The 144,179-nt window shown below is 42.4% G+C and overlaps 4 protein-coding genes across 5 annotated transcripts; all 4 read right to left on the bottom strand.

Annotated features, from left to right (window-relative positions):
* Positions 1-3,094: 3,094 nt before the first annotated feature.
* Positions 3,095-24,938, bottom strand: prlhr2a (prolactin releasing hormone receptor 2a). Of its 2 annotated transcripts, none has more exons than XM_072681091.1 (3): positions 24,765-24,938; positions 6,814-7,322; positions 3,095-5,685 (listed from the first exon to the last, which is right to left on the bottom strand). In XM_072681091.1, exons 1-3 carry the CDS (start codon positions 24,786-24,788, stop codon positions 5,043-5,045), a joined length of 1,176 nt encoding a protein of 391 aa, XP_072537192.1. In that variant the 5' UTR covers positions 24,789-24,938; the 3' UTR covers positions 3,095-5,042. The 2 variants fall into 2 exon arrangements, with proteins under 2 accessions (XP_072537192.1, XP_072537194.1); XM_072681093.1 differs by lacking the exon at positions 24,765-24,938 and adding an exon at positions 15,759-15,846.
* Positions 24,939-50,306: 25,368 nt separating this feature from the next.
* Positions 50,307-61,676, bottom strand: got1l1 (glutamic-oxaloacetic transaminase 1 like 1). Its single transcript, XM_072681094.1, has 8 exons — positions 61,476-61,676; positions 57,976-58,157; positions 55,865-55,988; positions 55,072-55,289; positions 54,172-54,322; positions 53,110-53,275; positions 52,687-52,829; positions 50,307-50,881 (listed from the first exon to the last, which is right to left on the bottom strand). The coding sequence occupies exons 1-8, from the start codon at positions 61,591-61,593 to the stop codon at positions 50,742-50,744; spliced, it is 1,242 nt and encodes a 413-aa protein (XP_072537195.1). The 5' UTR covers positions 61,594-61,676; the 3' UTR covers positions 50,307-50,741.
* A 1,576-nt stretch (positions 61,677-63,252) lies between these two features.
* npm2a (nucleophosmin/nucleoplasmin, 2a) lies at positions 63,253-68,161 on the bottom strand. The gene is made up of 5 exons (XM_072681095.1): positions 68,056-68,161; positions 67,880-67,962; positions 65,593-65,703; positions 63,655-63,748; positions 63,253-63,568 (listed from the first exon to the last, which is right to left on the bottom strand). The coding sequence occupies exons 1-5, from the start codon at positions 68,153-68,155 to the stop codon at positions 63,501-63,503; spliced, it is 456 nt and encodes a 151-aa protein (XP_072537196.1). The 5' UTR covers positions 68,156-68,161; the 3' UTR covers positions 63,253-63,500.
* A 10,870-nt stretch (positions 68,162-79,031) lies between these two features.
* Positions 79,032-112,099, bottom strand: adrb3a (adrenoceptor beta 3a). The gene is made up of 2 exons (XM_072681096.1): positions 110,211-112,099; positions 79,032-80,532 (listed from the first exon to the last, which is right to left on the bottom strand). The coding sequence occupies exons 1-2, from the start codon at positions 111,524-111,526 to the stop codon at positions 80,505-80,507; spliced, it is 1,344 nt and encodes a 447-aa protein (XP_072537197.1). The 5' UTR covers positions 111,527-112,099; the 3' UTR covers positions 79,032-80,504.
* Positions 112,100-144,179: the final 32,080 nt, after the last annotated feature.

A 144,179-nucleotide genomic window follows, 5' to 3' on the forward strand; every position in this document is an offset into this window, starting at 1 on the left:
TGCCTCGAATGATCAGATCTGTTATGGCAGGACAAGAGGGACCAGTTTTCATCTGTCGGAGGTAGGCCTCGTCTTTCTTATATCTGATTTTCCATTTTCACGAGACTGTTGCTTGCATGGAAAAAATAATAAAAATTGAATCAACATCCATTTATTGAGCTTTGGTCCTCTGGTAGCCAAATCGCACCTCTGAAGGACATTAAACTCATTTACTTATGATTGGAAAGTTCTTGGTCTTGATGGAGAGGACAGTTTCAGCAATTTGCGATGCAGCTCAATCAGAAGGAAACACGGGTCCAGAGGAAGAAAGCACGACCTGTTTTAGCACAGCTTCTGTACATCTGTCAATTTCCAATCAGGTCCCGTAGTAATTGAGTGCCCATACGAGCGTCATCACATAATTGCCCTCCTCCAGGAACGCCTGTGCAATTAACCTACTGCCATAATTTCTGTAGCTCTGACGAGTGAGGCTTATATATATACAGTCATGCCCGAAAGTATTCATACCCCTGTCAAAGTTTGACTTAAATTTACTTTTATTTAACCAGAAATTATATTTTTGCCTGGAAATGACACAGGCATCTCCCAGGAGATAACACGATGATGTACAAGAGGCATCATTGTGGGAAAAAATATTTCTCAGCTTTTATACACATTTGAACAAATGTCCAAAATTATTCATACCCTTCTCAATAATTAATAGAAAAGCCTTTATTGGCTATTACAGCAATCAAACGCTTCCTGTAATTGCTGACCAGCTTTTTGCATGTCTCCACTGGTATTTTTGCCCATTCATCTTTAGTGATGAGCTCCAACTCTTTGAGGTTCGAGGGTCTCCTTGCCATCACCCTGATCTTTAGCTCCCTCCACAGATTCTCAATTGGATTCAAGTCAGGACTCTGGCTGGGCCACTGCAAAACATTAATGTTTTTGTCTGCTAACCATTTCTTCACCACTTTGGCTGTGTGTTTTGGGTCGTTGTCGTGCTGAAATGTCCACCGGTTCCCAAGGCCAAGTTTCTCTGCAGACTGCCTGATGTTGTTGTTGAGAATCTTTGTATTGCTCTTTTTTCATGGTGCCATTTACTGCGATCAAGTTCCCTGGTCCATTGGCTGAAAAACACCCCCAAAACATTAGGTTCCCACCACCATGTTTGACAGTGGGGATGGTGTTCTTAGGGTTGAAGGCTTCTCCTTTTTTACGCCAAATGGTGCACACATCATTGTGGCCAAACAATTCAATTTTTGTTTCATCTGACCATAAAACAGAACACCAGAAGTCTTCTTCTTTGTCCAGATGAGCATTTGCAAAGGTCAAGCGGGCTTTTGTGTGCCTTTTCTGGAGAAGTGGTGTCCTCCTTGGCCTGCGTCCGTGGAACCCAGCAGTGTGCAGTGTCCGTTGAACTGTCTGCCTTGAGATGTCGCCACCAGCAGAGTCCAGATTCACCAGGATGGCCTTGGTGGTGATCCTTGGATTTTTCTTCACCTCTCTCACTATTCTCCTGGCCAGCACAGGTGTCACTTTTGGCTTCCGACCACATCTTCTGAGATTTTCCACAGTGCGGAACTTCTTGTATTTTTTAATAATACTTTGCACTGTAGCCACTGGAACTTGAAAACATTTTGATATGGCTTTATAGCCCTTTCCTGACTTGTGAGCGGCCACAATGCACAGCCGCAGGTCCTTAGTGAGCTCCTTTGTCTTAGCCATGACTGTCCACAAACCAACTGCAGAGAGCTGCTGTTTTTCTCCTGTTGAGTTGATTAAAACAGCTGTTCCCAATGAATCAGGGTAATTAGGATGCTTTAAAACAGCTTGGACTATTTGGAATGGTATAGAACTTTGGATTTTCCCATATACTGTGACAGTTTTCAAAGGGTATGAATAATTTTGGACATGCCACTTTTTGTTCAAATGTGTATAAAAGCTGAGAAATATTTTTTCCCACAATGATGCCTCTTGTACATCATCGTGTTATCTCCTGGGAGATGCCTGTGTCATTTCCAGGCAAAAATATAATTTGTGGTTAAATAAAAGTAAATTTAAGTCAAACTTTGCCAGGGGTATGAATACTTTCGGGCATGACTGTATATATATATATATATATATATATATATATACATATATATATATATATATATATATATATATATATATATACAGCTCTGCGAAAAATGAAGAGACCACCCTACATCATCAGTTTCTCTGGTGTGACTATTAACATCTGCACTGTATTTCATAAACCATGGACAACAAATCTCATAAATTCCAAATAAAAAATATTTGCTATTTAGAGCATTTATTTGCAGAAATGACAACTGCTCAGATAATGCAAATATATAATAATTATTATAATGCAAAGATGTTATTAATCAAATTTACAGTACTAATATAATATAACTAATAACTAATATAACTAATATTTGAACTTTGAGAGCATTTAAAAATCACTATGGTGAGATAACTCTCATGCTCTCATGTTTTGGCACTAGTCCACTAGTCTTTCACATTGCTGTTGGGTGTTGCCATACATGTAGAGATGCAAATTTAAGAAAAGAAATGAAGTGGTCTCTTCATTTTTTCCAGAGCTGTATATAGCTGTATATATATTGACAGAGAGAGAGAGAGAGAGAGAGAGAGAGAGAGAATACATTCAGCACACTGTTTATTTTCATGTTGGGCATCACATCGATTTGTACAGCATGTTAACGTTGGAATTTAGTACAAAGAGGATGAGGCTTATCAGAATGAGAGCCTCTTATCAAAGCCTGTCATCCCAGTGTTCATTATCACAGCTTGAAGTCCACAGTAAAAAGGTAAGTGAAGAGCTTTGCCTTTGTTGATATTCGGTTCTTAGCTCAGTTGGAAGTTCCAGCTCTGTAAAAACAGCATTTTCCAGATGTTCAGTCCATAAATTAGGACAACAAAAGGCAGTCGTCATCTACACAGATCCAGGGTTCTGCATTTTCCAGGTACAATCTTTAATATAAAGGTGCTTTCGAAGATGGCGTAGAAGATCCACGCTTGATTTCATGAAGGGCCTTTCAGTAAGTAGACTTAAGTAGATTTACCCCCCCCCCCCCCCCCCCCCCCACACACACGTTTATACCCATGACATCTTTCACCCTCTGTGAACTGGCAGTATTCCAGCTGAAGGATATGAGCTGTAAAGGGCTTAGGTAACTTAGCGTTAGCATTTGTTTGTTTACCAAAATACTGTCTGCCTTTCTCTGTGTGAATTACAAGTCGTCTGTGATCTGCTTTACAAATGATGGGTTCGAATTTTGGAGTGCTGCGCGTCTGGCGAGTCTCCCTCGTGTCGGGTGTGTAAAGATAGGAAGACTGTAGCTGCGTTCCAAGGCCTAGGCTGCAGCCTGGTTAGAGTGGACGGTCCTATGAAAGCTTCTTCTCAGTAGCCTATTGGTCACACAGATAGAACGGTCTAACCAGGCTGCTTTGTGGCGTCACCGGAAAGGTCCTGCCTCTTGCAGTTGCGGCAGGAAACTTCATTTTTTCACAGATTTTAATTATAATAATAAAATAATAAGCAAAATCTGCTCTGGGGGCTCTGCTCTTAGTTTCCCCACATTTTTACAGGGTTTTTTGTCACAGCAGAGAACTGTGGGTAACCAGCGGCCAGGAAGGGATGCATCATTTGCGTTCTCCAAGTGACTCTGAAAGTAGGCTGCATTTCTGGCCTCTACATGAAGGGTCCTTCAACTTGGAATTGCAGCCTACGCTTTGGAACACAGCTAACGTTGGGCGTCATCACATCTCCACTCCCTAAATCTGTGGTTTCAAATTAAAAGCCAGGAGTTTTAGAATTGCGATTTATGACATTTACTAAAATTCAGAAGCAGCAGAGGCAGTACCCCAATGCCATGTTTTGGATGAAGAAGAAAAGTAACTCTATGATCCTCCAGCCATGCTGTCCAACCTTATTTAAAAAGGTTCTCTCTGAATGTGCAGTTGCTTCCCGAGTTCTTACAGATGCTACAGCACATATTAAGGTTGTGAGGAGCATCATTACTGACTGGTTAACTAAAAAATGAATGAGGCCAAAGCCCCTCCGCCCTGCTTCTTCAAAGGTTTTGGGTGGGTGGGCTCACAGAGAGTGGGTCACAGTGCTAGTTTTGCCAACTTAGTAATTCAGTAGGCCATTTAACATAGCATTTGGTGATAGTCCTGTCCATGAGTTTCCCTGAATGCTGACCGTCCTCACTCCTTAACTCCCTCCACGTGGACTGAAGAGGGGTTGTGGGGTCTTGAACTGTCCTTCAAAACATAAGGGACAGATCCCTTCCAATACTCCCAAAAAGCTTCAAAACGGAACATTTTCAACCAAGGGTTTTAAACGCAAGCATCTGAAGTCTGGGACAGTGTAGCGACAGGGGAAAAAAGCAAATTCACAGTCGATTCTTTGAACAGACACGTTTCTATAGCGAAATCCGTAGATCTCCTTTTGAATATTTTATCTGTCGAGTTAGCAAGCGCTCCTCTACAACATGTTTCACAAACTTCTTCGGATATGAAGACCTGCCAACGTTCATTTCATGTTCCTAAGCTCGGAGATATCCGTCACCACAGGCATTACAGAATATTAAATCTGCAAGTGTTTTATGTGGAAATAGTCTTCAAAGTTAAGATTTCAAGGATAAAGACACTTCAGAAGAATTTTCCTAGTGTTTGTAGTGTCATTCTCGCTCGAAGAGTTCGCTTCTAAAGAAAATTGGAGAATAAACATTAGGGATCTTGTTGTCCTTACATGTCACCATCTCTTCAACAAGTATACAGGCCTTTGGGCAGGTCCTAGAGTTCCTTGAGTAACACAAGTGGGGTCCCAATACAAATCAAGCGAGTATCTACACTGAGTGACCAACCAGATCCATCCAAGGTTCATCCATGCATCCATCCAGACCACCTCTTAAGTTTGCATCAGCGTTCCTCCATTTCTGATGCCTCAATCAATGTCTTTAAGCCAAGCCTTTCCCTTGGTCATATCTCGCTGTTTCCTCCATCATCCCCACTCTGGGCCACTTCTGTCAGAGCACGACGCTGGCAGTGGCGCAGTTATTGGCAGGTATCCCGATGCCGATCCGTCGGTGGCACGTGAACATCTTCCGCAGTTCCGCTCGGAAGCGGTCATGCAGCCATGCGTACAGGAAAGGGTTGCAGCAGGACGAACTCATGGCACACAGATGGCACAGCAGCTGGATGAGCAGGAAATATCGCTTATCGATCAGGTTGATATCGATGTCGCGGAGGACATTGAAGACGCTGATGGGCAGCCAGCAGACAGCAAAAGCCGCCACCACCAGCGACACCAGCCGAAACGTTTTCCGCTTCCGGGCCCGCTGAGCTTCCGCCTGGCTCTGAGTACGGTGGCCCGGCACCACGCAGTTGCGAAGCTTGACGGAGATACACAAGTATGAGATGCAGAGAGCGGAGAGGGGGAGCACGTAGGTGATGAAGAGCGTGCTGTAGGCGTAGGCTAGCCGCTCATGTTCCTGCCCCATCCAGAACTCCTCGCAGATCGTGAAGCCTTCATCTTTGAACTCCACGTGGTAGGTGTGGGCCACTGCCGGAGCCACCAGGCCGCAGGAGAGGATCCAGATGCCCGACAGGAGGTAAGCACAGGCCAGCACGGAGATACGCTTCTTCAGAGGGTGGACCGTAGCGTAGTACCTAAGGGGCAGAAGGATAGGTGATTTTAAATAGGCCTACTATCACTGAAGGTGCTTGGTTAGTGCAAAGCTAATGTCTTTACCATGACCTGGAGCAGATGAACATGAACCTAATGGCACCGTGCCTAACACCAGGCATGGACTAGAGGGGTATAAGGCCCCCCAGCATTGAGCTGTGGAGCAGTGGAAGAACTGTGTCCTCTGAAATGATGGTTGGAGTTCCATCCAGTACTTTTGGGATGAGTTGGGAAGTTGGGGAGGATGAGGTGGGGTGGTGAACATCCAACACCCTAACCTTACTAAAGCTCTTGTCACTGAATGCAATCAAATCCTTACAGCAATGCTCCTCCAAAAGCCTCCAAGCTCATTAAGCCAGTGTCCCAATAGTTTTGTCTATAGGGACACTAGTTAGAAAATGCTCAGCTTCAAGGCATGGGAAGCCTTGGCAGGTCTTCCAGTGTCCGAGGAGACAGCATTGCATCACCAGCTTATTCACTGCTTGATTGAAATCAAGGGTATTAAAAAGAGTTGAAGAAGGCTTCCTACTAGATTTCAGAGCATTGCTGTGAGGATTTGATTGTATTCAGTGACAAGAGCGTTGGATGATCACCACCCCACCTCATCATCCCCAACTCTCCACCTCATCCCAAACGTATTGGAGAATTCCAGAGAACACAGTTCCACTGCTCCACAGCTCAATGCTGGGGGGCTTTGTACCCCTCAAGCCCAATGGGTTCATGTTTATCTGCTCCAGTAAAACCTATTATATTGTTTTTTCTTCAGGAACTAGACAAGCTGTGTGTTTGTGTACATTTGCAAATATGTACCAGCAATGTGTGTCCATAAATATTTGGACACACACTGTAGATGTTGCCGCTTTAACTTTCCTGACAGTCCTCTGCCCTGACTGACTACAATTACATTCATGAAAATGGATGAGAAGACTTTCAGAGCCGCATACTTATTACAGAGTGAACGCTGGAGGCTGTCCAGGTTTGCAAGTTCGGAAAGCCTTCCTGAATTGGTAGGTTATTTGCCTTGCCTGCAATTTTCTGAATTTGAATTGATACCATCACAAATCCACTACGCCAGACATAACGGGCATGTGCTGTCACGTTGACTGACTCACCTGTCCACCCCAATGGCGGTTAGCGTGAACACAGACACGTACACAGTCACTGGCTGAATAAGGAACACCAGATAGCACATGAATCTTCCAAACACCCATCCTCGAGGATTGAAGGCATAGGCCAAGGTAAAGGGCACGCAAGTGGCACACATCAGCATGTCTGAGAAGGCCAAGTTCCCGATGAAGAAATTAGTCACATTGTGCATCTTCCTGGTGTGGCAGATGACGTACATAAGCAAATAGTTCCCGAAAACTCCCACCAGCACAACCAGGGCATAACACGGGATGATGAGGGGTTTAAACGACTGGAGGAGCTCCACCCCAACGAACTGCGGACTTCGTTTCGTAGTGACGTTTGACGACTGTACCGCCACCTCGTATATCCGACCCACGCTGGAGTTCTCCGTGGTGATGTTACCCAGGCAACAAGGAGGTATGGGCTCGCCTGCCCATCCACTACCACTTCCCTCCATCACTGAAAGTTGGAGATCAGCCTCAATGCCCAAGAGCTGCAGAGAAGAGGAAGGAAAGAGACAAGTGTTTAGTTTGTAAATGAACACCCTCAGGACGCCCTGTGTCCTGTGTGCTGACAGATGGCCGTGGAAGGCCCAGACGAGAAACTGGAAAGCCAGATGACTCTGTCGTGGGTGGGTGATGTCTTCAAGTGCTAATGTCTGCATTTCACACTTAGAAGATCTATGAATTTTGGCAGCTTGTTGAAGTTCCGTTTAATTAAATGTATCCATCCTTGGCTCATGACTCTAAGGAAGCCTCATTGGTTAACAGAGTACATATGTTAGAACTGGTATAGTGAACCAAACTACACCAAACTACACCAATAAAAGCTCTTGGGAAAGACTCCTGACTCTGCATTCTCCTACCTTTGTAACACGTCAAATGTAAGTCAATCTGGATGACTGTGTCAGCCAAATGATGTGAATGTAAATGTAAACTTAGTCCATAGCTACAGTTATCTATCTATCTATCTATCTATCTATCTATCTATCTATCTATCTATCTATCTATCTGTTTGTCTGTCTCTCTGTCTATCTATCCTTCTACATGTCTATCTACCTATCTATCTATCTACATGGCTATCTGTCAAACTATCTACATATCTATCTATATATATCTATATATCTATCTGCCTCTGTACATGTCTGTCTATCTATCTATCTATCTATCTATCTATCTGTCTCTGCACATGTTTATCTACTTGTCTATCTATCTATCTATCTATCTATCTCTCTATGTATATATTATATACACTATTCAGTAACCAGTAAGCATTTGTAATGACAAAACTCAACAGTACTTCTTCAAGTTCTTCAGGCTGAACCTTGAGCAAAGCTGTCCAATATCAAGTCTCCCAAATCTCAAATCTCCCATAACGCTGCACAAGAATCCCATGCCACATTTTTCTCTGAATTAGGTTGTATAGCGCTCTCTGCTACACTCTGCGTGACCCATAATGAACGTCAGCACGAATTTTCAAGTTGAGTCATCGCTGTGCGCACTACAGTATTTGTTTTTTGCAATTTTCTTTATAATGCAAATGAACTTTTCATTTTCGGCGGTGCTATTATGGCGTGAGTAAATGACTCAAGAGGTGAAGTAAAAAATGCTCTCCAGGCCCTCGGGAAACAACCACGTGCAAATGCACATAGTTCTTTTTTCTTTTTCGGTTAGTAATTCCTGTTATGTTTGTTATGGGTAGTAAAGCATTAACAAGACTGCAGCGAGAGTCTGTTTGCTCATATAGCTAGTGTGTTTTATCCTGTTGTAACTGCCTGATCAAATCATGTCTTTTGTAAACGCAGAGCCGATTCTCAGTTTGGCCTAATAAGCAATCATAGAAACTCATTTCTGGTTCTGAGTGAAAGACTGTTATTCGCTCTCGCTATCGAGGGTGCTGTCAAGTTCTTCTGATGGACATGGTACTGTTTCAAGTTGGGACTCAGTATTGCACTGAAGCTGAACCCAATCTGCTTCATAGGACCTGAGATAGGGCCCAATGTACTGATCCAATGCGCCAGGTGCAAATTGGGCGTATTCTGGCTGTGTGTTATGTACAAAACTGCCACATGAGGCCAAGGCATGCAGTTTATGATCCGTGTGTATATTAGTGACATATCATCGCTGTCACTCAAAAACCTTGAATTTCCAAAATTCCAAGTGCATCATCAGCTTTTGATACATGTACAGAACACAGCTCCACTGCTCCACAGCCCAATGCTGGGGGGCTTTAAACACCTGACATTAGGCAGCATGGTGCCAGTAGGTTCATAATAAGTCCTATTCTATTGGCAGGACTTCAGGACTACAGGGCCCAGAAAAACTGTGCATGTACACATCTGTGTCAGAAACAGGTGCAACTTAAAGCAGGGGTGTCCACAAACATTTGGACACATAGTGTACGTGCACTTCTGATGTTTTCCAAAACGTATCTGAAGCCTGACCATAGACCATGACTAGGAAAAACCACAGCATGTTGTTTTCGCTCATTGTTCGCAATGCTGCTTCTCCTCCACTATATCTGCTTGATGCTCTGTGGGTTATGACATGATAATGGAGCTATTTGAGGTTCTCTTAAAACACACCTGTCAATCAGAGCAGAAGTACAAGGAGAAAAAAAACAACAGCAATACAGCATTTTCATTAATGACCAGATTTACTATGGTACAAAATACATAACTTAAATGTTCTGTGGTTCTGTAACAACTGATTCTCAGGAACTGGAGAAGGATCCATGTGCAAGTTAAAAGTCCAAAGGGCAAAGTTGTGGGCAGAAAAAGGGTCCACAAACCAAAATGCAGGCCAAACACCAAAGGGCAAAGAATGAGTGCAACTAAGAGGCTTGAGCAGATTAGACTGATTAGACTGGGGATGAGGATCAGGTGGCAGTAATTGTGCTTGTCAGGGTTTCACTTTACTTGGATGGTCCATTATATATGCCTTATAGCTCATTCAACTATCACTCAAAAACTGAATTCTAAGTTGAATGTTGAACTATATAAAGAATTGTTGAACCTTAACCCTAACCTTAACCTAAACCTTGAATCTAACCCCCTTACCCTAACTACATAAAAGGGTAATAATAGGGTCAGGGTTAGGGTTAAAAGCGGATTACAATCAATAGACAGTCATTTACATTTAACTTGTTAGATGAGCATCTACAAATGACCATCAAGTGATACCATTCATTTCCATTAATATCATACATTTAGCTACAGTGATTGCAATTGGGGTGTGCCAAAGGCCGCAGTTAGAAGGAAGCTGAAGCTGAATTTGCAGGTGTATTTAAGCATACGGTCATACGGGTCTACTAGCAGTGGCAGAAATCCCAGTGTACCGGAGGTTCTCGTCTGAATTGTGGCCGAAAGTTTAAGCGGTGTCATAGTTTGTGAATGAAAATTGCTGTGCTTCCAAGCAAAACTTGCTTGTGGAAGTCAACGCAGGTCCTTCACCACCAATTTCTGAAAGAATACTCTGCGGAGAACAGCATACCTTGAACATATGGAGACGTGAAGCACGCAAGAGGCCTTCTACAGGAAACTGGGATTTTTCTGCTTGTAGCTCCATATGACCGTACGCTTCCATACACCTGCAAATTCAGCTACCTCCTTCCCACTTTGGCCAAATGCAATCACTCTATTTTGCCAATCTGTACCATCTGCTTTGTGACCCATTTACCACACATCCAATAAGACTCAATCTATGAATCCTAATAAATACTCCACAGGTATTTATAGCCCGATCGTCCTTGTGCTACGACATCCACAGGAGCCTGAAGTTACTACCACCTTAAACACGCAAAGTGACTAATCCTTTGCCCAGGGAGCTCATGATGGCACTCATTCTGCCCCCTGAAAAAGAACAGTTCAAAGTCCAGAGCGGCCATGACGTTCATGTCCATCCGTGTCCAATCTTCCGCCTACACCTTTAACAGACCTCTCTTCAATAGCTATTCTATGTGTTCTATGTATTCTAGTCTCTTTCCAACTATAAAGCAGTGCTGAAACTGTGTCACTCTCGGGATTGGCCGAAGGCTTGCTCTTCTATTACACACCATGCCTCTCCATCACCTGTCCACATAATGTGTGCTCTGAAAGCCCAGCTCAAATACCCAGTGCTTGAGCATATTCAGTATCTGACAGGCTGGCCTTGAGCTTGTCCTATTCAAGACTCGAAATAGGTGCCTGTCGGCTTTGGCCACAAAGCCTCTTTTCTTCTTCTTCGTTTTTTTTCACTTCCTCCCGTTCTGGAAATCTGAACATGTTCCTGCCTCAAGGGTAGGGAGCGTGGATGGCTGTGGACAACATCAAAAGACACCCAATCTTAGAGATACACTTAACATGCCACCTTTAGAGGACTATATTTTGGTGTAGGGGGGCGGGGGTGTGGGGCTGGGGGGGACCTAACCTTTAGTTGTTATTTGCAGTGAGACACTTCAAAGGCCTTGTCATGCTCAGCTTGCAGGCCCACATTTCCTCCGAGTTTTTTGTGCGACTGTGAGGTTTCAAAAGAGGCAATTCCCCTTGGCCATTCAGTAAGTAAGTCATTGTCTAGTCTGGACTTCAAGGCAACTGCGCTGTCGGACACTTAATCCGCTCTTTTCTATGGCGGACGAGATTCCTCAAAAGTCTTATTTATTTTCAAATCCAACGGCTGATTTCATGTCTCAAACTACCACTTATGCTTTGAGATGAACCGTAAACTCTGGAGTCTAGTTTGGCTTTTCTGTGGTCTATGTATGAAGCCAGACCCCCTGGAGGTTCTGGAGGTGCGTGTGGCGTTTGTTCAACACAGAACTGGACTGATAAGCGGGGTTATATAAGGGGCTTGAGGGCCAGGAGGAGGAGTTTGGGGCGTGGTCCATCTGCCAAAATTCAGTTATGCCGAATTAATATTAATATTAATCTGATAATGATAATCCCTTATCCAGACTTAAAATAACTGCTATATATGGATCTATAATAGGCAGTATTTCCTCTAGGACTCCTCATAAGCTCAGTGTGAATGGGTGGCTGCTGTAATCTATGCCCTGCCCACTTACACTGAACTTATGAGGAGTGTTTCACACCCAATGGCTCCACTAAAGGGAAAATACTACAAGCTATTAAAAATAAAACAGGCTCCATGCAAGGCTACCTGTTAGAGAGGGCCTACTTTTGCATGGGAACACTTTCCTATTAGTATGTTGTGGTGGATGAAGTGCATTCATGACCTGTTGCTGGTGTGTTGTGGTTGGTTAAGCGTAGTAACAGAGAAAAAGCCTTTTTGACTGTCATTTGTATTAGTCAGGGCTGGTGTTGATGGTGTAAACCGGCCCCCACTGACAATAAGATGCTGGTGTCAGTCGGTTTCCCAGAAGGAACCAGAGGTAATACACTATGTGAATACATCCGGAACGGGAATGCCTTTGTCTGTGTGAAAAGAAGACAGGGCAGAAGTTACAGCATACGCTTCCATGCTTTCTTAAACTTACATACTGCTGAGCAGCCAAATTGAAAGCCTAGAAGACCCTATATAAATGCTAATACCTGCATTAAAATGCACACAGAGCACCCGCCATGAAATTAACATGACATGCTCTAATGAACATGTGTGTTTTCTTTCCCATTCTTTTATGCACTGTCGGCTTAATGCACTGCAGTATCAACACAGACCCGTTTTCCAGCGGATGTCTTCCCGCTCTATCAGTCAGCACTGGCTCTGCATACCGTCTATTTTTTTTTTTTTTCAAGGCCTGTTAGGACATACCTTGACTATAATTCCAGACGTTTGCCCTCCTCCATTAACTCCAGTGGAATTACTTGCTGAATACAGAGCAGAATCCGGGCGACCCTGAGGGAAACTTGGAGGGAGAGGAGATAAGCCAGCAGGGCTTTCGTTGTGGGGAGCAGCAGGTTATTTCGGAAGGAGGCAGGGTGGGCAGCTGTGACAAGCCTGAAAGCTTTCCTGACCTGAAAGCATACATCCACGTACAGTAGCATGCAAGTTTGCAAAGCTTTGGGCACGTCTGGTTAAAAAATCTGTGGGTGTAAAAAGCTAAACAAGTAGCTTGATCACCAAATGACCCTAAAATAACCAAAAAAAAAAGGGAAAAAGCCTGAAGCAAAAGTTTGGGCGTCCTGCAGGGCAAGTACAGTAACACCCTTTTTGGCAAGTCTGTAAGCTTGAAAACCCTTTCAGCCTTCAGTTTTGGGGAATTTTTGATCCTTTTTAGTTTTTGAATTTTTTCTAGTCTAGCTTTAGTCTTGAGGTCTATCCACAGATTTTTGAAGATGTTTAGGTCAAGCGACTGTGTGGGGATCGTGGCAGACCCTTTGGCTTCTTTCTGTGAAATCCTGCACCACTTGTTCTTCATACATAGCTTTGATCATTGCAGCAAACAGGTCTTTGAAAGGGGTTTTCTATGATTTGTGCAGGTGTCGCTGCACAGTAGAATAGTGCACCACAACTCCAGAGTCTGCCAGATCGTCCTAAAGGTCAGTCAAATGGGGTCTTAATTTGTCGTCCCAGAAATTCTACAAGCAGTTCTCTTGGAATGTTACTTCGGTTTTCCAAAGCTCAGCTTGACCTCCTTCATTCCTGTTTACTTCCATTTCGTAATTACAGACATTACAAACTGAGAAAACAGCTAGCTGAAACGCTCTGCTATCTTCTTATGGTCTTCTCCTGCTTTGTGAGCATTAGGCAGCTGCTTAAAGAAGCCCATGGCTGCTGATTGTTGGGACAGGGTTTGAGGAGTCAGAGTATTTTATAAAGCTTTGTATTTTGGGTCACCTTGCCTTTCCTAACAAGCTTACTAAGATCTGAGAGTTCACATCTTTTTGCAATATGGGATACCACAGCAACCACCTAGCAACACCACAGCAACCATTTTGAAACGTAGCTACTCCATAGCAAGCACCTGGGATACCATAGCAGCTATATAGCAACCACCTAGCCACCACCAAACAACCCCATAGCAACTACCTGAAAAGGAGATGGAAAAAGGTGGGATGGCTGTTTATAAATGGGGGGATGTCATTGCTTCTGTCTTTTATGTCCCTGAAGGCATAGCATCCTCTTACACCCTCCCTCAAATCAAACCCTCTAAACACACAGACACACACACACACACACACACACAGTTGCGGAGACTGTTCCCGGTAGCTGAGAGCAATAACAAGCTGTCCATTGTAGCTGTGGTGGCGTTTGTAAGTCATTGTAGCCTTTGAACAGAGGATGTAATGAGGGGTGAAACGGCTGGAGCTTTCATTTTACCAAGTGAGAGAAAAAACACTGCTTCTCCATCCAGCACAACCGAGGGGTAAAATCCTCGTCATATTAGTAATACATGCAGTAAAATGTATGTTAAACCGAATTCCTGAGGTAAAAAAAGTGAGGCATTGTGAGTTTTTTCATTTGAACTCATGCATTGCTCATGCCTAAAATGCAGCCAATTACTACAGTACTATACACAGTATTGTACACCAGTGTTATAGCTGGATTACTACCAGTTACCACAATATACAACAGTGTTATAGCTGGATTATTGCTTCTTACTTCAGAAGACACAAATGTTATGGCTGGATTACTAAGGTTAATTACAGTATACACCAGTGTTTCAGATGGATTACTACTGTTATTGCTAGATTTCCACAGTACTGCAGCCTACACAAGTGTAATAGCTGTATTACTACAGTTATAGCACAATTACCACAGTTCTACAGTATACACATGTGTTCTAGCTGGATTACTACAGTATACCACAGTATACACCAGTGTTTCAGATGGATTACTACTATTATAGCTAGATTACCACAGTACTACAGTACACGCAAGTGTTATAGTGGGATTACTACCGGTTACCACAGTTTACCACAGTATACACCAGTGTTTTACCTGGATTACTACAGTTTACCACAATATACACAAGTGTTTCAGATGGATTACTACAGTTATAGCTGGATTACTACAGTTTACCACAGTATACACCAGTGTTTTAGCTGGATTACTACAGTTTACCCCAGTATACACCAGTGTTATAGCTGGATTACTACAGTTTACCACAATATACACCAGTGTTATAGCTGGATTACTACAGTTTACCACAATATACACCAGTGTTATAGCTGGATTACTACAGTTTACTACAGTATACACCAGTGTTTCAGATGGATTACTACAGTTATAGCTGGATTACTACAGTTTACCACAGTATACACCAGTGTTTTAGCTGGATTACTACAGTTTACCCCAGTATACACCAGTGTTTTAGCTGGATTACTACAGTTTACCCCAGTATACACCAGTGTTATAGCTGGATTACTACAGTTTACCACAGTATACACCAGTGTTTTAGCTGGATTACTACAGTTTACCCCAGTATACACCAGTGTTTTAGCTGGATTACTACAGTTTACCCCAGTATACACCAGTGTTATAGCTGGATTACTACAGTTTACCACAGTATACACAAGTGTTTCAGATGGATTACTACAGTTATAGCTAGATTACCACAGTACTACAGCATTTACCAGTGTTATAGCGGGATTACTACAGTTTACCACAGTATACACCAGTGTTTTAGCTGGATTACTACAGTTTACCACAGTATACACCAGTGTTTTAGCTGGATTACTACAGTTTACCCCAGTATACACCAGTGTTTTAGCTGGATTACTACAGTTTACCACAGTATACACCAGTGTTCTAGCTGGATTACTACAGTTTACTACCGTATACACCAGTGTTTCAGATGGATTACTACAGTTATAGCTAGATTACCACAGTACTACAGTATACACCAGTGTTCTAGCTGGGTTAGTGCTGTACTACAGGTATATTTTATGAATAATAAAATGTTATAGATTATCATAAATGTGACAGTAATTTAATAGCTCCCTACAGTGTGTCCGCAGCTCTCTTTCAGAGGTTTTCAGCAGAGTGCTCACCTTTTCTGAAGATCCAGTCCTGTTAACTGAGGGAAAACGAAGCTCAGCTCAGTCTGTGGGAGCTGCTGCTACATCGCGTGCAGGTCGCGAGCAGGAGACTGTCAGTGAAACTTCTGCTGGAGCGTGAGGCGGGGAAATGCAGGAAGGAGGAGCCAAAGCAAAGCAAAGCAAAGCAAAGCTCAGAGAAGCAGAGGACAGGTGGTTCCGAACAAAGCACAGTCAAGATAATGACAGCATTAAAGGCACAGAGTGCCTGGGGTGGTCCCCACTGCTGAGCTGCTCTGAGGTCTTCATCCACTGCCCAGCTTGGAGGAGACTCTCACTAATGCAGTAACCACTGTGCTGAATGTGTTCTGGGCAGCACCTTTGACTCCACTAAACTTTCCTGCAGGTTCTTGGCGGTCATGTGAGGGTTTTGCTTTGCCTGTCTTATCAGCGTAAGAGCAGTTATCCCAGAGAGTTGTCTCTGTCTTCTACCTACCAAGCTTCAGATGCCATATGGATGTCTATAATCCAACAATGTGTGTTTCAATGAAGTTTAGCACATTGTAGCACAATGTGGGCTACCTGAGTAGTAGCACTGAGGTCCAGTAGAGTTTCTAGTGTAAGTTGGACCGTTTCAATGAAGCAGGCAAGTGGTGAGTGTTGTTTGTGGTGGGAAACGCTGAAGCTCAGTTTCAACTAGCACCTAAAGCTAAATATACACCAGTGTTCTAGCTGGATTACTACCGTTATAGCTGGATTACCACAGTACTGCAGCACACACCAGTGTTCTAGCTGGATTACTACCGTTTACCACAGTATACACCAGTGTTTCAGATGGATTACTGCCATTATAGCTAGATTACCACAGTACTGCAGCACACACCAGTGATCTAGCTGGATTACTACCGTTTACCACAGTATCCACCAGTGTTCTAGCTGGATTACTACCGTTTACCACAGTATACACCAGTGTTCTAGCTGGATTACTACCGTTTACCACAGTATACACCAGTGTTTCAGATGGATTACTACCGTTTACCACAGTATACACCAATGTTATAGCTGGATTACTACCATTATAGCTAGATTACCACAGTACTGCAGCACACACCAGTGTTCTAGCTGGATTACTACCGTTTACCACAGTATGCACCAGTGTTTTAGCTGGATTACTACCGTTTACCACAGTATGCACCAGTGTTATAGCTGGATTTCTACCGTTTACCACAGCATACACCAGTGTTTCAGATGGATTACTACAGTTAAGAGGGTATAGCTCACCTTGGCCTCCACAGTTCCCCTGAACTGACAGTGCCTTGTGTACAACGATTGCTTTCATTTGCAGATCCTAAGTTGCTTGGAGGAGTCCCATGGTTGCTGAATATTAGTACAAGGTTTGAAGAGTGATTTTGGATTCAGCTCACAGTTTCTTACAGTTGGTGATATGTCTTAGGTCTGCTTTGCTAATTAAGGTTTGAGCTGTTGCAGCACTAAGGGGGTCTAAAGCTTTGCATAGGCCACATTTCTTATTTTATAAAGGACATGGATAATGTCAGTTCCAAACTGCTTGCAATTGATACTGTCTATGTGTTCATGCATGCAGAAATCCTTTAGACTTCCCAAGCAGAAAGGAGTTTGAGAAAACCCAAGTTAAATCACAAGTAGATAAATCCAGTCACAGTCCTGAAAAGCTTCATAGCCCAGAGGCTAATTACAATTGACCGGAGAAAGTCAAGGCAACCATGGGGGACTAATTATCAGCACTAATCGTTAAACCTCTTTCTTAACCTATTAGTCAGTCACACCTTTCTGCGGCTATTTGCTGGTGAACGTCATGGGCGTTGCTTTGTGGCAGGTTTTCTGTCAGAAATGACACAGTGTACAGCCAGAAATAACACTGTACATCTTAAATTAACTTAAATTAACCTCAAATCTGTGTTCACTCTGCTTTCAGTGGCCGGAAATCTGCTATGATGCTGAGACTCTTTAAGGTCAACAAAATGAATCAGTGTCCACTTCAGAAATGACGGTGTGCCAGGAAAAGCATGCTTGCTGGTTCATTAGTGCATGTTTATTGTCTTACGAGAGCTCTGGTGAGGTGAAGACTCGTGTTTGAGCTGTCAGGCAGGTTAGGTGGTTAGGCTGTATAATGCACTGTTGAATAATTCATGTTCAGCTAAATCATGTTTGAATGAAGGAAATTCACTGAGCAGACAGCTTCCAGGATATGGCCAGGTGCCCCCATCTGAGACGCTAGTCCTGGAGAGCCACAGCACGGTTTAGCATTCCGCTACGTTTAGCGGTTGATTTTGGTGCATCAAGCTGTAACAAATATTAAGTAGCTTTTACAAATATTTTTAGACGTGTAAAAACATAATTGGAATAATCTATAACCCCCAGTGTGACCACCTGCTGTCAGAAGCCCACAAGCTGTGCTGACTTGGCTTGGGCTTGCATGTTCAGCCAATGGAGACCAACTTGGTGTTAGAGAACTAAAAACACACTCATGAAGAAGAGCTAAATTATTAAGAGTTAATAATCTAAGGGTCTGTAATGTGGAGCCACACTTCAGCTTCACACTCTCATAAAGCTAACTGACATATTAGCTTCATAGTACTTACTGAATTAACTTATTCATAGTTCGTACCTGAATATATAACTTCAGTTTTTAATTTCTAGTACTTACTGAATTAGTTACGGTTTATCATATTTTAATTTGTTACAGTGAATAATTTCGTAGTAGTAATACACTGAGAGAATTCTAGTAAAGATTTTTGCTATCTGGAATAGTATTCGCTGATTGCTGTAGTGTTTCATGTTGTTGCTATTCAGATTCAGGATTTGGTCCGTTATTGTACGTTAAGTGGACCAGACTTTTTTCTGCATCCAGACCGAATACTTTTTGCTATCTGGGTACTGAAAGTCAGTAAATAATTTGTAGTAGTTACTCAATAATTTATAGTAGTTACTGAATATTTTATCATAGTTACTGATTATATTTGTAGTAGATTCTGAATAATTTTTTATAGTTACTGAACAATTTGTCATAGTAACTGTGTAATTTGTAGTCGATACTGAATAATCTGTTGTAGTTACTGAATAGTAGTCACTCAATAATTAATAGTAGTTACAGAATAATTTGTCATAGTTACTGAATAATTTGTAGCAGTTACTAGCTTTTTATAGTTACTAAATATTTTTGTAGTAGATACTTCATAATTTTTTAGTTACTTAATAATTTGTGGTAGTTATTGAATAATTTGTCGTAGTTACATAATAATTTTAAATAGTCACTCATAATTTATAGTAGTTACTGAATAATTTGTCATAAATAGTGAATAATTTATCCTAGTTACTGAATAATATGTAGTACATACTGAGTAATTTGTCATAGTTAATAATTTGTAATACTTACTGAACATTATGTAGAAGTTACTGTGTAATTTGAAGTAGTTACTGGATAATTTTAGTAGTACTAGTTACTGAAAGATTTATGGTACTTACTGAATAATTTAAGTTGTTAATGATTCATAGTATTTGTAGTAGTTACTAAATTCTTTGAAGTAGTTACTCAACAATTCCTAGTAGTTATTGAATACATTGTTACTGAAAAACTGATACGGAATGACAATAAATAAATCATTGTGGACACTGAATACTGAAAAACATTAATGTTAGATATGAATACTGCAGTTGTTAAACTACAAAGTTAGGTACTGATTTGACATTATCATCAAACTTTTTAAAAACATTTTATAATTATAGCTGTCTGTAGCAACACAGAAAAGAAATGGACATTTTAGACAGCTCTACTTAAAAGGCTATTAAAATTTGATGGTAGAAACTCTAGAAAAACAGGGTCCTATAATACATTTGCATTTGTATGCACAAAACTCTCCTGGGCAAGTGGGGTTTTTGCATTCCCAGCACATTGTAACATATAAGGGTAATTATCTGTGTTCATTTTCTCAATGTCCTTCACCACCACAGACTTTACTCTCGGTTATTGGGGGCAAGATGAGTAGCTGAGCGAGCAATTAACATTGGGTATCCTTCCTCAACTGTGGCCTGGTTTCCAAGGTAACGTGACAAATACTGTTGGTATTGCATTCACAAGAGACTGGATTTGTAAAACCAAACAAAGCTTTATTAACATATGTATGCAGAGGTTTACACACCGACAAAACACACGTGGGTTAAATGGTCATGGTTTAATATTTAGAATATAAGAGTGGCTTGTGGCTGGACTACTAGGACTAGGACTAGTCCTCTGCGGTTGCTTCTGTACACTTTGGCAAAAATGAAAAAATAGAACCAACACATCACTACATCTATAAACTATACCCATTTACCTCCTGCCATGGTGCCACAGGCTAGCGCAGAGGGACACCAGGTAGCTGAACATCACCACATAAGCTGATTATCACATCTGTATTTATAACCCTCTGCATCAGTGGCAATTACAGCCATCAGGTTGAGGTGGTTGAGCACAGCAGGGATTTCCAGCAGTTGCATGTCTGATACTGAAAAATGTGTAGACTTTACTGGATAAGTCCTAGTAGTTCCTGGTAGTTTATAGGAGTTACTGTTTGTGGTGTTGATGGGTTTTGAAGTCATGATGTCCTGTCTTTAGACAAGCAGGCAGTTGGCTAGTAAGCACCACGCCCTGGAGGCTGAAATGGGCTAAGAGAAATATGGTTGCCTTGTCTTGTCAGAACTGTTTTTTAATGAGGTAATTGTAACAAGTGTAATTTCACAGCTCTAGAGTGGCCCTACGGTCTAACTGCCCGTTTACATACAAGTGTAATGAGATCATGGGTCACGTCAACCGTGCACCGGGCGTGTCAATGCGTCTTTGCTATGGTAACGGCGGGAAAAGTACGCCTTGTATGACTCAAAACCTGTGATAGACATGTACCAGGTCTCTTAATTAATCATGGGTGTGTTTTGGGCATAATGTGCAGTAATAAACCAATCAGCGTGTCACTTGCCATTCCCTTTAAGAGCCAGGGGTGGTCTGACTTTCAGCTATTTCAATGGTGCAAAGCAGGGGTATTCGTCCGTGTTGGGAACACGTCTGTGTTGATGATTCACTGCCAAGACAGCAATGAACAACAGTCTGACTGTTGACTTCTGCCCAGGTTGTTGTCAGTCAGTGGAGCTCCTGTGTTTTCCGCTGCCAAGATACACAGCAACACGCCAGAAATTTACATGAACACACCTCATTTCGAGACCACCACGCCCATCAGCGTAGACATGTTCGTAAACACCATTGCTATTTCAATGACGCAGGCGGAAGGCGTGAACACAGACTGTTGGCGGGGTGTAAGATAGGGTCCCATAAGTTCCAGTCTGAGGACATCATGCGATCTAACCTACAGATGGAAATAAAGAATAAACTAATACACAGTAAAAATGTGTGTGAGGAGAACTTTTGACTAAACTAAGTTCTAAGCTTCAGAGTTAACTCAAAAACACAAGTTGAGCTGAGGTCTAGAGACACCATCTGGCTAAGATACTGCGCTAAGCATTTAGGAGCAGTGGAGGAACCGCAGAGGTTTGTAGAGGTACGTCTTTAACCATCTGGCCTTAGGAGAAACTGCAAAATCTCAGCGAGGATTTATGCCAAGGTGACTGCGGTGGGGTTTTCTTCATAAAGCTTCTCTGCTGGTTTAAAAAAGGAATCAATTTCGAGTCATATACTCTGGGATTAGCCATTGATTTTACACCCCGCCTCCCACAGTGATTTAAAGCCAGAAGGGATGGGTGTCCGGAGGTGGCAGCCTTTGGGAGAGTTGCATGCACAGTGTGTAGGGGACTGATCAAGTAACTTGAAGTCTAGGGATCAATAACCACTCATGAGACATTTCAATGGTTTCAGGCCGGGGCACTCACATTCAGAACATATGCATGCGTGTAGTATATTCTCAATGACAATATGCATTATTCACATAATGCATGTAAACATACAGCAGGTGTATGTATATATATATATATATATTATTCATACAGTACGTGCACACAAACATTTGCACTCTGTGGAGACTGAAGGGTGGACTGTTCCTCTCTGGTCACAGGAGATTATGTGCCGCAGTAAACCAACAGGGACCCTCATTCAGATGAGATGACGGGCTTTCACAGCAACACTGACTAATAAGGCTGGAAAGGGTCTCAATGAAGGGGGGCTTAGATTTTGCCGCATAAAGGAACAGTTTGATGAAAAATCAAATTAGCATGATTCATCACTGACCTCAGAAGTGATACAGCAGTCAAGACATGTGCAAACCCACTGATATCTAATGTGTGCTTCTTTAGGTTGGAACAGGAAATGCTAGGCTAACGTTGCTAACAAACGCTGGACTGTCACAAATCTCATCTCGAGCAGTGGATATTAATGAACATGTTTCAGGTGGTTGCCATCACAGTTGCTATGGCATTTCAGGTGTTGATAAGTGGGTTCTATAGTGTTGCTAAGGTGGCTTAGTGTGGCTTAGTGGTTGCTTCGGTGGGTACAATGGTACTTCAGGTGGTTTCAAAGGCGTCTCAGGTGGTAGCTACATTACTTCAGGTGGATGCTAAGGTATTATAATGTAGATGCTGTGGTGTTGCTGAGGTATTTTTTTTTTATTTCAGGTGGCTGCTAAAGTGTTACTAGGTAGGTGCTATGCTGTTGCTAGGGAGATTCTTTTTGGCTCCCAGAGATGTTGCTATGGCATTTCAGGTGGTTGATCAGATGTTGCTAAGTAGGTGCTATGGTGATTCTAAGTTATTTCTTAGTGGTTTCCAAGATTTGTAGCTATGGTATTTCAGGCGGTTGATCAGGTGTTGCTAAGTAGGTGCTATAGTGTTTTTTTGTTTTTGGTTGCTATAGTGTCTTAGGTGTTCCAAGTGGTTTCTGTGGTACTGCACGTGGATATGATGATATTCCAGGTGGTTGCTATGGTATTTCTAGTTACTAGTCTATGTTTATTATTGTAGCATTAGAGGGATGCACAAACCTGAACCCATTCATTCCAAAGGGGAAAAAAGTCTATGTAGGATTTGTTGCTATATGGAAACCAAGCTTAGAAATCAGAAAGCTGTACAAGCTCCAATCACATAATCAGACCGAACAATCTGGAGTTGGAATGATGGTGTCGACATCAAGAAAACTGCTGGACGAAAACTACAGATCATATACATTTATGCACAAGGACACGTCACACAAAGAACTCTCTCGCTCCTTTTCACACATCCACCCACACACCCACCGGGTCAAAACCAACAGAGACAGCTGTGAATAAATATTCATTTCTTATCCAGCAAAATCTGATAAACAAAGAAGAAACCCACAGGAACGTTACTGTGAGCTTGTTTGTTTGGTTGTTTATGTTGGAATGGGCTTCACTGCTTCAGAGTGCCAAAAACCTACTGCAAGAAATCTCGGCCTTTTCTCCCAGCTGGAAGTTCACTTGTTTTTGTCTTTATGTCGGGAGCCGCCAAGATCTTGCGTTTCTTTTAAGCTCTTAGGTTTCTGTTGAGTACATTTTGAATAAGGTGAATAGTTGAATAATGAGAGTTCAGCACACAGGAGTGAATTGTTTTTTTTACTGAAAAGCAAAACTCACGTAAAAACAGAGAACAGAGAAAGCCTTTTAAGGCTTAAATGCAACAGCTGCTTCAGGAGAATACAGAAGCAAGGCTAAAAAGCTAAAAGCTAATGCTAGAGGACTGGGTGAAGCACTGATCGGAAAAGGGCTGAATGGAGGATGCTACGGGAAGTCATGTAAAAGCTGGGGGAGCACCAAATGGAGAAGCTGTTGGAACGAGCAGGTGCTAGGCAGGAGCTAGGCTAAAAGCTGAACCTAGAAGTGTGACACGGGCTTGGCGAACTAGGCCCTCGTGGAAGTAAAACGAAGGATCTTTAATGATCAGAGGTCGACCCACAACAACAGGTAGAGATACGGTCCAGGTTAAAACCAGCAGGGCAATCAGATACATGGAATAGACAAAAGAAGAGTCAAAATTTCAAGCAAGGGTCAAAACCATAGGTGAGATAGATCATACAAACAAAGCAAAAGGGCTAGACAACAACGAGAAATCCAGAGATGGAAAATAGGTCAGGTACACGGCAGACAAAACAGAAGAAAAGCGCTCTGTATGCATACGATAAGCGATAGCAATACTTCGCTAAGTAAACGGAGAGTCTTTAAATACTAACAGAGAGACACAAACAGGGAAACGTAGTCCGGAGTGTGACAAGCAGACCATACTACAGTACAATCTCACACACCATGCTGACTGGACGCTAACAGAATAGTAAGCCTAGCCTGTAAGACTGGATGGGAATTACATTAATAATATTGTTCTTGCTACAGCGCTACAGCAAAGCTAGGCTAGCCAATGTGGCTCCTGTGAGCTGTGACCGGTGCCATATAACCAGCCAATCAGAGCAGAGCAGATTCCTGCATAAAAGGAAATTCAGCGTGTTTCATTATGAGGTAAAGTAACAGGGTTGGAACTAGGCTTGTAAAACCAGGTCTGAGATTGGGACACGAGCTCTAGTGAGGTCGGGATGATCACCACCCCACCTTATCCTCAACTTTCTTACTCGTTTCATACATATTGGATGGGGCACCAATGAAAAACAATGCGTCACAGCTCTGGGAATAGTTTAGGCCTTAGGTGGACAATGGGTCTTCCGGGCCCTATGTCTTTCCCCTCAAGGTGTGTATACGTACCGTGAATCACACAAGTTGCTTAATCTGTCTTATGTTTTCTGGGTGCAACAGCATTATAGGCCCATTTCCTAAGAAACCCGTCTTTTTCAGGGTCTGATTCATTGCCTACATATTCGGTTCCCCTCTTTACATGTATTATCCTCATCATATTTGTAAAAGCACAAAGGCTCGACGAGGCAAATGTAAAACGAATGCAGACTAGCCCATTGAAGCTCGCGCCTGGCACTAATGCAGCATCTCCGCTCGCAAATACCATCCGTCTGACCTTTCAATTATAAACAATGCTAAATGAATATCTAACCTTTGCAGCCGGTGACTGAGGCATGTTTGAGGTCCGGCTTGGGGAAGGGAGAGATGAATGGCTCCTGTCTCCTCGGGGGAGCTTTCTCTCCTAGATTAATCAGGTCAAGAGATCTGAGCAGTGCTTACTTCCCTATGAGTCAAGCACACACGTAGCTACTGTACACCCTGGAAGCCTCTGAGAGCATCCAGCATTGATCTGATTTGCTGCTCAGGGAGGTGTTATCAGCCTTGGCTTTGCACTCTTGATTCTGAGAATGACTTTGGAACAAACCCAACAGATTCCTTCCTTATTTGTTCCCCCTATTGTAAGTTGAGCTAACTCCCTTGGAGAAGTGTGTGCATGTGTGTTGTACGGCCTGTTTCACACCACTTGTCACCCCGGATAGCGTTTCCGTCAGGCCTCCAAAATGAAAAACAAATGCGTCACAGCTCTGGGAATAGTTGAACCGGCTACTCAGTGGCCTTAGGTGGACAATGGATCCTCTGGCTTTGCTTTGGTGCATCATTTTCAATTTGCAATCACATAAATGCTCTTTCTGCTGTTATTTTTGGGCAGTGAAATTTGTGTGTTGAACTGTGATGTAGTTCAATGATGTGTGTCTGTTTTTCTCCTAATTTTACCCTATTTACTACCCAATTTGACAGGAATTACCTAATCCCCATTTGTGTGAATTCCCCCTATCACTAGCAATGCTCCTAACACTAGTCCTATCTTACACCCTGTGCAAGGAACACAGCGATGCTCGTTGCTATCCTCCACCTCGCCAACTCCTTCCGCCTGCGTCGTTTAAACAGCAGCGCTGCTTGTGATTGGTCTATTGCACTTTATGCCCAAAACACACCCATGATTAATTAAGAGATTTAGGCGAATTTTTCCTGCCGTTATCATAGCAAAGACACACTGACACACCCTAAATCAAGCTGAGCAGTGGCAGTTTGAAAAGACGTGGTGACTGGCTTTGCTTTTGCATTGCTAGTGCTAGGGGGAGTTATGAATAAGTGGGTTAACTGGCAGTATCAATTTGGGAGAGAAAAAAGAATGTAATTATTTTAAATGTTTGTGGATCAAAATGTCCCAAAATTAAATGGAGTTTAAGCAGAGCAACATTCATGTTCCTCATTGCTGGCCCAATCACTTTAATACGTTGTCTTTTTCTCTCCAATTTGTATGCCAATGTCTTTACAGCTTATAAATGTCATAGAGACAGAATTTCATTATTGTAAAATCTCAGAATCTCTTTTGATTATAGTGAGGAGCTTTTTCAGAGCATCTACCAATTGCGAATGGAACAGCATGATTCATGTCTGCCAGCTTCTTTTCTTTTGATATAGCCTTGACTACGAGACAGAGGGGAAAACATTAATGATTCAATATGGTGAAAGGAGTCTTTTATAATCATTAATGACGATGGTGAGAGTAGACAGCATTGATAGAAATGCTTTGGTTGAGGATTTGGCCACTGTGCTCACTGTGCTCGGCCAACTTAAATGAATGAATGTTGGGTTTCAGAAAGTCCCGAAGCTCTGTTGCATAACAAAATGTGACAAATGTCGGAAACACTTAAAAAGAATTATTATGTCCAATTTGAACCAAAACACTGCAGAGGGAAGATTATCTTAACCATTTGTGAGGGCTTTCAAAGCTTGATCTTCTCTACCATCGGCTGTGTATTGGTGAAATGCCATGGTAGAATCCAGGTGAAGAAACACTGGTCTGCCATACAGTAGTGTTCTCCTGACTGTAGCTGTAGATAACAGGTGAAAATAGGGGTTCAGGGTTCATGTCATTTACAGATGTAGTTCTTAAACAGTACCTTTCTGGAGTGCAAGCATCCATCTTTGCCGTGGAAGTCCTGGTAAACAGGACGAGATGTCTGCAGCATAAAGGCCAACAGCCTTCCTGACTGATGTAATTCGGCTGCTGGCTGCAATCTAGATGTGTTACAACTCTTGGTCGTGATATTCCCTTCGTGTGCCTGCTTCTGCTGTGCTATATGTATTCTACGATGTGTTTCTGTAGGTGCAGATCTATGATTAATGAGCACACGGCTTTATAAAAGAACAAGGCAAGACTGCACCAAGAGAGAGACAGGGCTTTATTCAGGGCTCCTACCCTTTGACGACCTGGAAGAACATGCTGTTCAGACCAACCCGGCACTCCACACCTTTGCTCTGTTAGCTTATCAATGTTTAAATCTTTGGGGAGAAAGGGGTGAACACCCAAGGTTTCTTTGCTCTTGGGTTCAGTTAGTTGTATTTTTAATAGGTGTTTTATTTGTTATTTTAGCTTATGTTCTCCCATTAAGCAATATTTCCTCCGCTGAGGAACAGGTAATCCATACTGGTGTACACAATTATGAAGTGTGAGGTGTTTGGTCTGGCAGACGATTTGAGGAGAAAGCTCATTTTCTGTGACAGCCTGACCTCACACCAGGTTTGCCGGACTGCCTAGCAGACCAGCCTAGAAGAGGCTAGAAGATTTTGGTGACTGGCTAACCTTGTTGAAGTGCACATGCCCAATGCCAGCCTTACCCAGCATTGATACCACTGTGTTTGCGCTTTGGCCACTGACCTCACTCAGCCTTGCTCCCATGGCTTTAGCTTTTCTACTGCAGAGTTAGCATTGTTATTACGCTGGCTGCCAGTTGCAAAGCTACTGTGGCATGAACACAAGCCATGTTCATGAGGCCCTTCACATCTGTAAATATGTGTTTCTAAAAACTCAGTGCTTCACCAGGCAGGTTCACATAAAATGGTACATAATCATGGTGATTTTATGCCACAGAACCTTTTTCATAATAAAGAGCAGATCTCTTGGTTCCAAACCAAATGCCATTGGCAATTTTATGGTAGTCTGGCATTTCTTGTTTTACTTTTTTGACGTTCTGAACCCAGCAATTTTGTGTCAAGATTTCCTGATGAATGGACCAATAGAAATGCTCCAAAATGACTTGAGATAGTTTCAAGCAATTTTCATGACTTTTTAAGACTCTTGCCAAGTGTGCGAGCTGTATGTTGCCGTTTTGCTCATGTCACTCATGTGATCCTTGCTCAGGGCAAAATCATGACACTCCACTCCCCATTCCACGCCACTCTGCACCGCTCTGCACCGCTCACTTACTCTGGTATGAAGCAACTGGGTAAATGTGTTCTGCTTATCAGTCTAGGCTTATCAGACAGACAGACAGATAGATAGATAGATAGATAGATAGATAGATAGATAGATAGACAGATAGATAGATAGACTTCCATTGTCTAAGCACTTGTGATATCAACTCCTTCACTGAAACAGCTTTGGCCACATAGTTCTTGGGGAAGTCATGAACAATGAAGTTCACTTACTTCTTCTAGCCTGCACTTTGGATGTTCACTCAAAGGGTTCAGTAAAAGACATGTACAGTACAGCTGTTTGTGTGTTATCAGTTTATTTGGACTGTATTTAGTGTTTAGTGGTCAAAGAAACAATCCAGATAACTCCAAAGGGTCCATGTACTTTTTTCTTTCTTGTATTTATAATAATTATAATAATAATTAAATATATAAATAATTAAAATAATAGTTTAGCCAAACATCTCAACAACAAAGAATTATAATTATTACCCCTCAAAATAAAACTAAAATCTAAACATCAGGGGAGATAGTCACTCCTAATATTGCACCAGTGATTGATTTATTTATTAGGTGAAGAAGGTCAGTCTTCTGCAAAATAGACCCTGGTAACATTTTTATGGTAGCTGTGGCCCTGGTGGAGTTGCTAAAGTACTTTTCAAAAGGATGTTTGAGCTTAGTTTTAGCTTAGACTCTCAATGAGTGATAGGTCTACCCTTGAGTGGCTGATTAATTTTTCAACACATCATTTGATACTGAGCATGAAAACCGCACTGGAGGGACTATTTGGGAAGGCTCAGGGGGAGATCTGCATCTGGATCTAGTGCAAGTCGTCAGAGCTTCTGGGTTTAGTGTGATCAAGGCTATGCTTTGTGAAGTGTGCCTATGGAAGATTTCACAGACAGTGTTTTAGCATCCATACATTTCATAACTCTTTACAAGTGAATTATAATTCACATCTCAGTTCAGTAGTTAAACAACTGCAACTAAAGAGCTGGCGTCATCTCACGTGATTCAGATGAATATGCTGGACTTAGGTCTGTTGCTATGCTTGTTGATTTATTCATGCCAGCTGAAATACACAGCTTCAGCGTACTGCTTTAGCTTTTTCTTCTTGTGCTGTTATTTTAGAAAGACGAACGATCAAGCCGATGATACATTATTAATGATTAAATTCCTCCATTATTGATGCTGTCTCTTGTAAATCATAGAATGTGTCTTTCTCAGCCAGGTCTATTGTGTGTGTTTGTGGATGTGGGTGTGTTTGTGTGGGTGCTTTTATAAGAGTCTCATATTCAGTACTCATTTTCAGAAAAAGGGAGATGTTCCAACTTAAGACAGGGGAACATAAGAGCCTTGATCTCGGAGATGCATTATGATCCCATCGCTGGAACCACCTTTGCAGGTGGTCGCAATTTCTTTTTGCCCAATCCCTTAATACCCAACTTCTTAATTAGCAACTTCTTATTTACCAACAGCTTTTTCACCAAATTCTTTCCTTCACCAAATTCATATCCACCAGATTCCTATTAACCAACTTCTTTACCATCACTGGAACCACCCTTGCAGGTGGGCACAAACTCACAGTGTAAACGCTAAAGAGTCTGATTACATCCTGAGCAACAACAAAGGACAGCCTTGATCAAATACATCATAAAAGAAAGTTAGGTTTGAAATGTTAAAACATGAAGTGGAAGCTTCTTATTTGCCTTTCTAATAGCCAGCTTCTTAATAGCCAGATTCTTAATAGTCAGCTTTCTAATAGCCAGCTTCTTAATAGCCAGATTCTTAATAGTCAGCTTTCTAATAGCCAGCTTCCTAATAGCCAGCTTCCTAATAGCCAGCTTCCTAATAGCCAGCTTCTTAATAGCCAGCTTCCTAATAACCAGCTTTCTAATAGCCAGCTTCCTAATAACCAGCTTTCTAATAGCCAGCTTCTTAATAGCCAGCTTCTTAATAGTCAGCTTCCTAATAGCCAGCTTCTTAATAGCCAGCTTCCTAATAGCCAGCTTCCTAAAGCCAGCTTCTTAATAGCCAGCTTCCTAATAGCCAGCTTCTTAATAGCCAGCTTCTTAATAGCCAGCTTCTTAATAGCCAGCCTCCTAATAGCCAGCTTCTTAATAGCCTTCTTCTTAATAGCCAGCTTCATAATAACCAGCTTCTTAATAGCCAGCTTATTAATAGGCTGCTTCCTAATAGCCAGCTTCTTAATAGCCAGCTTCTTAATAGCCAGCTTCCTCATAGCCAGCTTCTTAATAGCCAGCTTCCTAATAGCCAGCTTCCTAATAGCCAGCTTCCTAAAGCCAGCTTCTTAATAGCCAGCTTCTTAATAGCCAGCCTCCTAATAGCCAGCTTCTTAATAGCCAGCTTCTTAATAGCCAGCCTCCTAATAGCCAGCTTCCTAATAGCCAGCTTCTTAATAGCCAGCTTCCTAATAACCAGCTTCTTAATAGCCAGCTTCTTAATAGCCTGCTTCCTAATAGCCAGCTTCTTAATAGCCAGCTTCTTTATAGCCATCTTCCTAATAGCCAGCTTCTTCACAGCCTGCTTCCTAATAACCAGCTTCTTAATAACCAGCTTCTTAATAGCCAGCTTCCTAATAGCCAGCCTCCTAATAGCCTGCTTCCTAATAGCCAGCTTCCTAATAGCCAGCTTCTTAATAGCCAGCTTCCTAATAGCCAGCTTCTTTGTTGCCAGCTTCTTAATAGCCAGCTTCCTAATAGCCAGCTTCTTAATAGCCAGCTTCCTAATAGCCAGTTTCTTAATAGCCAGCTTCTAAATAGCCAGCTTCCTAATAACCAGCTTCTTAATAGCCAGCTTCCTAATAGCCAGCCTCCTAATAGCCTGCTTCCTAATAGCCAGCTTCCTAATAGCCATCTTCTTAATAGCCAGCTTCTTTGTTGCCAGCTTCCTAATAGCCAGCTTCCTAATAGCCAGCTTCTTATTAGCCAGCTTCTTATTAGCCAGCTTCTTAATAGCCAGCTTCCTAATAGCCAGCTTCCTAATAGCCAGTTTCTTAATAGCCAGCTTCTTAATAGGCAACTTCTTTGCCTTACCAAATTATTTTCTTCAATTCTTATTTTACCTTATTATTTAACTTCTTATTCACCAACTTCTATCCCATCACTCATCCCACTCGTGCAGGTGGGCACAAACATTTACACTGTGAATGCTAAGATGTCTGATTACATCCTTAACAGGATTAAATCCTCTTTGATCAAATCAACATCATCACAACAGAAAGTTAGCTTCTGTTTTGCCAACTTATTATTATTTGCCAACTTTCTATTTGCAAATTTCTTAGAAATTAACTTCTTATTCGACAACTTCTTTTTTTGGCAACCTCTGGATAACCAATAGCCTTCTTCTTAATAGCCAGGATCCTAATAGCCAGTTTCTTAATTGCCAGTTCGTAATAGCCAGCTTCCTAATAGCCAGCTGCCAAATATCTAGCTTCTTAATAGCCAGCTTCTTAATAGCCAGCTTCTTAATAGCCAGCTTCCTAATAGCCAGCTTCCTAATAACCAGCTTCTTAATAGCCAGCTTCCTAGTAGCCAGCTTCTTAATAGCCAGCTTCCTAATAACCAGCTTTTTAATAGCCAGCTTCCTAATAGCCAGCTTCCTAATAACCAGCTTCCTAATGGCCAGCTTCCAAATATATAGCTTCTTAATAGCCAGCTTCTTAATAGCCAGCTTCCTAATAGCCAGCTTCTTAATAGCTAGCTTCCTAATAGCCAGCTTCCTAATAACCAGCTTCTTAATAGCCAGCTTCCTAGTAGCCAGCTTCTTAATAGCCAGCTTCCTAATAACCAGCTTTTTAATAGCCAGCTTCCTAATAACCAGCTTTTTAATAGCCAGCTTCCTAATAGCCAGCTTCCTAATAACCAGCTTCCTAATAGCCAGCTTCCTAATAACCAGCTTCTTAATAGCCAGCTTCCTAATAGCCAGCTTCCTAATAACCAGCTTCTTAATAGCCAGCTTCTTAATAGCCTGCTTCCTAATAGCCAGCTTCTTAATAGTCAGCTTATAATAGCCAGCTTCTTAATAGTCAGCTTCTTAATAGCCTGCTTCCTAATAGCCAGCTTCTTAATAGCCAGCTTCTTAATAGCCAGCTTCTTAATAGTCAGCTTCTTAATAGCCTGCTTCTTAATAGCCAGCTTCCTAATAGCCAGCTTCCTAATAGCCAGTTTCTTAATATCCAGCTTCTTAATAGTCAGCTTCCTAATAGCCAGCTTCCTAATAGCCAGCTTCTTAATAGCCAGCTTCTTAATAGTCAGCTTCCTAATAGCCAGCTTCCTCATAGCCAGCTTCATAATAGCCAGCTTCTTAATAGCCTGCTTCCTAATAGCCAGCTTCTTAACAGCCAGCTTCCTCATAGCCAGCTTCTTAATAGCCAGCTTCCTAATAGCCAGCTTCTTAATAGCCAGCTTCCTAATAACCAGCCTCTTAATAGCCAGCTTTCTAATAGCCAGCTTCTTAATAGCCAGCTTTCTAATAGCCAGCTTCTTAATAGCCAGCTTCTTAATAACCAACTAATTATTTTCTTCACCAAATTCTTATTTACCAAACTTTCTTATTTGCCAACTTCTATCCCATGACTCGTCCCACTCGTGCAGGTGGGCACAAACGTTTACAGTGTGAATGCTAAGATGTCTGATTACATCCTTGGCCTGAACTCTCTCACAAATGTGCATTGTGTCATTCACTATGAAGGCTGGTACCTCTTAATTACTTTATCCCAGAATGTTACCATCGCTAATAGAGAACACCTCTAACAGAGCCAGGTGTCTTGCAGATGAGACGGTGCACTAACTGGTCCCAATGAGATCCCATTCACTATTAGGAAAAAGTTCATGCTTCGTCTGTAAGTCAGTTTCCCATTGAGTTTTGAGGCATGTTTGAATAAATTCTCCTAAATCACCCAAAGGGGTATGAAACAAAATGCCACGGCTCCTAAATTGAGTGGAACATTTGTCCTTGGCAAATGACTCATTAACTCTTGATATGTACTCACCCAGTAAAGTTTCTGGACGTTTAGAACAATGGCCCTGAGCTAGCTGCTGCTATAGGATGGGTGAAATCTATAACCACACAAAGACACTTCCTCTGCTTGGTTCGTAATTAACATAAGGAGTATGCTCATTGTTAGTCACACTGTGTGGGAGTTTCAGAATACCTTCACTTATCTCCCTCGCTGGCAAGCTGTTGTAAAATGCATGACACAGCTTATCTCTCGGACCTGGATGGGGCAGAGTTTGGCTTATTGCTGGCGTAATATTGCAGCGAAAATGAGGCGTTTCTCATGGTCACGTAGAAGGTTGAGAGATTATTATGGCTCAGGGATCAAAGACGACCAGTTGCGTTTGACAGGGCTCATCGCCCGTGACCCGAGGCAGAGTGGGTTTTTGGGTTGCAGAGAGAAGGAAATGAAAACAGTGTCTACTGATTGCACGGTGGCTTGAGTGAACTGTCACACTGCAGGATGGTTTATTTAATTTCCCACAGTTAGAGCTACAGTGAGAAGGAATGAATGGAGAAATGAGCAGCAGAGAGCAGCAGAAATGATTGCCGACACGTCTGATGTGAAAGCTCTTTATAGGGTAATGATAAAGGAGTGTGGAAAAGTGCCTGGGTTCGGATAATGAACTCGGCTCGTAGTTGTGCTTGCTTCCTATGAGCCATGTTCTTTATATGACACAAAGAACAAGCGTGAGAGGTCAGGCTAGGTGGCAATTACAACACATCTTTTAGGGGGTCCAAATTTCTCCAATTAAGCAGGTAGATGGTCGGATTCCACTGAGGTACTCCCAGTGCAGGAAAGATCTGCATTCGTCAGGTAATGAACAGCACTACACCTTCATTATTAGGCCTGGGTTTGCATGCAACAGTCTCTAGTTACGGCAAAAAAAATAAAAATAATAAAGAATATTTCATGCAAAACACAGCAAGGCGTAGTGCTGCAGGCTAGTAAGGTCTGGTGCCAAGGGTGGGGGTGTGGGCAAGAAGACCTCAAGCAACCCCCAAAAGACCCATGCTGGTTAAAGCTTAAAGGGATCTTAGAATGTCAAATTCAAAATATCTTGAAATAGTTGAATAAAGAGACTTCAGACAAACCTATGAACCTGTTGCCGGCCAATTCTGAAAGCCTAAAACTAGGGTTTACATGTATTGGTCTGCTGTTTAGACAAGGTCGGGACCCCACTGATAGTCCTCACTGATTTGTCTAACACTGGTGGGCTGCCCTGAAAACGCTGAGTAAAATGCCAATAGACCACCTGTTTTGCCGTTACTGGGCCTTCAGTGGTCTGCTTTCCTCTTGCTATCAGAGTGGTAACACTTTTACAATATTCCTAACTATGATACACTATATGGACAAAAGTATTGAGACACCTACACAAGAGCTTTTGTCTGTACGCATTAAGATGGAGCTGGCCCCCCTTTGCAGCTCTAACAGCAGGTCTGGAGCTTTGCAGATATTGAGTCAGCAGAGCGTTGGAGCCTTTTCTGAGCTCAGCACTCTGCCCGACCCTGCTGTCTGTCTGTAAGTTGTGCTGATGTGGTTCTTAACTGCTTCCACTCTTTAATACTTGTTGCAACAGCAGCAACCTATTACACCATGCTGGAATTCAGTGAGCTCTTTAAAACAACCATTTGCTCCAACTGCATGGCTAGGTGCTTGATTTTATACACCTGTGGCAATGGGACTAAAAGAAACACCGGACTTCAATGCTTAAGGTGTGTCCCAATACTTTTGTCCTTATAGTGAATATGCCTCAATGAGCCAATACAACAGTGGTGTGTGTATTATAGTTGCACTCTGGCCTCATTATCATAAAACAAACGAAGGGAAAAGTTCGAAATGACCTAACCTTTAGTAAAACCTGCCCTAATTGCCCAGAGACCACAACTGTATTCTAGCCTAATGTGCTTTTATTAATGTCTGAGGATGCAATTAATTATTGTACGAGACTATTTCAGTGTAGGCCTCAGCAAGAGAAATGAATCAGACCTTCTTCTCAAATTAATTAGAGAATCTGAAACCCATTACTCGGCTAGCCAAATAGCTCCTTTCATTCAGCAGATCAAAATCATGGTGTGAGCCTGACAACACCCAGCTTTCGCTATTATCCGAACAGCCGCAACTCATTAAAAAACAATAGCAGTGTTATTATTCCCAATCATGTAATGAGAAGCCAGCTAACCGTCAAGCAAAACAATTATTTGGAGCTCATGTGCTCGTTCTGAGCCTGACAGGTTTCCAGCAATTTGGCTCATGGGTTAGCTGAAAGACAAGGGCTATGGTTATTGTCTGCTTCCTTCAAGGACATCAGCTGACCCTGAGAGCCCCTATCATGAAGTCTCTCGACCCGGGATGAAAGAGACGGTCAGCTGAATGTGGCTCTAGCTGCTTTAGATCGCAGACAGGTCACCTTTGGGCATTAGGACAGAAAACTCATATAAGGAGAGCCTCTCAGCTTATTCTTCTGTCAGCGTGGGTTCTTTACCGATCCCTTTCAGCAGCTAGCCTGAAACTGCTGAACCCTACAATGATCCTAACGTACGCACACACACACACACACACACACACACACACTCACAGAGATGCAAGATAGGTGTGATAGTACATGAATGAACACGCTGTTACGTCTTGTCCGCCCCGCTGACCACCACAGCATAGGCAGATCTGATCATGCTAACTTCTTGAGCTAAAGCCAAGCTAACAATGGAGTTTATTTTAATGCTACTGGGCTAGCTTGAACAAAGCAAAGATGTTAGCATCTATTTACCGATCAAATATGGACAAAAGTATTGGGACACCTACAGATTACACTTTTTTTTACATCTTTTATGACATCTCATTGTAAACCCATAGGCATTAATATGAAGCTGGTCACCCTTTTGCAGCTCTAACAGCAGCAGGTCTGGAGCTCTGCAGAGTCTTTGGAGTCTCTCTGGAGACTTTTCTGCACTATGCTCTGAGCTCAGCACTCGGCCCTGACCGCGCTCTGTAACTTTTTACGTGGTCTGACACTCTGAGGCTCCTAAACACTTCCACTGTTCAATAATAATACCACTCACAGCTGATGGAGGACGATCTAGGATGGGAGAAATTTCACAAGCTGACTTGTTGTTTTTGCAGAACCACGCTGGAGCTCTTTAGAACCACCCATTCTTTCACTAATGCGCATGGCTGCATGGCTAGAGGCTTGACTTTACACATCTGTGTCAACAAGAGTGAATGAAACGCCTGAATTCAGTGATTAGAAGGTGTGTCCCAATATTTTTGTCCATTTATTTGTCCATCTATTGGTCTGCCTGTTTAACTATCTATTCTGTTCTAAGGTTTAAGAGCCCAAAGCTGGTCCGTGGGCTCCTCAGGGATAGGATTTGACTGAGTTACATGTAAAGACCCCATAAAGATAGGAATCCAAATGTGCATGTGCCTGCGCCTGGGTGGGTTGTATGGAGGACTGGGGAGTATGGGAGTGTGATACATTGTAATAAGCTTATGTTTTTCTGCTGTGATTGATTAGTTACAGAAGAAAGGACACTAAGCGGATTATCGACGCTACTGAAAACACAGTGATTGTAGAGAGCTCCATCCAGAGAGATTAGGGGAGGAAAAGCATTAGGTGCCAAAGCACAATAGTACAAAAAAAACATAACCCAACAGAACAGGAGTGGTTTCTATGGAGATAACAGCTATTGTGCAGATAACACTTTAGGTTGTGTTACTGATTATACGTGTCTTTGGGTAGATGGCTGTCTGTAATTGAATACGTGATGAAGTAACCTTGTACGGGAGGGAGAAAGCGTGTTGATGAGCGAGCAAGAAAGCAAGAGATCACGTAAGAGGAGCAGTGGTTACATAAACGGATGGCAGGACAGCCTCTTCACAACCTCACCTTGAGGGACAACCTCTTCTTGTGAAAAGAAAAAAATAAAGAGCCATGGCATGCCAGGCATCGTCCGTTTCTAATGGAGTTGGACCTTGGATTGCTTGGTTCACTGGTGGCGGCTCTTCCCGTCCTGATGTCTAGGGTCCTTGCTGTCCCGTACATTGAGTCACTCGGAAACAAGGACAGAAAAACACAGTGTCCTGGTGAAGGCCTTGATTTAATGCCGCCAACCTCTTCAAAGAGTGGAACTGCTTTTCTTACTCCACCAGATGATCTGCAGTGTACCCGACGCTGTCTTGTCACCTCTAATTGCTCCTCCACCCACCGACGTCTCATCTTCTGTGGGTATTGTACGAATATTTCAGCCGTTCCAGCAGAATATTCTGTCCTTTTGAAGCATTTAATGAACCTAACGTCACATGAAAGACGTCCCTCTGAGCTCTGTTTGCGTGAAGGTTTTGCATGGTTTGTTCAGCAAGCTTCACGTTGAGGGTTTCTTTGGCTAACACATGCGTCACACATTTTCCAGAGGCGAGAGATGACTCTGTGTCATGTATTCATTCATTTATTAATTTCTTTTTCTGGGGACAGGCAGCCTCGCCTGTGGCTCGTAGCCTGGCAGAACAGAAGTGCTTTGTCATTTGACAGAAAGGTGGAACAATAGGCCAGGCCCTTCCTCCAACCGAAAGCTGCCGTCTGACTGCGAGTCTCTCTGGCCCACTGGCTAACGACTACCATCTGCCTCATGGAGCATCTCAATCGAAAGCCTCTCCCGACCTTTCCACCTCGCTCCTCCAATCGATACCTCCCAATTTATGGCCTTGTTGTTTCCACCTGAGTGCGGTGCTACCTGGCGGGTTTTGCCCCGCGTCCTGCCGGGTGTAAACGGGCTACTCGGTCCACGCTCAAGGCGCTCGGTAATTATAGATGTCATTGCGACGTCTCTGTTCGATCCACAACCTGCCCAGTAGATTGTCACTTAAGGTGTTTTTAGATGGTCTCCGTTTGCTTGATTTGCCGTGATTTGTAGGGGCGGGGGCAGCTGGTAAGGCACGGGAGGACGCTGTGATGGAAATGAAATATGGCGAAGGAAAGCAACAGAACGCCTAGCGAGACATGTCCTCTCTCCTCGTAGCGTGGGTACAGATCCTAAAGCAGGCGGTAGACGCTCTAACTGGGTGATAACGATTGGTCTTTTTTTAGATTGAGAGAGGTTGATGGATCTGGGGTCTAGACCATAATCAATGCTCAGGATGGCCAAATCTCTCAGCAGATGAAAGTGCTGTCAATCCGAAAAGAGACATTTGTACCTTTTCAAGGGTGTTTTTAAGCAATCAGTGATTTCGTATGTGGCCAAGTAGGCCGTCTTTTCATTTGTTTGGGTCCTCTCTAAGATAAAGTCTAGGTTATTAGTCCAGATCACAATTGTGGGCACCATACCAAGTCAGGATTTAGGAAACCCCCATTTGGCAGAAGTCACAGCAGGGGTGCAGAAACCACAATCTGTTCTGCAGGCAGCTCAACCCCAATCTCCCCAAGTTCCCCCAAATTTCCCTCAAGTTCCCAAGTATTGTGTCTCAGTACACAGCTTTATTGCAGGTTTATGTCTAAAGGGAGGGGCAACAATGGGTATTCTTTAAATAGATGGTGAGTCTTTAGGACTTTTATGAGCTAGGCAACAGGATATATCTGACTGACCCTGAAGCGCCTGACCCTTTAACCTCTATGCTATCTGCATCTCCAGAAAGTCTGCATTTCTGGTACACCTAGTCACCATCAGTGATGATGACCAGTGTAATATTCAACAGAACACTTTTGGTAACATCTACAAGTCTTTTAGTTCTGAGATATTCTTGGGTTGTCTTGCTGCACAGCTTGTTTAAGGTCTGTTCACAAATAGCCTCTATGATGTTTAGATCAGGGGACTAACAGGGCCATTCCAAATGCCTCTGTTTGTGTCTTCAGGTAGGACATGGCATATTGTGAGGTGCTTTTTCCTTAATCATTGTGCTGTTGTAGTGGTTGATTTGGTGCAACACATAACACCACTATCTGCCAGTGAGCCACCACACCACGTGGGAGACTGGCGTTCGATTGCAGGTCTGGATGGCTATGCGAGTTAGGAGTTCTTGGACTCCTAAGACTCCTAACACTACATTGGCCCACCTCTTTAATACGAGGAACCCTGTAAGTCGCTCTGGATAAGAGCATCAGCTAAATGCTGTAGCTGTAAATGTAAGTCGTGATCTTTTCACAGATAGACATTTTCTGTTTTTATTTATTCATGTATTATTATTATTTGTATTAATAAACAGTACAAACAGCACAGTATAGGGACAGAGAGTACACAACATATACATAAACTATACATTTGCTAGTTCGGACCATGCCATCAGTATATGGTGAGACTGCAGAGAGGAGAAAGAACTCTTAAAGGCTTCTGCTTGTGGTCGAAAGCCAGGCCTCCCTCTCTGATAAGGTATAAGATATGACGGAGTAAAAGGGATGAGGCAAGGTGGTGGAGGGTTGCAAAAACTTTGTCATAGACACGTGAACAAGGTATAGATGAGGTTTATAGGATGTTTGATTGGGAGGAGGGGCTTCAGGCATGTATTGATACTTTGATTAACCTACAACAACACAGTATTGTGTCTCTATAGACAGGAAGCATGTCCCCTATGGCCTTTAAAGGTACAGAGCCATTGCTGACAATGACGCCATTATCTCCTGGTATTTTGCTGAATCCTTTCTGTCCGCCAGCTGTGCAGTACCACCAGTGCCACTGGCAGCAACGCAACCCCAAGGCTTGATAGATTCACCCCCATGCTTCACAGTTGGTAAGGTGTTCTTTTCATGAAACACAGTTCCTTTTTCCCTCTCAAACATTTACTTAACCTTTACTGATTGTGGCCTAAAAGCTTTAACAAGTCTTCCTACGATTCTTCCCTGAAGATTGCTTGTGCATGTAACTTCTTAGCTTCATTGTGTTCTGTTAGCGTCAGAAGCTAATGCTGCCATTGCACATTCCTAGCACTACAGGGCCCTATTTTTGTCCTGGCGTACACATAATGGTGGTTAATTCGGGCCTTGTTGTTAAGACTTGCACAGTCACCACATATATAAGGCCTTCCAACTTCCAACACACTTCAGTTCCTATGCAGTTTTATGAGCTACTCGCAAACTTTTATTGGACTTTATTATTTTCTTACTTCCTGTATTTATTTATTTATTTATTTATCATTTAGTTGAACTAACAATGCTTTCAAATGAGCGCAGAGAGTTTAGAGAGCTCCTCTTTTCCTGCCTAACTCTGACAGCTAGATCCTTCCATGATCGAGCAGAAAGAAATGTTACTTGGGGTTCTTTCTACCGAAAACATATCCAATTAGGGCAAGTCCTCAAGTCTTCAATATCACAGGCAGCCCATATCCCCTGATACTGTCGAGGCCGGTAAAACAGTCCTCTGCAGTAGAAAGGGGGGGTTTATTGGATTATCTGGTTGGGGGTGCGTAGATCCGCCTTAATTGATGCCCAGAGAGCACTCTATAAAGTGCACCAGACCCTTAACAAGGTACATTGGTCCAGGTATGCTGAAAGCAGCTTTCACTATGTGTGTGTGTGTGTGTGTGTGTGTGTGTGTGTGTGTGTGTCTGTATGTGGAGGTGTAAATACACTATAGGTGAAAGGTTGAAGCAGCACAGAGCCCTAATTCTATGGCGCTAATGGCCCGGCTCGGTGATAATCTGTAATTACTGTTATTGTTCACTCCGCCAGGTGAATGTTGCCGCACATTACAGCTCCTCTCAGCTGGGTTTTTTAACGGATACACACTGACTGCGAACATGCCTCTAATTACACATCTCTGCAGCTGGGAGCTGGAGCAGTGAGTGGGGCTGCAACAGATACAAATGGTGTGTCCGAGCGGGGAATGCAGACAGAAGATGAATTGGCAACTCCCACCTTGAAGAACATCTTCTTATGAATTCCACCAATGTATTTAAAGGGGAATTCCACCCTGTTTTCAAAACGTCTGCTTTATTAAATTAGGCTAGTGTGAATAAACTGACTCAAAGAGGTTTGCTGTGAAATGCTTAGTCCCGTAGAAACGTACAACTACACGGTGATGGAGAATGGAACCAGACATGTGAAGAGTTTAAAAAGCCTCCGGGTGGTCCAGCGGACTAAGGCTCTGTCACTATGATCAGAGGATCGCTGGTTCGAATTGCGATCCTGCAGTTAGCCATTAGGCCCCGAGAGAGCACAGTTGGCCCTGCTCTCTCCAGGGTGAGTAGATGGCGCTGTCTCCTCACTAGCTGTCACTGGCGTCTGCAGGCTGGTGCCTACCTACTGATTTGGAACATGAACTGAGGGCATGAGCATCAGTATAGGGGAGCGTGAGGAACATCTTCATGCAGGGTAAAATATAACATGGAGATTTGATGTAGTTCAACATGTGATTTTGATCATATTACATTTGCTTGGCTGTGCTAGGTTTCATTCTCAAGCTTCACATTTTGCAGCATAAAAGTATCTTTAGTAAGTAAAATGTATAAAAAATTAGCGAGAAAAGTTTATTGGGACAAGTCTGTTTGGATAAATTTATGTATTTCTCTATTACTGTGCTGATGAATTTCTACATTTGACAGAGTCTCTTTTTATTATTCTTTTAAATATTTTGCTTTTCACTGAATGACCCTTGCTGTAGGCAAAGCAGGGCTGATATTCCACATTTTACTGCAGTAACAGGATTTTAAATGTTTTAATAAGAGAAGTGATGTTGAGTTTATGTAGATTTTCTGTTAAAATTTCAACGTTGTTTTATTATTAATAATTCAGGATGGAAATTGGTGATGAATTAACATCAGACTGGAGCATTGATTCAATGAACTTAATGCTGTCAATGACTGATTGCTATCTGGGAAATAAAAAATGGCCATGTATTATGTGATATGATATGTACGTATTATCTAAATTATGCTTTTGGACTATAAAACCACTCAAACATTATTAGCAGACTTCAGGCAAAGTTAGACATCGCCCCTTTACACGCTTCATACAATTTCGACTGGGTATGATTTTCTAAAACTGTGCATTTTGTGTCAAACCGCTGGGGCTGGCTTTGTTGATATCGTAAGTGATTATTTATGCAGAAATGCTGGAAGATTGATGAAACGCCCCTTCAAGCAAGGTACTTGTGAACAAACCCCATGAAAAGCACAGATGTAATTGGGCGTAATTCCTTCTCTAAGGTGACGAGAAGAAGCAGCTGATTAGCTGCCGTGGCTCTAGTTATGCAGTGTGGTCTGATTGAGGCCGGCATGAAGACAATGCTAATTAAATCCAGGGATTCTTGATAAGTATCATCCAAATAGCAGCTCACGTGAGCCTCGTGTGGGTGCCTATTCATTAACCCGTGTCACTCTGTAGCCTAAGAAGATCCGCTTCTGTTGACTCTGCCCTTCATCCCTTACAAGCACTTCGTCTTTTATGCTCTTTCTTATCACATGCTGCACAGGACAGGAGCACTACATGCTTTAGAATATGAAGGCAGAGCTGGCCCGAGGCATACCCGAATTACGCGGCCGCTTAGGGCCTCGACGCCACCAGGGGGCCCCCAAGAGCACATTTCCACAAAGTTATTTTTATATTTTTATATTTGGCACAACAATACTGTCCTTTTGCTGTGTTTGGCTCTTTGGGGAGGTAAAGAAAATCGTAAACTAGGGTTCTAGGGTTTTATCATTGGACGAACACAGTGCCGTGCTACAGCTTTTAGGCATGGTGACACTAATATTTCCAGTTTGCGTGCTGTTGTTTCCCATTTCAGAAACAAGTCCTGTGGACTGATGAAGTCAAAATAGAACATCTAGAACAAAATAGACATTTCGTAAAAAAAACGCCTCTCCAACTGTTAAGCACGGGGGATGGAGCCAGGCTTGTATTGCAGTCAGTGGCACTGGTTTCCTGCTGGTTTCCTGCTTGCATTGCCCAGAGCAGTGTGCTGAAGGTGCTGAATTTATCACACTACATCAAAAATAGAACAAAAATAGACACCTCAGCATGTTCTGTTGACCTACTATTGAAATAATTATTATTATACTTATTTATTATATTATTACTTTAATAGTTTCATAAGTAAATTGTTTTTTGCAGTGCTTAAAGGTCAATCAAATGCTAATCTGAAAATGAGGGCCAAACAATCATGGATTCTGCAATAGCATCATACAGCTGAGCAGCTGGGCTTCACACTACAGATACTTGGAAGGGTCAAACCAGGAAACTGGTGTTAATAAATGATTTGGTTAATGCAACATTACCGTATTAACTGAGTCAGCCTAATTTATTATACGTAATTAGACATTTACATTTGTATGTATAGCACGATGCCTGTGATACATCAGGGGATGTCTGCTGAAAGGGTTCAGTAGTGTCTAATAGGCGTTTGTTATTAATCAGCTTCATTTACTTTGTTTTGCCCATCTGTTAAGATGCTCAGGCACTGACTGCACTTTTACACATATGTAGCGCATGGGCTTCACCTTCAGACAGACGATCCAGCTTCTCCGGACCTTAACTGACCCGTATCGTCCTTCCTGCGGATGTCCAACCTCTTGATTTAATATCCGACAAACTCGTCTACTGTAATTTCTTGAGTGCACCTTCAGCTCCATCACACGTGGGGAATAGCAGATAGGGAGTAAGAAGGAGAAATTTAGAGCCCAGTGAAGGCCGCACACATTCGCGTGGACTACCCCGACAACCCGGAGAAAGGTTTGATTGGGTAAATGGTTCCTCATATTCAAGGAAACCTCATGTAGATGAGTCATTCTTACGAATGGGTGGCCTTTGTGAAGTCAGTGAAGTCAGCTCCGTAACAACCATTCCACCCCGTCACATTAACAAATGTCACCGAGTTTATGGGACGGGGTTGAAGGTTTTGTGTTAAGAGGACTAATGGATTCCAATTATAGCAAAAAACTATTTTACAGAAAGGCGTTTTGACATGAGACATTTCTGTACCTGGCACTATTCCAAATACTTGCATGTGAAAATTAGTTTCCTGTTATTTTAAGCAGGAACAGGATTGAAGCTATGAATAAAAATATTTTAGTATGTGCAGAAGGAGGGAAGGTAGATCTCAAGACAAGAACAACATATTTTGTGAAAGAAGGTCATCGTAATGTTAATAAACCAAAAAGTGCATTTATTTATTAATTTTATTTACCCATTTTGTCCACAATTTTGATACCAATTAACCAACCCATGCATATTCTCCCCCTTCACATGCAATGCTCCCAACACTGGGAGGATGAGGACAGTCAGCCACCACCTGTTTTTTATGCTAGTCTAGTCAAGTAACGATAACACTAGTCAAGTAACGTTAAAGTTAGACAAGTAACTAACACTAGTCAAGTAATGTTATTATAAGTCAAGTAACGTTAGTCAGTTAACATTAACACTAGTCAATTAATATTAACACTAGTCATGTAACGTTAATGTTAGTCGAGCAACAACAATGTTTGTCAAATAACGCAAATGCTAGTCGAGTAACGTTAATGTTAGTCAAGTAACATTAATGTTAGTCAAGTAACGTTAACACTAGTCAAGTAACATTAATGTTAGTCAAGTAACAATAATGTTAGTCAAGTAACATTAGTGTTAGTCAAGTAACGTTAGTGCTAGTCGAGTAACAATAATGTTCGGCAAGTAACGATAATGTTAGTCAAGTAACATCAACACTTGTCAAGTTACATCAACACTTGTCAAGTAATGTTAACGCTACTCAAGTAACGTTAATGTTAGTTAAGTAACGTTAACACTAGTCAAGTAACGTTAATGTTAGTTAAGTAACGTTAACACTAGTCAAGTAACGTTAACACTAGTGAAGTAACGTTAATGTTAGTTAAGTAACGTTAACACTAGTCAAGTTACGTTAATGTTAATCAAGTAACAATAACATTAGTTAGCCAATTAACCGTAACACTAGTTAAGTAACGTTAATGTCTGCAGCAATGTACCATCGCAGAGCAGAGACTGTCAACTAAGGCTGTGTGCTGTCAACAGTAAACACACAATAAGCTACACAGCATCATAGAGATATTACATCATTAGAGATATTACATCATTAGAGATATTACATAATTAAGTAATAATTAGTACATATTATTATTTTTTATAATCACGTAAAATTTTATTTAACCATTTAATTTTTTTCACAGTTTACAGAATCTGAAGTTGATCTTCACATTGAGAAGAATAGAATAGAAATGTAAATTGACTGGAATCTAATTTTTTACATTAACGTCCATTGAAAGTTAAGAAGGTTGTTTTCCCTTTTTCTGTAGGAAGTGAACATTTTGGATTTTTTTGCATGACAAACATCAGTAATATCTCTGGCAGTGCTGGCACTGTGTTCTGTTTACTTTTGTTTTGTTTGTTTTTCACTTCAAGCGCTGCTATTAACTGTGTCTTAGGGACGCACCAAATCCTGAGAGATGCTCAGACCCTTTTAAAAATAGCTTTATTTAGGCCTTCAGACTGCTACTGTTGTCAGTCAAAAAACCTCTTTAGCTGAGAGTGTAGTACAGCACAGGTTTTGTTGAGATTCAGTTTATGCCCCAGTAATTTCTGCGTTATTCACTCAAGCTATCAACGGAGCACCTTCCTCCGCCTTGCATTATCAAACTCCAGCCGGTTTCTCCTTCGGCTTTTGTCTCATTTTGCCGGCTGACTCACAAAAGCGCTACGGCAAGGTCATGGGTGCGAATGCTGGTTGATGCAGTGGTTTGAAGGGCTCTTTTTGATCAGCGCTGAACACATGCTCTTCAGAAAACAAAACCCTACGTGTGCGCTGGTGCACGCTTCCCTGGAAGAAGCATTAATTGATTTGGAGTAAATCAGAAGAAGACCTGTCACATGCCACGGCGCGTGAGTCATCAGGCAAGGGTAATTAAACTTCTCAAACAGCTAATTTTCCGATGCGGAGACCTCGTTAGAGGCGCATCAAGGCTGTGTAGGGTGATTGCTGTATGGCTGGATAGTGTCAAATGGAAAGCGGCATTTGTTAATCACCGGCAATGAGGCAGTTAGTAGCAGTGAACCAGGAGACAGCGCAGTCTTAGCAAAAAGGGTTCTTCCATACAGTGGCAAAACAAGACTTCTACACTTAGTCAATCAGTTTGGCAATTAAAAATGTCATAGAATCCATTTACTGAGTATTTAAGCTGTGATTTGATGTATAAATAGTAAGTATGTGACTTCGGTTGGGGGTAAAAATGCTCAGATGTGGTTCTACATACCTGTTTACCACCCTGTTATTTTACCCTAGAAAGTTTTGGTGGCACAAGGGGGGCCTAGACAATAGTAGACAGTTAACGGGAGAATATTGTTATTTGTGAAATAAACACTCGTTAATGTTGATTCATTAAAAAAAAAGTTTAAACACGACTTTTAAACATCAAAGCACATTTTTTACTTTCTTCTGTGATTTCTTTCTTTAGTCATCTCATTGCACCGGAACATGCCAGCACTAATCAAAGTGTGAGAAATCAGCCCAGTTCATTGATCTTTATTGATAAATTCCCTTTGAAGCTTCACTACAGGGAACAGTAAGAGGGTACACTGAAGCCCCAGAGTCATGTACAATTACCCATTCACTTTAATAAGCCATCACATGGAAGAAATGACCACATGACTCTATTGTACCATGTTACTCAACCCTCAGTGTCTCTGCATTTAAATCAGTGGTTCAGTAAAATCGAGCTGACCACCTTCAAAGCCCAGATTTTGTTCTTTTTTTATAGATGACATTCTTACACAAGACAGTCTATGCCTACCTCAGTGTGGTTTGAGGTCAGTATGAGATGATTCAGGCATGTAGAGACTGCTTGATGCCAACTGGTGGGGCATTAACAACCTCCATTGCTAGTTAGCTACGTGAGCATCAAGAGCCCATTGCAACACGCCCCAAAACACTCGTGCCTCACGCTACCTAGAAGATGCAGATTCCTGCCCCTATTTCTGCTGACCCAAAACAAAAGACACATGGAAAGTGGCTTTAAGTGAGGTCATGGGTGAGAAGAAGGGGTCAGCATGGTCTGCACAGACTGCAGAGGGAGTTGGAGGAGAGTAGCACAACACATACTGGAGGCTACCCTACATGCAAGGCAGGTTATACAAATTTCTGTTCCACCTTAAATGGTGCTGCAGTATCGGACATGTGCTGCCACTCTGAAGGCATCCTTTGGTATCTGGCACCAAGATGTTAGCAGCCGGTCCTTTAAGTCCTGCAAGTTGTGAATTGAGGCCTCCATGGACCACATCAATGAACCTTGGGTGCCAATGAGCTTGTCAACAGTTCACCAGTTGTCCTTCCTTGCTTTTGGTAGATATCAACCACTGCATTTCAGGAACGCCCTACAAGACCTGCTTGATGTTTTGGAGATGCTCTGACCCAGTAGTCTAGCCATCACAGTTTGGTTCTTTGTCAAAGTGGCTCAGATTCTTAATCTTGCTCATTTTTTTGAGCTTCCAACACATCAACTTCAAGAACTGACTGCTCACTCCATGCCTAATATGTATCCCACACATTGTCAGATGCCACTGTAACCAGATAATCAATGTTATTCATTTCCCCTGGTTGTAATATTATGGCTGATCAGTGAATATATGCTTTATGATTAATTTCCAGAGTAAAAGTAGGTCACAGTGGGATCAGTGGGATCATGTGGAGTGCTGAGATATGTGTATTTCTTTTTTAGTGATTTCATCACAGCAAGTGCCAATGAGCAGCCTTGAAAGTAGCACAGACACTAAGCTATTAAGATAAGGTAAGACACAGCTCCACACTGCACTCTCTGGAAAGCTTTTCAGATAATATCCTCTAATATCCCACAGCAGTTTTAATTGAAACTATCACCCAAGCACTGTGCATAACAAGGCCTGTCACTTTTAGAAAGTGGATTTTTTTTTCTGGAGCAGTATTGTTATGCAAAGAAGGGGACGATCAGGCTCTGAGTGGCTCAGCGGTCTAATGCGCTATCACTATGGCCAAATGGCCTGGGGGTTGCAAGTATGAAAGCTGAGCTATGCTGCTTTTCCATCAGCCATCAGCGTCCAGAGTCTGAGAGAGCACAATTGGCTGTCTGTTAACTGGTGCGGTGGAACCGGGGACCCTGCACTTTCCTCCAGCTTTGTTGTCTACCCGGCAATGCTAGAAAAGAGGCGGTGGCTGGCTTTTCATGTATCGATGAAGACATCTAGTGTCCCCTAGTGTCGGGAGTATTGCTAGTGCTAGCGGTGGCTATGAATGTGTAGGTCAATTGGCAGTTCCAGATTGGGAGAAAATGAGACGAACTAATTTATCTAAAAAACAAAGAAGAAAAGAGCAGTAAACTAGCAGGAGTTTCCAACACAAACGTGATTAACATGATTAAAAAGACCCCTAAGAGAAAGTGGGTTTTTCTTACTAATACAATATAGCCTGCTTATTATCCAAATTACAATCATAGAAACACACGAAAATCTAATTAGACTAATAACACACAAACAACTGTCCTGTTCACGTCTTTTATTGATTACACCGAGTAAACAGTGCAGGCGAGAAAAATTAAGTGAACCCCATATAACCCTTTATAAGCAGCATTATCTCTACCAAACATTTCCTGGAGCTGCAAATCAGATTCTGGATCATTCCTCTCTACGAATATCTTACAGTTCATCAGCACTTCTAGGATTCTTCGGGGCATGCCACAGCATCTTCATAAGGTTTAGAGGTCAGGATTCTGACTTGGCCATTCACTTGTATGTTTTGGGTCATCGTCATGTCGCCGCACCCAGCCCCTCTTCGGCTTGAGGTCACGAGCTGCTGCTTTTACATTCCCCTGCAAACCCTTTTGATACACATTTAGATGTACTGCTCAGCAAAGCAGCCCCAAACCAAGACGCTCCCTCCTGAATATTCCACCTATGTTGCTACGGAAGAAGTAGCGTTCATTAAAATGCTCTGCAGTGATGGGTACGCTGCTTGAGGACAAGCCGTATGGAAATAATGGGCAGAATCATAATAGATATGTCAATTTCACACTGGTTAACTGACACGCCGATTACAATCGGGCTGTGGGCCGCATTTGGCCCCGGGGCCGGACTGTGGAATACCCTGGCCTATATGAACATGCCAGACAAGTCAGGCGGCACATTTATTACATTTTAATTAGCCAAAGTAGGATCAGTGACCATTCCCAGCACAGCGGTACAGCAGTTCCATCAGTTGAAATGCATGGGGCATGTCGTGAGGTCACAAATCCCAACGCTCGATCAGCACTCAGCCGATTCTGCCGCTTCTCATCTCCGTAAATGAACAGGAAAGCGTGCAGTGGATTTCTCTGACTGCTCCATGGCGTGAGGACGCCTTTATCCTTCTAATGAGAGGGATTTGTATGATGCTGCAGATCTACGCTGTAATTGGTGCTGCCTCAAAAGCTTGTCCTTAAAGAATTACTGAAGAACCCTCAGCACACCACATACACATCTCATTGAAAGCCCATACTGGAGTAGCTTCCTCACACTAGCTTCTGTTTCCTCAAGTACCTCTGTCTATATCCTACCAGAATATAAATAATATCAATGATAAATCAAGCATAACCTCAACACACTCTGATCATTTAAAGATTGTAACTAATTCTTTACAGCTAAAGGGTAAATGTAGTATGCTTTAGTAGGAAGGTTTGCCTAGTATGGCTGTGCTTAGCATGACTAATTTGATGAAGAAATCAAATACAGGGATGGTTTTTCTGTAAATTTGAATAACCACGCCCAGCCCAACTGCTCCCTATGCTACCTGGACCTGAACCGTTAGCAAGCTGCTAAAAGAACGTCCTGCCAAAACATCTGCATTTGGCTAGCCAACACGTTAGCTAGCATCTCCCAGGCTCGGGGTGGTAGGTAACGTGGATGTGCGTTTAGCCGTGGATTACGTTCAAGTGGTCATGTGTGTTTGTCAGACAAATCAACCGATTTGTAACAATAACAGAAACGCAGGTAACTGAAGCTAGGGAACTACATTTCCCACAATCACCAGTCTCGTCAGCATGCAACATAGTGAGTTAAGCGTAGCTAAGCGTACAATTCCATTCAGACCATGTCAAAATAAAAGTCAGTAATACGCATGAACAGATCATCAAAATAAAAGTCACTTATATGATTGAACAGACTGTTAAAATAAAAGTCACTTATACAATTGAACAGACCGTTAAAATAAAAGTCACTAAAACAAACAGACCATGTCCAAATAAAAGTCAGTAATACGCATGAACTGACCATCAAAATAAAAGTCATTTATACAATTGAACAGACCGCTAAAATAAAAGTCACTAAAACAAACAAACCATGTCAAAATAAAAGTAATTTATACAATTGAACAGACCATCAAAATAAAAGTCATTTATACAATTGAACAGACCATTACAATAAAAGTATAATTTACAAACGAACAAACAGACCATGTCAAAATAAAAGTCTGTAATACACTTGAACAGACCGTTAAAATAAAAGTCAATAAGACAAACAGACCATATCAAAATAAAAGTCAGTAATACACATCAAAATCAAAATAAAATTACAGTTATTTATACAAGCCCACAAACAGACCACCAAAATAAGAGTTACTAATTCAATGAGACAATAACAAACTGAATGCTAACTTGTCATCTGATCTGAGTTTTGTGATCAATGATGAATAAATCAATGATCAATGATCAATAAATGCTTTCTCGACAGATAATTAGCCTTGCACTTTTACATTTACTCAGATTTTTGCACAGTACTGTACAGCCTGCCTATGTCAGAATCATACGTCTATCTACTCAGCTCTTAAAAGATGTAACCATACAAAATTAGCCAGTGCAGCCGAAGTGGAGCAGGACGAATCAATGCTGGTAATTATCTGCACTGCATGACATCCGTCAGGTTCAGAGTTGCGACGTCAGCGCCAGATGAATGGATTCAGCCACGTAGTCGAGATTACGGCTGTTGATGGCACTTATGTTCAGACAGCCCTCCGGCAGCAGGTAAACGTGTCGCCTCTTCACCAGAAATCCGACCTGTTGAGCTAATGGACAAAATGAATTAAGCTCTGACTAACATCCATTCATGGATGAACTCGCGTGAACCCATTTCCCTAATCGCCATCGTCCCACAAGATGAGCCATTGATGTCCGGTCCACGGTCATTATTTGGGAATATTAGGTCACCGCTTTCGCAAGTAGATATGTGTGTATATTTATTACACAGCCAGGGAGAGAGGGAGTGCAAATGAATTTGGCTCAATTATATTTTCATTTTACGCTCGGTTACCAAAAAGTCAGATAGATACAATTTTCATGCACTTCTAAGGAAGGCAACGTGACTGCTTTTAATCCGATTCATTAGCCGGAGTTCAGGCAGTAGATTGGAAGTCAAGTGACATTTCATGTGCTGCAGAGTTCCAAGTAATAGGCAAGACTGAGTGGGTTAAAAGGGGAATTGACTGTACAATGATGACAAGCTTTGAAAGGGCACTAAAAGCTTGAGAGGAGAAGCAGAGTTCTTCACATTCCTAAAAAATAACAGATGAATCATAAAGAGTTTACAAGTAATAGTCCTAGAATGCCCCCCCCCCTAATGAAGATATGGGATAACTGGTGAGCACAAAGCTGACCTCCAGGAGTCATTTAAATGTCACAAACAACTCAGAATTCTTAAAGGAAAAGAACAAGTACAAGTTACTGCGTTGAGGCGCTTGTTATGCCCCTGTTATTCTGAGCTTTCTGTTCTGGCATTATAAAGGTGCAATTAATCGAGGCACTCTTAAAGCCTTTCTGCACAGATCGGACCTTGTTACTATATTATATACTGTTATACAGGAGTATAGGATGTCTCCTCCTCTGACTTCATCAGATGTCTTCACTTTGCTTTGCTGTCAGGGGCATATCGGGGCTCTTTGGCCTTCACGTGATGTCTCTGAGCGTCTCTGAGCACCCCTGAATGTGGTTTAAGTGATCGGATTACATTAATCGAAGGGTTAGATAGAGAACTGTAGAGGGACAGATACCCAGAGAGCCATTCAGATAAAGTGGTAGGACAAGGGATAGGACAATAAGACTGGCAGATATATAGAAGGATGGACATACAGACAGAAAGACAGACAGTCAGAGGGTTGCAGGCATCCTTAAGTTATACTGTATACCTGTATACTGTGCTGTCCACTTACGATCAGATCACCTTGTGCGCATGTTAGTGCCAGGTGTGGACGGAGCCTCTGCCACATAAAATAACCCAAAACCTTTTTTTTTTTACTTTTAATTGGCTGTTAATTGCCAGGCTAGGACGTCTGTTAGAGCAGGGGAATTAGCAAGCTGTGGACAAAAGTATTGGGACACCTGCGCATTCACGGCTTCTTCCTAAATCAAGGACAGTAACAAAGTTTATACTGCTTTTTGTTGGAGTAACTGTCTTTACTGTCCAAGGAAGAAGGCTTCCTTCAAGTTTTTGGAGCAATGATAACACAGTTCCACAGCTCCACAGCTTACGGGAGGTGGTGGTGGGAGGGATTTATAGCCCTCTAGTACACACCTGCCATTAGGCAGCAAGATGCCAGTATTCATGTTTATCTGCCCTGGAGAGTCCTAGTTCTATTGGCTGTACTTCTCTACAGGGTCTAGACAAGCTGCAAATGTGCATTTGCAATTCTGTGTCAGCAATGGGTGCAACTTAAAGCAGCTGAATGCATTCATTAGATAGAAGGGGTGTCCACAAACATATAGTAGGCATATAGTGTATATTTCATAGCTACAGCGTACAGAGTGGCCACCTTAAACTCGGCTCACATAAGCTTATGGAAATGTATGCATGTGCTATTTGTACTTTTGTTCTCACCAGTCAGCCCAATGCAGCAGTAGAGTCCTCCCGGTTTTATCAAGGGGTCCCAGCTGCCTGGGCTTCCAAGCAGCCGCATCTTCTCTCGGAGACGTTCCCGCATTAGCATGCACCTTTCCGCCGCGCCCTTCAACCCCTCCTGCCTGAAAGGGCCGTCCGCAATCACCGACTCAATAATGCATGAAACCATTTCCACAAGAGAACAGGTACTGCATTTAAGAGCATTGTAAGTAATGGAAGCATAAACCCCAGCAATGAGCGCTGTGCCAACTGTAAATCTCAAACAACACCAAGGTGGTAAGTACTCTCTAACGGTCATTCAGTAATCCCTTGCTAATGTGCTTTCTCCCACTGTGTGACATTCTGCTATTCCTGGTGACTAAGTACAGTATCAGGAACCTGGAAACCTGCGTTCTGACATACCATTCAACCAGGTGCGCAGGATTGGTCAGCACCGTTGTAACCACTCTGGCACCTCCTGCTGGTGGACGGGACCAAAGCGTTCGGATGACCTTCTCTGCCTGAGACTGGACAGCCAGCAGGTTGGAATCGTCCTTTAGGACGCAAAGCAGGTGACCCACTCTTTCTCCTGAGGATGTGCCAGAATACAGTGTGAGGAGAGGTACAGTAGGTACAGTAAATCTTCAGTAATACTGACGATATACTTTAAACGACAACAGAAGAACCCGAATGAGAGCCAGTCAAGATCTAGACCCAAAAAGTTCAGTCTCTGAGGCTGCTGTGTGCACACAGCTTGTAAAAGTGGCCCACATCCGATCTTTTTCTTGATATGTGACATGGTAATGAGATACACTAGATGGACAAAAGTATTGGGACACCTGCTCATTCATTGTTTCTTCTCAAATCAAGAGTATACTAAAAAAAGAGAGAGGTGCTATGCTAGTCTTCACCCTCCTAGTGTTAAGGGCATTGCTAGTTATATGGAAGTTGATATAAATTGGCTTTCCAAATTGGGTAAAATTAGACGTAAAATGATGTGTCGCAAAGTTGTCAAATCTTAGTTACTTGATACAAACGACGGCTGTTTATTCTGTTACGTTGCGAGGCTCATATTTCCTCTTTAGGTAGCCTTAGCTAAGCTGGTTAGCTTTGGATAATGGTCAACAACAGCTGGGCTCACTGTGTTGCGCAATAGCACACAAGTACACAGCACTATGTGTACTATCTCAATAGGGGTCCTCCGTTCCTTGTGTTCTTCCAAGTTCATTCTTGCATGATGACTTGTCAAGAAGTCCTTCCCTGCGATCCTGACCCGGGCCAGTACTTGGTCTAACAACAGCAGCTGATCTCAGGAGAGATCACTGGTCAGGGCCCAAAGTACACTGTCCGTGTACTACCAGTGTTTACGTGAGCTTCTGTTTCCTCTCCAGCTCCACACAGTTTGAGCCTGGGGAAGCTCCAAGTGGGAAAATGCAGCACAAGGTGAATGTTTAATGCTGTGTTTGTGCATGTGATTGCTCTTACCATACAGGCTGAAGCTGTGGGAGAAGGACTGAGCACACAACAGCTCCAGCCCTGAGGACACACAATGTCTCAAAACCCAGGAATCCTGATCCACATCCCCACTGCACAAGCCCTGAGCAGGCAGCAGGAAGAAGGGCAGGAGCTGGCGACTCTGGGAAAGAATGAAAGAGAGAGAGGCGGAGAGGGAGGGTTCAGGGTAAAGCATCAATGATTAAATCAACTGCTAAAACATTCATGATGAAGCCTTTGGTCCTGTAGGTGCCACGAGCAAGCACTCTCAGTTCCAGTCCTGGAGACGAGAGTTTCACACAGCTTTCTGTTTACCCTGCTCCAACCCACCCAATTCAGCTCATCAGCAAAAAAATCAAGCTCTCCCTGTATCACATGAATTATACACTACACTAACACTGGATCGGGCCTCCTTTTGTTCTGAAAACAGCCTCAGGTCTTCATGGCATGGATTCCACTAGATGGAAAACCTTCCTTTGAGATTCTGGTCCATGCTGATGTGACTGCGTGACTGATTTTTCAGGAGAACTTTCATAAATCTCTTCCTGTACCACATCCCAGAGGTGTTCTATTTGATTCAGGTTTGGAAACTGGGAAGAGCCACCACTGGGATGCACATGCTGGGATGCACATGGTCAGCAACAATACTCAAACAGGCTGTGGCATTAAAGAGGTGATTGACTGGTATCAATGAGCCCAAAGTGTGGCAAGAAAGCATCCCCTACAGCAAGACAGCAGTACACCACCTCCACCAGCCTGGGTGGTTAACACAAGGGAGGTTGGGTCCATGGATTCATGATGTTGGCACAAAATTAGCCTAGAGTGTATTGCCTAGAGTGCCTATTTAAAGTTGTCCAATGAAAGGCTCTAGTTCTCTAGTCTAGACATTACCACCAGCACATCAGTCACTCTTCTCCAGTCCTCCTGAGAAAGGTCAGCTCCAGTGGGATAGTGTCCCGAGGCTGAAAGGACCACCACGCTTTGCTCTGGAGCTTTCTCCAAGTCTTCCAGCATCTTCTCCACACACGCCCCTCGAAGATCACCATCCCAGTACCGGTAGTGCTGGACATCCCCAATCCCTGCTGCTTCAAAGATGCTTTGTAATGACTCTGTGAAAAGTAACACCAGATCTTCCTCTTTAGGTCCAAAACTTAAACAAAAATAAACAATATAATTAACCTTTTATAATTAACAATTAATCACAACCATACTGGTACCACCAGAAAACCCCATGCAGGGTGGAATACGTGTTAGTATACAGGGGTTGGAACTTATAGGCTCTCTATATCTGGTGTTCAGTGTTCTTTAAATACTAGGCCCCAAATAAATAGGCTGGAATTCAAAAGTCAGTGTAGATTAAAATACGTTAGGCTGGACATCAGAAGGTATTTCAAGATGTTTTTCATGATATTTCAAGACTACTGGAATGTTTAGTATATTTGGGGAACTCCAAGAAGCTATTAAATGATGTACACTCCTACGAATTAAGGTGCTACAAAGGGTTCTTTGAGCAAAGTCATAGAAGAACCACTTATATAATGTATCAATTAGCAAAGAACATTTACATCAACCAGAGAACACACGTCTCTTTTACACAGCTGGTTCTTCAGTGACATCCCTCAAAGAACCCTTGGTAGCACCTTCATTTTTAGGAGTGTAGCCGTACAAGTGCTATGCAACCCACCAGCACAAGGAGAGGAGAGGAGGACAGGGCCGTTCCAGGAGGAGCTGGTGCAGTAGCAGTGCTTCAGTAACTCCGCTCCCAAACGCACAGCTCCAGACATGCCCACCGCCTGCACTCCTACAACCTACACAGCGTGAACTGATGTTAATCACAGCATTGCTGCAACATCGCTAGGTCATCAAGCACTGAAAGGTGAGATTAGGGAGAGCTTAAGTCTGGAAGTATCACGACTACTGGACACCGTGGTTCCATTCCCTACAGTTCCATCCTACAGAAATCCAGCCATCCTGAAGCCAAAACTGTCCGCCATGTTGTCAAATTTGCAACCAGAGCAGTGTAAGGCCAGAGGCGGAGCCAGACTCGCCTGGTCATTTGGCAGACCTGCCCCCTTCTCTTAGACCAAACGTGTCTCAGACCGCCTTTACTGAGCGGATTTCACCTCTGGATTCCCAGTTTTTCCAGGAAGTGGAAGGTTTCAACAGTAAAAGTGCAGCTCATGTAAGTTCCACTACAACTCAGCTACTCCATGTAATGAACAGAAAGGGCGCAATGAAGGTCCTGCAGATGACAAGTTGCTTTCAGCAAAGAGTGTCAATTACTTCAAGCCTGCCTTCTTACAATACAGCAGAGTAGGGCTTAAAAAAAAGCCAATATTAGCTCAGGGAAAACTAACTGGGGATGAAAAGACAAAGTTTAGGGGAGAACAATGGTGGATGGAGATGGAAAATAGGCTGTTTTGCTCGGTGAAACATACAGGGATGGGCGGAGCTACACGTCATACTGCAACCAGCCAGCAGAGGCGCTAGACCTGTGATTGCTCCGCTTTAGAGAGACGTTGGGCTGTCCATGTTTCCTACAGTCATTGGTTTTAGGTGACGTAAGGTCATGACCCCATCTGAACGCAGTAATCCTGATGAACTGAAACTGAACATTGTTGACACTCTGTGAGATATTACTTCTCGGCGAGCCGTTTACTGGTGTCTTTGCTTTCTCTGTCAGCTCTCTTTCCAAAAATAGGTCAACAGATTTCAATGGAGCTTCCAGAGTCAAGAAAGATTATATGGGAAAATGCTAATAAACAACATAAAGGCCTGTCTGAATAGAGGGATTTGATTGCAGGTGGCTTATACATGTGCTACACCTTTGAGGAACTTTCGGAGGTTCTTATCTTCTCGAGAACGTTCCTCAAGCAACATATACTTTTAACAGTGTATCTGGCACCAGGACTATCATTAGCAGCAGATCCTCAAAGTCCTGTTAGTTGCATCAGTGGTTTACAGGTTGGTTTACAGGTTGTCCTTGGCTGACGACTGTATACCAGAAGAACCTCATAAGACATGAAGCCTGATGTTGTGGAGACACTCTAAACCCAGTCGTCTAGCCATCACTGTGTGAAAGGTGATATGAAAAAATGTGAAATGAGACAAAATAGGCTCTGACTGAGTCAATGGCCTGTCTGAATAGAGGGACTTAATTGCAGGTCGGTTAAACAAGTGTCTGAGTGAAAACCCAGGTGTTAAAACAATGTTTAGCCTGCAGCGAGCTTCAGGGCCTCCTGGCTCTCCAGTTGTCATGGTGTGAATGTAAAACGGCTTGCTCGGAGCAGGACCGGTATAGAATGCAAACAAAGAGATTTCACCAAAGCTTTCTGAATGAGCCCACGCTTCTCCGCAGAATGAGGGGATGAAAGTCATGACTGGCTGAAGCTACGGTTAAGCAGCCATGAAATGACATGGGCGTTAAACAGGCCTTTTCAGCAACCCTATCTGTCTTCGTAGGTGATTCAGAGCTTGGCGTCCTCAGGACATATTTTTCCGGCGAGGACAGCGACAAGGGTAAATGTTTGTGTCCAGGCCTTAGTTCACACCTCAAAGCGACGTTTAACGTCACCGGCGAAGGCACATGGCGTTCCCCCCATGTAAACAGACTACAGGTTGCATGTGCTGTGGAACTGGCGTGTTATCAGTGTATTCAGCTGGCCAGCCACCGCTAATGACAGGCCAGACTGTGGGTTAACAAGCAATTTCAACAAACAGAGTAATACATCATACAGACAGACTGTGCCTATTGGTTGACGTGTGGTTACTGGAAGAAGGAATATAGAAGATCACCCTGTTCTCCACAAGGGCACGGCTGTCTCTGCCTAAGGCCAGCTCCGACGCTTTCCTGGTGAATTCTAGGAGGCCTGATGGAGCTGGATACTCCGGGTGAAGGGTTGGGTCTGTGCCAATCTGCTGCTTGATTTTCCAGATTACAGGAAGCTCTGTGGCCTGGCCCTCTTCTCCAACATACTCTAGATATAGTAAGAAATGGCAGACAACATGAACGAACATCGGTCTGACTGGCTGGAAAGCATTCCACTCATTGTGTTATACACCGATCACCCACAACATTAGCACCACCTGCCCAATATTAAGTAGATCTTGTAGCTCTTGTGCCTCCACAACAGATCTAATCATTCCAGACATGCTACACTGTTAAAAGTATGCGGTTCTTGAGGAACGTTCAGGGGTTCTTCAATTTGAAACTGTAAAGGAACCTTCAAAAAAAAGGTTTTTAAAAGGAAAGGGTTCCTTGTAGGTTCCTCAAAGCATCTTAAGAGGTTCCTCCACAGTTTGAAATTGAAGAACCCCTAAAATGTTCCTCAAGGAACGTATACTTTTAACAGTGTATCTGGCAAAAGTCCTGTGAGTCGCATCAGTGATCCTTAGGTGCCCATGACTCTGTCGCAGGTTCACAGGTTGTGCTTTCTTGGAGCATTTTTGCTAGGTACTGACCACTGCTTACCAGAAAAAAACCCAGACCTGCCTTTTTTTTTTTGGAGATGTTCTGATTCAGACGTCCACAACGTGGCTCTTGTCAAAGTGGCTCAGATTCTTATTCTTCTGCTTTTTTTTATACAAAACTTTTAAAAGGACAGCGCTTGCACAGTTTTCCAGCTTTAAACACATCACCTTTAAGAACTTGCGGCCTATTATACCCACCCCTTGACAGATGCCATTGTAGATGAAGATAATCAATGTTGCTCACTTCACCTGTCAGTGGTGCTAATGCTATGGCTGATCAGTGTATATGATCAGAGCACATTTTTACTTACTTACTTAATACTTCAAAAAATCCAATCAGTTCTCTGACCGTGGGCTAGTATACTCTATGCTGCTAGAACTACTTTGGTTGGTTCAAAACACTGCAAATAAACATACTGTCCTAGGCATGTATAAATTAGGGTTAATAAATAAATAAATAAATAAATAAATAATTACAAAATTCTTTTCTGTTTGTTTATTCCCAGAAATTGCAAGGCCTTCTATAAAGGGTTAGAACACACTGTTTCCCTTCTGTTAGCAGCACAATACAACACCACACAAAACACATCTGACTCATATCACTGCTGTCCAGTGAAAACCATGTATCTCCATTTTTGCTCGTTCTTAGTTTTTTCCATGGTTTGAACCCTGTATCTGCTTCTATCCTCTGTGTGAATAATTCTGGACGAACCGACCAATAGAAATGCTCTAAATTACTTGGATTAAACTCTTATTTTACATTAACTTCCATTAAAAGTCAAGAGCATTGTTTCCATTGGACACCGACAGTATACTGATTTACTTCAAATCAAAATTCATGTTAAAAACCTTTTTAATCATTAAAATTAATTATTAAATAAATTAATAATAATAAAATTAAAAAATTAATAAATAATTAATAATTGTTCCTTTCAAAAAATCTTTTAATTAGGTACTGCCATTTAATCACATCCTAGCACTAGCAATGCTCCAGCGATACATGCTAAGCCAGCCACCACCTCTTTTTTTATAAACCGCTACTGATGTTGCATTGCCGGGCAGCCGACACACTCCGGGTCCCCAGCTCCACTGCACCAGTTAACAGACGCCTGGGCTGGCCAACATGGCTAATGAGCGGAGAAAGTGGCATCTACCCAATCTGCCAATCGTGCTCTCTTGGACTCCGGCCGCTGAAACAAAGCTGCATGGCTTGTGGGTAGGAATTGGAAATGACAAAAAAAATTACATCCCAAAACGACGCCTGCAAAAGGTCTGTATGACCCCCCTGTGGACTTTGATGAATGGCCGAATTAGTCACCCCTCCACCTCTTACCCCAAGACGTCTTCATGAACAAGCATGTGAAGTCTGTGGGTCTGTTAGCCAGAGAGTTCGTTTGAGCATTAGTGTCAGATCAGTCCAGTCGATGGTGCTCCGTTTTATCTATTTGGCTGAGGGCTGCTGCTTTGATCAGTTGGACACGGCCAGATTTCCCCAAACAAGGTGTCATTTGAGAGTGTCTGATGCTGATAGAAGTTCACACCTTCGTTATTTATTTCCAGCCATAACAGACACGGAAATCAAAGTCTCTGAAATTCAGACGTATCTGCCTGCACAGACCCGCGCTGTGGTCTGCAAAATCTAAAGGTTGTCAAATAAGATGATCGTCCATTATCGACAGATCGCTGAATGTGTTAAAGAGGCCCTGGAATATTAACAATATTCTTGGCCTAGTTGGATAGTGAGAGTTTGGGATATGAACCTGACATACCGTCAACCGCACCATCAACACTCTAACAAGCCTCAGCATAAGAGGGCCTGCTCAGTCTTACCACGGGAGGACAACCGTGGTGAGCACACGACGGCTGAGCTGACAGAGCCCAGATAGACTGGACATGTGGGTAGAGACTATTAGAGCCCCTACTATGGCCATCATGTTCTTTTGACCTTTCGTTTGGGTGTGGTGGAGGGTGTTTGAAATAAAGGTATATGAGCTCTGTGTTTGTGTCATCTAGGAATCTCACTGCCTACCAGGTCACGTTGGCTACACCCCTTTCCCCAGGGCCTTGCCACACCTCCATTTAATTAAAAAGGAGAATAAAAAACGGGACAATTCCAGAACCCCCACGTCTGCTAAGAAACAGTCTTGATTTTCATTTTATATTACCTCATCCACTACATACCCGAAAGCCCAGAGATCAGCCCGCAAAATAATAAAACACCATGACTTTGGGAGAGTACATGGTGCTAGGGGCTTCAGATTGCTAACAGCGCATGTTTGTGTCCAGTGTTTTTGTTACAGGGTTTCAAATATGCTGTAATATGTGGGTTTAGTTAGCCAATCATTCATTTTGAGGCAAAATAACAGGGTGGTAAACAGGCTTGTAAAACCTCATCTGGGCAACCAAAGTCACACACTTACTATATATACACACACCAACCTAACAAACAACTTATAAAATACGTCTGACCTCTGTCATTGCCAACAAAGGATATATAACAAAGTATTGAGATGAACTTTTGAGATGAACAAATACTTATTTTCCACCATTATTTGCAAATAAATTCTTTAAAAATCAGACAGTGTGATTTTCTGATTTTATTTTCTCATTTAGTCTCTCATAGTTGAGGTCTACCTATGATGTCAATTACAGGCCTCTCTCATCTTTTTAAGAGGGAGAACTTGCACAATTGGTGACTGACTAAATACTTTTTCCCCACTGTATGTGCTATGTGATGTGAGTGAAGTGATTCAGTTGTGCTAGTGAATCGGTTCTTTCGAACGAATCAACTCGTTCTCGAGTCATCGCGCACCGCTCTCACTCACCCCTCCCCGCGAGGAAAACCTTGTCCTGGTGGGAATCTCGTTGAAACTCTGCCACCAGCTTCAGCTCAGAGTTCAGGGCGGCCACGGCGTCGCTAAACACGGACAGCGAGGAAGACATGTCGTAGTTTTATTTACCTTAAAGATATTAAACAGCTTCGTAGTTTAGAGGCAGCGTAGTGTTTTCATTCACACGTCACTGCAGGTGCGTCACACGTTTGTGTACTGTCTGTTGCTAGGAAACCTATTCAGACGTCGTGACGTTTCCTGGCAACATTCCTGGCATTAACGCAGAACATCATAATTTATATATATATATATATATATATATATATATATATATATATATATATATATACTGCCTATATATATATATATATTTTTTTTTTTTAAACCTCTGCAAACATCAGCGTGATCGTAAATAATAATAATAATAATAATAATAATGACAATGACAATGACAATAATATTAATGTAAATAATAATAATAATAATGTCTACATTTAAATAATAACAAATTAAATAATACATTGAATATTTAATCAAATTAAATTGGAAAATCACAGCTGTTGTAACAAAATATATCATATATGTATATATTGTATGCATTAGTTTTTCTATTTTCTTTGTTTAGAAATATTAATAAAAAAAATAAAAAGTATTATAACTAATAAGTAATTTCTCACTTTTTGACAATGTGAATCTGGCAGTTGTTATTTAAGTTGTATAAAAATATCAAGACAAGGGAACCAATAGAAATGCTCCAAAATGATTTGAAATACAATCTTTTACACTGACTGCCATTGAAAGTTACCATTTATACGTCTTCTATAAACTTTATTTTTATATAGTTTTATTATATGTTTTTTTATATATATTATATATATATATTTTATATATAGATAGATAAAAGTTGCTTTCTTTGAGGTAGTGTCTTCTTTTTCAGTGTGAAATACGCCGATCGTTTCAATGAATATTTTTACATTGAGAGCTTTATGTATAAATAGGCTGCATGTATAAATACACAGCAGTGTTTCATGTCAAAATCCTGTCATTGTCTCTCATATAAATAACCCTTGTAACCGCTACAGCGCTGCAGTTCCTTCTGAGGTTATCTATATTTTCCTTAGCACCATGTTAGCAGGTGTAGTTTAAACTAGTTTAAAAGTAAACTTTTAAATATGTATCATTGCTCAGTATTTTAGAGACAATTTTAGGGAGTGTGTAAAGTTAATAATGCAGGAAACTGATCCAAAATGAAATCCCCAAAATACAGCTGAAATAAAAGACTTTTATTATACATCCATATATATAAGTTATGTAGGCGTTAATGTAAAAGTTTAGCTGACTGAGTGAATATTTTATTTTACATCCAGGTGTATTGGATTTACATCACTATTAAAACCATGAGACCAAATGCACATTGTCTTCACAGGAAAACAGCGGAATCAGAGCATAAACACCACAAATTGTTACTGCCAGGCCAAGTTTGAACACTGGGGCAAATCTGGTCCTACTCATGTATTCTAACTTGTCACTGAAATCTAAATAACAAAAAGTCACATGAAATCAGCTCTGTGAGGTTCTCATTTGCATCACATTCGTTTCTGCAAATGATTACTTGACGATAGGCTTGCCATCTTACTCTCTGGCTCTGTTGACTAAGAAAAGAGACACATCTGATTCCAGCATTTGGGTCTGGTGCATAAATACAGCCGAGAGCTTTGTTTAGACAGGCAGTATTGGATCTTTCCCCCCTCCCTGATATGCTTTGTGCATCCGATCTCCCCCTTGGAGTCTGAACAAATCCATCTATCTGGACAAAAACTGCTAACTGGAGAACTGGCGCTTTCCACCACAGCCATACAGGCAACAATTACCTTAAGCAAACCATCATAAATGCAATCTCCAAACTCACACAATCCAATCAGGCAAAGAAAAACAAAGCAGATCATTTCATTACAGACAACAGACACGGCCTGTCCTAAGCCCATGTTGATCCACAGATGGGGATGAAGCCAGCTCGGATCATTCGGTCACACCGTCAGCCTCCAAGCCACCTTCTTCCTCTTCCTCTGCGATTTCAGTCGGACTCACTAAAAGGCAAGAGCAGAACTTGTAAGCAATGACAAACAAACCAGACGAGAATTCATGGGTACCATACAGTCCAGTGCGTCCTCACGTGTGATGTGTTGCGCGGAGATGAACACCGGCCCTTTGCCTGAACGCAGTTGGAAGGTGACGGGGGGCATAAGCTCCAAGCCAGGGAAACTGACCTGCAGGACCAGATAAAAGTATCCACTCATCATCCCAGCCAACATGCTCGTGGACTAGGTAGGCAAATGGGCCTCATCATTACAGCCCACCTTAAACTCACATGGGTGCCATCTAGGCCCTGTATGCAGCGTACAACCCAGATGGGCGAATGTTTAACCCCTCCTGGTCCCATCACTGTGACCCTTGTGGGCATTCATATGTGAGGCAAAAGTATAACCTGAGGACTGGACGTTCTGGTTCCCAGTTTGGCTACCCATACAGGCCCCATATGGACACTGCAGTGGGACATTTATGCTTTGGTAATATGACCAACAGTGTCTACATCCAAAATGAAGGACATTAGTAAACCAATAAACTATAGAAAGGCTCATAATTTGTGGGGAGGGGGGAAAGTAACGCATGGCCTTGAGTGGTTTACTGGGCATCAAAACAATAGTAAAGCCAGGGACCACCAACTGAGGGGGGCCTCAGCAGTCTCTAAATCTAAACATCAAATGTTGGGAGTTAAGAGCATTTTCTGTTTCTCACAATCCAACCCAGTTGAGGATACTGAGGTCTGGACTCCTGGGGTGGTCATTTCATTGTTCTGGGAACATCAGTAGCTTCAGCGGTTTGATCTGCAAATGATACTCTTCCCTTTGCTCAGCAGGAGATTCTTGATAAGCTCCACAGCAGTGAGTAGGCTTCTCACAGCGAACGGATGGACAGAGCGCCTGTGGAGGTTTTCAGATCTGGAACGAGAGCAGTGCCGTTTTTCCTCTCAAGGAAGAAAGCTCAGAGTGCCGTTTCTCTGATGGAGACAGTTCTGGTGGTCCACTAGATTATGCATGGTTGTTAGGGGTCCCACTTTCTTTAAACTCTTTCTAAACTGCAGGCATGGACACTCCAGGACATTTTCCAATTATTTTACTTTGATGTTTTCCTTCGTCTGAAATATACAGCATGGACAAAAGTATTGGGACACCTGCTCATTCACGGTTTCTTCCAAAAACAAGGATATCAAAGAGTTTATCCAGCTTTAGTTGGAGTAACTGTCTCAACTGTCCAGGGAAGGTTTTCTGTTCAATTTCTGAGCATTGCTGTGAGGATTTGATTGCATTAGGGACAAGAGCATTAGTGAGGTCCCACCTCAATGCAAAAGTAACGGATGGAACTCCAAACCACCATCATTTCAGAAAACACAGTTCCTCCACTGCTTCACAGCTCAATGCTGAGGGGCTTTATACCCCTCTAGCCCACGCCTGGCATTAGGCAGCATGGCACCAATGGCTTTATGTTTAGCTCGGTGTAGGTGCGCATTTGCATATCTGTGTCAGCAATGGGTGCAACTTCAAGTAGCTGAGGCGTCCACAAACATTTGGATGCACAGAATGATGATCTAGTCCCCATTTTGCTGTATTAACAGTGAAGGTTGCCACTGGACGCTGGAACGTCACGGTTAGGATTAGATTGCGTTCAGCCAGGAGAGCATTAGTGAGGCCAAGCACTGATGGTGGATGATCGGTTCTGAACCACAAATGCCCACCCACCCCCTACTAAACGTATTTAAAGGCACTCCCTCCCTCAATTCCACCACTCCGAAGCCCAGCGCTGGGTGGATTTACACTGCGCCGTCAAACGCATGTGCGGCTGCTCTGAAGCGTGCCATTATACAGTCAACGCTTTTCTGTGGAAATTGCACAGCTGCGTGCAAAGCAGTCTCAGTGACAAGCAAACTTTAAAGTACTAATTAGAAGGGGCGTCTGCACACTTGTGGACACCTAATTATATAAAATAGAATGGAAGTGTGCTTTTCTTCAGCTCATCCATTTGCGGATAAGATGTATGCAGCAGTGTGACTCACCATGGGCATACAGTGACGCAGGGTGGCAATCGGAACGGGCTTGGATCCGCCAACGCCGTCAGATACGGCCACTACATGCATCTCATCGCCTGCCTCCGCACTCAGGCATATCTGCAATAGCAAAAAAGGGAGAAAAAAAAAAAAAAAAAAAGTTAACCTCCCTGAACCTGGACGAGGCTTCTGTCAAAAGCTCTCCTGCTTTTCAAGCACCACCAGCCAGATGTGCGCCAAGCCTGTGTAAGCGTATTTAAAACCATGGGCCGTGCAACTCAGCCTGCGTGATTTGGCAAGCCTCCCGATGCTTAGCGGAAGGTGAAGAGGGGCCCTCTGCCAGTGGAAAGCCAAAGACATGCATTCTCAAGGACGCCCCCTCACTCACAGCTCAGTCACAGTTACATGCACCTCAGTGGTGGAGATGCAGTGCCTTTGCCAGTGGCTTGATTAGCTTGTGCCATACTGAACACTAAACCCGCCATGCTAATAATCCTAATTCAGTGCTATAATACATGCATCAGCGACATACTTTAATATGTACAGATGTATCAGGTGGGTCCTCCATGGGTCCCAGGACCCTGTTCTTGGATCCTTTTTGGAAGGTACTGACCACTGCATACCAGATACACCCACACAAACCCAGCCTGATGTTTTGGAGACCCAGACATCTAACCGTCTAGCACAGTTGGCCTTCGTGGACATGGCTCAGAACTTTTTAAACACCTCCATCACCTTCAAGAACTGCACTGCTGTTGATGAACATGGTCAATGTTTTCCTTCACTTCACCAGTCAGTGGTGCTAATGTTATGGCTAAACTAACCGTTATTTTTTTATGTCATCTCTAAAACCTGCATTTCCTGCACATACTATTTCTGTTCTGTCCTTCAGAAGGGTTTCAGAATGTGGTTCTTGTAAATTACGGGTGTAAATTACAGCAGTTAAAGCAGAAGATGGTGCTGGATGCATCTTGAGTTGGAAAGCTGTAGCTGTTCATGTTACGTCCCCCTGCTCAGGATATACTGGGATTGTTAGCATGGCGAGTTCAGTGTTCAGTATGGCACATGCTAATCAAGCCACTAGCAAAGGCCCTGCATCTCCACCACTGAGGTGCACGTAACTGTGACTGATCTGTGAATGAGGGTGGTGTCCTTGAGAGCCTTGAGGCTTTCCACTGGCAGAGGGCTCCTCTCCACCTTCCGCTAAGCATCGGGAGGCTCGCTACATCATGCAGGCTGAAACCAGAAGGCCAGAACCATGTTTGGTGCTCTCCCCTTGTTCAGGGCTACAGGACTCACTCCCCAGACACGAGACTGGAGGTTCTACCAGGCTTATATGAAGCACCTCCATGAACATCTCCAGAACTATGAAAAAAGGGCCTTGTTTTCCTAGGTGGTAAATATATCCTGGGCAGGGGGACATATCATGAACAGCTCCAGCTTTCCAACTCAAGGTGCATCCAGCACTATCTTGAGCTTGAACTGCTGTAACCTACACCCTTCAATTATTAAAGACCTTACATAAGGGTCTCACCAAAATCCAGCTTTTCTCTAAAAGTTAAGGGTTGATGAATTAAACTCATTAGTTCCATTAATTGAGGGTCCTGAAGGTTGCTGAATGATCTAAGGGAGTAACCTTATCTTCTATTCCATTTGTTCATCAGTCATGAGCTGCTGAGAAAGGCCTTGTCTGGGCTGTTGATCAGCAAGTCTGCCTACAGAAAAATGTTAGAGGCAAGCATTTCACGACCCCTGTGGCAGACTAGGGTTCGATTCTCCAACACTACACCAATAATAGGCCTTGGGCAAGACTCCGAACACCGCATCCACCTACCTGCGTAACACGGTTTAAACATCAGAGCCAGCCTCAGCTAAATGCCAGGAGCGTAAAAGCTAAGGAGCCCTACTGAACCCACTAAGGCTTTGCCCATGCTCTGTGTGTGTGTCAACATGCTCAGCAAGTCACAGCTTCCTGAATCAATTGCACCCTTTTCCACGTATTGACACCTGAGAGGCGTTCTGGACAGCTTCCCATTAAAGAACTCTTTGCTTTCAAGCGAGATGCATCCATATCGATGGTCAATAACAGTCCATAATCAGTCCCTCTATTGAGCTCCTATATTTGCTCAGATCACATTGTTTCGCTGAGCTGGCAAGACAGAGAGTTCCTTCAGTGTTGAGCATTTCCACAACCCTGCCTCACATGCAATGCCATCTGCCCCAAGGAAAAAAGCCTGGTTCTTCTCTAGCTTGAGCCCAGAGATCTCATCCATTAGTCATGAGCGAGTGATCTTACTGTTTTGACGAAGAACTGGTTCTCCAGAAGATCGTCCTCCACCTCGAAGACAGCCGTGGTCTGGGCAGCACTGAGCTCACATCCTGGCAGAAGAAACATTTAGTAAACAGGGACAAACCATATGGCGGACACACCACTACTCTGAGGAAAGGAACTCAAAAGGAGGCAGGCCCTACCCCAGTGAACACAGACTTTATCAGAAACCGACGAAGAGCTGGTTAAATCCGACAAGCTGACCGAAGCTATGGAAACATCTTGAGGAACACAGGCGGTCATTTCAGCCAGCCCAGGTCAGGCTAGACAAAAGGAAAAAGAAGAAGAAGAGGAGGAAGAGGAGGAGGAGAGGTGTCTGCAGTCCAAAAGGCCATGACCTGAGGTGGGTAGAGTGGCCTACTCTACTTAGCTTCATTTAAACAGTGACTCAAGTAAAGGTAGCTATCATAGGTCAGCTGGAGTGGAGCTTTTTAGAACATGCAGGGAGCATTGGCACAGAAAGTGAAGGTACTAGGTGGTCTATTAGGTGTTTTTCGGGGGGTTCTTTTCCTTTTGGTGGGAAATAAATGTTTAGGTTTTATAGAAACACCTAATTTACCAAAGTACTTACCTCTAGAGTAGAAGGACAAGGTCAGAAATGTAATTAAACGTAGTAAAATAAGTTATTAGACATATGAAATATTCATTTGACATTTAAATGGGTGTATATTTGCCTTTAACTTACGAAAAACGACCCAAAACTCAAACCCCCAAACGCTGATTGTAGGCGAACCGTCCTAGTCAGTTGATGACCAGCAGCTGGTGGTGAATTAGTGCCTCTGGAGGACAGGCAGGATAATAGAGTCCCCTGGACGCTAGAGGGGGCTGTAGGCCTTTTTATGAACATGGCCTTCTTTACATACGTTTGGAGATCTACACTATATGGACAAAAGTATTGGGACACCTGCTTTAAAAAAAAAAAAAAAAAAAGGTTTATCGTCCTTTTGTTTGGTGTAACTGTCTCTACTGTACAGAGAAGAAGGCTTTCAACCAAGTTTTGGAGGAGCATGGCTGTGAGGATTTGATTGCATGAAGAGACATAAGCATTAGTCAGGTCAGGATGTTGGATGGTCCCTACCCCACCTTACCCCCAACTCATTAACAAGTATTGGATGGAGCACCTACCACCATTCCAGAGAACACAGTTCCACAGCTCAATCCTGGGGGGCTTTTTACCCCTCTAGCCCGCCCATGCCTGGCATTAGGCAGCATTGGGGCCAGTAGGTCCTGTTCTATTGGCTATCTGTGTCAGCAATGGGTGCAATTTGAGTTCAAGCTGAATTCATGCATTCATTAAAAGGGTTGTCCACAAATATTCAAACATAGAGATAATTAGCAGTCATAAATCGCAGCGGAGACTAAACCACAATACGTGGACGCTGGGAGCTTTTTTGCCTTACCCTTACCAATAACCCTCAACGTCATAATATGTACGCTGAATCACCATTTGTCAATCCACGCTGTTTTAGATGTTTCCAATAAAGTGTGCTGACCTGGCAACTTCCAGTTAGCAGAACCGTGCAATGGGGGTAGATCAATGTCAGTAGTCCTGCAGTTGGTTTGGTCTTCGTTTTCACTCACCCATTTCTCACATGTTTGGGACATGTTTGGTGTCTGAAATCTACGTCTACAGCTTAGCCCCGCAGCTATGACTTCCATAATGCCAAAAAGAGTTTAGGTGACATAGTTAGCCACATTAGCCTCGTATCTCCAATGCTTTACACACCAAACTAGGCCATGTCCAGGGCAATCAGAGGTGTCTGAGGTACACTGACTTTTCTGTGAACGAGTCCTGGGGTCCATTTCTCTTAGCATTGCGTTCTTTAAAAAGTCATTGTCCACATTATCATTTTTCATCTGCATATTAGCCAAGAACAGTAACATGCACAACCTTTTTAATTTATAACCAACAGAGAACCCTTTCCATTCACAAATCTGTCTTTCTCCTTTAGCAGAACAGTCGTGTGATAACTTGCTTCTTGGGGGAAGCTGAGTTCTAAATCATTGGACTTGACTTTTATCGATGTTGGTATCGCAGCAGCACAAAAAGACTGCACACATGACCGTCCCCAGGGTTTGGAGGTTGTGATCCGCCGCCACGCTGATCAGTATCAGCGTTAGGCCTTTGATAAACTTCCTTTAGGTTTCCCTACAGTTCGGACTTTTACTTTATTCTACAATGTTTTACAACCATTAAAACCGGAGGGTGGAGTAGTAGTCCTCAGGTCAAAGCCTGGTTGCTTTAATTAAGCTACTAGAAACATGTAAAAGTACATGTAAAGCAATCCAAACTATTCTCTATGCAAAAAAAGGTTCTTTCTAGTACTGAAAGTGGGTTAGCAATGGTGTGACCCTTTTTTGGGGCTTTGTAGATCCATCTAAAAATGGTTCTTCACCTATACACTGATCGGCCATAACATTAGTAGATGAAGTGAAAAACATTGATTGTTCTTCATTGAGTGGCATCGTTCTTGACGGTGAGGTGTTGAAAGCAGAAACATTGGCAAGTGTCAGAAAATTTGATGGCTAGACGACTAGGCAGGTCTTGTGGGGTGTTTTCTGGTATGCAGCGTTCAGGACCTACCACAGGTCCTGTAAGAAAGGACAACCGGTGAACCAGCAGCAGGGTCATGGGCACCTAAGGCTCATTGATGCATCACAGGAGGCCCCACCTCACAACTTGCAGGACTTAATATTACAACCGTATTGACCATTTGTGGCGGACATAGATGGAATTTGGCTTAAGGATCTGCTGCTAACATAAGTCCTGGTGCCAGATACCACTTGTGGAGTCCATGTCTCAAATGCTCAGGTCTGTTGTGGTGGGACCAAATCAGTATTAGACAGGTGGTGCTAATGTTATGGCTGTACAGTTTTGTTTCTAGGTAATGGGTTGATATCACCAGAAAATAGCTATTCTATGGCATCTTTTAAAGAACCCTTTGTAGCCCCTTGATTTTTAAGGGCGTATGGATCCTTGGCCTGTAATAAGCTAAGAGTCTTTTATAGGATACGCCTCGAATTAGTGATCTGTTCAGCTTCGCCTGACGAACATCAGATTTTAGGTCGCACATCAGTGTTTCCGTCTGGTTCTGACTAGGTCACTGCAGGTTGTTTACCTTCTCTTCTCATATAGATGTGCATGTCCCTTTACGTTCCTGCGTATGTTTTGCTTATGGGTCTTTTGTTCTGCAATAAATCGAATCCTTCTCCTCAGCATGTTCAAATCCAAGCTGCAGGTTTTCATTACAGTTTTTTTTTTATATATACGCACATACATATACACACACGCTGCTGCATATTTTCCCACACCAAGCAAGAGCCCCGATTCCTGCCACTGGGACAAATCACCATAGCACAATGCTGCTCCCACATTGTTCCATACTACAGATGAGATGATGATGTTGCCAACTTGTGGCCTCCTGGATCAGTGTCGGTCTTGTTTGCTGATTCAGGTTGGAGGAACGAGCTGTTCTAGGCAGGATGAGGGTGATGGCATATACCTTTCACGTTTTAATGATTGTTTTAACAAGTGTTCAAAAGGAATCGCCAGGAACTTTTTCAAATCCACCTTCCAGCCTGGGTGTTTTCACAGTGACCTCTGGAATGCTCAGTTGTATTTACGAGTCATTAAAAAGGTTAGCTAATGGAGAACACTGATGACTTTCTCCTCATCGTAATTTGTGTGTAATTGTGATTAATTGAAGTGATTCATTTAAGCGGTTCATTGCAATGAATCACTTCTTGCACATTTAGATTTGACTCTTTGAATTCTTTTCTGTTGGTGCCGTTCTCACAGACAACCAGTGAGAGCAACAGTGGGTTCATGTTGTACCAGTATACATCATATACACCGATCAGCCATAACATTAGTACCACCTGCCTATAACTGAGTAGGTCCCTCTTGTGCCACCACAACAGATCTGAGCATTCAAGGCATGGACTCCACAAGACCTCTGAAGGTGTCATGTGTGGTGTCTGGGACCAAGACGGATGTTGGCAGCGGATCCATTAAGTCCTGCAAGTTCATGCAGTCCTATCATGGGTTGCATCAAGGAGCCTTAGGTGCTGGCTTTTGGTAGATACCTACTAGCCACTGCACACCAGAAAAATACCCCACCGGGCCTGCCTGATGTTGTGGAGATGTTCTGACCCAGTTGCATGGTCACATCACAAGCTGATTCTTGTCAAAGTGGCTCAGATTCTTATGCTTACCCATTTTTCCTGCTCTTAACACCTCCATCACCTTCAAGAACTGACCGATCACTTGCTGCCTAATATGTAGCTCCCACCCCTTGGCAGATAATCATCTCTTCACTTGTTAGAGGTATTAATGTTATGGCTGATCAGCATATGCAGTCTGTAGCCCAAGCCCTAAGCATGATTGACTAAGCTGGCCCACCAGCATGACCAGGCCATGACCAACAGCAAATGCAGCATTCACCATGCTGGTCAAGAGCTGGGTAACCAGCTAGCCGACCAGTTTGGCGTATGTTTCTGCCTGGATGACCAGCTTTTTCAACCAGCTTGACCATCAAAGACCAGCAAAACTGGTCTCGGGGTGGAGTAATAGAGACTGTGACTGGGGGGGCCCAAATGTTTGCATGCCGCTGTATATACATATAAATATGTGTGTGTGTGTGTGTGTGTGTGTGTGTGTGTGTGTGTGTGTGTGAATGTATGTGCATGTAAACACTATATGCATGTATATTGAGCAAGTTGTGAAGTTCACTGGTGAATAAAGCATGACTGAAATCATGCATAATTCAGATTTGGAACATGAGCCTGGATGTATGTGTTTTTTTTTATTTATTTTCTGACATTCCAAGTATTTGTATTTGTGGTTGCTGTGCGTTTAATGTGTTGGAAAAATATGCAGGCTAATATCGTACCGCCCTGTACACTCCGGGCCGGGAGGTAACAAAAAGCAAAAAGGTTGGAATTGAGAGCGACGTCTCAATCCTGTGTAGCTGAAGGCTATAAAAGCTTTTAGTTTCGGAAAGGTCAGAGATCAGTCTCGACTGTGCCGGGACTGAGGCGCAGTTTTGATTGTTTTAACATTTGAGCCGGAGTGACGGGAGGACGAGCTTTGTTTTGCTTAACGGGTCGTCTCCGTTAACCTTCATTCCTGCCTCAAATGGATGACTCCCATGGCCGTGCAACGTTCGGGTGAGTGACGTTCGAAAAGTAGGCCATGGCTTAGCCGGCAGTTGCGACGCTATTGGAATGAAGACCTGTTCAGGGCCCGAACTGAATTCTTGACCTTCAGGTGACCTCCCAGGGCACGGTTGACCGGCGGACGACTTTCAGTTTGGCCGGTGACTGTTGCAGGGCGGCATTCTTGCAAGCATTGTTTTACAGGGTGAGTCCAACTGTCTACAATGTTGCTCTCTAGATAGGCGACCCATCCAGCCAGCTCTATGGCTTTTTATCTGTACGTTAAAGAAGAACCCCCTCCCCCCCTCTCTCCCCCCATTCTCATCTTGAGTGAGTTCCAGAAGGGTGCACACACGACTCACGCTATCCTCCTTATTGCCTGCCTCTGCTTATCTGCTATTCAACACTCAGCCCACAGCAACAGTTTATACGAGTAGGAAGCCGCGCAAAACATTCGCTGTGGTCTGAGAAGGACACAATGAGAAAAATGTTGCCCTGGAGTGCTCAGGAGACGGAGCTGCTCGCTTTCTTCTTTTTTTCTATTGGTGTTGTTTACAAAGACAATGCAGTATTTCAAATCAAGCTGGCTGGACTGTAACCATGCAAATCAATGTTTCACGTCCTTTTTTCCTGAATAATGCTTCAAATAACACTCAGTTAAACTTTACCAAACTCTATTCATGATATAATACAAACATCCAGAGTGAATTAGTGTGAAATGACTGTAGAGTAACTATCCAGTTCAGGTTACAGTTTACAGTGGTGGTGAATGGAGCCAGAAGCAATGATATCTACAGCACGTATAAGTTCTTTTAATTACTGTCCAGAACCATCAGGAAACCTACACTTAAATAACCTCCACATTAATAGTAATGAATTGATAAGTAAATAAATAAACATCCCATGCTTACCTCCCTGCCATGAATGCATTAGAAAATGACTTTAGATCAAAACTTTCCCTAAAACTATCAGAAAACACTTTCTCAGACATCAGGTGACGTTATTATAACCATTGTATGGTAAATAATGTTCTGTGGTGAACATTTAGAGGCACAAGATAATTTAGTGAATGAATGGGTGGAGCTTAACCTCTGCAGGTAGATCTAGAAATAAAAATAAATAAATAAATAAATAAATAAATAATAATAATAAAATAAAAAAATATATATATATACATATATATGTGTGTGTATATATATACACATATATATATATATATATTTGTGTATGTATTTATGTATACAATATATCAAAATATATATATGATATATACATATTTTTTGTTTTTATTGTTTCATTTAAGTTTTAAATGATAATATAAATACATTATTTTTATGTTTGATGGATTGGATTTCAGTTTTAATATATACATCATTTTTATTTATATATTTATTTACATTTTTATTATTAGTGGTGGATGATGTGTATATATATATATATTTATGTGTTTATATATATATTTATATATGCTCTTGTTTAACCATTAAACAAGAGCAGTGGTAACTTGTGAAATCCAATAAAGATATATATATATATATATAATCTTTATTGGATTTCACAAGTTACCACTGCTCTTGTTTAATGGTTTTCCCAGATTCATTATTTATCCCTGACTTAACCTCACTGTAAACAGACATTTGCTATTGAAAGGCTTGTTTGAGAGCAGGATTAAGCTCAGTCACAAAAAAAAAATACCCAACAATTTTAAGCGTATTAGATTTGGTTTGAGTTAGATCATATCAGACGGTGGCTTTGAAGCTGTGGACAGTGTTTTCAGAGCTGCAGCGCTTTCTGTCAGCTGCATTCGCTCTCTCTGCATGCTGATATTCTTTCCCAGTCGAGCGTTATGTTTGCTTTGGAGAATCTGGATGTAGTCTGCTGTTACTCAGCGCGCAACTATAATCCGATACACTGTTCTAGGAAACCTGTCCTTCTGCCATGAACATCTGTCTAAGGGCAGATGGAGCTGAGGAGAAGTTAAATATAGAGGAGAGGAGAGGAGCAGGGTTCATGGTCTATAGGTAACCAAAATGGGCTTAAGTGAGTTCTTACATAGACCAAGCTCAACTGCGTGAAATGTGGGCCGGGTGGGTTTCAGGTGGGCATGGGAGTGGGTTTGTATATTTGTTTTTGCGGGGACCCAGTTGGGCTTCTCAAATTGGCCCCATTGTGACAGCCCACCTTAATCTTACATAGGTCCCATCTAGGCCCTGTATGCAGTGTACCATCCAGATGTGGCCCATGTTTAACCCCTCCCATTCCCATCACTAAGCCTATTGAGCATCTGTATGTGGGGGGAAAAAACTATGGTCTAGCCATACAGGTCCCACATGGACCTTTTAGATAGCAGTTCTAGTCACTTCAGGGAAACTGTGGAAGTCAAGATCTGGAAGACCTGAGCTGCACATATGATGGTAATAATTTAAGCAAGTACCTTTATTGTCATTGTCCTTATACGCTTGATCATTACAAAACTGGTCACTTGACATATCCAAGCATAGAAGGCCAGGGCCAGAGGGCCTTAAGGGCCTTTCTCAAGGGTCCAACAGTGGCTGTGGAGCAGACTTTACCATCAAACTCACAACCCTATTACCAATAACCCAGTGCTCTAACCACCGAACCACTGCTGCCCCAGCTGTTCTTCTGAGGGGCTTGTTTTTACCCACCAAGCCCTGAAAGGCTGTGGCTGTATTTGACAGTAAGTTCTTTTACCATAAAGCGCAAGTGAAGCGGGCAGAGTGGTTTTCCTTTCACAGTTCCCAAATCAATCGGACCACAATACGAACCACAAGCCGAACCTACTGAGACCACCTTGGGAAGGGGCTGAGGTCGTTTGACATGTTCACACATGCAAAAGAAAACCATGATTCAGCAACTTGAGACCACTTGAACCCCCGGAACGGCCCAAATGAGTGTAATCCTAAACCTAACACTCCATCTAACCTTAACCTTAACCATAACCTTGACCCGCTGATCCTAGCCGAACTCAGAACTAACGCAGTCGAGCATCTGCTACATTACACCTGATCATATGTTAGCAATTATTTTGGTTGTTATATGTAGATAAGGAAGGGGGGGGGTCTCCTTTTTTTGAATCTCCTTTTCCCAGTTGAGGCTTTAAGATGTTTTCTCCAGCTTGGTTTGCTGTTGTTTGTTGAAGAGCAGAATGAGGCCTTAGCTGATAGGAATCAAGCTGAACCAACCCCCCCACCCCCACCCCCACTGGGGTTTTGGTTAATTGTTTCCATCCAGCAGGGCTGGGGAGGAGATAAGCGTGTTGATGCAGGCCGGGCAGTTCCAGTGGCACACTCGTGCACACTGGCCCTGTGTGAAAAAACAAACATCCAATTTCTCTCATTTGGACCAACCAATGGCCAGTGAGAACTTTAGACAGGCCGGTCAGATCTTCTTTCATTTGCGTCCGTTGTAAAGCGTAAAGTGACCAGCAAAATGTTTCTTATTTCAGTCATTTTCAGTTATATTAACCCATTAACATCAGTTTCATATGCCCTAAAATAGAGCCATGTGGGACGCCACAGGATACACTAAATCAAACTGTGCTAAACCAAAAAAACCCCACAATTGCTGCTGCATTAGGAGTAATAATTGAATAATAAACCTAGGGTTCAGGGGTTAGGAAAGCGCCCATGTGCTGACAGCAGAGCCAATCCGTGAAGGAGAAAGTAACTCAGATTTGGGTATTACAGCCCACTCTTCTTTGTAGCATGAGGGCGTGTTCATGTGCATATTTTAATTTTTTCTCGCCAGGTTAAGCTTTAGCTCGCTCTCAAGGTTCCTCAGACTCGTAGAGAGGGCAGAGCCAAGTTTGCGATTGGTCAGGGGAATACTGACGTAACCTTGCCCACTTTTAGGACCACCCATTCCACATGGAGAGGAGAGCAGTACTTGTGGAATACAGCAGACATTTGGGAAGATCTTCATAAGACATACCTCGTACATTTACACTGGGGGCCTTAAGGAGCCAGATTAGGATACTCAGACCTAGGTTCCCAGGGGCTGTCACATCGCTGGTATTTAAGATCACTGTGTTGTGAGTAAAGTGTGTGTGTGGGGGGTGGGGGGGGGGGGGGAGGGTAGATGGCTTAGGTTCTTGGAGCACATGAGGAGTTTTAAAACGATTAAAACAATTAAAGATTTTTCTCCTGAAAACAGGTTTGAACTCCAGGCTAAGCCTCATCCAACAGTCCCTCTAATGTAGATGTTCAGTCATTGTGCTAAGTGATTAGGGGTGTGTGTTGAGTGATGGGGTGGAAGGGAGGGCCCTCCTTACCCACCCAGAACCTGGTCTTCCAGCCAGTTCAGTGCTTCATGGTTTAAATCCAGTTAGGCCGAGGTAGTGGTGCTCCTTCTCCTTTAAGAACCATGTTTGTAAAGAGATGAGTGTGTGAAGAACCTTTGAAAGGTTTAAAGAACCTTTACTTGATGTAAAGTTTCTTCACCAGTTTAAATGTTCTTCACACTTATAGAATGTTTTTTATGGAACCATAAGTGGTCCATCATGCAAGTAGAACCTTTATTTTTAGGAGTAAGTAATTAGGAAAATTATTCATTTCAAAAGGTGCTACAAAGGGTTACCACAGAAGAACTACCTTTGATTTAATTAAGAACCATGTTTTTAAAGAGATGAGTGCGTTTAAGGAACCTCACAGGTGCTACAAAGAGTTCCTTGTTCCACAAGGAACCATATTTGTAAAGAGATATGTGTCCTTTTAAAGGTTTAAAGGAACTTCACTTGATGTAAAGGTTCCTCACACTTCAAACTGGTTCCTATGGAAGGTAAGGTGGTCCATCACGTAAGGAATCTCTTTGTAGAACCTTTATTTTTCAGAGTGTAAGTAAGGGGAGAAAAGATTAATTTAAGGTTCTTTGAGCATTGTCATAAAAGAACCACATTTGATACCATAAAGAACTATGCTTGCTAAAGAGTTTGGTGAGTGTGAGGAACCTTTACTTGACATAAGGGCCCTTCACCAATTGAATGGTTCTTTAGACTCACTTCTTCAGTAGCATTACTCAAGGAACGTATTGTAGGGTTCCTCAAGCAATGCCATAAATAAACTACATTTGTTTCCCTAAGGAACCATGTCTGTAAAAGATTCTTTACATTTACAAACTGGTTCTTATGGAAGGAAAGGAGGTCCATCGCTTAAGGAACCTCTTTGTAGAACCTTTATTTTTAAGAGAGTAGTAAGTAAGCAGAGAAATGATAAGGGGTTATTTAAGTGATGCCATAGAAGAAATGGGTTTTGTAAAAGAGGTGTGAGTGAGTGTGGAAAACCTTGTAAAGGTTTAAAGATGTGGAGATTCTTCACACTGACACATCTCTTTCACAAACATGGTTATTTATAGAACCAAAGGTGGTTCTATGTTCAAGAACCTATATTTTATATATTAAACTGGTGAAGAAACTTTACATCAAGTAAAGGTTCTTCATTAATCTCTTTATCAACATGGTTGTTAATTAAATCAAAGGTAGTTCTTCTATGGTATCGCTTAAAGAACCCTTTGTAGTACCGTATTCAATGAATCATCTCTCCCCTTATTTACACTCCTAAAAATAAAGCTTCTATGAAGGGTTCCTTGAGCACTGGACCACCTTTGGTTTCATATAGAACCATTTTGTAAGCGTGAAGAAGCTTTACATCAAGTGAAGGTTCTTTAAACATTTAAAAGGTTCTTTACACCCACTCATCTCTTCATAAACATGGTTCTTAATTAAATGCTATCGCTTAAAGAACCTTATTAAATGTATCTTTTCTCCCCTTATTTCCACTCCTAAAAATTAAGATTTTACGAATGGTTCTGTGAGCGATGGACCATCTTTGTTTCCATTAAAAAATATTTTGTAACTGTGAAGAACCTTTAACTTACAGTAAAAAAACATCAATGATGACACTGCCCAAATAATTATGTGGTTAGGATAATGGCGAGGCCTTGTTTGTTTCTGACGTTTATTATTTCTGAGCATTCAGTTATTTTTAGTTTCTTTTCTGCTCCACTTTATATTACAAGAAAATCACATTGAACGAGGAATTATGTACATAGCTAAAAAAAAACAACAACACCAAAAAAACAACAAAAACAAAACAACAGAAGCAGTGAGGACATTGCTGATTACTCTAGACAAGGAGCAATCATTCGCTCATTATCTGCTATCGGGGGGCACAACACACATCCTGAGATATCCACAGAAGATGTTTCGGTTGTTATTACTATCATTTCGTCTTATTACTTTCCAATTTTCTTACTCTCCGTCGCCGGCGAAAACGAAAAAAGCCTCTGCGCTTGCACCCGATAATGAGATTTGCATTGGCTAGAAGGTCGCCGCGCTCAATCGCTGGTCTTCCTCTTGACCTATTTTTCTGGCAGGTACACAGTGCTACCCTGTGAGCTTTATTCGGTTGAGGGGATAACAACAGCAACAGCAACAAGAACAACAACAAAGAAAAGCATCATACAGAACAACATTGTGCGTCGTGCCCTATACACTGGAAGTGTTGCAGATTAGTGCGTAGTCAATCCAAAGAAACGAAGAAATGCTAATAATGTCAATACAAAACAAAAAAATTACACGTTAGCAGCACTGAAGGTGGAGAAATGGAACAGAAGGGGTGAATGAGGTGGCTGGTTTTTGTTGCTGAAGTCCAGCAGGTGGAGATGGTAGCGCAGCGTAGCGTAGTCGGAGTCTTGGGCACAACGAACGTCTTGAAAGCGAACGTTAGGTGCTTCAGAGGCTAAAGGACAGACCTCAGCTACCGAGATATTTACACCACTGGACCGAGGCTTAACCTGTAGGACATGGATACCTGTATTGTTCTCGTAAGCATTTACTTTTTTCTTTCTTTGCTTTTTTGTTTTTTGCACATTCACAGATTATAAAGTGGGTCGGGAATAAAAAATAAATAGAAAATAATTTAACAGAAGTACAAAATTTGCTTTCGACTGTCTTCGACTTAGATTCGAAACCAGAGGCTACATCCATTGTGCTTTCAAAAGGTCTGTTTGTTTTGCAGGCGTGCTCCACCAGATGCTCCTCAAAAGTCCAAGCTCGGGAAAGAAAACATCCAGATATGCACAGTTCACAGATAACGCAGACAGCCGTAGGGCTCGGCCTTCGGGGGCGACGCCATGCCATACCGCTCCACGCCAAACTACGTCACCGCAGGCCTGGACGCCGGCATCCCTCAGAGCGCTGCCCCGGCCGAACTTGTCTGAAGTAGAGCGATCCAGGTCCTTTAGCAGAACCTGACGGCTGAAGAGAAACAGCAGGCTGGACTCTCTTTCTCCACCCACTCCGTCTTTGCGTGTGTTTATTAGTCCATTGTGGAATGAGGGTGACCCGGTCATGGTCCTTGAACGGCCGGTCAGGAGGTTTAGGCCGAAATCAGTCTGCGGTCGGCCAGGCCGTGCTTTCTCAGTCATCCTGCTCCTGTAAGGTGGAGCTGTAGAAGAGAATGGAGTTCTGTTAGAAGCACTGCCAAACCTTCAGAGCACTGTTTGATCATTTCATATGCACATGTTCATCCAGGGAATATCTGAATGGTTTTCCTGGTTTTTATGCTTTTCAAGAGATGCTCAAAAGTGAATGGAGAAATCATACAGAACACAGGAGAGCACAGAAGCACACGGCAGCAGGCTGAGAGTGTACAAAGCATTAACACTGAAATCTTACTTAATGTGTAATTATTATATAAATCTTAAAAACCCAAACAAAGCCTTTATTTCAAAAAGCCTTCATATCATTTTCAATAGCCTTTAGCCTTACAGTGACAATACTGTATCCGTGTACTGAACAGTAACAGAGAATTCCTCACTGCAAATTAAATAATAATCTGTTTAAAAGTTATACAATTAATAATCTGAGCCTTTTTCTGTGTCGGAAACATGGCAGGAAAATTCCTAAGGTTCAGCAGTAACAGTACTATGCCATTAAAAAAAAAAATTTTTAACGTTTGAGCCACTTTTTCTCCAGACTTTTGTCTTTTTGCTGCTGTTTTTGATCATTTCACATATACCATAATCAGAGACTAAAGGAAAAACAGCAGCTACCAAAATATACACACTACTGCACAAGGCTTAAGCTTTTTTTTTTTATTTACAGATTTAAAAAGTGGGTCATGAATAAAAAATAACAAGTAGAAAATAGTAGAGAATAGAAAATGGCTTTTAGCAATTTAAGTACAAAATTTGCTTTAAACTGATAAACACAAAAATAAATAAAAAATACATATATACAATTTAAAAATACATACAATGTTATAAAGTTAATAATGTTTTTCTATGTCTTTTTCTATATCGGAAACATGGCAGGGAAATTCCTAAATCTCAGCTGTAACAGTACTATTCCATGGAAAACGTGAAGCACAATAATCAAGTCCTATGGAAATCGTGGAAATTTCACACATTTTCATCAGAAAAAACTATCAAATCAAACATGTAAGTTGTGCTGTCCAGTATATAGTTTTCAGTTTTGTTAATAGCAATACAGCAACATAGCAGTAGTAACGTTGCAGGATGTGCAATTTTTTTTTGCTGCTTGATAAAAAAGGAAAATTATTTTATTATTACTTATTTTCCATGACAGATCTACCAGAGGCAGGTTAAATCTGCCCAATATGACTTAATTTACTTTAACCCCTTTACGTAACCAGGCTTATTACCCACCCTACAGTAACTACAGGGACTTCTGTACAAACTGGCCATAGGCTGTTTAAGGGGTTGAAATCGGATCCATCTACAATATATATCGCAGAACAACAAAATATCGCAATGTCCGGAAGAAAAAAAAGTGAAAGAAAAATCAGCCAGACATACAGGACGTCTCAGGGTGTTCTATGTAATTAAAGCAATAATTAAAAGGATGCCCAGGTATACTTTAATAGATCAGGTATCAGCTATTTTAGACCTGATTCAGTTCTGATCCTTTGTTTTTACCACTATGTATTAGCAGAGTGCTCTCTAGTGACCTCTAGGAGGTGTTAGCGGACATCATTCCCAGCCGGTCGGCAGCAGTGTGGCCGTTCTCAGAAGGTAATAAAACAAGTCTAAGGTTCTACTGCTTTAACTGAGTTTGAAACACATTTCTCCATCATTGGGTCTTTTTTCTGTTATTTGCCCATCCTGCATATACTATATAGGGAAATACACCCCCGTCACACCTTTTCTCTTAAATCATGGCTGGTTCGAAACTAGACAATCACAGATGTACTCTGTTTTTCTAGTGGGAGTACCGCATGCCTTTCTTCGGCTTTACACCAGCACTGAACAGAGTGGTCAAGGCTGAGAGGCGGAGGATAACGCTAATGCACACAAAGTGTAGAGAACTAAATCACAGAGGATTCACCTCACTATAAGACATATTTCACACCAGTGGTTGACAAACAACGACAGACATCAGTTCAGAACATACCGTTCAGTACCACTACTACTACTACTACTACTACACACACAAACACACACACACATCATGCATAAAGTGTTATCACTGCAGTGTATTAAAGGAAGAGCCAACAACCAAAGTAAATACATCTGTCAAGAACAAGAATCGTACTTGTGATGGCTGGTCGACGGGGTCAGAACATGCAGGTATATGCAGTGGTCAGTGCCTATCAAATGTGCTCCAAGAAGGAACAACCGGTGAACCTGCAACAGGGTGATGGGCACCTAAGGCGCATTGATGCAATTCATGGATGCCCCACCTCACAACTAACAGGACTTCTTAAAACATCTGCTGCTAAAGTACTGGTGCCAGATACCACAGGACTCCTTCAGAGGTTGTTGTTGTGGTGGCACAAAGGGAACACATTTAGTATTAGGCAGGTGGTGTTAATGTTATGGTTAATGCTAAGTCGTTTTGCTTCAGTATTAGTTTGGCAGCCCATCTTATCTAAACTGTGTGGCTGTATTATCTGTAGAAACCCAGATCAGACGATTCCTGGCATTAAGATGCTCAGTAACCGGATCAGAACATCCCTAATAGAAGGTGAATGTGACCGGCCTGGTGAACGTCCTCTGGTTTGTGGTCTGTGAAGCTCATTGTTGACAGAGAAAGAGATTGTAGGTGATATAAATGATTGCTCGCCTTAAACTGATTTTGACTGCAGAATACAGTGTAGCCAAGAAATTCTCTCACTCTCACTCCCTCTCTCTCTCTCTCGTCAAAATATCCCAAATCCATGGTCTCATAGCTAAAGCATCCATACATTTAAGGCCAATTTTGTCATCAAGGGGCTGGCTGGCGTGTTGAACTTGGCAGGGCTGTGTAGTGAGAGATGACTTGGATGTGGCAGAACAGGCCGAAAAGCACACGTGGCACTTTTTAAAGAAGCCTCCGCGGCTAGTGGCTAATCTGCCAGTGCGCTCGGCATCCCGCCCGTGTTTAATTCTTACTGCCATCTCGCTTGTAGCTGTCGCAGCGTGTGAGGGATGGCTTCCATTGGTATTCCTAAATGAAAGGGATAAGGAAATATCTGCGCAAACACTCGTGCATTGTGTTTGTCTTCCCGCAGAGAGCACTACTGACATAAATGTAGCTCCACAAGAAAAATCCCATTTCCACAATTTTTCCCACGCCCTGAACCTAGACAATCAGCCAAGAAATGTTTGGCATCCAAAGCTCACGCCTTTGTTTTCACACAGGAGGTGCGTGGCTAACGTAGCTAACGGCTAACTGACGCAAATACCCCAGCGGTTAGCATTGTTTAAACTGCTTGAACATCTTAACGTGTTTTCTGACATTGTATAGCAAGCTGTTACCGATACAAGTGAAGTGTCATACAGTGCCAGAAACTTCATACAGTTGCAAGAAGAAGTATGTGAACCCTTTGGAATGAATCGGATTACTAATATAATGTGGTCTGATCATGATCTGAGTTGGAGTCACAATTCTAGACTACAATCTAACTAAAGTGAACACGCACACATTCATTTTTTTAATAAAAGTCAATTGAATTAACGTCAACAGTGCAGGCTAGAAAAAGTAAGTGAACTCTTGAATTGAATAACTTGGAGATTCTCAGCACTTTAGCATCGTAAAACAGAGCACTGTGCTTCTGAGAAGTGGTGATAAGAAAAATAAAACAAGTAAAATTACTGCAGCATTAGCCTATAGCAAGCTAGCAAGCAAGCTATAAGCTATAAGGCCGATAAAATAATAATATTGACCCTATAAAAGAAGCAACTGAGAAATATTCTACAAAAAAATACAGCCTATTTGCTCAAAACATTATCTACCTGTACAGATGACTGGTGAGATGTCTGGCAGGAAATTTGGAAACAAGTGTTCTGGCATGCTGCTAATCTTTCTCCCTGTTCATCTTGGTAGCATATTTGAAATGGCTCATCGAACGTCTCTCCCATATTGTGGAAATGTGAATTGGATTTTCTGCTGAACTCATACTTTAACCCTTAGACTCAGACATCCCGTCAATCTGCAGCCACGAATCCACCCAAGCGAAACTCCTGGAACGATTGGCACCCTCACCTTGACTGAACATCTCATCCCTCATCCTTTTCTCGTGATATTCCATCGCTCATCTATTTTTCTTTCCTTTTTTTCCTCCCTCATGCCATTCACTTCACCCCTCACCCACCCGCCTCCGCTCTCCTTCACTTCTCCCCCTGCCGCTCCGAAGGCCCAAGATTCCGATCCTATCTGAGCTACTGTACATGTCTCCACAGGAACGTGTAAACAGTGCCCAGCGTTTATGACCTATCCAAGAGGGAAAAACTAAACCAGAAATGCTCCGAGAGGGCCCGGCCCTCGGCTCAACCCTCGGGGGCATTGGAACCCGGATCAGATCGCCAGTGGTGAGATTTAAAGACTCATGTTTTTTTTTTTTTTAACAAATCTGTCTCGTGGCAGAGCTACATGACATGGGCAAAGTACCATACCGAGATGTCTCATGTATTTATTGGCCTTGTAATGTACGAAGAACCTACTGACCTTCAGCCATAACATTAAAACCACTAACAGGTGATGTGAATAATCTGCCAAGAGGTGGGATCTACACTGTTGACAGTCAGTTCTTGAAGTTGACGTGTTGGAAGGCACTCTTACAAGAACCAAACTGTAATGCCTAGACAACTGGAGGGTCAAAACATCTCCAAAACATCAGGTAGGTCTTGCGTGGGGTGTTCTCGGTATGCAGTAGTCTGCAGCTACCAAAAGTGCTCCAAGAAAGGACAACCTATGAACCTATGAGATCCATGGAGGCCCCATCTCAGCACAGCTTACAGACCTTTTAAGGATCTTCTGCTAAAGTCTTGCTGCCAGATTCCACAGAGAAACCTTCAGGTATGCTGCTAATCGTCCTCTCGGTTCATCTTTGTAGCATGATTGGTAAAAATGGCCCATCAAACGTCTCTCCCATGTTGTGGAAATGTGAATTGGATTTTCCACCAAACTCTTTATATACTTTAACCCTTACCCTTATACATCCCGTCAATCTGCAGCCTTCGAATCCGCCCATGCGAAACTCCTGGAACGATCAGCACCCTCACCTTGACCGAACATCTAATCCCTCATCCTTTTCTCATGATATGACACCTTCAGAGGTCTTGTGGAGTCCATGGCTCGACAGGTCAGAGCTGATTTGGCAGCACCTAAGTAAGGGGACCTGCACTGGCTGAATGGTTGGATATAATGGTTCTCAAAAGTGCGACGCATCATAATTTACACGACGCACTAAGCAATTCACTTCCCAGCCAGCTCTAGTCAAGTCAATGCTAGTCCTCTGGGTCCTTGCTACCGTTTTTTGAGTTTGAGTAATACTCTCAAATTGGCCTGCGTCAGCGTACCATTCTGTGAACCCCCCCCCAAGAAAACACACTGATTAATTTGTCATTTTGAGCGCTGTGTATTTAGTTAAAAACGGCTTGTTCCTGGTGAAATAAACTATTTGGTCAGCGATGTGGGTTTTTTTTTCAGACTGCTCCAGAAAGTGCTGTATTCGGTAAAGTATACAGCCGAATACAGCAGTCCAGCAAGTTGTCAGAGCTGGAAATACTGTTGATTTCAGTGATTGATGGTCCGAAAATATTTTAATCAAGTCTTGCTTTGCTGCCGTGCCCAAAAAGGCCACCTGCAACACGTATAACGTTTCTTCATATTACCGTCCCGCTAACTCAACTTGAGCTTTTCCACTGTGTTTTTCTCCCGCCACAGGTCGGCTGCCGACAGTTTACCCCACAAGCCTGTTCGTTAAGGAAGAAAGGCCTGAGGGTTATCTGACACAACTGTGCTCAATGGCCCTAATGCTGAATTCCAAAAATGTGAAAACGATGTGCAAGGGCCATATCTAAGCATGTTTCTGGCCCTCATATAGACAAACATACTTGCTCCGACCTGGCTATGTGATCTAGCCATTCTCGCGCAAGTGTTTATATCTGTCATGTTCCAATTTAGCCACCTATACAATTGCCCTTTGTTTTGTAGCTCACTGTGCAAGGTGTTTACCTTCAGTCACCTATGTGTTTTTATCAGATTACGCCAATACAGTGACAGCGCTGCAATCAGTGTTTCATTCAGGTGTGTTTACCTGTGTCCGAGCACACTCGACTTGGTGCTGACATCACGAAGAAGCAAGAAATCAACACAGGGCGGTTCTTTTTAAAGGGCCTGCATCATGGAAAAAATGCCTTGATAATAAGGTAGCATGTTAAATCCCAAGACCACTGTATTGACTGTTAAGCATGGTGGTGGTAGCATCATGCTCTGGAGCTTCTTTAAGTCCTTCAAGTCATTGAACTCTACCAACTGTGCCCAGAAGAGTGGTCAAATGTACAACCAGAATTCTGCCAGAAGCTTGTTGATGGCTACCAGAAGAGTCTGGTCAGGGTGTAAATGGGTTTGAGTTTAAGTAAATTGCAATACTAGGTGTACCTTCCATCTCAATTATGCTGTTTTCCCAAATTTCATGACAAATGGACTAATAGAAATTATGTGACATGACTTGGATCAAACCTTTTTACACTGACATCCACAGAATTGTTTTTCTTGTGACTCTGGTGTATGTACTAACAATTCTAGCATATTATGCAGCCCATATTTTCAAGTATGAACATTAAGCCACAGAAACAATTTCCAAGTCATAAATTCATTGCTTTTGTTATGTCATATATTGAGACCACTCAAATGTAGCAATACGGTGCATTTCAGCCTACTCTACTTTTTGAGGCAACCAATCAGAACAGAGACCAATTACAGTGCAAGCCAAATGTTTGGACGCACCTGGTTGAATGTGTGCTGATCATCATCTTAAAAACATTTGATGCTATCCAGATGCTATATATATATATATATATATATGATGGAGAATGATGCAGAGTTTGGAGGAAAACGTGTGTCTCTCTATTCACCTCTCCACGAGAGCACCCACCTAACACCATACTTCCAGTCATTACAACTGGAAGGAGGCTATCTGGTCATGTAGGCTATTAGGGCTATGTACGTACTGGTTTTGTACATTACCATAATGTAGATGCATGATTACACACTGCCACGCTCCGACATTCTAACCATGGTGCATAGCTCTGTGCCTTCAGTGTCCTCTTTTTAGACGATGATCAGTGCATATTCAACCAGGTGTGTCCAAACTTTTGACTAGTACGTATACATATGTCAGTCATAGTCACAGAACCAGCCTGTTTAATTCTGATGCATGAGAGTGGGTTGAAAAAAAGTGAATTAATTCTGACCGTACTACCGTCACCAGTGGTCCTCAGGCAAAACCGTAGGCCCCTTAAACCACCCCTGCCTTATCCCTTAAGCGGCCATATCACCCGGCTACTGTCGGCCAACTACTAGCCAGGCAAGAGGACTAAAGAGAAATAACCGGCCAGAACAATATTCACGGCTAGAGTTACGCTCCCCTCCTCCCATTTGATTAAAACCTAATCCCTTTCCAACCAAACACCTCCGCCGCTGAATTGAGTCACGTTGCCGTGAATTTTCCACTACTTAGCATTCTTCCCTTTGATCGCGCCTTTTCTGAATTTCTGGACTTATTGATGTAAGCCTTAAGTTTATTAGCTGGAGAAAGGATGGAAAGAGCGCTGGTTTATCCCCTGATCACATCTTGGAAGTGGCCTCAGAGAGGACTGTTCCTGCCTTGGACAGCGGATTATGCCGTAGTCCCTAGATTTGCAGGTTTAGTGCTAAAATGTGTGGCTTGACCTTGAAAGTGTATGTCGAAGCCCTCTGCTAATGTCATTAGGATGCCCTGCTGAGATTGTTTGCTGTGCCTGTTCTCTTCTCCGCTCCGGGCCTCGATAAGCCAGGGGAAGATAAAGATTGCCTGCAGATTTTGCTGTGAGTGGACCTCAATGTCGGAGTTGCTTCAGAGAGAGGTACAGTTGAGGGGGCATGAGGGGAATATCAGAAGCTGTGAGACATTTTAATAGAGCATGTTCATCTGTCTTCTGTTTATTTACTTCTGGCAATAATTGTGTTGAATAAATATAATTATTCATGTAGAAGCAATGAGGGACATTATAATACCCTTGTAATGCACTCATTACACCATAGCTAGCCAGTCATTGGAAAATAACTAGCTTGTTAAGGCGTAAAAGGTGCATTACAAGGTCATTTTTTTAACCTTAACACAGGAGTCATGGGTAATAACTGGCTTGTTAAGGAGTAATGTGTGCATCACAAGGTCATTATCACACATTAACGCAGCAGTCATTGGTAATAACTGGCTTGTTAAGGTGTAATAAGTGTATTACAAGGTCATTATTATGCCTTAACAAAGCAGTCATTGATAATAACTGGCTTGTTCAGGCATAATAAGTGAATTACAAGGGCATACACCTAAACACGGCAGTCATTGGCAATAACTGGCTTGTAAAGATGGAACAAGTGCATTTCAAGGTCCTTATAACAGCTTAACAAGCCAGCAGTAGGTAAGTAACTGACTTGTTAAGGCATGAGAAGCATTATAAGGACATTAGTACACAGCAGATATTGGTAATAACTGGCTTGTTAAGACATAAGTGCATCACACGGTCCTTATAACAGCTTAACAAGCCAACAGCTGGTAAGTAACTGACTTGTTATGGCATGATACGCATTATCAAGGCATTATTACACAGCAGTCATGGGTAATAACCGGCTTGTTCAGGCATAATAAGTGAATTACAAGGGCATACACCTAAACACAGCAGTCATTGGTAATAACTGGCTTATAAAAATGGAACAAGTGCATCACACGGTCCTTATAACAGCTTAACAAGCCAACAGTTGGTAAGTAACTGACTTTTTAAGGCATGAGAAGCATTATAAAGGCATTATTACACAGCAGTCATGGGTAATAACTAGCCTGTTAAGGCGTAATAAGTGCATTACAAGGTCATTATTATGCTTTATTACTTGGTGAGGGCTAATTACAACAGTAAAGGCACGCTGACAAATGTCTCATTTAGCCTAATTACTGCAGAATGACATCAGCAGCCTATTGGTATATATGTCATATGATATAATGTCCCCTTATACTGAAGTGTTTAAAATTAGGTGTAAAATTGAGTCAAGTAAGTTCATTTTTCACTGCATGGAGGCCCCATTTTCATTCCTTACCTTCTAAAATTACCATTTATAATAGATAATACTCCTATAACTGAACCTGGTTAATGGTGTTAATGGGACTGAGCCCTGTTGCACTCTCTCTCTCTCTCTCTCTCTCTCTCTCTCTCTCTCTCGCTCTCTTATCTTGTCTTTTACTAACTCACTCAGTCACGCACCCTTTCTGTTTACATGTTCCCGGGCCTAAATATGAACTTCAGCGAGCGGTAGACTGGGCACATGCAGAAAAACTAGACCCTAAAACATCCCTAACACCCAAACATGTCCGCTGTGACCACACCTTAAGCCTTAAAAATGAGTGGTCAGTTCTACCGTGGAAGTCTCCTGGGTGATTTACGGCACTGCTTGTGCAAGCTTGGTTCACTCACTGCAATATATTTCCAGCACAATAGCTGTCCAACAGTGAAGCTGAGGGGGAAGTTCCGTCGTCACTGTGTCCGAATGTGGGTGAGCAGCTGACCATGATTTGTGAGATGGTAAATAGGTTTTCTGTGTACCTGGACATGTTTTGGTTGTACTGTGGGCTTTGGTCTGTTTCACGGCCCTCGGTAATATATATATATATATATATATATTAGACAGTAAGAGTGGACTATAGCCTACAGTGGACTAATAGTGGACTGTATCCCCCAGTGAATGTTTGTGTTGGGCATAACCATCATAAACTGCAATTAGATTTGTGACGGAAACTTTCTGATTTGGTTCTCGTGAGAAAATTGCCCACACATTGAGGGAAAATCAGCTGCATGTATGATGCCAGCCCCTGCCAAGTATCTCTTAGTGGGAGCTCTGGAAATGAAGAAGGCGATTTCTATGTGAGGTAAGGATCTCAGTAGTTCTCTAGCATACAATGGCCTATATTGGTATATTTACTGTGTACACACTCATATGAACCACAACCTTATATGAACCCCCCTAATATGCTGTTGGAACCTCTCATGCCAGCAAAACCTCTGAAGGTGTCCTGTGGTATCTGGCCCCTAAGATGTTACAGCAAATCCTTTAGGTTCTGCTAGCCGACTGAACTTCAGAATTGGGCCGAATTATGCTTGATCGGCTGACGTTTGACATGCAGTGTGCAGGGGAAAGCGATGCTCGATTAACTGCATAAATGAGCTCAGAGTGAGCAGTCGGAGGGCCGGACGGATTTCTGACATTCTGTGATTTTGGCCACTTGCCTCACAGTCTGAGCAATCTAGTCTGTTGCACCGAAAGCTGCACATTGTAGATTTCAGACCAGACAGACAATGAGCCATGGGGTCCCAACACCCTGTCTCTGGGACCTCTCCAAAACATCAGGCAGGTCCTGTGGGATGTTCCTGGCATGCAGTGGTCAGTACCTACCACAAGTGTTCAAGAAAGGACAACTGGCAACCTGGCAACAAGTGCATGGACACTTGTGGGTGGGTGAAGGCTAACCTGTATATGGTATTAAAGCACAAACTGCTGAAAAGGTTATAAATAAATAAATAAATAAATACAAATAACCCTGATGTTTTACTGGTTGACCAGTGGCTTCTGTTGGCCCCAGACTCAAAACATTCATCCGGACTGAAACAGAGGGCAGCAAACTAGACTCTCTGTCCAAATCTCTTATCCCTTTCCCTATGAAGCATCACACGTTTTATGCATCTACAGTGTAAATGTCCATAGAGCCAGCTGAGATCTTCATATTGCAATAAAATCCATCTAATAGCATGGAATACAGAAAAGACACTACGCCTCAGATCCCCAGCGCCAGCTCTTCATCTTCTGCTTTCTGCCATGTTTGCTTTCCATTGGAGCCACATCCATTCTCTCTCCACCTTTTTTTCAGTGCTCATTCAGTGTGTTTGATGAGTGTTTGCTCAGTCGCTCCACAGCAGTTAACTAGCGTTAGCTAACTTTGTGTGACACTCACAAAGCGTATGCACTTCAGTCACCCCTCCCTCCACAATGGATCTCTTCTAAGGGCCGATTCCCATTCTGGCCAGATGAGCAACAGCCAAAAATACTAACGCAATGTCCCATAGTTAAAATGATAGCCGAATGTGTTCTCTTTATTTTCCCCCTCTCTCTCTCTCTCTCTCTCTCTCTCTCTCTCTCTCTCTCTCGCGCGCACGCTCTTGCCTCTTCTATTTTGCACAATCCTCTCTCAAAATAACTAATGGGAATTAGGTCCGGAATCCGAAGCAACGGGCTGTCGCTCCACCCAGTCCGACCGCAACACTGACGTGGTTGAGAGGAGCAGTGTCAGCAGCAGTGAGCGCAGAGTCATGTTTTATATGCTTCTGCACTAAATCCATTAAAAGGTCTGAATAGGGGCAGTTATGGCTTGAGCAAATGTCAAGAGCAAAGTGGACTTCATGTGATTTTTATCTTAATGAAACCATCCGTTTCTCGGGAAGCACGCAATCGGAGCAATGCAACTAATGTGACTTTCGGAGCCAAACAAGTCTTTCTGAAGGGCCTTTTTGTGCTGGCTGAATCCACCCCTCGCCTTGTCTTTCAAGCCGTGAGAGAGCAGTAGTGGCAGGAAGGGATTTCAACATCGGCAATGGCATCTGACAGCAAAGAGGCCTGCGCTGTCCAGCAGGGTTTGGGCAGATATTTCCACCGGTCACTTTCGTGCCAGGCCAGCCCCGAGGGTACCTAATTGCTCCATCTAGGCTGCGCCGCGTACTGAGAGCATGTGGCTGACCTCCGACCCCTGCTGCATTCCGCATTGTTCCCTAGAAAGCAATAAAGACTGAAAGATCTGGGCGGATACCTTTACTCTTTCAATATCCCTCTCTCTCTCTCTCTCTCTCTCTCTTTTTTTCTTGCCTTTTCACTCATATATTGCTCCAAAATCTCCACTTTCCATTGGTCCATGTCCAAATGTTTGTGGACACCCCTTTTAATAAATGCATTCAGCTATTTTAAGTTGCACCCATTGCTGGCACAGATGTGCAAATGCATACATACATACACAGCTTGTCTAGTCCCTGTAGAGAAGTACTGCCAATAGAATAGGACTATAGAAATATCAACCTATTGGCACCATGCTGTCTAATGCCAGGTGTGGGCTAGATTGGTACAAAGCCCCCCAGCATTGAGCTGTGGAGCAGTGGAAGAACTGTGTTCTCTGGAATGATGGCTGGTGCTCCATCCAATACTTGAGTTGGGGAATTGAGTAGGGGATGAGTTGACCTCAGTAACGTCGCTAAATGCAATCAAATCCTCACAGCAATGCTCCAAAATCTAGTAGAAAGCTTCTTTTCCCCTGGACAGTAGAGACAGTTACTTCACCAAAGGCAGGATAAACTCTTTTTTAACACCTTTGATTTTTAAGAAACATTGAACGAACAGGTGTCCCAATACTTTTGTCAATGTAGTGTATACACCAAAAAGTAGTGCTCTCCAGACAGCAGGTCTATTACGCCTTCCCTGGGTACGCCAAATCCAACGCACGTCCCACTTTTCACTCACCCGCCACCACCCACCACCTGCTACCTTGTTCTTTCAGTGTCTGGCCAGTTTATGAGCTTCGCCTACTTTATAGCTCACTAAATAGGTGTACAAGTACACACCGTCCTGTCCATGACTAGGTGTCATGCACACTTTATCACCTGCCCTCTACATCGTTCATCATCATCGGTCAGTTTTTACACACCCTTTGAAAGTGGGTCCACCGCCAAATCAAGATCCAGCCTGAAAGATGAAGAACCTGACCACTAATTAAGAAGGCTGGATGGTGAACACTAGCTGCTCTAGCTGCTGTGCACCAGCAAGGTGGAGCTGCAAGGTAGGGATTTCCAATAAAGTGGCCACTGAGCGCATCATGAAGACCTGGATCATGAAGAGCACTGTAATTTCATGTAGTTTGATTTAGCTGCTGTTGGTGCTCCGCACTGGTGCAAAGGGTTTGCCTTGGAAACGATCCGGTGCCAGAAGGCAGTAGGGAGAAAAAACAAGAAAGGCAAAGCAATGTGGAGAAAAAAGTGGAGGGAAAGAAGGCAGATTGACAGAAGGTCTGAAGGAATTAGAGAAGTCATATTCAAGCTGTATTAGAAGTGGAGGAGGTTGATTAAAGAGCCCAAATCATGGAAAAACTCCTCTGTCCATGCAGCTCAAATAAGGAAACGCAAAACAGAAACCAAATACATTGATGTATCCATATTCCCAGCTAACATGATCATGTGGGGCTCACATGGGTGAAACATGGGCTAGGGGGGTTCCAGATGGGTTTCATGTGGGTTCCAGGTGGGTTTCAGGTGGGCATGGGCTTTGACTGGGTTTATATATACAGTTTTACTGGGACTCAGTTGGGCTTCCCAAATGGGCCCCATTGGAACAGCCCACCTAAATCTCACATGGGTCCCATCTAGTATCCCATATGCAGTGTACAAGCCAGATAGGTCGAACCCCTAGGCCCAATAGCCACATCACTGACCCTGGTAGGCATCCATACTGTATGTGGGGCCCCACATGGACATTATTTAGCTAGGTTCTAACCCCACAGCAGATCAGCTCCGCCCACTTGTTACAGTAAAGTAACAAGACCTATATCAGTCTTAAAGGAGTGGTTCCTTACAAACTCTAGTTAACATAGTTTATCACTTATCACACAGATACAGTCGACCAGCTAAGACGTACAGAAGTAAGTCAAACTGTGTTCTAAACCACAGTGATTTGTCTGCACCCAACGAGTATTGAAGCTGGGAGGACTAGCTATGGTTTCTGAGTGTGTTTGAGTATGTTTAGAGACATATATTTGGTGTGTATTTACAGAGATAAGATTGGTGACAGTTTATGTTGGGTGTTTGTTAGCAATGTTAGCCTAGTATCTCCTTTTTTAAACTAAAGAAGCAAACTTCAGATAGCAAACGTGTCTTGGCTGATTGACTGCCAAACTATTCCTTTAAAGGCCCATTAATCACTTCTAAGGGAAACGGAAAGGCTAGAAAAGGAGTCATGTAAAAAGAAATGATGACTTATGAATTATTTCTGGGACATAAATCCACACAAATATACCGTATGCTATGAAAATATATAGATATGTCCAAAATTGCAAGACAAATATGAGTTATTTAAAGCTGTCCTGTAGTGAAAATGCAGGTCCTGTAAATGTCCCCAAGTATGAGAAACCTTGGTACTTGGTACTTTGGCAATTTAACATACGTCCAGCTTTAGATTTATATTTAAGGCATTTAGGAGACGCTCTTCTCCAAACGTGCTTCACTCAGAAAATACCCTTAGCTAGTTTGTAAAGATTAGGATCCAAAAGATGCCTCTAAGCTTAGACTTTGCCCATGTACTCTCAGAAGAGATGGGTCTTCAGTCTGCGAGCGACTCTGCTGTTCGGACACCCAGGGGAAGTTCGTTCCACCACTTCAGTGCCAGGACAGAAAAAAGGCTGGCTGCCTGTCTTCCATGGATCTTAAGGGATGGCTGGTCATGCCGAGCCATTCTTGAAGTTCCTGAAGGGCTCTTGGTACTAATTTTTGGCTTTTGACCATTGCCATCAACGGAGATGGCTTTACTAGTTACCCGGGAATTGGGAAAAACACAGTCACTGAGAAATGACACCGTGTTACTCGGGTCAGTCAACTCCACACATTGCCGTGATGAAACTAGTCCAGCTTGAACAGCGGCGAAGAAAGATGGGAACGATAGGAAATGTGTCTTACGTGGAAACGACCCCAGTCTGTAAACAGTCGGCAGGCCGCTGCCGGCCCCCGAGGCGCTGTGGGCTGGTACAGAGCCTGTTGTGCGATAACTATTACAGCATGCTGGGGAGGTGCTTCGCAGGCCGCAGCTTCAGCAGCAGCTGTATCTCCTTTAAATCTCCAAACAGCTTTATAAGAGACTTGTGCTCAAGGACTTTAAATGCGGACATGGACCTGATTACATGGTTCGGTACATTGTAAAGGAGAGTGGGTGGGCAGCTGTTCTTGTTAAATGTGAAAACATGATCATCCTGAGCTGAATCAGCAGTGGAGGAATCCTTCAGCAGTCCCTTATAATGCTAGCACAGACAAATCCACTGGGATAAGCTATTGCCACAACATACAGATCAGTGGTCAGCAAGTGCTTGCAGAATGGTATTTTGGTGCCCATGAAAAAAATAAAAAAATAAATAAAAAGTACATTAAATATAATAGAAATGAATTTTTAAAAATAAACATTCAATAAATATATCGACCAGATTGATTTCACTTGCCGAGATATTTTCTTGCCTTGTATGTTACAGTTAACAGTGCCCTCCACTGTCACAGGTCCTCCCTCAATGGGAAGACTGACCAGTAGTGTTTTAGGATTTTCACTTTTTCTGTCCAAACCATTGGATTCTGGCAGTTTGTCCCCATTCCACCCCGTAATCTCTGCTAATTCTGCTTGCAGCTTTCAGCATATTTGGCTTCTTTGTGGCATTTAAGGGCCTTGAGGTCATATTCTGGATAATATATCATGTACTTAATATAGTAAGGCTAGCAGGTGGATGTACTCCAAGAAAAAAAGTTGCTCAGTGTTGACTATGGCAGGTGTGAGCCCTCTAAAAACTGCTGGGTTGTATTTTTTTCTATGCCAGCGCTGTGTTGAGCCTGTGGGGTTGTTTTTTGGGTTCTATCCACTACAGTGGGTAGTTTTTTGGAGTTTGACACTGCTGTGACTGAAAAAGGCTGAATCACAGGCACAGTGCATCTAATGGCTCATCTTCACTGTTCACAGAGTGTGAAGACGCTAATGCCAGCAGGAATAAGCAAAAGGGCCGAGTTGGGACTGACAGAAATTGTAAATTACATTTTTAAACATTATAGCAGTTAGTCCTCTAACAACGGCTGTCCCTGATAGAGGCCACTTCTGCGTATTGCGCATGTCCGCTCTCTCTCTTTGCCAGTCGCTTAGATGAAATTCAAAAAATGTATCTCCCACCTTAGAGAGACATTTCACATTCACAACTTTATTCCTGCTAAAAATCTAATCTGAAAACATCATTAGTGTTTAAACATCATTAACAACGCTGGTTGGTGTGGCGCAACAGATAACACCACTACCTCCTGCTGAGCTACCACACCACATGGGAGGCTGGGTTCGATTCCCGGGCTGGGTGGCTATGCTGCGCTACGTCAATAGGAGTCCTTGGGCAAGACTCCTAAAACTACTGTGTACACTGACCCACCTCTGTAATACGAGTAACCCTGGAAGTCGCTCTGGATAAGAGCGTCAGCTAAATGCCATAAATGCTGTAATCTAGAGCGGAAATGCGCAATATGCATAAGTGGCCGATGTTAGGGGACTAACTGTTGTTTTACAGTGTACTTTTATGTGACACAAGTAAATATTAAAATGAATATAGTAAATGTAGTAAATGTTTTCTTTTTACCTGTAAAATAAACCATATTTCTCCACCAGCCCCTAACATTTCTGACAGGTTTCACTTTAGCATTAGCTTGCTCAAAATAGCCAACTTAGCTAGCGCTAGTTTTCACTGTCTCAGTAGTTACGGAAGTACCTGATAGTAGCTAGTGCTAAATACTTGTTTTTAAGATATTTGTTGGAATTTAAAAGGGAATATTACACACGTTTTTTTACACAACGTCTTTGCAGTTGGTTAACGTTAACCAACCAGCTGAGTAAAACAGCTAATGCTAGCTTACCAGGCAACTAGCTAACTGAACCAACTTGGTATCCAGATTAATGAACTGAATGCTGGACATTTAATTATTTATTATTTTAGGCATTTTAAAGTACATATAATAGTCCAAATTAATTTATATTGACTACTATAAATAGATGATATAAACTTGCTAGTGCTAGCTGTTTTAACCGTTGTAACATTACTATTAGTAGTAGCTAATATTGAGCTAGTAACAGCACTAATAATTACTGTAGATATTAATATTAGCTAGTAGTAACATGTTGTAATAGTTGTTTTTATCCTACAATAGGGCACACTTGGTCAAACCATTGACCCAACTCAACTCAAGTAGGTCGGCAACTCAACTCAACTGGGTTATTTTTAACCGAGCGAGTTTTTAGAGTGTAAAACTGCCCGTGTTTAGAGGACGTTTCTTTGCAGGCTGAAATCCTGTAAAGTTCCAGCGAGGGAACGCACACCTTGAGCACAGCTTTACCACAGGTTGCAACCTGCCACTGTGTCTAATCAGATATATCACAGCACTGCTTTTCGCCTGAAGTCGACGCCAGTTGACCTCACGTAGATAGACAGGGGTTCCATACAAGTTGGCGAAGTCTATTTTTAGACTTGAGTCCAAAGAAGGTCAAAATTTGGGAAATTTGGTGCAGCGTCCCTGTTTTAGAAGACTCTGTCAAACAGCAACTGAAAGGCCACTGTATAATGCAGTTGAACCGTGGCGAACTTCCCACAGAGCCCCCTGACTCTGCGCTTGTCTCCATGCATACGTGACAAAAGCGGCAAGCTCGCGTATGTGTTGATGTGGGTATCGGGCGCATACCTAGATCTCTGCCTAACGAAATAGATCTCCTGTTGACATCATGCTTTCTGCTTGCACTGCAAGACACAGCCCTTTACTGCCTCCACGTTCTCAATGAAGAATTCCTGAATCGTCGCACTGTAAAAGCAATTCGCCTTGGACCTGATCTTAAACGAATCTTGCGCATTAAAACTCGGCCAGAGAGAAAAATCAAACAACCAGCTGCTGAAATACCATAAACCTTAATGCAGTAAACATGGACAGGCCTCGTTTCCAACCTTGCGGGTGTTAGTCTGGATATAGGGCATATCTAAAGTGTTGAGAGCATGGCATTATGGTCATTGTAGTGAATTTACTCTTGTTGTGATAGCAACTCTGATTGACGCAAGGCAAATTACTCTCTCTGCTTCTTCCTGTGTCTCATTGGTCCTGGACATCACCCTCAGAGGAGCAGGAAGGTTCAACCCAGTCTGGATGCAGAAGATGAGGAAACTGTGGTCAGATATCTGATATCTAGATCGAAAGGATCTCCAAAGGGTTGCAGAGAGTTCTTTGAGCGATACTTGAGCGAAAAACATGGTAGTTATGGTTTCGTAAGCAAACAAGGGTATAAAAGAGATGTGTGAGTGAATAAAGGTTCATTAAATCTTTGAAAGGTCAGAGGCTTTCTGGGACTCGCTGGCATGGATGACATGGTGGCATCATTGTGGATTGAATCTCCAACAGTGCTCAGATAGCTGCTCCACTTTGGAGTTGTACCCCTGTATCCCTGGCTGCTTACACCTTTCATCCACCACCTTCCAAAGAAGAGGACCTACCTCTATGGTTGAAGGTGCTAAATTTAAAACATCCACCCAAACGTCCACATGTCTGCTCTCACCATTTTGTGGAGGGGAAACCACCACCAGAACATCTTTACCCAGAGAAATGGTTAGGTTATGAAGCTTCGTGAGGCTCTTAGGTTAGCTTTTAGGCCCTATCAAGCACCCGACACGTCCGCTTCACCGGAGCTTCATAACCGACTTTCCTCTCCACACACAATAGTAAGAGCAGACATAGAGGATGTTTAAAATGTAGTGCCTTCAACCGCAGACGCAGGTTCTTTTCTTGCTTGGATGTGGTGGATATGGTAGTTGGGTTTTTGTGTTAAGTGGGAAAGCTGGCTAGTTAGCTCGGCTCTAAATCGCTGTGAATAATGTCAAATAGCCTGTTGGCGAATTGGGTTTGCGTAGTGGTAGTTGGTGTGGCGCAACAGATAACACCACTACCTGTCACTGAGTTACAACGCCATGTGGGAGACCAGGGTTCGATTCCCGGTCTGGGTGACTATGCTGTACTACACCAATAAGAGTCCTAACACTACATTGGCCCACCTCTGTAATATGAATAACCTTGTAAGTCGCTCTGGATAAGAGCGTCAGCTAAATGCCATAAATGCATAGCCAGCTACTGTATGATCAGTGTCCACAGCAGTAGTGTACCTCAGACTGCCTTCACTCTGACCATTAACCAATCTGATACCAAATGAAGGGAAATTCTATACAAAGGTTTTTAAAAAGTGTGGAAAAGCTTCTGTAAGGAGGTATCTTTGAATCTAGGTAGACGAAGGCAAAACTGCAGGCTTACTGGGTTTGTTGGTTACTAGCTTATCTGATATTGTGACTGAAGCATATTAATTTGAAAAAAGCATCTAACATCTAATGAGAATAAGAAACTGATTGTTTACTGATTGTTTACTGCCCCAGATGTATTCAATATGGTCCCTGTCCTCATCCTTCTCATTTCCTTAACAGAAACCCCACAGAAATGCCCACCAGCGGCAAGCAGAAAGATCTACACCGCTGAAATGTGGCGACAACATTGCAACTCTTGCGGTAAGCTATTATTACTTGTCAGTCTCATAGCCTTAGGCTTTAGGCACCAAAGTGGGCACATGTATAAATGTCTTGCAGTTATCTGAAGGGTGGCCTAATCACACTAACAGTGAGCACTTTGCCTTGCTCACATTACCAAACAATGAGCCATGCAGGCCAGGTACCAGACAACCCTGCTTCCGATCGGGCTGAACTCTTCTTTCTTTCTAAAGGGTATCATGTTCTCGCCTCTCTCTGTGGAGTCTGGAGAGGTCTTACGCTCCCGCTGCTTTAACATGCTCTCAATCACTCGGCACGAGACTAGCTCTCGTGCATGGCAAGATTTCAAAAACAAGCCAAATGCAACCACTTACCGACGCTCCGTACAGCCGCTTTCAGTAAGCCACCCCAATCTATATCTGCCCAGGGCCCGAGGCGCAGCTCGTTCCTCACACCAACCTGGAGGGCTCCCCTCTGTCCTCCGGTTCCACGCAGTAATCGCTCTTGCAGGCACCGGTGCTGAGTTTCAAAGGAGCTGCCTTCTTTTTTTGTTGTTTTTGTTTTTAATGGGCTTTAATGGTTTTATAATGTCTGTTCTCTCCTTCTCTCTCTTTTCCTATTACGTCTCCCGGCTACTGTTATGACAGGCCGAGTCCAGCACTGAAGTCAGAGTGCTTGTCGGCATTCTGGAGTGCCTGGCATACGGCAGATGACACTGTGCATCTTTTACAACCCATTCGAAGGTGTAAACAAGGCCGCTAACCTCATTCCTCAACGGAAATGACTGCTGAAGTCCAAACAGCCTGCCGCCGCTCCGTTTAATGACATTTACAGGCCTGAATGGGTTCTGTCGAAACTGATTATATGAGGACTTTGTTTAAACACACAGAGGGCTGCGTCTTCGGCTAGCTGGATTACCACATTGGCCTGACGTGCCCAGCTGCATCACCTGATAAAACTAATTGGATTTCATCATAGTTTACCTAATTAGACGCATTGGTTGGCAGTATAGTGGGTTGGTACAAGCGTCTTTTATTATGCTCTGTCTGATTGCCTTGGACAGGCCCAAATTAAACCTGCAGTCTAAGGCAAGACTTTGGGCACCCTTAGCCAAAAGAAACTTATTTTTAATGTAGCTAATCAACCATTTAATTGTCAGCAAACCCCAATGCTCTGTTATTCTGTCTTTCGTAACATAAAAATATGAAAAATCTACATTTTACTGTGACCCAGGAAAAAGTCTAGATTTTTTTGAACAAGGTCTAAGACCTAAAATAGCAAATTAGGACTGAGGCAGGTCACCAACTCTAATTAAGAACTATAAGCTCAATCAAATTCCCAAGCTTCCTAAATCCTCGGACTCTTCAAACCCTGTCTAAGCATCTGACAGTAATCAATGACCGCAAGTCAGGGGAAGAAGATCTAAGAAGAGCCTAGCATTTTTAGCTTGTAGTTTCTAGTTGAGGGGAACTGTGGAGGTCAAAATGAGATCTAGAACACAAAGGAACTCTTGTAGAGATCGTCCCGTATGCTGGTAAGACAGGCAAATCAAAACCCCCATATGGCTGCCAAGGACCTGTATGAAAGCAGGATGGCCAGAGTCAGGGGGCGTGGTGCACTGTTCCACTGTGCAGCGCTGCTTGCACAAGCATGATCTTTATGAGAGAGTCATAAGAAGGAGACGTTATCTGTGACCTCGTAACAAAACTTAACGTTTGAAGTAGGCTACAGAGAAGCTATTTGGACAAGGCAGATTAGTGTTGGAGACAAGTGCTGTGGGCTGATGAAGTCAAAAGACAACTGTTAATAAAACTGTTTTGTGGCCACAGCAGTTTCAGCACTTGATGAAGATATTGTTTTATGTTTTGAGGCAGGGTTTATTACATCTCTATGAACAAAATGAAAGAATGTGTAAAATGAGCAAACTAACGAAGTAAAATGTGAGTAGCAGTGAAAATGTACCATTTATCATAACTGTCTTTGTGTAATGTAACAGTAACATTTCTACAGGGCCCATATTCATATATTTTATATTCAAAAAACCTAAAAATAAATCCCAATGAAAATGTTAGTTCTCCATTTTTAGGACCCTTAAAGAAAGCAAATAGTAACATTTAGTAACAACAAAAAACAGTAACATTCCTAGAAATCCTTTGATATTTTCCCTCTCTATATATTTTTATTTTCAGTGGAAAATTTGGACCCTTAAAAATGTGACAGTAACATTCTAACAGGGCCCATATTCTATATATACCCAAACCCCAAAATAAAATAATAAATAAAAGAATAAATGTTTTATTTTATATTTTTTTTATTTTAAGATAGCTCTTCATGATTTGATCCCTTAGAATGTAGCTGTATCATTCATAGAGTAGTTCAATAGCTTAATAGTAGTTATTTTATAGATTTTTCCTCTAAAAACAACAACAAACAAAACAAAATAGAAAAGAATCCTAATGGAAAATGTAGCCATTAAAAATGTATCAGTGACATTTATAGAGGGCCAATAATTATTATTATTATTATTATTTTATTTTTTATTATTTTTAGATTTTTCTCTAAAAACAACAATAGAAAAATTGGTTCTCTATGATTCATGCTCTTATAAATGTAACAGTAACATTCTGAAAGGGACTGTATTTAATTATTTTCTGCTTTTTCTCTAAAAACAAAAAGAAAACCTGAAGAATTCCAATGCAAAAGTTACTTTAAAGAAGTATCAGTAACATTTTGTGACACACTTCATTTTGATGGTCTCTTATAGCCCTTATAGATGAGCTACAGATGCTTAGATCATTACAAGGCTGTTGATACTCAACAGGGCTAAGGTTAAGACTAGGCCTAGGTTTAAACATATGTAATAGAATACAGCATATTTAATTTAAACTCCAGCTGCATTTATTATGTACTGTATTTAGGTGAACGTTACTTATAATGATCTACAGAGGGACAATCACAATAAAATGTGACCATCTCTTCTCTCCACACTGAATTAATATCCTGAAGTAAGGCATTACCTCATTGCTTATTCTAGCTTCATCTTTTACCCCCCCCCCACCCCTCTCTCTCTGTCTGCTCTCAGCACGATGTAGTAATCAGTGGATGGTATGCGTTTGTTGATGCACAACATATGGCCAAAACATATGTTCACATTGAGCCGAAAACAATAGCATTTAAAGCATCGTTCATCCTTTAAAGCTTTCCTCTCTTTCCGCTTAGATAGATAGAGGTGCTCTTCTTCACACTGAGGCCCTTTTAAAGGAATAGTTCATCCAGCAAAGCTAATGTGGCTAAGAACGAATCAAAGTAAATAGTCACCATTTAGCTGTAAAGTCCTTTAAGCAGGGAAATGTGAGTAAGCATGGAAGTACGAAGGGTTCAAATCGATTACCATTAAAGGGCAAAAAAAAAAAACACAGTCGCCTCAGAGAGGCAAAGATCCGTAAAAGCAGCCTATTCTGAAGCCGGAAAGGAAATCTCAGTGTTTCACCGTGGCCTAACCACAACAATGACACGTGAATGCTCAGGTTTTTTCCATATCGCAGCCCACGTGCAATCCTGTCGCGCTGAGCGCAGAGGGGCCTGGCCGTAGACAGAGAGGCCGATACCGGTAGCCGAAGCCTGCGATGCTATCTGATCTGTATGGAAACATGGCCCACCGCTGAAACGGCAAATGAAAGCAAACTGAAGAAAGATAAGGCTGCATTCGGGCCTCCTGTCAAGCTCATTGTGTTCGACCCTCACGCTCCTGCAGTGATTAAGTGCGTGTTTGTCATGTCAGGCTCCAGGACAGTGGTTATGCAGGTGTTGGGCTGAGGAAAGCTATTCCCTCCTGTCGTGATAAAACGGCGATAAAAGGCACAAGAAGCCCCTGTCGGACAGCATAATTTGAAGGCGTTTGAATAATTCATGTTGTCGTTGCTTAAAAGCTCCAGCAAGACATTTATTAACTGCTCATTTTTGGAATTAACATATTATTAATAATAAACATAAATGATACTATGAAGAAATATATATATATACCTTGGCAAGTAAAGCCATCTTAAAATCTAGTAGATATAATCTAGCAGGGGCAGTGGTGGTTCAGCGGTTAGAGCGCTGGGCTATGGATAACAGGGTTGTGGGTTCGATTCCCGGGCTTGGCAAGCTGCCACTGTTGGGCCAAAGGCCCTTTACCCTGAGGTGTGTGTGTGTGTTCACTACCACAGATGGGTTAAAGGACACATTTCACTGTACAGTGACAAATATGTGCACCATATACACTATATGGCCTAATGTTTGTGGACACCTGCTCCTTCAGTGATTCTTATTTTAGAACGCCATGAAGCTCCAGCACTTCAGAGAGCTCCACTGCTCCACAGCCTAATGCCGGGGTGCTTCCTACCTCCTACCCATTGCTTGGAATCTGGTATGGTGACTTTAAGCTCATGGTAGCTCCTTCTGAGACTCCTATTCTACTGGCAATTCTTTTCCGTAGATTATAAAAAGTTGTGTATTTGAAAAGTGTGCAACTGAACCTCAGTGTCAGAAATGAGTGCACCTTACTCATAAGCACTATATTTGGATTATGATATCATGTATGATGTATATAATGTAACCTAAGACCTGGAAAGAAGCTAAATGAGCTGCAAGTATAAGAGTTTACGTATAAATGTCTAGAAATCCGTTCAATAGCTCAAAATGAGAAATATTAAACATATCGACTAATACCTAATAACTGGCTTCCATTGCCAAGACATCCTTTGCACAGTGAAGTGTGGACGGGACTGCCTATGTGCAGCTTGTGCAGGAATCATACGCTGCTTATTATAGTTTGCCTTTTGTGGCTACTGTTACAAAAGCTATGGCGTCTGTGATCATTTTAAACTCATTGCCGTCCCGTGGCTTCATTCAGCAAGAGCAAAAGTCTCTCGTTTGGATAATTCCAGTTGTTAATGCATGCCCTGCACGTCTGCTCCCTATTATCTAGATTAGCTCGAACGATTGCGTTCCCAGCCCCGAAAATCTGCTTTTGAATAATCCGTCTAACATGCAGTTTTCATGGCTAGGCAAAATAGTTTATTGTGCTTGGCCAATCATCAGCAGGGGAACAGCTGGACATATTCCAGTCTAAACAGCCCTCTCAGTCCAGTATGTAAATGAGCTGGAAGAAAAGAACGAGCATTGACAAGAATGTTCGCTGACCACGAACATTTCACACTTAATGCTCGACGCAGTGCGGCGGTGTAGCTGTAAACAGCAACAGGCTGTCTTTGGCACTTTCTGTCTGATAATGTCGAAGAGGGAATTGTCAGTACCGATAGACTGCTCACTTCCCCTTTAGAGGTTCTGACGCCACATTTCAGAGAGCACTGTTTTGATGAGTTCATTTGGGGCCTCGTTATTTGTTCAGTAAAGCCTAAATTAGACATGTCTAATGGGTGTAAACATAAAACATGAAGCTGTTTTGTGAAAATCACTAATAATTGCATTATTATTTGCAATAATGGACATTCACCACTTGCTAGCATGGTTTTATGTAAATGATCAAGCATAAATGAATCATCTTAATGCTTGATCATGTATAATTAGTGATATTTGATTCCTTGGATTGTTCTACAAAGCATCAGTTGACCTCTGGAGTTTACAGCATTAGAACTAATAAGAGTTTTATAACTTACTAACGATGTTCCTCATCTTTTAATAGAGGAAGTGCTAAATTAGCAATAAGTCAGTTTGTGGTTCCTAATTTTATCCTAATTCTTTTATATAAAAAGATAATTTCATGACTTTTTTAGTAGTTAAAAGCCTAAAAGTAAGGTATATTTAAGTTCCTTATAAACCATTTTAACAACCAAATGTGGATAAACATTAAACATTATATTACATATAGTATATTATGAAAGGGTACTGAAAATGTGGCACTAATGGACTTGCTGAAAAACGTAGTATTAGCTAGAGGTGAGTAAAACTGCATTAAAAAAAAATACAACATATCTTAAAATATTAAGTTAATATTAATTAATATTAAATATCTCCAGAATTCATCTGGTGCCTGGAACCAATAGAAATAACACATTTAAACACTAATCAGATGTGCATTTAGATGATATCTTCAATAATATTTTCATAACAAACTCCTTTTTTGTGCATTACTTTAACTAAATACAATGATTAATAACTTTCAGATATATAGAATTACATAAAGCTTAATCCATAGTAAATAAACTGTCTACACCCATTTCTGAACCCTCATTTTACTATGGCACTGTGATCAAAATATTGCTAGTAGTGCTAGCTATGCTAGCTTCAGCGACCCAGAGCCTCCTGTATTGTGTAAAAGTGAGCTATCTCTGGATCAGTCATGTCGCTGCTTGTGCTTGTGCACAGCTAAAGCTAATAGCTAATACCCTGAGTTACGCTAGCGCTTTCGCTTGCTGAGTGGCTGCTCTCCTTAGGTGGTAAACAGCCTCACGGCAGAAGCGGAAGTGTTGTGGCCTGGTGATAAAGTTTATCAGCTGTGAGAAGTGTTGGTGGAGGGGCGCAGAGGCAGACCACCTCGCACTTACACATGCTACTAAAGATACTTTAAGAGGGAGGTTAAGAGTGGGCTCTCTGTTCAGGTTGTGTTGGCAGAAACTTGCGGGCAGCACTGTTTGTTCGCTTGGTCAAAAAAAAAAAAAAAAAGATCTAGACATGTTCATTTCATTCCCTACGCCTTTATTTATTGAGTTCGTGCTGAAATAATCAGCCTTGTACCTCAGAGTACATAAACAGCCTCTCAAAAGTGGCCCTTCATTTATTGGCAATCAACACAGCTACTCGAGCTATTATCAGTGACGCACACCGTGAGTTCTTGACCATCTCTCACCGAGGACCACGGCAATTAGTATTGTTTATTTGCTTTCGCCAGCATTTCGAGCCTCGCTCCAAAAAAATAGCGCAGTACAACTTACAAAACTCCTCCCTTAGAAGGCCGACAGCTGGTCGACACGACCTCAGAAGGATCCTTCTGCTCTGATCTGCTAACATGCTCTTGACCAGAGTGGTCATGTACTGCATGTCCTGCATCACTGTCACTCAAATCACTGTCACCTCCATTTTTCAGTTTTCACTTTTTCACATAATGTGAATCTGGCGGTTGTTCTTCACATTGTGTCCAAATTATGGAAGGAATGAACCAATAGAAATGCTCCAAACTGACTTGGAAAAGCATCTATTAACATCGACCTCCATTCAAAGTTAAGACGTTTTTCCTTCTCCTGTAAAGTTGCGTTACAGCAACGATGGAGGTCATTTGACTGTGTGATTAGGTGCCCACTCGCCAGTTACACAAGAGTAAACCTGTCAATGCAATAATACAGCAGATTCTGGGCTGCTAAGCGGTAAACAGGCTTCTAACAGGGTTTACATGAAGGACCTCTCACAAGTCTTAGCGCTGATTCGATTTCACTTCAAGCCCTCACAACTGATGGGTTCATGAACTGCACTGCTAAGGAATAACCTGATTAGTGGGTCCCAAACAGGCGAAACCACACAGAGCGGTGAGCTTGTCCGCGACAGGCCCCAAAAACCTTCACGCAGGCCGAATTCTATCAGTCATCGCAAAGCCAGCACTGCCAATGCCCCCCTCCCCTCCCCTCCCCACCAAAAACGTCAGTACATCAGTAATTGCAGCGACCGCACGCTATCACCTGCTACTGTAAAAATCTCAGTGTGTATCTTTTTGTGTTTGCAGGCGGGACCGGACCTGGGATTAAGACCTAATCTACTGTGAGCTGACCCGTATATTGAGCTTGTGCACAAAACAAACATCTGCTTTTGATATAAAATGACATCAGCCGCTGCCCCAGATGAATTACAGGTAACGTAATATTCACATATTCACGGCAGTGTGATTAGATAATTTGCGAGCGTTTGAAACCAATGACTTTGCCATTTGTGGATATGAAAAAGGGGAAATTTGCGGAGAGACTCCAAGGAGCTCGCTGACATTTCCTCTTCTCATTTACTGACACAGATTACTGATTACTATAGAGGCCATATACATATCATTACTACAATAATTCAGGATCGAGAACAATATCTGACATTCCTCCAGGACAGTCTGTCAAGATAAACGTGGGCTAGCATGTGCAGAAGGCTGGAATAGGTTATAAGGTTTGCCTAAAAAAATACTGAGTTATTGTTTTTAAATTTGATTTTCTATTATTATGAATTAAATGGTTTTATTTGATCAAAATCCAAGTAATAAATGGTTTATTTGCTTACTCTGACAAGAATATGTACTAAATCAAAAAAGGAACAAGCCCCCCGGCCCCTGGCCCCTGTGTCCGTGTGCCTGGACATTGTTTCCGCTTCATTTCGGGTAGGCGATGTCTCCAGGGCTTGCTTGCACACCCACCCCTCTTTAACAGCTGTGCTAAACCCTCTACTCTGCCCTTCTACATTCTGTCTGCCTTTCTGAGAACGGCCTTTCCTCAAACTCCTTTACCGCGACACATTTGGCATGAAGATTTTTAGCATTCCTCATGGACTAAAGCTAGCAGTCTCTCTGTAGCAGTATGCAAATTCACTTATTCACCCTATATAGTAGTATGCAAATTACTTATTCACTCTGGATAACAGTATGCAAATTCACTTATTCACCCTATATATCAGTATGCAAATTCACTTATTCACCCTATATAGCAGTATGCAAATTTACTTATTCACCCTATATAGTAGTATGCAAATTAACCTATTCACCTTATATAGCAGTATGCAAATTTACTTATTCACCTTATATAGTAGTATGCAAATTAACCTATTCACCTTATATAGTAGTATGCAAATTAACCTATTCACCTTATATAGCAGTATGCAAATTTACTTATTCACCTTATATAGTAGTATGCAAATTAACCTATTCACCTTATATAGTAGTATGCAAATTAACCTATTCACCTTATATAGCAGTATGCAAATTTACTTATTCACTCTGGATAACAGTGTGCAGATTCACTTATTCACTCTATATAATATTATGCAAATTCACTTATTCACCCTATATATCAGTATGCAGATTCATCTTTTCACCCTATGCAGCAGTATGCAAATGAATGTATTCACTCTATACAGCAGTATGCAGAATCACTTGTTCAACTTATATACACATTTACATGAAATAATAATTTATAAATAAAATCACTCATCCTCCCAATATATTAGTATGCACATTCACTTATTTACCTTATAAAGCAATACAGCAGATTGACTTTTTGTATTAGTTACAAAGCAATTTATTTAAATATTTTTTTAAACATATGCATGAAATTCATAGAAATTAAGTCCATAGCAACCAGCAATTTTGTAACATGATTGGTTTGCCTCTGATTTCTACAAAACTGAATAAGTAATATGTGAAAATCGATGAGTGTTTAGTTTGAGTGGAAAAACAATGACAGTGTCTGAACATGCCGACAAACTACAAACAACGAAAATGAGCTGAAACGTAGGCGGATCAGATCAGCCATTTTATGAATAATAATGATAATAAAAATAATAATACTAATTTGGAATGTAAGAAATGTTCAGCACAAAAGGGCAGTTTGTGGCACTCTTTTTTTTGACATTTCAAAGATGGAGAAAACCGAGACTCATGCTGTTCTGCACCTCAAACTTGTGTGTGTGTGTGTGTCTCCTATAAGACCTGTTCTGATTAAATGGTGCACTAGGTAGTGGCTGCCTCAGAGGATTGTGTGTGACTTCCAAAGATGTCTGCAACCGCACTTGGTGTCAAGACATGACCGTAAACTTGGGCAGTTATGAGCTTAAGACCCCTACTTATTTTCCTTGTGCAAACTAGAGCAAGCTTCCTCGCATTCCACCGCAAGCCATACCATTACAAGCAATTAATTTTTCGCGAAGCGGTCGGCAAGACAAACCACTCTAAAGCCACTTTTCACCTCGGCTTACAGCGCTCTCCTCATGAGCGCTTTCCCCAGGGAACTGGGGCAGTTTAACCTAAACGCATTCATAACTCCAGGACATGTCATAAAGAGTTGCTTTACCAAGGCATGTTTGAAAAGCGGTCTGTGGTCGTCAAGAGATGTTATGTAAAAAGTTAGAGAGATCTGCGTAACCTGTTAGCCTGCGCTCAGGACTGATGTTATGAAAATGCACATATGTCAGCCAGTCCCAATTAAGACAGCTGGACGAGGCTCATGCTTCTGTTTACTCAGGGCTTGCCTCCTTCTGAACTTTGTACCAGAGTTATCAGGTGATACTTAAAAAGAAACTTAATCACTTACAACTCTGTGCCGGTCTCAGAGAAGTCGCTGAAGTGTGTGCTGCCGTTGGAGTACGGTGGACCTTGTGATGGCTCCTCGCTCTTGTCACTGCTCTGGCTGCTTCCTAGACTTTCCTCCCCATCTCCCCATGGTACCGGTTCTGGGCTTGTTCCTGGCGATGAGGGGGCTTTCTGGAAAGATCCAGCCATGCCTGTCTCCACAGTGCCCAGGAAACAGGGGCATCGAGTCCTAAGCTCCTTATAGAGGGAGTTCATGCGTGGCATCTGCATCCAGGGACAGCCCAGGAGGCTCTTGAATGCGGCGCGGAACTCCGGACTTCGACAGTAGATTATGGGGTTCAGGGCCGAATTGAAGTAGCCCAGCCAGTTCAACAACAGGAAAGTCCCTTCTGATATTACATTCCGCTCATGGGCTTTAAAGATGTTGGCTACAAAGAAGGGCAGCCAGCAGAGGGTGAAGCAGCCCATGATGAGGCCCAGGGTCTTCAAGGCCTTGTGTTCCTTTATAACTGTTAATTTGGAAGGCCGTCGGCGGGAGTTTTTCCGCCTCGCCACCGAGGCACCACCGCTGTTATAAGTGGATGGCAGGTTGTTGTTGCCATGGGCAGGAGGCAAAGCCTGGCCGGTTGCACACTCGTTCTTAAACCTCGAGCGACTTTTGTCTATGAGCTTGACCTGCCTGGTGGCAATAAGGAAGACCTTGGCATAGACGAAAATCATGATGAGCAGCGGGATGTAGAATGAAATGACGGAAGAAATGATGACAAAGGTCATGTTGGCGGCGAAGTCGCAGCACGTACGTTCTGCGTAGCATGCTTTGGCTATATTGTCTTCGGCACGCCACAGATCGGTCATGACGGGGATGAAGGACAAGAGGGCAGACACCACCCAAACCACACAGACGATCAGCCTGGCGCGGCACTTGTTCAGTAGAACCTTGTGGCGCAGCGGTCGTGTAATTGCAATGTAGCGGTCCAGAGCAATCGCACAGAGAGTGTCAATGCTGGCCGTCACACACAGGATATCTACCGATGTCCACAAATTGCAGGACGTCTCGCTGAGCTGCCATTGGCCGGTCACGGCGATGGTGGCACTGAGCGGCACCACCACTACGCCCATGATGAGGTCGGCGAACGCCAGAGACATAATGAAGATGTTGGTCACGGTCTGGAGCTGGGAAGTCCGCGCTATGGCAATGATGACCAGCAGGTTGCCCACGATGATCATCAGAAGGATGACAACCACTGGGAACAGGATCCCTGGACCGTACGCTTGCCGCAGATCGGTGAGGTTGGTGCTGCTTTCGGAACCATTCATGTTTGGAGAAGCGGGCCTGCGGAAAGCTAATCGAAAGGCTTTGAAAAGTCTGAAAGACAACTCTCAGGGTTGAGATGGCGAACGAGCTCCGGCGAGGAGAAACATAACATTCCTGATATGCATTACTGCCTCGGAAGTTTGGGTAACATCGAATGCACAGAGGCTGTTCCTTTCTGTCAGAAGGTCATGAGTTAAATGACTTCAGCAGACGTATATAAGCTTGCCGCTGGTCGTCCAAACCTAGAAAAAGAAAGACCCCCTATGAATCCCTTTCACCTCTTCATCATTCATCCCGAGGAACGTGCTTCTAAAGTCACACGTGCCAAGGACATGTCCTACAGCGCAGAAGAAGAAGTATCCATGCAGCCAGTGCGACTTGTGAAGTTGCTTCACTCTTTTTTCTTGAAAAAACAAAGGTCTTCAGTCGTCCAGAGGAAATGCGGATAAGTGCTCATCCTGTAGAAGCGGCCCGTCTCACTGCCGTTGTATTTTTTTTGAAGGCCGTTGATGCTATGAGGCTAATAAAGTGAATGTGCCTGCACTGCCTGCCAGAGCTCAGGAGCAGTGACACTCTACGAGTGGACGAGTGAACTGTTGCTCTGCACCCTTCCTCCCTCCCTCCCTCTCTCTCTCACGCTGTTATTCCCTCCCACCTCTCTCTCTCTCTCTCTCTCTCTCTCTCTCGCGCTCGCTCCCTCTTTCTGTGGAAGTAGCATTCAGCATGCAGTATGTTGCTTGTGGAGGGGTTATTGGGGTAGAGCTGTGAAGTGTGTCCCTGGGTACTTACTTACTTCCACAGCACCAACGCACACTCGCACAGTGAAAACACTCGTGGCGCGCTGCTGTTTATTTGTCCTGCTGTCGTACTGAGGGCCAAGCGTTCCACTAACGCTCTATTTGTTTTCTTTGAAAACGTAGTCATTTAAAGTGCGAGCAGAGCAGCAGATCAGTCGGTCACCTTGCCTGAGACCAACGTTGCTCTCAGAGAGCCTGAAAGCGGCGTTAGAAGAAGCTCAGTGGAATTAGTTTAGGGCCGTCTCTGCTTGCTGCTTTTCCTTTCTAGTTTCTTTATCTAGAGATACCGGCGACTCAGACTGCCCCTCCACCGCACCGTAGACAAAACTGCTCTGACCTGTTCACGGCTGTCTGCTGGTAGCTGTTTGCTCTTCCAGGCATGTTATGTAACTGATTAGAAAGAAGATCAGTCAGACGAAATCAGTGCACTAGCTTCATGGCTGTTCTCTACGCTTGCATGTTCTATTGCAGTCATTAAAGACAGCATGGATATCAGGCCCATATCAGCAGAAACCGCTGGATGGAATCCAATCCTGTAACAAATCCAGTCTGACACAGCACACACTCACAGTGTGTGTGTGATGTGATACCGTTAGCTGCATGGCAGTAGGGTGTTAGAGTAGCTAGATAGATACTTTTAAATGCTCATCCTCAGAGAAGAGTTTCAAGCTTTGATTAAAAGTGGCTCATTTTAAAGCTCAGGACAGAATATCATCTAGGTATCGGACAGCACTCTCAGATCATGCCATCTCTGCAGATTGAGGAGATTTGTTTCTACTACTGCTACGACTACTAAAAATAAGAAGAAGAAATTTCCATAAGAAGGACAATAACACCACTTCTATCGCTGCCAATATTACTAATATACACTCCTAAAAGTAAAGGGGCTTGGTGGTTCTTCTATGGCATTGCTCAAAACACCTTTATATTTTATTCTTTTCCAGGTTATTCACATTCACACACAAACAAAAGTGATTCTTCTATGGCATCCATTAAAGAACCATCCGAACCTCCTTTGTTTTAAAGAGTTAAAATCCTTAAGGAACGTTTGAAGGTTCTTCAGTTTGAAACTGTGAGGAACCTTTAAGAAAGGGTTTTTTTTAGGTTTTTAGAAGAAAAAGGTTTCTTGAGGGCTCCTTAAAGCACCTTAAGAGGTTTCCCTACAGTTTCAAATGGAAGAAACTCCAAAGGTTTCTTATACTTTTAACCATGTACTACTATTACCACCTTCAATTTGTAAAAAAGCTCTTACGGTTCTTCGAGGAACCTACAAGAAAATGATTACTTGAAGGTTCCTCAAAGCACCTTAAGAGGTTTCCCCAGTTTCAAACTGAAGAACCTTCCAACATTCTTCAAGAAACTTATACAGCATACTACTACAGTACAATAATAGAGAATTTAGCACTACTACCATATACAACAACTAATAATAATAATAATAATTATTATTATTATTATTATTATTATTATTATTATTATTATTATTATTATGTGAAAACAACTATAACAGGATAGTATTTTTGTCTACAGTAAACAAATGAAAAGTATGAAGCAGTGATTTTGTTTTCTAGCATATATACAGTGACAAGGTGCCCTTGTGCTCAGTCATTTATCATTGCATTTACCTAAACGCAACAAACCCTGTCTCTGTTCTCTATAATTCTGTTTGTTAGGTGCTTGTTTTTGTCATTTTGATGCAGCACATGATAGGGTTCATGGTGGTAGCCCTGATGTTGGGTGCTGAGCAGTCTTCAGAACTGCATTCCTCTCCAGTAAGTGTTGCCGGCGCTGAAAACAGTACAATGCCAGCTCGGTCCCTGCCCCGCGCTCACAGGACTAAAAATAATAGATACTTATCTGAGGTGCAACTCACGCCAACCGGGCCGCAACCAGGAAGAACAATCAAGACGAATGTTTGGCATGCCACTAAGCTCTGCTCTCAGGCTGACTCGTCTCTAAGAGCTTTGTCATTGAGTGTTTCCTTCCCTTCGAACTTCCACTCACATACAGACATTGGGTTTTTTATACCTTGGCAGGGCATGAGGTTGTATGTATATCTCGAATGTGTTTTTTATATGTTATGTAAAGAACGGTCAGATGCCAGATTCACATTCTGTCCAAATTAAGTGAGAAATGGCACAAAAAAAGGAAAAAAAGGAGATACAGGAAATGAGCCTCTATTTGTACCTGGGTTTCCTAGATAGTCAGGTGAATTCTGTCCTAGAAATAGATGAAAATGCCTTGAGAGACGCACACTCTTTTATTTTCCATCTCCATCACTTTGTGGTATTCGTGTTTAAGGTACTGCACTGTGACTGACAGGACAGGAGATGTGTTTCTCCTCGACATCAAATCCTGACAGTTCTGATGTAATTGCTTTTAAAGAGAAAAGGCCAACAATGACTATTAAGTGACATAAAAAATGGGTAAAGTGACTTGGCTGCAAACTGCAAGCTTGGCTGTGGGTCCTAGGAGTGGCCTAGGGTTCAGGCCAGGATTTCCTGTGCATTAGTTATTAAGCATTTATGGACTCTGGTGACCTAAGCGGTCTGTAGGAGCTGTAGTAGTAGGGGTAGCTGTAATGCTTCCAGAAATGCCTTTAGTTTCAGTACAATACAAAGTGGTCATTTTACTGTTTTCTCTTTAGAGTAACAGTCATTTAGAAAAGTACAATATCTGAAACCTTAGAATGGCACAGCGGAGATTAGCCTGATCTATTCATTCTGGAAACTGTGATTTGTAATGCTAGCCACAGGTACGATATGATGCAATACAGCATGTTACAGTACAATGTAATACATCCCGATACAGGATGATACAGTAACACACGACATAATGGTACAATATAAAATAATGCACTACAGTACAGTATGCATTCATAGAGTGCCATATCGTACAGTACTGTACAATGTTATACAGTATGTACATGGTTAAACAGTACAATTACAGTGTATATATATAAATGCTAGCTCGGTGAGGGCAGTGGTGGCTCAGCGGTTAAAGCGCCAGGCTATTGATAACAGGGTTGTGGGTTCGATTTCCGGGCTCGGCAAGCTTCCACTGTTGGGCCCTTAAGCAAAGCCCTTTACCCTCTCTGCTCCCTGGGCGCTGGAGTTGGCTGCCCACCGCTCTGGGTGTGTGTGCATACTCACTGCCCCTAGTTCACTAGTGTGTGTGTTCACTACCACAGATGGGTTAAATGCGGAGGACACATTTCGCTGTACAGTGACAAATACGTGCACCTTTACCTTATATATACTGTACAGTACAATAAATATATATATATATATATATATATATATATATATATATATATATATATATATATATATATTTTAATTAAGCCACATAGGTTTATTACCATTCCTCAGTATTCTTGAATACGCTAAAGCAGGACAATACATACACAAGACGATACCCTACCCTAACCGAGCAGGGCTTTGTGGCGCGATTGTCAGTGCAGTGTTTTTTTCTGAGTCTAGGCGTGCATGTGCAGAACTTGCTAGTCTTTACTGCGGAACGTGCTCGCCGAAGTGAAGGCCAGGTTATTGTCTTGTGTGAAAACTGCAAAGCTGCTGCTGAAGTAAACAAACCTGACATTTGCAAAGAGTGATTTCGATTGTTTATAAAGTAGTGGTGGAATAAATCGGATTATGTGCGAGCAATTCATGTTGTGTTGGGGTCTAATAGCCACCCTTCCAGGGATTATTTTGCAACAGGGACTGCATTACATCACCTCTTACTTATGTGCTCGGGTTAGACGTCTGAGGACAGAGAGAGCACGTGCAAGGAGAAGCAGGCCAGTCACCAGTGCAGAAATGTTCTACACACACACACACACACACACACACACACACACACACATTCGCTCACGCTCGTTATCTTTTAAGTCTAGAATTGCACACCATCGGCTGTGTATGGCAACAGACTGCAGTTGTATTTTGCTTGTTTAAACAGCAGTATGGAGTCGTTTCCAAAAATCGTGCAGATGTGCAAATGGATACACTCACACACTCACACAGCTTGTCTAGTCCCTGTAGAGAAGTACTGCCAGTAGAATAGGACTCTCTGGAGCAGATGAACATGAACCTACTGGCGCAATGCTGCCTAATGCCAGGCATAGGCTAGAGGGGTATAAAGCCCCCCCAGCATTGAGCTGTGGAGCAATGAAACTGGAATGATAGAATTGGGGAGTTAGGGATGAGGAGGGGTGGTGGTCATCCAAATTGAATGCAATCGAATCCTCACAGCAATCCTCACACTACAATCTAGTAGGAAGCCTTTCCTTTAGGACAGTAGAGACAGTTACTTCAACAAAAGCAGGATAAGGTCTTTTTTAATCTCCTTGATTACGTAAGTAGCAATGAATGAGCAGGTGTCCCAATACTTTTGTCCACACAGAGTACCTCTGTCAACTCAAGCTTTGTCACTGCACTGCACAACACTGTGCTCCAGCAGCTTCTGGTTCATGACAAGCCTATGCCATGCTGGTTCTTGGGTCACACCTCACCACCTGAACAAGCTGAAGAATTGCCTTTCTGCTGAGGGGGACAGTTAGGGTCTTCTTTTAGACCCTTGAAAACCTATGATCTTGGAATCTGCAGTTACTTAGTAATGGCTTCCTGATCAGATCTTCACTGAGCTCTTTGGACTTTCCCATTGTTCTTTGTACAAATACTTCGTGGCCTTAATTAAGTAGAAATCTATACTTTACTGGAGTTCAATTTTTACTAAATTTTTCTATCATTCTACTCCTTACATTTTATAAATTACTCATTGCTCATATTTCATTCCGGCTTGTCATCGTTCAAAAAAGAGAAATCCAAATAAATCACGCCATCCAAGTGTGGGATAGCAGACGTACATAGTCTAGTATGAAGACTGTGTCCGTGGCAGAAACTCAAGAGAACTGCAGTGAAACGTCCAGACTAAGCCCCACATTTATATTCCAATAAAGCTTATTGATCACACGCCTCTGAAGTCTGACTTTTTGCACCTTTACAAAACGTCTAGACAACGACTCCTCATATTTTCCCTCCAGCCTCAGCACCACTGAATTAATCATCTAAGTGGGGGGGGTGTATATTTTTGACCCTGTGTTTATACATTTCAAGCTGTTCAAGTCCAATATTGCCATGGTTTTCATGTCCATGATGAGTGGGATGATTTCATGAATTTTGAGTGATCTTTCATGACAGTTGAGTGTTGGTCTATTGAATTTTCACTTGAATATGTCCTCCTCGTCCTGAATCAATGCTAGTAGTATCTGTACACCTTATTCAGTGATGTATTTAGATGCATCCTGATAAAGGCGAAGTATTATTCAGCATTCTCGCCCACAATCAGGGTTAGTGGTTATTATGGGCTATTAAATAAAGCCTTATTACTTCTGCCGTACACACATGAAACATGAAAGCATTCCCAGAAGCAGCAGGCCACCCCGGGTTATGCTCTTATTGCTGTGCATCTGAAATGCTTCACACCGCTGCTAATATATGGACTGAATATGCTTCTCTCTGTTGCTCAGAAAAGTGTTCAATGATGAGCGTCTAAAACAATACAGATCCACTCTGAAGCCTGGTGATGTGTGTTGGAGCGTGTGCCCCTGTAAAGGCGCCCTTCCACAGAAATTCCACAGAAAACAACAACGTTTGACTCAGAGCTTTATTGCATTTTCTGCAGGACGGATCAGGAGTCGCAGGAGCTGAAGTCTCCAAAAGCAGGTAAGCTTTAGATTGAAGATATGCTTATCTTGTACATCAGCACACAAATCTATTTTAACCTTGTTCGTCTTGTTTCAGGTATTTTTATACAGCTATCAGATTGGTGACTATGCTTGAGTCACGAAAGCAAAAAAAACGGGCATTCAAAATTTCAGAGTAATTTTGGAGAAATAGTTAAGGTGTGGACGAAGTCATTCAGCGTGATGTGAAACGCTCCGTTCTAGAGAAGCGTACAGGCTCTGTTTTGTTAAAGAGATGTTTAAGAATGATGAGCCTTATTCAGCGATCATTCTTAAGAAGAAATGTCTTCCTAAAACCCACTTCCTGCTGACCTTCATCCGGGTTGACTTGTTTGGGATTTGTTCAGATTACGAGGACAAAGGGATCCATCTTTATAAAATCAGAGCTGTGAAGACTTGTGCAGTTTTAAACACATCACTGATGTAGACTTATTGTTAGGACTTTTCTTAAGAACAGATTTAAGAAAATTCCTAGGAAGATGTTGGTGAATGAGGCTCAGTGTGGCTAATTCCTGAAACAGTGTTTTAAGATTCTGAGCCAAACAAAACTTTAGAACATTTTGTTTTTCTAATTAAGTCATGGTGGCAGAGTTTGCAAAGGTTGTTGAACAGTAAAATAGCATCTAAAATATTTATATATACATATATATATATATATATATATATATATATATATATATATATATATATATATACCAGAGAAACTGAGCCTGCACTGTAAATATATATATATAAATATTTTAGATGTTATTTTTTGCTATTTTTTCCAGCAGTGTATATATATATATATATATATATATATATATATATATATATATATATGATCAGTTTCTCTGGTTTTACTACTTATAGACAATGTGTTTATGGTAATTAACAGCATTGTATTTCATAAACCCTGAACATTTCCCCTAAACTCCCAATAAAAATATTGTTATTTAGAGCATTTATTTATTTGCAGAAATGACAACTGCTCAAATAATGCACAGAAATGATTATAATAATTATTCATCCAAAGAAGTTGGACAAAAAAACAAAAAACAACGTCTGCAAATTCAGCTAACTCAGCTTTGCTTGATGAAATGCCTGGAATAAAATACCTGCCAGACACGTAAAGATGCAAATTTAAGACAAAGCATTAAGTGGTCTCTTCATTTTTTCTTTTTTTTTTTTTTAAATCCATCATTATCGACCATCATCAGCATTACACTTATACACATATAGGTTACCTGGTGGTTTTGAACAGTAAATAAAATGGCTGCATTGGAGTTGTAGACAGCACAACCCCTGGTACCCATTACCACTACACTGAGTCAGTACGTTTCTCTCCATGGCACCATTTGACACCGAGCTCATTTCCATATCAACTATTATTAAATATTATGCAAATATCTGGAAAAATCCAATATTCCAATCAACCACAGTACAGTTATGCAGTTGATAGTAGTAGCATAGTGGGTAACAACACTGCTCTCTCTGTATTAGAATAGGGTTTGATTCCCCAGCCAGGCAACTCTATATGTCATGCTACACCAATAAGAGTCCTTGGGCAAGACTCCTAACACTACATTCTCCTGTCGGTGTAGCACGACTCAGATTGAGAGTGTCGGCCAAGCGCTATGAAGGTAAGTCATTTATCATTTTAACATTTGTTTTAAGATTTTAAGGGTTTAAGCTGAGTCTTGAAAAGCAAGTACTTTTTCCAAAACAAGAAGAAAAGTATACATAATTATCAGTGTCAGTCTTCATATTTGCATCTACTGATTTTCTGCAATTCTGCATGTCTTAACCCCTCAAAACAGCTACGACGTCCACCGGGCCCATAGTGTTATTACCAGAGAATAGCCCTTCCAGTTTGTACAGACGTCCCTGTAGTTACTGAGTAATACACCTTTAGGGTGTGATAAGCCTTTCTGTGTTAAGGGTTGAAACTGACTTCTGAAAGATCTGGGACCAGTCGCAATTGCACATCAGTGGATAAATAACTTACAGAACGTACAGCAAAGCTTTTCTACATTAACGCAAATGATGCAACATCCATGTAAAACTCCAGTGTAAAACTTTCATTCCCTCCATTTGATCAACAACCAGCTCCATCCTTTTTAGCAGCAGCCACTGCTGCCAAAGGACTCTTGTACTGACTGATGCACTGATCAGTGTCTCACAGCACACTGCAGGAATTTGAGCAGAGCACGACTTGCACGTTTTTCATGTCTTGCCATTTCATTGGGCCGTGGTACAACAGATTTGCTTTTCCCACTGCTCTTACTCAAGTGTATGGGATTGCTCTGCTGTTTATCTAGCTGGATTTCAGATTCGGTTCCACAGTCTCCCCTACAACAATTCTTCTGGAACTCTTTGAATGCTGTAAATTCACATTTCCTTACTTTCACCCCTTCCAGATTGTTGATTTTGCATTTTTTATAGAGAACTTGATTAGGAAGTGAAGTGGGCTGTAGTGGTCGGTGCCTCCGGAAGCAGTTACAGCAGCAGCATTTGTTCCATTGTAAAGGCCCCAGTTATGATGTATTCAGACGGGACAGGGCACGGTCCAAATCTGAGTTCATAAAAGTGTGCTAGCAGCTGACTTTCATGTGTTGAGAGGGATTCAATCCGTGTGGCACTGGCAATACTGGGCTCCTTTGGTCTTGAACGATCTCTCCCGCTTGCCCAACTCGGATCAGTGTGAAATTTGTGCAAAAATGCAGAAAAGGGGACCAAGCACTTTTCAATTGCGCTCAATGAAGCAGTTCAGATTCAGAGCCTTAGAGCCATGGGTTTATTGCTCAAACATATGTGATTAATCAAAGCTTCAGCAACTGAGCAGTGATATTAATGCCGCTTCTTAACCTGGACTAAGCTGATCTTCCTGAACATGATGTACTTGGGCATTAGCGATGACTTTATGGTTCGCAAACTAAGAAATGAATCCAAGTTTTGGGCTATTTTTGGGCCGAATTGTGGAACTGATTTGATTCTCCTTTGTTAAGAACCTTTAGAGTCTGGGATTATGCCCTTGTCCCGGTTCCTGCCCTCACATGGCCTTCATGTGCATTCTTCATAGCTTTTGAGCACAGGCTTAGTGTGTTCCATTTCTGTTTTGTGTTCTGCAAGGATGCTTTCCATTGGCCTCAGTGAGCCCTTGATGTGCCCCCCCAGGCAAGTTCTGCATCAGAGCAGATTTTTCAGAAAGGAGTTTCCTCAAAGCACCGCAAAATCGAGATGTTTTGGGTTTGTGATCAATGACTGCGTGCTGTTCTTGTTACCATAGTTTGTCCGAGCAGAGCAGAAGAAGACGGCAAGGAAGATTAAACTATTCGGGAGTATAAACTATAATTTCTTGGAACTTCCTATTGTTTGTAAAACTGTATGCTTTGGTCAAATTCTATTTGTCGCTAATAGCAGAACATCTGCTTAATACTTGTAAAAGTAGTATTTGTAAAACAGTAGGGATGGTCACAGTAACAGTTTATCCTTATCTATAAAATGATGCGATCATATGCTTTTCTGACCCGATTCTGTTCTGACCGGCTGCCTTGTTTTCAGGCTTCATTCAGAAACTGAAAGAACTGAAACATACTATAACGTAAATGTAAATCGGGGAGGGGCTACAAACGGGTGTAGGCTTGTAGGTTTCCTGTGTTTCCGGTATGTAGTGGTCAGTACCTTGCCAAAAAGGGGCCAAGGAAAGGCTGGCGACTGGGTCAGGTCATGGGTGCCCAAGACTCATTGATACGATCCATGGAAGCTCCACCTCACAACTTACAGGACTTAAAGGATCTGCTGCTAAAATCTTGCTGCCACAGGTGCCTGTTTTGGAGGACCTGTGTAGTACATGCCTCGATGTGTCAGAGCAGTTTTGGTGGCACATAGGGGACCTACTTAATATTAAGCAGGTGGTTTTGATATTAGGGCTGATTGATATGTATAAAAAGCCTGAGCTTGGCCCTAGGCTGCAAATTTGAAAGTGGCAATCAATGGGCCCAAGCACTTGTGCCATTATGAAGCCATAATGCTATAATAATTCCTTGCTATAATAAGCAGTAGATTGTTTTTAACAAATATGGATTGTTCATGGATGGTCAAAATGGATTAGCAGCAATTATATACCCTTATATTATAGCTGGAGTATTATAGTTGGAGTGGACCAGAATGTTTAAAGCTGAAAAAGAAAATCTAGGAATGATGCAGCCAGCTTCTTTGACTTCTTTGAGGGTTCTTTGACTAGCTGAACTCTGTTTAGTGCCATTATAAAAAAAAATAATAAAAAAAAACATCTACAAAATGTTTTCCTAACAATGCAAAGAACCATTTAGGCATTCAAATACTTAATTAAGTTTTCATGGTTCTGTACAGAACCATTGTCTTTACTAAAGAACCCTTCAGAACCCTTTTTTAAATGCATAGTGTCTTTGCTAGTCTTCTATTACACACAGTAATTCACCTACCATTTTACCCTTCGTATGCCTCTGTTACACAGGGTAGTCGTGAGCAAGTCTGATTGGTTTCCAAGTCCATTAGTAACCTGGGTAACAAATGCAGTGTGAGAGGTGAGTGGGTCATTAGTTGAAAGGCTGATCTGAACTCTGCATGAGTTTAATTGGATGGAGGACTACGAGTGAGACCTTCTTTTTGTCTCTCATTAGGATTTATTACTGCTCTCTCCCACCGCCCGAGTCTTTTACAGTCTGGGCGCACCCTGTAAAGGAAACGATGGAGTAGTGGTAGTGCGGCGAGTGAGAGGAACAGGAAATCCTTGTCTTGCAACAAAAGTGTTTGTGTATGTCTTCTGATATCCCTTTATAATATGCGTGAGCTGGAAGAATTGTATTTTATTTAACCTTTGATTTAACCAGAAAAAAATGGAGACCTGGCAAGCACCAGAATATACTTGAAAATGGAAATGTGTATTTAATGTGTATTTAAAAAAGCATAATAAAGACATAATAATAATACAGACTGCAATAACACGGGACAACAAGTGAAATAAAAAAAAATGTAAAATGATTATTAAGCTCACTAATATGAGACATAATGAGAGTAATATTTTTTTTGGTGTTTTTATTTTTTCCCTCCACAGTTTTGTGATTACCGATTCCCACACACTAGGACTCATCAATCACACAATGCTTCCAGTGCTAAAAGGGTGACTAGCATGTGCTTCCTGAAGCACCGCCATCTTTTTTTAAACTGCCACTAATGCACAATCACTGGACAGCTCAACACACTTGGGAGAGAACAGTAACTACCAATTCTGTTATGTCAGAAAACAGATGCCTGCTGATGAAGACAGTGCTGGCGCTTAGACAGTTGGGCCACCTAGGCCTGATTATTGAAATAATGAGGCAACATAGTGTGATGAAGGATGTCATAGGAATTTTATATTAAATCAATTTCTCTGAAAATAAAAATAATTTCTAAGATATTAAATCTGAAAAAAGTCTTCTAATTCTTCTAAAAAAAAATAAAAAGTTATTTTTTAAGTTCTCAGAAGAAAACCTTTCCTGAACCCTAAGAAGACAATTTAGTGATCAGAAGCCAATTCAGAAGTTTTCAAAGGAACATCTAAAAAAGCCTGAAACTATTTCTATATATTTCTATATAAGTGTAGACTAGTGTAATTTACATGTACATTTTGTTGGCTGCTGTGAGCAAAGGTATATTTGGATATTCTTTCATGAAAAGAACCCCTGTCCAACTGTTAAGCACGGCAAAAAAAAAATTCTAAAACCTAAAGAGGACAAAAAACAAGATGCTCTAAAACATGAGACAAAATAATGAATTTTGATGAATACATTTTTTATTTATTATTGTTTTATCAGATTTTCACCCATTTTCTTCCGAATTTGGACTGCCAATTATCCAACCCGTATGTATTCCTCCAACATATGCGTAGTCAAGCCTCTCATTTTTCTAACTGCCGCCAATGCAGCATCACTCGGCAACCGACACGCCTTGAGGGAAGCACCACATACCCGGCTTCAACACATGAGGCGCCAGTGACGACCAGCACCGCAACGAAGCGCTGTGGGGGGAGAGCACCATCTACCCACCCTGGAGAGAGCAAGGCCAATTGTGCTCTCTCTGAGCTTCGGCTGCCGATGGCTAGCAGCATGGCCGGGATTCGAACCAGCGATCCTCTGATCATAGTGACAGCACCACTGGCCCACTGGCCCATCAATTATAATGTAATGTGCCTCACTATATACCTTTCACAAGCATGACCAGGTATGCTCAGACTCAGACCAGGGATGCTCAGGTATCGCATAGCCCTAAAAAAGACTTCAGTACCTTCAGACCAGTGTTACACTGCAGTGTTACCACCGACGTTTAAAAATGCCACTGAGAGACATGCATTTGATTGGTTTATTCAACCCCTTCCCTTTATTATTATTCCTTTCAGTATGATTAAATATCTATCAGTCCATCAACTCATCGCAAAGTGAGGGAAATGGGTTTGTTGCCCTGAGGCAACATCATGCAATAGAGGGTTAGGAGAGAAAAAAAACATGTAGCACTGTACCGCTAAAAATACCCTCGCCCAGGTCCTTAAAAGCAGACATTAAATTAAATGTAACCAGATTTAATGCCATCAATTATTTGTCATCACACTTGAGTGATGTTTTATTTATCCTTTTTTTATGTGCATATTTTTGTGCATATTTATACACAGTGTGTGTTTTTGTGGGTCAGTCATGTAGGGATGTTTTAGCGCTGCCAGTAGATACAGCAGCCGTAAGTGCTGGAGCTGACAGGCTTGGCAGGTGGTTATTAGTCTATGCGTGAGAAGGTGGCGTGGCTGGCCTTGGTGCTAGTCCAGAGGGCACAGGAGAAGACTGGCACAGCTGGAGGTGTTGATGGGCAATGGGCCGTAGGCGGGGGAGGCGGCTCTCTGGTTATGCCCAATTGAGGCTGTGTTTCCCAGGCATAGGGTGGAGGGAGGGACCCCTGCTTTTGTTCGCCCCAGGGTTAAAGGTTCTGTGAAAGTGTTTTTTTTTTTTTTTTTGGTTGTTGGTTTCAGATTAAATATGTTCTTTCGATTGGTCAGAAAATTTGGACTGGACACAAACTTTCCATCATTGTAATGTTAGCCTACTTCAGAGCATATTAATAGAGAATTTAACATTGAGCATGTTCAAACAAACAGCAGCTTCGAACATGCCTCAGCACCCGATGACAGGTGTGGTGTTGACACCTGTCAGAATGGACCTACACACTTCAGAAAAGGGTCCTTCAACGGGGTCTTAGGTACAGACAAAACAGAGAACTCACAGAATCATTGGAATGATTAAACAGATCATTTATCCATCATTTATCCATAAAGAATCGTTTAAAAAATGTTTTTTAATGGTTCTATGGCTTTATAAAGTGTTCCTCTGTTGTTACATGTCAAAGAACCCTTTTCAGTACTACATAGGTTCAATGGCTCTTTACTAGGCATAGGTTTTCTTTAGAGTCATGTCAACTCAAAGAAACATCTGGATGCTTAAATGGTTCTTTAAAGCAATTTAAGCTGATAAAAGGGTTCTTTGAATTGGTGGAAAATCTTTTTGTTAATGGTTCTTTTTAGGACCCTTTCAAGTGCCTCACAATACCGTACACAGTACGACATTTCAGCTACAAATAAGGTACACTCTTTAAAAAAGGGTTCTTCCAGGGTTCTTTAGTGAAGGTTGTGGTTCTATATAGAATCATGACAACTCAAAGAACTATTTGGATGCTTAAGTGGTTCTTTAAATTGGTGGAACACCTTTTGTGGATGGTTCTTTATAGATACATCTATTTACACTAAATGGACATAAGTATTGGGACGCTTTCCAAAATCAAGGGTATCAAAAAATAGCTTATCCTGCTTTTGTTGGAGTAACTGTATCTACTGTCCAGGGAAGACTTCTACTTGCTGTGAGGAATTGATTGCTTTCAACGACAAGAGCGTCAGTGAGGTCAGGATGGTGACATATGATCACCACCTCACCTCATCCCCAACTCCCCAACTCATCCCAAAAGTATTGAACAGAGCACCATCCATCATTCCAGAGAACACAGTTCTTCCACTGCTCCACAGCTCAATGCTCTGGGGGGCTTTATACCCCTCTACTAGCCCATGTCTGGCTTTAGGCAGCATGATAAAGTTCGCAGATGATACAACTGTGCTGGGTCTCATCAGCAAAGGCGACGAGTCAGCATACAGAGAGGAGGTGCAGCAGCTGACAGACTGGTGTACAGTCAACAACCTTCACTGGAATGTAGAGAAGACCAAGGAAATGGTTGTTGACTTCAGGAAATCAAGACCGGACCACTCTCCGCTTAACATCAACGGCTCCTCTGTGGAGATCGTTAAGAGCACCAAGTTCCTTGGTGTCCACCTAGTGGAGAACCTCACCTGGTCCCTGAACACCAGCTCTACAGCCAAGAAAGCCCAACAGCGTCTCTACTTCCTCCGGAAGCTGAGAAAGGCCCGTCTCCCTCCACCCATCCTCACCCTCTTCTATAGGGGAACCATAGAGAGCATCCTAAGCAGCTGCATCACTGCCTGGTTTGGGACCTGCACAGCCTCTGACCGCAAGTCCCTCCAACGCATTGTGAGGACAGCTGAGAAGATCATCGGAGTCTCTCTCCCCTCCGTCATGGACATTTACACCACCCGCTGCATCCGCAAAGCAACCAGCATTGTGGATGACTCCACCCACCCTTCACACAGACTGTTCTCCCTCCTGCCATCAGGAAGAAGGTACCGCAGCATCCGGTCCAACACGACCAGACTCTGCAACAGCTTCTTCCCCCAAGCCATCAGACTCCTCAACACAACTCAACTTCTGAACTGATATCTTTCTGGTACATGTACACTCTCCCTCTCTCTCTCTTTCCAACCATTTATCCCAGATAACATGGGAAGCATTTTTTGCACAAGCATTTGCACTAATAACTACCTCACTGGACTCTATTTATCGCACATTGCACAACTTGCACACTACAGTCATTATTTATTATCCTCTGTCTGTACTGTGTTGTGTTGTCTGTCCGCACTTGTTTGTTTGTGTTGCACTTGTGTCTTGTATGCACTGTCTATGTTGCACCATGGTCCTGGAGGAACGTTGTTTCGTTTCACTGTGTACTCTGTATGTAGTTGAAATGACAATAAACCCACTTGACTTGACTTGACTTGACTTGATGCTAATAGGTTCGTCTCCAAAGAGCCCTATGCTATTGAGTCCTATACTTCTCTACAGGGACTGGACAACCTGTATGTGTGTGTATGTGCATTTTCACATCTCTATCAGCAATGGGTGCAACTTAAAAAAGCTGAATGAGTTCATTGCAAATGTTTGTCCACAAACATTTGGACATATAGTGCAAATAGCACCAATAAGGGACAAATAACCCTCTTTTCAGTGCTTAGAGTGTAGATGTGGAGCACCCTGAGAATTGCTACAGACTGGCATCCAAGGTTGGGAACAGTTCCTGATGGATGACCCCATGTCCCTTCTATAATCACTGCCCAAATATCCTGTTTCAGGACCTAAAGGTGCTTTCCTCCACTGAGTCACTCCAGAGAACCCTTTCTGGGGCCTTTGCTTTTGAGCTCCGGGGAGGATCAGAGCAACAGAGAGGATGAAGCATGTGGATGAAGGTCAACCTTAAGAAGCAATGAAAGGGAATGGATTAGATGTACAATTAAACCTGAGTCTCGATCACTCAAGCAGGGTGGCACTGCTATCACTCCTGGAATGTGGTCTTAGTCTTTTAAAAGCCCCCAACCATCACCATCAGCGACTGTTGACCAGAGGACCTACAACAGCAGAGGCTGTGAACAATTATTGTAAGATAAGTGAACCTACTCGATAAGGAGATGTCGATGTCTTTATCACTACAACGTGCAAAACCACCCGTGTTATTAAAGTCACAGCCTGGCTCTTTGTTTATTGTATTTTCTTAGCATTTTCATACATTCGGCAAGGGAAGGGCTGAGGAGGGACTGTTGAAAAGCTGCTGTAGAAACAATAGAAAGAGATATGGTGATAAATGTCAGTCAGTGACCCAAATTCAGTAATTACAGCAGAATGATTTCAACCTCCTTAATGCATTTAGAACCTTAATTCCAACCTACACCCGGCAGTACCAGCTTCACTGTCACATAAACAACCTGGGTACCGCCTCACTTGTCCATTTGCAAATTTCAGACTATCGCTGCTGTCGACTGCTGGCATGTTTATAGGAGGTTGAGTCAGTTATTAATCTTTGAGCGAAAACTGTTGTACAGCAGTTTAGCCTATCAGGTTTTGCCGAGTCCCACAAGGTTCTATTTGTGGGCCTATGGAGCTGATGGAAATTTTGACAGTGTAGGCTTACACTGAGTGTAAAGGGTTTGAGGTGTGAGGCCCAGCACAGAACCTCCAGTGGACCCTCACAGTGTTAACCCTCTTCTCTCTTAGGCCTCATTTACATATGCTATTAACATGCATCTCAAGCAAGGCCGTTTGTCAGCAAGACGTACATTTTTACATTTTGGCTTTATACATCTAGACTGCTTCTATACATCATGCAATAATAATAGTAATAATACATATGTTTAATTTCTGTAAGGCTTTTTTTTATCCAGGGTTTCTTTACAGTAGCTCTTAAGGGGTATCTGGTTTTACATGGTCTGAGCTGGTCTTTGGTGGTCAGGTTTGTTCAAAAACTGGGCAACCAGGAGAAAATATACTCTATGCTGTTAAACAAGCTGGTTGATGAAAACGTAGCATATGATTTCCTTTTAGGAACTTTCTCAGCCAGGCTCTAAAAAATAATGGTGCTACTAAAGTTTTTTTGAGCGGTGCAATTGGAGAACCGCTTTTGGTTCCATGAAGAACCATTTTTGTAATCTTTAAATTAATAAAGAACCTTTTAATGTTTTTTTTAAAGGTTCTTCACATCCACACATCCCTAGGATGTTCTTTATGGAACCAAAAATGGTTCTTCTATGGCATCACTCAAAGAACCATTCGTAGCACCTTTATTTTTGAGAGTGTATTTTTCTACCACTGCCCACCTGCGAGTCGATCCCTTGTGAAAGAATGCCTTCTGAACAGGACGTGTTGTGCCACTGGTTTAGACATGTATAGAAGGATGCCTGCCTATTTGTCTAATGCTGTGTCATAAGCTGCTCCTCTACAGCTAATGTGCAGTGTTTACTTTGCTGTAATCAGCCTGCTTCTTTCTTCTTATCTGATTGTGGTTCTTCTCTGGTCTGAAACATCCCGCCGCACTTTCAGACTAATCCCATGTTTTTGGCTTCTTTAGCTTCTGCATTGATAAGTATGTTGAGGTGTAAATGTAGAGCTTTTGTAGCAGAAAATAGAAAAATCCCTCTCAAAGCAAAGCAATGAAGAAGATTAAATCAAATCCTAATAGCAAGATGCTCTTGGCTCGTGCTGCAATAGACGGATGAACTGTTTCTGGGTGGGGTTCTTTAAAGCACACAAGCATTTACATTTCCTGAACTCTCATATGGGCCATACTTCATTTCTTCAGGGAGAGTCAGATTTTGGAACATTAGCTGCACACAGGCAAATAAACCTAGATAGTGGTTAAAGCATGAAAAATGTAAAGAACCACACGCAACATTGAACAATATGGATAACGATCTTTTAATGGCCTTTATTTTGCATTTTTATGTCCCACTAACATGTAAGCATTGTTAAAGGTGCCCTAGAATGTATTTATCAAGTATTTGTAGTAGTACTTTGGTATATAAATAGTAAATATGTAGCTTTGATTGGGGCACAAAATCCTCAGATGCAGTTTTACAAGCCTATTTACCACCCTGTTATACTGCCCCAGAATGAAGCATTAAGTTTCCTTTAGAAAAGGGTTTGTGAAGAATCATCTCTAATCGTCTGGTTTACGCCACGTCGGCAGCCGCAAAAGCCACAAAGCCTAGCCTAGCTTAGTTTTTAGCACTGTGACAAGAACATTGTATTTTTTTTGTAATGTTTCTTACGGGATAGTGTTGCTGTCCTCTCTGTGTCATCTCAGTGCAGCATGATGTTAGCCACCTGAAGAGCTTGTAGATAGGTTAGCTTTTAGCCTAGGCCTTAGCCTTGTTTCCCAGGGTTGGGCTTTCTTGCCAGGTGCAGTGGTTCCCTTCTAATGTGTGGCTAAATCTAGTTTAAGGTAGTCCAGTTTTTTTAAGAGTTGACATTGAGCAGATGGTAAAAGCTGGTTGTCTAGCATTAGCTTTTAGCCTTGCCCTCTGGCTTCCCCGGCTACTTCCCATCACTGCGCACAACTTTTTGAGCTTCCTGGACACTGGCACTGGAAATATGTGGTCATGAAGTCTGGTTCACGTAGCAGTGCCTTTAAGGAGATCATTTGAATTTAATTACTTGTATTTTTTTTATTATTATTTAATTAGTTGTAGATTCAGCAAATATAGAAAAACAGCATATGCCACAAATGTAAATACAATACGTAACAAAATACCCTGAATGGCATTGTGCCAAACCTGAATAAGCATGTTTGTGTTTGAGCAGTTTTTAATTCTAATCCAAACAGAAATTGAAATTGAAATTGCCAAAAAATGATTTATTGCTACTTGCTAATTTCTAATTAAACTTCATTTAACGCAATGACTGAACTGCACCCATCGTTAGTTAACAAATTGCACCTGAGCTTCATACGACGGCCTGGTCCTGTGAATAGTTCCCAATCTGTGCATGACGAAATGAAGGAAAAATCTGAGGATGAGCGCAAGTTAATGGCTGCACAGGTTGGCCAAACTCCCCTCCAACAACTGTTGATCTTGGCTTGAGCAACCTCTGAGATACTGAATTAGCTCAGCTCCACTACTTGTGTAGCACAGATGAAATCCAGCTCTTCGGGTGCCCTCCCCCAGATTTCATAAGAGTATGACATACACCTTGTTCCACTTAGCAAAGGCTAAATATATTAGATTTCCACATGCAGAATTCCTTAAAAAAAAAAACGTAATTCATTACAAACCTCATACTGAGATACACTGAAGTGTTAAAGGTACTATTCTGCATTCTAAGTATAATGTCCAATAATATTAATAAGAAGATTTTCTTAGAAACACCCAAACTTTAAAGTATATTTGGTTTAATGTGTGTGAAGTAATTGTGTGGCTTTTGCTGTAAAGTCTTTTAAAGCAGTAACTAAGAGAATAGCGTTAAATGAAAGAGGAAGGTACATAGTCACATAGCTACGACACACCAGTTCGGCCTATGGCCCGCCAGCACCCCGAAAGTGTACGAAAGTACAAACTACTATTAGAAAAAAATAGCTCCACCAGTTTGTAAAGAAGTCCCTCTACTTACAAAGTAATACCCAAGACCCGAATGACTCTTCGCTGCTACAAAAAGTGTTTACAAGCTGTGAAACTCGCCAAAGGGGGTGTTACTAAATGACTGGCCATGCACCGTGCAAAGCATTTGCTTCAGTCCCCTTTTACTTAAACAGTGCTGCTCTGGAGCTCTGGAGGTCATCTTGTACTCACTTGGCTCTTGACAGTAAGAGAAATTCTGACCAGATTCATTTTTAAAACTGAACTCAGCCTGGGGATTTAAAACGGCAAGGCATTCCTAAGCCCTGCCTCTAACACTTCCAGCGGCAGTGACCTTGGCACATCTTCCCGAAGCATAAATTTGGACATTAGGCTGTGCTTTCTGCAGCCACTCAGAATCATAAGCAGCTGATCATCTCTGGGCAAGGCAGTCGGATTCTTTCAGTTTTATTGGACTGTGGAGTGCTTTTGTGGATTAGAATGATGGCAGTCGTTTTCGCACAGTAGACAGTGACGGCTTGTCTTAGGTCAGGAGCCAGGGCTCGCACTTTATTTCCAATTAGCTTTTCTCCCCACTTGTGTGTCACTGCTGAGAGTCATGCCTCTGGAGATTACACTAATTCATTACACATATTAACAAGACCAGCGTCCCACAACTGCGTCTCTGAGGCCACACATGAGAACTGTGGTGCGCTATGTTGCGCTAATCAGTGCCACCACATCCGACCCTGTTCCTCCAGTGTTTCATGTTTTGTTGACCGAGTGGAGATCAGTTGGGAAGTGGAGTTTGAGAGCATTCACACCAGTCCAGCAGTGCCTGTGGAAAAGCGCTCATCACAATGGAAGTGAGACACATTGCTACCCTCAAGCAACAAGTTCCTCAGCTCCTGCATTCTCCTCATGCCTCGTAAAACCTTTTTTCCCTCGCTCTCCCAGACCCTTTTCCATATCTGTCCCCATCCACACGTTCTCAGCATTGCTTTCAGAAGGCGTTGAAAGCGGAGAGGAGTTTACAAGCCTGTGCTTCTGTCCTTCAAAGGAAGGAAATGCAGTTTACGAAGAGCAGGCCTCCAGGAGTTAGCTTGATGCTATCTGGTCTGAGGAACAGGGGCATTCTCAAGGCATTCGCATCAGCCTTCTATTTACCCCGTGCTTTCCTTGAGTTTGTCATGGGAATGTTTGGTTAATTGCCAGGGAACAGGTCTTTCGGACTTGGGGAATCAAATTATAGGGCTGCTCTTGTTGTCGGAATGTGAGTTGATCCTGGTTCCTGCAGGGGGCAAGGCGAGGTATAATGAAAGATGTGAGATTAAGAGTGAAAGGAGAAGGAAAATTCAATTGTCAGAAACAGGAGAGATGGTAGGAGGGCGAGGGCTGATAGATGCGTGGTATGTGGGATTGGTCAAGAGAGCTGTCGAAAGGAGAAAATAAAAGGGTGTGGGGAGAAAAGCCAATAAGGATAAGAAGAAAAGGAGTGTGAATTGCTGAGGTGAGATTAAAGCAAACCCTGCAAACTCCCTTAACCATCACAGAATCCCTGTACCTCACAGCCAGGAGATATCTTTAGCTGTTAATAAATGGACTAAAAATACACCCGTCCACCCAACAATTACAATGTGTTGTAATAACTACAATAGTGCATTAATACAGAATTCACTTTGTCTGGGATCATATGTGTATACATCAAGCGTGTTATATTAAGGGCACTGGACATGGCTTAGACAGTCAGATTACCAAAGCAGAGAGGAAACTAATCCTTTGGATGGTTTTCAAAAACGTTCAAGTTTCTGGAACACAGGCCATCCATCATCTTGGTTGCTGCCATGCCAAAGCCAGAAAGAACGCTGAGTGGTCATATGAGTTCATGTTGTCGGCAGAAGGTCCCAATAGTCGAACAGAGGGCAAATAAAACAATGGCATATTTAATTTCTGCCTAGTCATGGCTGTGTGTGTGTGACATTATACTGTTACACAATAATTAAATTAATTCACTGACATCTGAATGAATCATGCTCAACACTTGAATTGGTGCAAGACCAGGCTACTGAGGGCTGCTTACACACGAGCCACGTGGAGGAACACCTGGAAGAAGGGAAAACACACTAAACCCATGTTGAAGGACTAATAGGTAGGCGTGAGACCCATGAGGGGACTGAAAAAAAGGGAGGTGCCTTGACCGGGGGGAGGGGGACCACAACAGCAGTCTGTTCCAGGCTGTTGTGCTGGCCCTAATTTCTCCTGGCCTGTATCATTGAAGCGTTACTAGGCACCTGAGTGAAGTTTGCCAATGAAAATAATATGCTGAGATCAAGAATAACTAATGTAACGAAACAGCAGGGTGATGTTAAAATGCTGAGGTCACCTTTTATTAGCGACGCTGGACTGTGTGTGGCAGTTCTATGAGCTGTCCTGAGACGGATGCTAATCCCAGTGGCTCAGGACCTATCAAAAGTGTTTATTGGACGAGAAAAAGACACCAGTGAAACCTGGCACGGTGTGGAAATCGAAGCCTGAGTCTGCTTGAATGGGAAACCCACTTGTGTGTCGGATTCGCTCTGAGAATCGCCTGGGTGGTCAGCGGCTTTTAATGGGGTTGATTTGTCTTATATCGCTGTGGGTCGTTCCATATGCAGCTCCTCAGAAGTCAGTGGGGTAATGTAACAGAAATGACCTCAAGTGTGCTTTAATTCTCGTCGAGCGCTAAGACGCTGGCAGGAATTATTAAAGACACTGGTCCCCATATGGATGGAAAGAAGAATACGGCTGTAAGCGCTGCCTTCATTTCGCTCATATCAGGGCTGTCGTGACAGGGCTGTTTATGTGTAATTTAGCATTGCCCTGTCTCGGTTTGTTTGAAGGGCTTTTTCTTAACACAGGAAATTCTCCATTAGCATGAGAGGCTAATCAGGAGTGCTGAAGGAAATAGGAAATGTTCCGAGCAAAACACTGAGCCCCTCCCACTCCACTCGAGCAAAGGACTTCTTGGGATTTGTGTCCTTGCTAATACAGCGCTTAGCTTCATAACGGCACCTGGATAGATATGAAGCCCCTACAGGGTTCTTGGCTTGGTAAAATATAATATAATAATTGGTATAAACCTTTTACAAGTGATTTACCAAGTGGTTCTTCGATGACATTCCCCCAAAAAATCCTTTTTCACACTATTATTTCTAAGCACACAATTTCTTAGGCTGCGTTCACGCAGCAGGTGAAGTGGGCCCAAATCCAATGTTTTGAACTGTTCACACTCCTGAACTGACCCATTTTCCCTTCTCTTCAGTGCCTAATTATGACAAATGTCGACATAAAAGTCGGATGCCGATCGGACTGTTCAGACTGAGATGCGTATCGGATATGTATTGGATTTCACTACCACATATCAAAGTGGACCAAATCAGAACTGAGAAGGTCAAGTCAGATTTATTTGTATAGCTTTTTACAACTGTTGTTGTCACAAAGCAGCTTTACATAATTAGTCATTAATAAAAGACAGAGCCAAAAAGAAGAAATAACGTAAGACATGAAGGTCAGATTCAATGTAATTTTGTCATTGCAATGTGGGCACGAGCATCGAGCATCTACCCAAAGCAGATTATTCCTCCCCAGTATCATTTATTTTATTCTAATCTTGTGGATGCATTACTAATAATAAATGACATGTTGGATCATTGGCATCTTTTGACTTTGTCTAATAATTTGGTGTTTTTAATATCACAATATAAATCTCAGACAAAAAATATCGCTATATCAGGTTTTTTTTTCAGTATCATGCAGCCCAAATTCACACAGCCACACAGATTAGATATCTGGATTTGGGACACTTTTACCCACGGTGTGAATGTAGCCTACTAAACAGGCTTGACTTTGACATTATCCAACTAACTGAACACTAAAAATTCATTTGCCCTTCATATAATCCTGCCATTTTGAGTTTACACCACCCATAACTTACAGTCCAAAATCTTGCCATGATGAAAATAGATTCCCGTGTTTTCCCGCACAAGTTACCTCATGGAAACTCTGTTTCACCGGCCATACTCTATCACTCTGGGTTAAAATGTAGAAGTGCTTTTACTGCAGCATTTTGGTAGCCAATGGGGCTATCCACAATCAGGCTGGACAAGTACAAAACACAATGTAAAACAGCAATTAATACATCAGAAAAACACTGACGTGAAATTTATACATATATTAAAACGAAGTAATTGTAAATCTAATGATGCTTCATATGGTTCTTCTAGCAGAGCTATAATAAAGGATCACTTTTGGAGATGTCTGAGTGTGAAGAGCTTTAAATTGATGAAGGTTCTTTAGATTCTTACAAGATTCTCAATTGGTGAGATACTTCTTCATCAACCATTCTTAAGAAGAAATTTCTTCTTAAAACCTGCTTACGTTTTTTTAACGAAGAGTCAGATATTCGCCAATCTTTTCTTGTGTGGGGTTTGTTCAGTGGAATCCATCATTATAAGAGCAGAGTTGCAAACCCGAGTCTAACTTTTTATCACAACATTTTTTCTCAAGAGCAAATTTAAGAAAATTCTTTAGAAATGAAACCTGTTGTTATTTATGGAATCAAAAGTGCTCACATGGCATTGCTCAATAAACCAGTTGAACCACCTTACCATCCTACCTCAGTTATGTGGGTGTATTACCTGTAAAAAAAAACACAGATCAGATCTGATTTTTTTTACTCAGATTGGATGAATCAGAATCTGAATCACAATCATCGCGGGACAAACAAACAACAACAAAAAAACTGGATCATATTAACTGGCTCTAAATTAACTGTGGCTGGATTTTCTGCGTAGAGACTTTCATACTCTTCTAAATATGTGGTCTTCAATCTAACGTCTGCCAAATCTGTGAAAAAAAGCTTGTAAAATCTGATCCTATGACTCTTATCATGGACATGAATAGACTTGCTTTTACGAATAAATGCACTGACCGCCACGGCCCAAAATAAACTTGTCCTTAGTCAACACCCAGAAGCTTTACTCTGTTTTTTTTTTTTTTTTGGTGTTATTGTTGCGTTTTCTGCAGAGGCCTTTCATTCGAACCTGGTTTGCCTTTGGAAGAACAGAGAGACTGTAAACGCTGTAAGTAAATTGGGTCCAAACTAGTATTTATCGATACGGCATTCCCGTTGACACCTACATAATGAATGCCTGTTTTCCTCCAGTGCTGCTGCGACTGGGAAGCATCGTTCAGTCATGAGGGAAAACCGACCACTGTAGCTTGGCAAGAAGTGACACTGTGTCAAAGTTAGTGCACAGCCTCTCCCTGCGTTGGGTAATAGACTTTGGGCCTTTTGGGAGTGATGGCCAGAATCATGCGGACAAATTACGTCCTGTAACTGCTGAAAGACAGACCAAGTCCAAGTCCCGATGATTTGTGAGACACAATAGGTCACTGTGTACGGAGATACGTACAGTACCTTCAGATCTAAGTCTGTCTGTTTATTGGTGGAGGACAGCGCAACTGTGAAGTGTTGCAAGCTTTGATAGCTGACCTTGAGAATCAGAGAAAGAATTTCCCTCATGCATTGGACCCCAATGACCTGTAAATCTTCCTGAACTTTAGAATCTAAGCCTCGCATTGGATTATGAACTGAAAAGAAATGCATTGTCTAGAACTTTTGCAAACTTTTGTTTTTGCTGTGTTGCGCAACTCTTTACAAAGGACAGCCGACTCCTCACCCCTTTGAAGGCACGTCTGCCGGCCTTGGCTGAGGTTTCCCTGTGGAGTTAGCATGACACAGACCATGGCATACTACAGTATATCATATTCCCCAGTAGTTTATTTTTACCACATTGTCTCTCAGGGTCTCAATGAGTTTTTTAAATAATTAACTTATGTTACTAATCTTATGCCCATCAAACCTTCACCTCAGGCCACATAGTAGTATCTGTAGACTCGCCGGCTGTCTTCAATCACAGACTGAAGATCCACTGCTTTCAAACGTACTTAAGCACAGTGTAGTGTCGAGTATTATCGTCTCCATACTGTTCTTTTGTGTTTAGTGGTATCTAAGCTTTCAAACAAGTATCTTTTGGATTCTAGCCTGTATAAACTAGCAAAGGGTATTTTCTTGAGTAAACAGTGAAGGACTGAATAAGATCAAGGTCGCTCTGGATAAGAGTCTTAAATGCAAATGTAAATCAAAAATGTCTTTGACACACAAAGACGTTTGTCCTCTTGTGCAGAACTAGCTTTCCAAGAAATCTGGTGCACACATAACCAGTTTAGAATTGATAAAATTGTCAGTAGTAGCAAACGTACATGTAAATTGAGTCCTGGATCTGTGTTTACACGAATCAAGCCAGGGTTAAGTGATAGACTTTCATATTTAACAAGGGAGGAGCTGCTGCTTTTTACGCCCCTTATTACCATGCATCCCTTTAAGTGGGGCATGAGAAGACCCCAAGCTGCTGGGAGAGCTGCAAACCCCTAGAGATTTTTTAAGGCTTCCACTGTTCTTGCTCCTCCCACCTCCCACCCCAAAATACTGTCAAACAGCATGATTTGTCTTTCTTTTTTACTTTTCTTCTTTACATGTGAGCATTCTGCATGCTAACTTCATGGGAAGTTCTGTTGCGCTACGACCAGAACATGGAGTATGGGCCTTGAAGCCCTCTTTTAGAAGCTCTGGAGACCAAGAAGAAGTGACCAAGATGAGCACACATCAATCATATTCGAGAGGGGGGGGGGGTTGCAGGGGTAAGTCAGAATAAGGATGAGATCACCGGCTTTTAACCCACATTGGGCAGATCTCAGAACTCTGTAACCACCAGGTTGTGGGGAAATCACACTCATTACCCAGAGTGGAACCATATGCTAGTTTTGGACTTTGTGTTTTTTCTTTCAGAAGCTTCTATAAAGGAGACTGTTCTCTGGCGAAGGCCCTCGTGGGCCGCCGCTGCCCCCTACCCCACTTAAAGCTCGTCCCATGAGGGAAAAGGAGAGTGCCAAGTCAGAATGTAACGCTATTACTGAATATTATCTGAATTGTGCTGCTAAATGCTTAACCAGTTGCATATGGTTCCTCTCTGCATGTTAAATAGGCATAGAATGGTGCTTGGCCACCGCTGCACACCTGAGCCTTATCTGGAGACGGTGCTTTGCGGAAATGGGAGGTTTTCTATGGGGAGGATTTAACTGCTGCTAATCAAAGCTTCCAGTGGAATGTGTGTGTGTGTGTGTGTGTTTGTGTGTGGGTGTCGGTGAGAGCACTGAAGTGAGACTCTGCCGTTTGAAGTTGGGGTTTGTGTAATTGTACGCAGTGTGTTCCAAAAGTAGTTGTGTGAATGTGTGTGTGTGGGGGGGGGGCTTTTCTTATTTTCTGATAAGGTGAGGGAGGTCTGTTGGTCATGGGCCCTCAGGCCTGTGTATTTTCAGACAGTAGGAAGTTGAGTGGAGTGTGTGTATGTGACCAGTTATGCAATACTCCCCATTATTACAACAATCGTTGTGAGTCATCCACAGTGTTAGAAACGTAACATAGCGTCCAGTGCAGCGTTAACCAGAGATAAGCCTCTTCCACTCCGAGCAAAAAAAAAAAGTGATATCCAAGAGTGATATCTGGGAAATGCGGGGGTATCTGGGAAATGCCACTGCCATAGTCTGTGTGTGTGTGGCTGGCTCGGACTGTCTAGCAGGCTCTAGCTGATAAGAACATGTTGATACATGGGCATCAATGCCAATTTTAAAGAGCTAAAATGAACTTTTTTTTCCCACATTGTTGGAATTTTACAGTGATCAGCCATAACATTAAAACCACTGACAGGTGAAAGGAATAACACGGATTGCCTAGTTATAGTTCTCCAGTTCTTGAAGATGTGAATCTGAGCCACTTTAACAGGAGCCAAACTGTGATGTCTAGACGACTGGAGGGTCAGAACATCTCCAAAGCATCAGGCAGGTCTTGTGGGGCATTCCCAGTATGCAGTGGTCAACACCCACCAAAGTGCTCCAAGGCACTTTGAAGGACGACGCAAGAACCGGTGACAGCAGCATGGGCTCCTACGGCTCATTGATGCAATCTATTGAGGCCCCACCTTATAACTTCCAGGACTCAAAGGAACTGCTGGCAACATCAGTCTTGGTGCCAGATCAAACAGGAGTCTATGCGTTGACAGGTCTGAGCTCTTTTGGCAGCTCGATGGGGCATCTGCACAATACTAAGTAGGTGGTTTTAAAGTTATGGCTGATGTAAAATCCTCCGATTCCCCAGTCAATGATCCATGAGAGAACAGTGGTCCTTGCTCTCTCAGAGGGTGGGTTGATGGCACTTCCTTATCGATGGGTAATCGGCCTTACGAATTTGGTTGGTTCTTGATCATGAGTTTGTGGATTTGATTCCCAGGTCTACTAAGCTGCCACTGTTGAGGCCATGAGCAAAGCCTTTAACCCTCTCTGCTCCAGGGGCACCATAGCATGGCTGACCCTGCGCTCTGATCCTGGCTTTTCAAGTTGTTTTTTCATGCAAAAAAGGTCAATTTCATTGGGTATAAAGCCCCCCAGCATTGAGCTGTGGAGCAGTGGAAGAACCGTGTTCTCTGGAATGATGGATGGTGCTCTATCCAATACTTTTGCTCCATCCAATGCTCCAAAATCTAGAAGAAAGCCTGCCCGTGATTCCGGAAGAAATAACGAATGAGCAGGTGTCCCAACACTTTTGTCCATGTAGTATATTTCATTTAATGATACTGATCGGACTCTAGTTTCGAGCCATTATCGCACATCTTAAAAAATCTGGCAGTTGTAGAATCTCGCCTTGTAGCGTGCAGTCTTTGGCCGGACCCCCTTTTATATTCTGAAGTCTTTGAAACATGGCAATTTTTTTTCTCCCCGGCCTGCCTCCCAGACCCCTGCCAAGCTGAAAAACGGCAAAGTAGCAAAATCTGTTTATTGTTTCTGGACCAAGAAGAGATAGAACGGTGTCTGTGGGGACCTCACTAGGAAATGGAGCTAATAATAGAACCAAGCTGTGTTTATTTTTAAACAAAATCCCAAAGACTGACAAACAAAACGACAGACATGAGAGTTTTTACTATTCGAACCTGCGTTCATTTACTTCACTGCATGACGAGTGATTAACCCTTAAACGGCGCACTTATGACTGGTGGTAAACGGTACATTTCCCTCCACTATTTCTCAACCACATCACATGAGTAGCTAATTTTGCTATGTTATCAGTGATGGAGTCATTTCTGTGTGTGCAGCCTTGCTTTGCTGGAGGAATACCATGCTTTACACTCTCACCATTTCAGCATTCATCAAAACAAACAGCAGGCAGTCGAAAGTGCAGTACTTGTTAATACATTCTTACATTATTTCTTTTTTTTTTCTCTGTCTTTTACTAATTACTAATTATGTAAAGCTGCTTTATGACGACAACAGTTGTAAAAAGCTATACAAATAAATTTGACTTGACTTGACTTAATAATACACAATGGAAATTGAATGGAATTGCAGTTCAGCCTGAGAGGCACAGCTGTCAAAGAGGCCCTGTCGTCAGGGGATTGCGAGCTCACTTTCCAGTAATGAGTCCAATGGATCCCTTTTTTCCCCTAATTAGATTTTGGTTTAAGATGTAATGTAATTCAATGTTCAGGAATTGAGGAATTGAGACAAACACGTTTTCATGGCACTGTACGCATTTGGACGCAGTCAAGAACACAAAGTTTCACTGCCTCGTTCAGGAGATTAAGCTTTATGAGCGAGTGTTTTCACACACACAGGCCGGATGTTCGAGCTGATTTTAATGCACCACGCAAAGACAAGCGGTCCTTCTGATGTTTATTAAGAAGTTCTGGTTACTGGGACACAGCTGATCTGTCCTCCTGGTTGTCGCCATGCCAACACCAAATAGCCGTGAATAGCGGGGAGAGACATTTGACTAAAACTGCGCAAAGAAAATGATGGTCATTGTGTAAAGACATAGGGCCCTATTTTAGCGCTCTTTTGGCGAGTCATCAACTGTGCCCTGTACAGCTTGATTTAGGGGGCGTGTCAGAGTGTCGTTGCTATGGTAACGACGGAAAGAGTACGCCTTGCATGGCTTGAAACGCTCAAAACGCTCAAAAATGTATTAAGACTCTTAATTAATCAAGGGTGTGTTTTGGGCGTAACGTGCAGTAAACCAATCAGCGTGTCGCTCACCATTCCCTTTAGCAGCCAGGTGCGGTCTGACTTTGGCGGGTTGCTATTTCAGTGGTGCATCTCGCTCGGTCTGGGAGGGCCTGCTGAAGCGGTGGAGCTCCTCACCTTGCATAGCTGCCAACTATGGGCTCATGCACTGCTGAGGGTCCATGTGTGCGTAACAAGCGGGGGTGTATGAGCGGTGGGCTGCATGCACCTGTGTTGACAATTCACTGCCAAGATAGCAACGAACATCTGACTGTTGGCGTCTGCCTAGGTTATTTTCAATCAGTGGCGCACCTGTGTTTTCTGTTGCCTGAACACACCTCATATTGAGACCACCATGCCCATCAGCGTAGATATATACGCGAGCACCGTTGCTAGGAGTGAAAATAGACTGTTGGTGGGGTTAATCTTAAAGACCTAATCTTATTTTTTTCCTACGAAACAGAACTGATCTAGACTCTCCGTTCTACTGGGAAATGTGTATTGACTCACTATTGCTTTTTTTCTCTCTCCGACTATACTACAGTATAAACACAGCCCTAAAATACTTGCATGATCATGCCAGCTCAGCAGCCCAACTTTAAAGACAAATTCATCAAAAAAGCAAGTGCAGCAGGCAAAATACCTAAATACCTAAACAGACCTAAATACAATGCGAAGACTGAAGAGAGTTCACACCTGGGACTGGGCCTGTTCACATCTGCCATTGACATGGGTTTTATATTCGGATAGTATCTGGATCTACTTTGTCCGGATTCTGTTTACACTTGTGATTAAAATGCGTCTCCAGTGTGACCAGATGAGGTCAGATTTTACTTTTACCGCAATTTAAAAACACAGTGTCCTGCTCCGGGTTCAGAGTAGGGGTGGGGGTGCAGACTATTTGAACTGCAAGGGAACTAACTTTGTATCTACTCATCTACCAGTGAATATGCATGAGCATCAGTACATACACACACACACACACACACACACACTCACAAACAGAGAGAGAGAGAGAGCAAAAGGGAGAGAGAGAAGCCCGAAATCCACAATAATTATTACTCGTTTTACAATTATTTCCACATGTCTGACGGAATCCGATCACAGCAAACACATTTCGTTTACACTTGGACGGTGGGAGACGTAGGAGACAAGATCTGTCTCTGAATGTCCAATTTTCCCTTTGAAAGCGACTTGCTTCCTAGGCCTAAACAAGCAGAAGTGAGAATATTTAAGAGAAGGCTGAGAATATTTCAGTTCTTTTGGCAGAGCCGGAGCCCTCAGTCTAAGGCCTCGTCCTCACGCATCCAGATATTTGGCCTCCTGATCGTAATCCGATCACAATGCGTCATGGGGGTGGGTTTACAGAGTCCAAACGTGATCCCACCATAGAAAACACAGGTTAATGCCTGGTGTAAACAGGGTCACTGACTCAAAATCAGATTTGTACCAAAAGCAAAAGAAACTTAAAATCTGAAATCTTTTTTTTTCTATGTTGCCATGGAGACGTCTTCTCTAAACGACACTCTGTGTGAACGAGAGGCCAAAAACCAAGAATATCTGGACTGAAGAATATCCGGAAACGTGAGGACGAGGCCTTAGACTGAGGGTTCAGACTCGACTCTGCCAGAGGAACTCAACTATTCTCAGCCAATAGCACCTCTGCTTGCTTAAGGATAGGCTCTGAGTGAAGGAAGCAGGTCGTGTGACGGCATCAAAGGGAAAATTGGACCTGGAATGTGGCCGAGCGCTCGGCTTTGTGCCCGTCCGCCCGAGGCCCTGGCCTCAGCATGGCATTGTGGGTCAGATATGGAGGGCGGCTCTCAGAGGAGGCCATGTCCCTCCTGCACTTCCTCCGAACAAACAAATGTGTCACCGGAGGAGAGGAAAAGAGAGTGACACGTCTGAGAGAATGAAGGGAAAGGAAAGGCGACTAAATAGACTTCAGTATACTGTTAGGAATAAAAATGGGTGGACAGAAAGACTCTGAAAGGTCTCTGGACGGCTGTTAGGACCCTTTTTAGCTATGCCTTATGGACGTTTCTGGATATTTATAGAGAGAGGTGTGCCATATAGTGTCCAGAGGCACTTTGTTAGCAATGCCAGCTTAAAGCAGAATTTTTGGAACTGCAGTCTGAATGCTAAAATGCCCCAGACATGCTTAGGGCTGCGTTTAGACCCAATTAATAGAAAGGGTGGTCCTTGGAAGCCCTTTGTTTATGTACACTAGACTGTATTGGCCTTTATTAAAATCCAGTGTGTGCTCTGCCTCTCGCTGCTGATTGGGTAACACCGCTGACACACCCATCAAACTAAAGAAAAAGTGTTGGGACTCTCTTTCTCATCCCAAAAGTATTGAAGGGAGCACCAACCATCATTCCAGAGAACACAGTTCCACTGTTCCACAGCTCAATGCTGGGGGGCTTTATGCCCCTCTACCATACGCCTGCCCATCAGTACACCGTGCAGTACACCGTGGTCATTCTGCTAGCTAGTTCGCCAGTTGCAGCCATCTAAGCTCATTAATGTGACGGTTAGCTACCTTGTTAGCCCGCACATGCATGGGAGAACTTCATTGAATGTGATCTCAGAGGGAACAACGAGAATGGCTGGATGGGGCAAAAGGCGTGGAGCAGATGGTGTGATGGAAAAAGACGTGAGCAGTGACTGAGGCAGTTTATAGAGATGGGGAGCAATAGCAG

Source organism: Salminus brasiliensis, chromosome 6 (assembly GCF_030463535.1).
Source record: "Salminus brasiliensis chromosome 6, fSalBra1.hap2, whole genome shotgun sequence".
NCBI classification, from domain to species: domain Eukaryota; kingdom Metazoa; phylum Chordata; class Actinopteri; order Characiformes; family Bryconidae; genus Salminus; species Salminus brasiliensis.

Excerpts from the sequence above, each read along its gene's own strand:
- adrb3a (XM_072681096.1), bottom strand. The coding sequence starts at position 111,526 with ATGAATGGTTCCGAAAGCAGCACCAACCTCACCGATCTGCGGCAAGCG. Across the intron at positions 80,533-110,210 it reads TCTGAGACCGGCACAGAGTT|CTCCACCTTACAGGAGCAGG; the intron begins GTAAGTGATTAA and ends TCTCTTCTACAG.
- npm2a (XM_072681095.1), bottom strand. The coding sequence starts at position 68,155 with ATGACCGCCTGTGTTCCTCAAGATGTTTCCATAGCTTCGGTCAGCTTG. Across the intron at positions 63,749-65,592 it reads TGCGTCACTGTATGCCCATG|GTCAGTTTCCCTGGCTTGGA; the intron begins GTGAGTCACACT and ends CTGGTCCTGCAG. Across the intron at positions 63,569-63,654 it reads CTCCGCGCAACACATCACAC|TGAGTCCGACTGAAATCGCA; the intron begins GTGAGGACGCAC and ends CTTGCCTTTTAG.
- prlhr2a (XM_072681091.1), bottom strand. The coding sequence starts at position 24,788 with ATGCCTCAGTCACCGGCTGCAAAG. Across the intron at positions 7,323-24,764 it reads CTCAGTCACCGGCTGCAAAG|CTCTTGGGCATTGAGGCTGA; the intron begins GTTAGATATTCA and ends TCTTCTCTGCAG. Across the intron at positions 5,686-6,813 it reads ACCGCCATTGGGGTGGACAG|GTACTACGCTACGGTCCACC; the intron begins GTGAGTCAGTCA and ends TCTGCCCCTTAG.
- got1l1 (XM_072681094.1), bottom strand. The coding sequence starts at position 61,593 with ATGTCTTCCTCGCTGTCCGTGTTTAGCGACGCCGTGGCCGCCCTGAAC. Across the intron at positions 53,276-54,171 it reads CCACAGCTTCAGCCTGTATG|GAGAAAGAGTGGGTCACCTG; the intron begins GTAAGAGCAATC and ends GCACATCCTCAG. Across the intron at positions 50,882-52,686 it reads CTGCTGCATTGGGCTGACTG|CTCAACAGGTCGGATTTCTG; the intron begins GTGAGAACAAAA and ends TTTGTCCATTAG.